Source organism: Oncorhynchus mykiss, chromosome 8 (genome assembly GCF_057628025.1).
Source record: "Oncorhynchus mykiss isolate SJ-2025 chromosome 8, ASM5762802v1, whole genome shotgun sequence".
In the NCBI taxonomy this organism is placed as follows: domain Eukaryota; kingdom Metazoa; phylum Chordata; class Actinopteri; order Salmoniformes; family Salmonidae; genus Oncorhynchus; species Oncorhynchus mykiss.
In genome coordinates, this window is record NC_143029.1 from 79,563,571 (window position 1) to 79,707,749 (window position 144,179).

Sequence of the window (144,179 nt, forward strand, 5' to 3'; positions counted from 1 at the left end):
CCTAACTTCTCATAGACCCGTACCCCTTCAAACATTCAACCTCCAGCTGCGTACCCTCTCTAGCACCAGGGTCAGCGCCCTCTCAAATGTTGTTTTTTGCTATCATTGTAAGCCTGCCACACACACACTATACAATACATTTATTAAACATAAGAATGAGTGTGAGTTTTTGTCACAACAAGGCGTGTGGGAAGTGAGAAAGAGCTCTTATAGGACCAGGGCACAAATAATAATATAATAATAATCAATAATTTGGCTCTTTATTTAGCCATCTTATTTGTTCATTTAAAATGGTGAATAACTCACCACAGGTTAATGAGAAGGGTGTGCTTGAAAGGATGCACATAACTCTGCAATATTGGGTTGTATTGGAAAGTCTCACTCTTAAATAATTGTCCACACACAGTCTGTGCCTGTATGTAGTTGTCATGCTAGTGAGGGCCGAGAATCCACTCTCACATAAGTACGTTGTTGCAAAGGGCATCAGTGTATTAACAGCACAATGTGCCAAGACAGGAAACTCTGAGCGCAGCCAAATCAAGAAATCTGGCAGTGGCTTCTGATTAAATTACATTTTCACAGAACAGCTTGTTGTAATTTCGATGAGGCTCTCTTGTTCAGAAATCGGTAAGTGGACTGGAGGCAGGGCCTGAAAGGGATAGCGAATCCAGTTGGTTGTGTCGTCCATTTCGGGGAAGTACCTGCGTAATTGTGCACCCAGCTCACTCAGATGCTCTGTATCACATTTGACATTGTCCGTAAGCTTGAGTTCATTTGCAGACAAAAAAAATCATAGAATGATAGAAATACCTGTGTCCTTGTTAATCCAGACAGAGAAGATCTCCAACTTCTTAATCATAGCCTTAAAAAAAATCCTGCACAATAAATAAAGTTGCGGAGAGTCCCTGTAATGCTAGATTCAGATCATTCAGGAGAGAAAAAACATCACCCAGATAGGCCAGTCGTGTGATAAAGTCATCATCATGCAAGTGGTCAGACAAGTGAAAATTATGATCAGTAAAGAAAACTTTAAGCTCGTCTCTCAATTTTAAAAAAACGTGTCAATACTTTGCCCCTTGATAACCAGTGCACTTCTGTATGTTGTAAAATCATTACATGGTTGCTGCATCATTGCATAATGCAGAAAATACACGAGAGTTCAGGGGCCTTGCTTTAACAAAGTTAACCATTTTCACTGTAGTGCCCAAAACGTCTTTCAAGCTGTCAGGCATTCCCTTGGCAGCAATAGCCTCTCAGTGGATGCAGCAGTGTACCCAAGTGGCTTCAGGAGCAACTGCTTGCACGCATGTTACCACTCCACCATGTCTCCCTGGCATGGCTTTTGAGTCATCAATTCAAATACTAACATATCTTGACCACCAACATCCATTTGATGTCACAAAGCAGTGCAGTACTTTAAAACTATTATCTCCTGTTGTCCTTGTTTCCAGTGGTTTGCTGAAGAGGATGTCTTCCTTAATTGACCACCTATAAAAGTAACGGACATATACCAGGAGCTGTGCCAGGCCCGCCACATCTGTTGACTCATCCAGCTGTAACGCATATAATTCACTGGCTTGTATGTGAAGCAGTAATTGTTTCAAAACATCTCCTGCCATGTCACTGATGCGTCGTGAAACAGTGTTGTTTGATGAAGACATTGTCTGTATAGTTTTTTGGGCCTTTTCCCCCAGCATTGTCCCAGCCATATCCGCAGCAGCAGGAAGAATTAAGTCCTCCTCAATAGTATGGGGCTTGCCTATCGTTGCCACTCGGTAGCTCACCATATAAGACACTTCTAGCTCCTTCTTATTAATGGTATCTGTTGCTTTTATACTTGTTTTACTACTCAAAACTCATCTTAATTCTCACATTAAAAACTCCTGTGGGTTATTTTTCAAATTGGCATGTTTCGTTTCTAAATGTCTGTGCAAGAGTGAAGGTTTCACCCACGAGAGAGTAACGGTTAATGTGATCGGATGTTAATTATTTGACGAGGCTACCTGTATTTGACATGTTGTTATTTAGCTGAACACTAGATGGTTTAATTTTATTTTTGGCAGTGAAACAAGGCTACTCAGGCGACAAAAAAACCTCACCCAAATGTATAGCCCCGTTGGAAAATATAAATGGACTGTTTGAAAATGTGAAGAATTATTTTTAAAATTTTTAAAATATATATACGATTTTTATTTGGCGCAACCCCGACGGCGTTGCGTGTACTCCAGTTTGGGAATACCTGGGCCAATTATGTACCAAGACATCTTCAATCTGTTATTTGTATGTTTTTCTGTCATGCATATATATGCAGTAGGCTATGTATTGTATAAGGGCAAAATCATTATTTTAATTCCGTTTTTTTTCCGGGTTTGGGCTGATGGATATGCATCAACTCTAATATGAATATCGATGTTTGTTTCGAATGAATCATTAACTTAGAAAGCGCTGTCCAGTTCATTGTGTTGATGATCATGTTTTCCGTTCAGTTTCAACATGTTGTTGAACTTCTTTCTTCAAATTGATCAATCACAGCGAAGTGCGTTTTAAAAGCACATACTTTTTTGATAAGTGTTTGATGTGATTTGTCAGAGTAGTGCAGGGACAATAGAGCCCTGAGTACCAGGCCTTTAGCGACCTGAAGGTCTTTAGCAGGTTGGGTACTACCTACCATGTCCAGAGTGGATATGAGGAGATTACCATGACTCAACGGTCAATTGTAATTTTACTGCAGTCATGACTCATGGCTGTAATATTTTCCATGTGGTTTTATATTAAAGGGGACTTATAACAGGCTTTTGAAATGCATTATTGGTGCACATTTTCTGTCAACTTATCAAAGGGATGCAAAAGGCACTCATTCAGCGGAATGACCCAGAAGCCTTGTGTAGATTTGTGAGAGGGCGGTAGTGAATGCTTTGTTTATACAGTATGGGGAGGAATAGCCTATATGCTAATTGTGCGCTTAGTTGAATGTTTGGTGTTTTTACAGATTTCATTGTTACTGGAAGGCTACATCAATCATTAAGTTGCTACCATTATGTAACAGCTAGTTTATGATAAATCCTACTTATTCATACCTCACTTTATACTGGAACTTATTAATCAGGCTAGCTAACAGTTTATATATATATATATATATATATATATATATATATATATATATATATATATACAGTTGAAGTCAGAAGTGTACATACACCTTAGCCAAATACATTTAAACTCAGCTTTTCAATTCCTGACATTTAATCCTAGTAAGAATTCCCTGTTTTAGGTCAGTTAGGATCACCACTTTATTTTAAGAATGTGAAATGTCAGAATAATAGTAGAGAGAATGATTTATTTCAGCTTTTATTTCTTTCATCACGTTCCCAGTGGGTCAGAAGTTTACATACACTCAATTAGTATTTGGTAGCATTGCCTTTAAATTGTTTAACATGGGTCAAACATTTCAGGTAGCCTTCCACAAGCTTCCCACAATAAGTTGGGTGAATTTTGTCCCATTCCTCCTGACAGAGCTAACTGAGTCAGGTTTGTAGGGCTCCTTGCTCGCCAATGATTATATACAGTGGGGCAAAAAAGTATTTAGTCAGCCACCAATTGTGCAAATTCTCCCACTTAAAAAGACAAGAGAGGCCTGTAATTGTCATCATAGGTACGCTTCAACTATGACAGACAAAATGAGAAACAAAAATCCAGAAAATCACATTGTAGGATTTTTAATGAATCTATTTGCAAATTATGGTGGAAAATAAGTATTTGGTCACCTACAAACAAGCAAGATTTCTGGCTCTCACAGACCTGTAACTTCTTCTTTAAGAGGCTCCTCTGTCCTCCACTCGTTACCTGTATTAATTGCACCTGTTTGAACTTGTTATCAGTATAAAAGACCTGTCCACAACCTCAAACAGTCACACTCCAAACTCCACTATGGCCAAGACCAAAGAGCTGTCAAAGGACACAAGAAACAAAACTGTAGACCTGCACCAGGCTGGGAAGACTGAATCTGCAATAGGTCAGCAGCTTGGTTTGAAGAAATCAACTGTGGGAGCAATTATTAGGAAATGGAAGACATAAAAGACCACTGATAATCTCCCTCGATCTGGGGCTCCACGCAAGATCTCACCCCGTGGGGTCAAAATTATCACAAGAGCGGTGAGCAAAAATCCCAGAACCACACGGGGGGACCTAGTGAATGGCCTGCAGAGAGCTGGGACCAAAGTAACAAAGCCTACCATCAGTAACACACTATGTCATATGATCAGATGAAACCAAAATATAACTTTTTGGTAAAAACTCAACTCGTCGTGTTTGGAGGACAAAGAATGCTGAGTTGCATCCAAAGAACACCATACCTACTATGAAGCATGGGGGTGGAAACATCATGCTTTGGGGCTGTTTTTCTGCAAAGGGACCAGGACGACTGATCCGTGTAAAGGAAAGAATGAATGGGACCATGTATCGTGAGATTTTGAGTGAAAATCTCCTTCCATCAGCAAGGGCATTGAAGATGAAACATGGTTGGGTCTTTCAGCATGACAATGATCCCATACACACCGCCCGGGCAACGAAGGAATGGCTTCGTAAGAAGCATTTCAAGGTCCTGGAGTGGCCTAGCCAGTCTCCAGATCTCAACCCCATAGAAAATCTTTGGAGGGAGTTGAAAGTCCGTGTTGCCCAGCAACAGCCCCAAAACATCACTGCTCTAGAGGAGATCTGCATGGAGAAATGGGCCAAAATACCAGCAACAGTGTGTGAAAACCTTGTGAAGCGGAACATAAATGTCCTGTAAAGGAATTAGTGTGTACACACACACACACACACACACACACACACACACACACACACACACACACACACACACATGAAGTATGGAGGAAGACACTAGTTAGGAGAACGCTGTGTGATTCTCACGGTGTCTGTTCCAGGTTTGCTCTGCTCAAAGTCAATTATGCCATGATGATAAAGGTTTTTTAGGAACAACTTTTTTACACATATTTCAAACATCAAACAATAATGCTGTACTACACCCACCATATCTCAGAATCTGCACGGTCATTTAGCTGTACTGGTCAGGCTGAGGTATGAACTCCTCTGACAATGTTATCGTTGACAGTGCTGCGATGCATATCTTCCGCAGGGAGCTTTTGCGAACAGGTCTGAACAGGTCTGAGAGAACCAGACTGTGACTGTCACCTGAGCATTCGTGATCATGATTCAGCGAAAACAAGCCGGGTGAACTCTGTGTACACTTTGAGTGTGTGCCTGCGTGCTTAGGTGCGTGACTTGTGTATGCGTGTGTACAGTACATGTGTGAAGTGTGTTGGCAATTGTGTTTTGATTCATGCATTACATGTGCGCTAATTTGTGGATGGGAGTAGGATTGTACACAACACCTGCAGTCACAGTTACCATGAGCAGTAGAGGTGTGTCACAGGTGGGACCGACAGGAGGCTCTGGAGTCCGAAGCTGATTGGGTAAACTTAAATGGTATTCCCGCCCCCCCAGAAGATGATAGGTGAAACCAGCAATACGCTTGAAGAGAATAGGCTGGCTGGTAACAGGAGAAAGCTGCCTCTCCCTCTAGCCATCTATCAGCTGCCTCTCTGTAGGCTAAAGCCAGGTAGGAGACTAGAAGGACAGGCTGGGTGTATACTGCAACACAGTGGAGTACAGAGTTGCTACGTTTGAGAGTCGGTTTACATAGTCAGTGCAAATACCGTGTGGAGTAGAGAGGAGCTCAGTGGGAGTGGGAGAGACGCTTAACCACTCCAGACCATGAACATGGAGCATCGGAGGTTCTCCCTCGACAGCTCAGTGTGAGTATCAACCAATCAAACTTTAAAATAAGTGTTTTATTATTATGCATTACATATGGTGTTTCTGTACAGTTCTAGACAAGTTCAGTTAAACTCCAGCTGTAGAGACCATCACTGTTCGTTCTGTACAGGTTCAGTTAAACTCCAGCTGTAGAGACCATCACTGTTCGTTCTGTACAGGTTCAGTTAAACTCCAGCTGTAGAGACCATCACTGTTCGTTCTGTACAGGTTCAGTTAAACTCCAGCTGTAGAGACCATCACTGTTCGTTCTGTACAGGTTCAGTTAAACTCCAGCTGTAGAGACCATCACTGTTCGTTCTGTACAGGTTCAGTTAAACTCCAGCTGTAGAGACCATCACTGTTCGTTCTGTACAGGTTCAGTTAAACTCCAGCTGTAGAGACCATCACTGTTCGTTCTGTACAGGTTCAGTTCAACTCCAGCTGTAGAGACCATCATTGTTCATTCTGTACAGGTTCAGTTAAACTCCAGCTGTAGAGACCATCACTGTTGTTTCTGTTGAGGAAGTCGGAATGTCCCTTAACCGAATCTTGGATTTTCTAATAGGATATTACAGTATTTAGAACTGTACATTCTTCAAACGCACAGTAGTGCATACCACCTAGATGAGAACACACACATAGGCCATTCCAGCTGTTTTATTGCCATTTCACTAATGGTTTAGTCTGAATGGAGGACTCACCAGAGTTGAGGAAGAGAAGGAAGGAAGGGAACTTGTTTGTTTTCATTCCCCAAAATGCATTGCAGCCATAGCGCTCAGGACCCTCGTCCAGCCCCAGAAATAACAGGTTGGTCTAATCGGGAGCAGGTGAATCTGCTTCCTTCAGCAGATATCTATATACTCAAAGCTTTGTTGCATAAAGATTGTTTTGTGATGTTTCTGTGCATTTTATTTGGGTTTTCACATTAAAGTTAGACTTGTTGAACTGTAAATGTAACAGCTTTCGTTAGTTAGGCCTACATTGTCCGTACGGAGTGGAACAATAATGAAGATGTTATCCTGGAATAGAATAAACAAAGATTTATATGTTGCACAGGAGGCTGGAACAGACTTCACGGGATGGCATCAAATATCTGGAAACCATGTGTTTGACCTATGTGTTACCATTCCACCGATTCTGCTCCAGTCATAAGAACGAGCCAGTTCTCCCCAATGAAGGTGCCACAACTTCCTGTCATATGTAGGATCTTAATTTGAGCACCCTGTTGCATGAGGACTTTCCTGAAAAGGATTAAATGTGATACTTGTAGTGTATTTGAGATTTAAAAAGGCTTCTAAAGTCTTTAAATCTAAACTTTGAAATGTCCTACTTGATTTTCCCTTACGAAAAATGTTTCAACCGCTACAAAAATGTCCATTATCCACATAATAATTCACTTTTCCTGTTGCTACAGGATTCTTTTCCTGATGTAGGAAACTGTCTCAAATTAAGATCCTACATCTGGACATGCATATTTAATGTCCATGGTTTGCTTTCTCCCATCCTCAGGCGCTTAAACATAATGCATAGAGTGTACAAAACTCTGCTCTTCCCATGACATAAACTGACCACCTATAATCCCTTATTTATTTGATTGTATTTTTATTTAACCTTTATTTAACTTGGCAGGTCAGTTTATTTACAATGACGGCCTACCCCGGCCAAACCCGGTCAACGCTGGGCCAATTGTGTGCCACCCGATGGGACTCCCAATTACAGCTGGATGTGATGCAGCCGTATTGATGTCACTTGTTAAATCCAACTCAATATTAGGAAGGTGTTCTTAATGTTTTGTACACTCAGTCTATAACACCTACTTTGCATGTGAAATGTTCTGATCATTTGAATTGCAAATCTTCCTTTGACCTGGATGCCACGTCTTTTTAACACTTAAAGACATCCTCGGGCGATTTCGTTCACTTTTCCAGTTAAAAAGTGATATCCCAAGTATAAATACAGTAAAGTACACACACTAAAGGGTATAAAAACAACATGTTTTGAACAACATAGTGTTTTTTACACACAACTGCAAACTGCAAGGAGAAGGGCATTCAAGGAGTTGGTCTGATGGTAAGTTGTGACGTCATCGGCCTCCCCCTTGCCTGACGAACTATAGAGAACAGAAGAGGAAAGCCCCCCCCTCCCCCACCACCACCACACACACACACACACACTTTGTCATGACTGACCTGGACCACCTATTGAGATGTCCTTTTTGTTAAATCATTGAGGTGTTAAATGAGGTGAAAAATATATTTGAGTGCCACTAAGGTGTAGTTGACTATCATAATGACTACTAGCTAGAACTGCTCTGGCAACCATTCTTCCTTATGGTTGTCTGATGGTATCAAGTTAGCCGGAGCTGCTGAGAATGTAAATAATAAGATATCTCACATCTCTAATAACTTATGTAACATGGTTGTGTAGGTTGCTTCCTGGAAAGTCAGAATTGACTTGAAATGATTAGAATCAAAATGATAACAATCAGGTGCATAGCTATGGGTATATTTTGGATTCTTGGTGCACATTTTTAAAAATGTTTTCATTAATGTAACAGCAGTTTTCACCAGCAGACAAAAAAACTATGCCCATGGGTAGGTGAATCAGTTGAGGTTGAATCCACAAATTCAATCCACAACTTTATTGTCCCACTATGGGAAATTCTGCAAACCGCAATAAGGTTTATTACAAAATAAATATGACATATAGGTAAATATGACCTCTAAACAGAGAGTTTTTACAGACACAGGGGGCAACACTGTGACGGTTTAGTGTCCTGTTCCTCCAGGTCCCTGAAGAATGGTGGTGGAGGAGGTAGTCTGGGCCGTAGGAGAGGCAGCCGCAGTAAGAAGAGCAAAGAGAAGTGGAAGAGTCTAGAGGAGGCCCAGCTGGAGATCCAGGAGCTGGGACACAGCCTGAACAGGAGCAACTCTCTCAGGTCAAAGGTTACTTCTGAAAACAAGTTTAATGACTAGAATAGGCCATGGACTGGGGGAAAGTACCAAAGCCTATGCAAGTCCATTGATCCGCTCTCAATCACTCCCTATCCATAGGTCAGAGACCATAGAGGAGGAGAGCTTCCACCCGCCTGATGGCGCCATTGCCAAAAATGTAAGCACACCTGAAATATACAGGACAACGACCTGAAGGAGGGCTTTAGACAAGATGGTGCTGACAGACACAGTTGCACTGTTTCTAGCTCCTGGCCAACAACGAGCATTTCGCTGCACCTGCGATAATATCTGCAAATCTCGATACGCGACCAATAAACTTTTATTTGATTTGAGGGCCTAGCACTCCTTCTCCACTATATGTTTGGATTCTTGGTTCTGGCTTGGAAATGTCTCCTGATTGAATGCTTCATTGATTAATGAATTGGTTGATTGATTAACAGAGAGTTAGATCCTTTTCTCTCTCTATTGTAGAGTTTTGTGAAATACAACAAAACCTTCCACAAATTCTTCCGAGACATTCCTACAGAGGAGAAACTAACTCATGGTGAGTAGATCTCAGTACATGGTGAGTCTGGAACTTATTTATGGTTTCATCATCATTGTGGTAATGAAACTGTCTGGGCTGCATGTGGATTTATGTCTCGATTACAGAGCTATGAAGGAGTCCTCACAATCATTACTTAATGTGTTGGGACATTCATTATATTTAATTCCACATTTTGTGCTTTGTGCTCCTTGCTAACAACTAAACTTAAGCACTCACTCTTCACAATATTTAAATGTACCCCCAGCTGCATATATCACAGGTTATTCTGGGGATAAAGGTAAGTTTCAAGGAGAAACCTACGTGTCTCTCATTTGACTGTGTCCTCTGTCCTGGTTGTGTGTTTCAGTGTTCACCTGTGCCCTGCAGAAGGAGGTGTTGTATCATGGGAAGCTATTTGTGTCTGTCAACTACGTATGTTTTTACTCCTCCGTACTCCTCAAGGACACCAAGGTAAGAGATTAACATATAGTAGTATAGAGTAGAGTAGAATAGAGCAGAGTAGAGAAAAGCAGAGCAGAGTAGTCAGAGTAAAGCAGAGCAGAGTAGTCAGAATAGAGCAGAGTAGAATAGAGCAGAGTGGAGAAGAGCAGAGTAGAAAAGAGCAGACCAGAAAAGAGTAGTCAGAGTAGAGTAGAGCACAGCAGAGTATAGCAGAGGAGAGCAGAGCAGAGTAGAGCAGAATAGAGCAGAGCAGAGTAGAGTAAAGAAGAGCAGATTACAGAGTAGAGTAGAGTACAGCAGAGAAAAGCAGAGAAAAGCAGAATAGAGCAGAGCAGAATAGAGCAGATTAGAGAAGAGCGGAGTAGAGCAGAGCACATTAGAGAAGAGAAGAGTAGATTAGAGAAGAGCAGATTAGAGAAGAGTAAAAAAGAGTAGAGTAGAGCAGAGAAGAGCAGAATAGAGTAGAGCACAGTAGATTAGATGAGAGAAGAGCATAGCAGAGAAGAGCAGAGTAGAGGAGAGTAGATTGGAGAAGAGCAGATTAGAGAAGAGCATAGTATAGTAGGGAAGAGCAGAGCAGAATAGAGTAGAGAAGATTAGAGTAGAGCACAGCAGAGAAAAGCAGAATAGAGCAGAGCAGAGTAAAGAAGAGCAGATTAGAGAACAGTATAGTGGAGAAGAGCAGAGCATAGACGAGCAGAGAAGAGCAGAGCAGAATATAGTAGAGCACATCAGAGAAAAGCAGAATAGAGCAGAGCAGAGTAAAGAAGAGCAGATTAGAGAAGAGCATAGTAGAGAAGAGCAGAATAGAGTACAGTAGAGCAGAGTACAGTAGAGCAGAGAAGAGCACATTAGAGAAGAGTAGAGTAGAGCAGATTAGAGAAGAGCAGATTAGAGAAGAGTAAAGAAGAGAAGGGTAGAGCAGAAAAGATCAGAATAGAGTAGAGCGGAGTAGAGCAGAGAAGAGCAGAGTAAAGAAGAGTAGAGTAGATTAGAGAAAAGCAGATTAGAGAAGAGCATAGTAGAGAAGAGCAGAGCAGAATAAAGTAGAGTAGAGCAGAATAGAGTAGAGTAGAATAAAGTAGAGCAGAGAAGATCAGAGCAGAGAAGTGCAGAGCAGAATAGAGTAGAGCAGATTAGAGTAGAGTAGAGCACAGCAGAGAAAAGCAGAATAGAGCAGAGCAGAGTAAAGAAGAGCAAATTAGAGAAGAGATGTGCAGAGAAGAGTAGAGTAGAGCAGAATAGAGCAGAGTAGAGTAGAGCACAGCAGAGAAAAGCAGAATAGAGCAGAGTAGAGCAGAATAGAGTACAGTAGAGCAGAGTACAGTAGAGCAGAGTACAAGAAGATTAGAGAAGAGCAGATTAGAGAAGAGCGTAGTAGAGAAGAGCAGAGAAGCAGAGCAGAGTAGAGTAGAGTAGAGCAGAATGGAGTAGAGTAGAGCAGAATAGAGCAGAGAAGAGTAGAGTAGGGACCCTATTCAATCCGTATCACAGAAGTTCAGCTTTACAGTGTGATTGAAATTTAAAGGCAACGTTCCCACATTAGCGCAAGCTGCATTCACAGTAAACGCTGCATATGTCGGCTCAATCGGAAATGACTTCAGATTTCTATTGGGGAATCTGTAACTCTTCAGCCATCCAGACTGAATAGAGCCGTAGAGTAGACAACGGCAAGTTGGCCAACAAACAGTAGGTAGAAGTAGATGGTCTGTTGTGGTCTGTACCATGTGTTTTTGATGTAGTATCTGTGTCTTGTTGTAGGTTGAGGTCCATGTGTCCAGCGTAAAGGAAGTGAAGAAGCAGAACTCAGCCCTGTCTATGCTCTCCATCCGTACTACTGATGGAAACAAGGTCAGAAACAAACCCACAACGGCCCTGTTGTTCTTGTTCGAGTGAATGTGTCTGTGACTGTGTCTGCCTCTGTGTCTGCAGCTATGGGTGTGTCAGTGGTTGTGGTTGTGTCTGTGTGGTGGTGTGTCTGTGCCTGTGTGGTAGTGTGGTGTGTCTGTGTGGTGGTGTGGTGTTGTGTCTGTGGTGGTAGTGTGTATGTGTGGTGGTGTTTTGTGTCTGTGTGGTGGTGTGTTGTGTCTGTGGTGGTGGTGTGTCTGTGTGGTGGTGTTTTGTGTCTGTGTGGTGGTGTGTTGTGTCTGTGTGGTGGTGGGATGTGTTGTGTCTGTGTGGTGTCAGTGTGGTAGTGTGTCTGTGTCTGTGTGTTGTGGTGTGTATGTGTGTTGATGTATTTGTGTGCTGGTGTGTTGTGTCGGTATGGTGATTTGTCTGTGTGGTGGTGTGTTGTGTCTGTGTGGTGGTGTGTTGTGTCTGTGTGGTGGTGTGTCTGTGTGGTGGTGTGGTGGTGTGTTGTGTCTGTGTGGTGGTGTGTTGTGTCTGTGTGGTGGTGTGTTGTGTGTGTGGTGATGTGTCTGTGTAGTGGTGTGTTGTGTCTGTGTGGTGGTGTGTTGTGTCTGTGTGGTGGTGTGTTGTGTGTGTGGTGATGTGTCTGTGTAGTGGTGTGTTGTGTCTGTGTAGTGGTGTGGTGTGTCTGTGTGGTGGTGTGTTGTGTCTGTGGTGGTGGTGTGTCTGTGGTGGTGGTGTGTATGTGTGGTGGTGTTTTGTGTCTGTGTGGTGGTGTGTTGTGTCTGTGTGGTGGTGGGATGTGTTGTGTCTGTGTGGTGTCGCTGTGGTGGTGTGTCTGTGTGTTGTGTCTATGTGGTGGTGTGTCTGTGTTGTGGTGTGTATGTGTGTTGATGTATTTGTGGGGTGGTGTGTTGTGTGCTGGTGTGTTGTGTCGGTGTGGTGATTTGTCTGTGTGGTGGTGTGTTGTGTCTGTGTTGTGGTTTGTCTGTGTGGTGTTGTGGTTTGTCTGTGTAGTGGTGTGTCTGTGGTGGTTTGTCTGTGTGGTGGTGTGTTGTATCTGTGTGGTGGTGTGTTGTGTCTTAGTGGTGGTGTGTTGTGTAGTCCCTCATTCTGTTTTGCCTCTGTTTCAGTATTCGTTTGTGTCTTTGCGGAACCGGAGAGTGTGTTATGAAATCCTGCAGTCTGTGTGTTCACAAGCACAGGTATACCCAAATGATCTCTCTCTGTCTCCCTTTCTCTCTTAAAAATACCATGCTGTTGTTTGAGGAGAGTGCACAGTTATGAACTTAAAAATGCCATGCTATTGTTTGAGGAGAGTGTACAGTTATGAACTTAAAAATACCATGCTATTGTTTGAGGAGAGTGCACAGTTATGAACTTAAAAATACCATGCTATTGTTTGAGGAGAGTGTACAGTTATGAACTTAAAAATACCATGCTATTGTTTGAGGAGAGTGTACAGTTATGAACTTAAAAATACCATGCTATTGTTTGAGGAGAGTGCACAGTTATGAACTTAAAAATGCCATGCTATTGTTTGAGGAGAGTGTACAGTTATGAACTTAAAAATACCATGCTATTGTTTGAGGAGAGTGCACAGTTATGAACTTAAAAATGCCATGCTATTGTTTGAGGAGAGTGTACAGTTATGAACTTAAAAATACCATGCTATTGTTTGAGGAGAGTGCACAGTTATGAACTTAAAAATACCATGCTATTGTTTGAGGAGAATGTACAGTTATGAACTTAAAAATACCATGCTATTGTTTGAGGAGAGTGTACAGTTATGAACTTAAAAATACCATGCTATTGTTTGAGGAGAGTCCACAGTTATGAACTTAAAAATGCCATGCTATTGTTTGAGGAGAGTGCACAGTTAGGAACTTAAAAATACCATGCTATTGTTTGAGGAGAGTGCACAGTTAGGAACTTAAAAATGCCATGCTATTGTTTGAGGAGAGTGCACAGTTAGGAACTTAAAAATACCATGCTATTGTTTGAGGAGAGTGTACAGTTATGAACTTAAAAATACCATGCTATTGTTTGAGGAGAGTGTACAGTTATGAACTTAAAAATGCCATGCTATTGTTTGAGGAGTGCACAGTTATGAACTTAAAAATACCATGCTATTGTTTGAGGAGAGTGTACAGTTATGAACTTAAAAATGCCATGCTATTGTTTGAGGAGTGCACAGTTATGAACTTAAAAATGCCATGCTATTGTTTGAGGAGAGTGCACAGTTATGAACTTAAAAATGCCATGCTATTGTTTGAGGAGTGCACAACAACAACATGCTTTTATCACGACAACTTGTTTGATAGATTCACCTGTGAAGGTAAATAATGTACTTACATTCAGTAATCTGGCTCTGATTTGTCTTCCTGAGGGTTCCACAGATAAAATGTAGCACAGTTTTGTTTGATAAAATCTATTTTTATATTCAAATGTAGGAACTGGGTTCTATAGTTTGAACCCCGGATGTGTCTCGTTTTGTTCTATTATCTATACAATAGGCTATCACTGATTTTGGCCCAATATTCCTGACATATTACCTCTTTCAAGGAGCTCTCTGTTTTGAGAGGATTATTTTTGCCTGAAAACCTGTAGGCCTTCCTATAAAAAAACAACTCTGCATCCCTGCCCAACCTGGAAAGAGTGGCCGAAGGGTGTTGAGCATCCCCATCCCCTGTTGGCCTGCTCTCCAGGCACCATCGCATGAGCCTGAAACCACACTCTGGCCAAACTCGTGTTTCTAAAAGTGGATTCAAATGCCTAGTAAGGCCTTTTAGTTTCGCTTTTATTTCATTGTAATTCTTTCCTATATGCGCAATTTATAGTCTATAATAATTTTATCAACAAAATGTTGTTTAAATGCTAAGCGCTCAATGCTTCACAATGTATTTCTTTGTAGGCTATAGCCTTGAAATCATTGAAATAATAGGCTAATAATATATCCTAAACCATTTATTTTAGGCTACATGTCTGGATTCTGACCTATTTAGCGTGTTCCTGTGCTGTTTAATACGACATATAGGCTATTTTTAATTATGAGCGCTTCTTACATTTCCCCTTTTTATGTTTATTCAAATACTTTATATTTGAATCATATGGTTTAGTTTCAATACTTGAAAACCAAGTGTTGGGTTCAGTTAGTCACAGAAAGAGATGGGTGTTGGTTAAATTGTGAAGTTAATAAATGGAGCGAATATCGAGCGGCACTTTGTTTCTCCTGTGAGCGAGGAGCATTTTTTAGTGGAGCGTGCTCAATCGCGTTTACAGACTCTGGTTTCCACAACAGCTGGGGGAGCAGGTGGAGAATGGCAACAGCAGTCCCCACTTCTCAGGAGAGAACGGCGTTGATGGCGTGGATCGGGACACAGTAAGAATTTCACTGATGAACTCGATGTCATCCTATCCTTTTCCTCCCACCATGTAGCTTCCTGCACTGCCCTGTTTTCTTCAATCAGTGCCATCCAAGAAAGTGCACTTTGTAACTATTCATAACTCACTGTGAAAATTCCAGAGTACACATTCACTTGTTTTGTGTTATTAATCAAGAAACCATTTATACTGACCAGGAGATGTTTGTATAAGGACATGTTTTAACCCTTCCCTGCCGACAGATCTCCAGCAATTCCAGCCGGGAGGACAGTGTGGAGCGGAGCCTTCCTATAGAGGCCGTCTACTCTGACCTGCCCAGCAGCGGTAAGAGAGAACATCTTAAAAAGACCGTTAAGACAGACGAGAAAAATAAATGAGGGGTGAGAGCCATAACAGACGACATACAAGAGATATATGAATATGATGGAATATTGATCATAACGAACCTGGGAAGGACAGCACCACTCCTAGAAGCAGAATCAGCAAAGCTCAGGATAATCAGTTCACATTCACAGAGCAGGAAGACTCAGGTAGTTAAACACACACTGAAGCAGACACAGATACAGACATGCACACACACACTCATTCACAAGCACATGCACATATACTCAGACATACCCCACATTTAAAAATTGTTTGGATGGCCTGTTGTCTTCTTTTTCTCTGGAACAGCTGACTCGTGGGTTTGGATCGTCACTGAAAGGGTTAAAACCCTCCTACTTATCAGAGATATGCGCAACCTCAATGTCCTCCTATCCATCTGTCTGTTTCTGTGAGTACTCCTCTCTTCTCTGTCCCTCTCCTCTCCATCTATCTGTTCCTGATCTCCATCTCTATCCTCTCCATTCCCCTCCCCTGAAACTAGATCTATAGGTGCTGAAGCCCTTGCATCACCTTTCATCTTTTCTCACAAACATACTGCCACGTGTGAGAATGGGTGTGTAACTCTTCAAACATACTGCCACGTGTGAGAATGGGTGTGTTACTCTTCAAACATACTGCCACGTGTGAGAATGGGTGTGTTACTCTTCAAACATACTGCCACGTGTGAAAAAAGAAGAATGTGATGGGGGCAGAATGTGGTCAGATCATCAAATAATTGGCATCCACATTCCGATTACAGAATTTCCACGTGGGCGAGAATATTATAAAAAAATTAAAAAATATATTTAACTAGGTTAAGTTAAGAACAAATTCTTATTTACAATGACGGCCTACCCCGGCCAAACCCGGACTACGCTGGGCCAATTGTGCGCCACCCTATGGGACTCCCAATAACGGCCGGTTGTGATACAGCCTGGATTTGAACCAGGGTGTCTGTAGTGACGCCTCTTGCACTGAGATGCAGTGCCTTAGACCCCTGTGCCACTTGGGAGAACCAAATATTGGAAATATTATCCAAGCCTACTGAATTACAAGCTGTTTTTAACCAAAACAAAGGATTTTCTAACTGACTTTGTCCTGCGTAACATAGTTACAGCGGATCCCCTTATTCTATGGGACCCTTTTAAATGTGCCTTCAGAGGTCGTGCAATTCAATATTTATCCTTAAAACAAAAACAATTTCAGTCAAAAGAGTTCGTATTAACAAAGAAAATATCGGAAATAACAGAACAGATAGATACCAATAAAAAAGTACCATCTAGGTACAGAATAAGTTAAAGGAAAAACAGAAAGAAATGGAGGAACTTATCGGGAACAATCAAAAATATAAAAAAATGGATGGAAATGGTGAAAAATGCACCAAATTATTTTTTAATCTTCAACATAGAAATGCTAACAAAAATAATTTACAGAAACTTGTTAAAAATGATGAAGTCATCCATGATTACCCCATTTCCACTGTGAAGTTAACTGTAAGGAATATTTAGTGTAAAATGATACAGCTGTACAGAAAGACTTGTGCAAATTAATTGCTTAAAAAATCATACAAAGTGATTTTCTGGATTTTTGTTTTAGATTCCGTCTCTCACAGTTGAAGTGTACCTATGATAAAAATTACAGACCTCTACATGCTTTGTAAGTGGGAAAACCTGCAGTGTATCAAATACAGTGGGGAGAACAAGTATATCAGACTGTGTACTATGGGAATGACAAAACAATTATATATTATAATTTTATAATTATATTGTTAACCAGTTTATAATAGCAAAAAAGGCTCCTCAGAGTTTTGTGGTATATGGCCAATATTCCACGGCTAAGGGCTATGTCCAAAGAACACCCATTAGCTGTGGTATATTGGCCATAAACCACACCTCCAGGGCCTTGTTGTTTAATCATAGCAGTCAAAACAAGTTAAATCGACATCCATTAATAGAAAATTATCTGGAGAGTTTAATAAGGGCGATTTATCTTCTGTCTTGGACATATTCTCAAACTTGTAGGAATTATTATTTTGTTGGAAAACCAAATTTTGCTCTTAGCCTATGTCGATAAAGATTAAGTAGATATTTCTTCTTAATTCGCTCAATTACGTTATGGAAAATGGTTTCATGGATACATGTGGTAACTCCTCTAACTGCTAAAACATTTATTTTGAGTAGTTTTCAGGCCTTGTGTGTGGGTTTTCAGAGGTCTTTTGGTTAGAAATTTGAACTGGACCTGGCAACGCTGACCATGACAGTAAACCCGTAGAGTTCTTTCAGAACAGGGCAGAGTGCTTCAGGAAACAGTGCTTCGATAGTGGAAGTCAGTCAGCATCAAAGTATTGTTGTTCTTTTATAACAGGTGATACGCAGAAATAAGGGAGTACATGTGAGTTTCTCTTTCAAACAATTCCCTTGTACACAGCTAATAGCTAGATAGCCAAAGCAAGCTAGCTAACTACTGATAGTGAAACTCTAAGTAACTACATATGAAGATGAAAAATGCAGGCCTACTGTACATCTTACTGTAGAAATTATTGGTGAAAACAAGTCTAGGTTGAAACTAATGCTGTTAAAATACAAGTGGGCTTTAATTTTTCATCTGTACTGTTACTTAGGGATGCATTATCAAGAAATGAGGTTGTGTGTGTGTTTTCTGGTCTACATCTGTGATGTGATCAATCAGTGTATTCAGAAAGAAAATATATTTTAACAGCCTCAGTTCCAACCTAGACAGATACGTTTTTAATGGGAAAAAATAAACATGCTATTTATATTATTATATTTCATTTCATTACCCATATTTACATATAGTCACATGCTTGGGCCCCAGGCTGAAAAAGAACCCTTGTTCCAGTGAAAACCTTCCAAGAAGAGTGGAGGCTATTATAGCAACAAAGGGGGGACCAACTCCATATTAATGCCCATGACCTTGGAATGAGATGTTCGATGAGCAGGTGTCCACATACTTTTGGTCATGTAGTGTATTTTAAGTTCAGGAATGGTGGGATGGATTGAGAGTAGCTGAGGGATGGGATGGACTGAGTGTAGCTGAGGGGTGGGGTTAAAAAGATAGGTGGGATGGACTGAGGGTAGCTGAGGGGTGGGGTTAGGGAGATAGGTGGGATGGACTGAAAGTATCTGAGGGGTGAGGTTAGGTAGATAAGTGGGATGGACAGAGTACCTGAGGGGTGGATTTAAAAGCTTATGTTCTATAATAATATAGTGTATAATGTGCTATCTATCCAGACGTAATGTATATCAAATTACTTTACTCTTGCTATGTAACTTCTGCAGTAGAAAAAAAACTATATCATGTATGTAAAATGAAAGAAAAGCTTTGTTCTCCGAAGACGGGGGATGGGCCAAGAAAATCTAAATAGAGTCACATATCATTCCGTTATTCAGGATCACAGACAAGTATTTTTCCAAGAAGTGTAGGTATCTTCCCAACAGTCTATCTGGTACAGTGGGGCAAAAAAGTATTTAGTCAGCCACAAATTGTGCAAGTTCTCCCACTTAAAAAGATGAGAGGCCTGTAATTTTCATCATAGGTACACTTCAACTATGACAGACAAAATTAGAAGAAAAAAAATCCAGAAAATCATATTGTAGGATTTTTTATGAATTTATTTGCAAATTATGGTGGAAAATAAGTATTTGGTCACCTACAAACAAGCAAGATTTCTGGCTCTCACAGACCTGCAACTTCTTCTTTAAGAGGCTCCTCTGTCCTCCACTCATTACCTGTATTAATGGCACCTGTTTGAACTTGTTATCAGTATAAAAGACCTGTCCACAACCTCAAACAGTCACACTCCAAACTCCACTATGGCCAAGACCAAAGAGCTGTCAAAGGACACCAGAAACAACATTGTAGACCTGCACCAGGCTGGGAAGACTGAATCTGCAATAGGTAAGCAGCTTGGTTTGAAGAAATCAACTGTGGGAGCAATTATTAGGAAATGGAAGACATACAAGACCACTGATGATCTCCCTCGATCTGGGGCTCCACGCAAGATCTCACCCGTGGGGTCAAAAGAACGGTGAGCAAAAATCCCAGACCCACACGGGGGGACCTAGTGAATGACCTGCAGAGAGCTGGGATCAAAGTAACAAAGCCTACCATCAGTAACACACTACGCCGCCAGGGACACAAATCCTGCAGTGCCAGACGTGTCCCCCCTGCTTAAGCCAGTACATGTCCAGGCCCATCTGAAGTTTGCTAGAGAGCATTTGGATGATCCAGAAGAAGATTGGGAGAATGTTATATAGTCAGATGAAACCAAAATAAAACTTTTTGGTAAAAACTCAACTCGTCGTGTTTGGAGGACAAAGAATGCTGAGTTGCATCCAAAGAACACCATACCTACTGTGAAGCATGGGGGTGGAAACATCATGCTTTGGGGCTGTTTTTCTGCAAAGGGACCAGGACGACTGATCCGTGTAAAGTAAAGAATGAATGGGACCATGTATCGTGAGATTTTGAGTGAAAACCTCCTTCCATCAGCAAAGGGCATTGAAGATGAAACGTGGCTGGGTCTTTCAGCATGACAATGATCCCAAACACACCACCCGGGCAACGAAGGAGTGGCTTCGTAAGAAACATTACAAGGTCCTGGAGTGGCCTAGCCAGTCTCCAGATCTCAACCCCATAGAAAATCTTTGGAGGGAGTTGAAAGTCTGTGTTGCCCAGCAACAGCCCCAAAACATCACTGCTCTAGAGGAGATCTGCATGGAGGAATGGGCCAAAATACCAGCAACAGTTTGCGAAAACGTTACAGAAAACGTTTGTTCTCTGTCATTGCCAACAAAGGGTATATAACAAAGTATTGAGATAAAGTTTTGTTATTGACCAAATACTTATTTTCCACCATAATTTGCAAATAAATTCATTAAAAATCCTACAATGTGATTTTCTGGAGAGAAGAAAATCTCATTTTGTCTGTCAAAGCTGAAGTGTACCTATGATGAAAATTACAGGCCTCTCTCATCTTTTTAAGTGGGAGAACTTGCACAATTGGTGGCTGACAAAATACTTTTTTTGCCCCACTGTACGTTGTCTTTCTGGATTGGCTCGGAGCCGTTGAGGAATGGACCCTGCTACCTGATTGGCTGTTTATAGCTGGGTTAATTGCTGAACAGATGAGGAGATAGGTTGGTTCTCTGAGCACAGGGTGTTCTCCAGATGTTCAAGGCTGTAATACACTGAACTTTTACCCATAAAGCCAGGTGTTGGTTCCTCTCAAGGGTTCTTCGCTCTTACCCAGATAGATTTTCCTTGCTACAGTCTCCTGTGCTTGCTCTTTCATTAGTTACCTGTGGACTGTGGAGGATAGATGAAATTGTTTGTTTGTGCTTTGCCAATACCTTCTAATTGCCCCTCAGGCGATTCATCAAGTCATATTGAATTGCACACATTACACTGATAGATTATACACCACACGCAGAACCATAGCACTGTGGAGAAATTGCCTTTCAGATGAAACATTATTCAACAATATAAACGTTAAAGAATAGGAAAATAAACACTTCCCCTTGTTATAGTATTATTATGTTTTCATAACACTAATGTCAAGGGAGAAGAAAAGGTTATCAGTACACACACCCGAGGCTCATAACTAAACACGTCATAACAGCAGCTAAATAGTCATAGCACTTTGTGACATCTGTTGAAGTAAAAAAATAAAAAATAAGTTTATAAATACATTTGATTGAAATAACCGATATCTGTGATAATTATGTCTGCATATTTACCCAGACTTCTGTTTGAACAACTAACTTGTAGCCTAACAAATATGGATTGCCCAGGGAGGTTTCCTGTAAAAGATTAGGGAAGGGAAAGGTGATACCTAGTTAGTTGCACATTCAACCGAAACGTTTCTTCTTGCATTTAACCCAACCCCTCTGAATCAGAGAGGTGCGGGGGCTTGCCATAATCCACATCCAAAACACCCAGGGAGCAGTTGTTGGGGGTTAACTGCCTTGCTCAAAAGGCAGAACGGCACATTTTTAAAACCTCGCAAGCCCAGGATTCAAACCAGTAACCTTTCGGTTACTGGCCCAACGCTCTTAACAGCTAGGCTACCTGCCGCTGTCTGTTCTTGATTGGCATACAGTACTTATGCCTGGTTCCTCATGATTGATCTGCACTGAGCAATCGGTGCCATCAACGAGAGTGCACTCAGGTATGGATCGCCCAGGGAGGTTTAACAGTTCAGAGTAATACTGAGTGCTGAGTGACACAGGTGAAAGTAAAACACAAGCTGATTACAAGCTATCAGGAAGTACTGTATCTTACCCATCAAACTGTTTTCACATTAAAACCACCACCTCTTTTGTGTACGTGTGTGTCTGTGTAGGGCAGTGTTGCTAATACTGTCATCGGGGTACATCGGTTTGCGGATCGTAGCTCTGGAGGAGCAGCTGAGTTCTCTAGGAGCCCTGCCGGAGCTCTCCATACACCTCAGAGAGTGAGTACGCACACACACTATGGGGTGGTTTTCCACAGATGACTATGCTCTGATGTGAATTTCAAGGAACTACAAACTTTGACCATTTAAAACCATTCAAGGTAGATCAAACCGGTTTTGTAGACAGAGAGAGAGTTCTCAGACAGAGGTACCGTATCAGCAGCAGAGATCACAGTACGTTAGGTCGTCACAGGAGGTTAGGAGAAAAAACGGGCCTAGAGGAATGACACCTGTTTTCCAAGAAATCACTCCACTATTACATAATCAATGGGAACACCCATGGTGAGTATTTGAGTCTTCACTTTCATGATTAAAGGTGTGTGCGAGCGAACTTGTGCATGAGTATACATGATAATATCTGAGAGAGTGATTTGGTTCCTCCTCTCACTTCTCCATCCTCATTCCAGGGAACAGGAAACAGCCTGACGAGACCTACAGCCATGGAGGATTGGCCATTTGGATATTCTGGCAAATACCAGACGGGCTGGCCCATTTTTTTGTTGGGTGGGCTGGTTGAAAATGGACACTTTTTATTATATATATATTTTTTAAAGTTTGTTAAGATAGAAATTGTAAAAAAAATAACACTAATAATTCTGTTATGCTAATATGCCCGGAGTATACAAAACATTAAGATGGACCGGTCCGGTTTTCTGCTAGGCTGAGGTCACACAAACTCACATTGAAAGTCAAACACAGCATCAGCAAAGATGACCTGCTTCAACTCTGTCATCAGTTAGACAGCCAAGATCATGGATCATTAAAAAAATGAAAAGGGTGCCTGTAAACGTAGAAAGAGCATATTCTACATTGTCACTTCACTGAAAAACATCTGAATTTTGGGACAGCTAAAGAAATGATTTTGTCAAACAGTGAAGTGCATTATCCTCATGATTCCTGTAATGAAAGTGTCTTCCCTATGCCCTCGCTGGGGCCTACTGCTGTGGTGAGCGAGCCACTCTCCTCTCCTTCCACACACTCGAGAGAAACATTTATTCTGATCATATAACATTTCAAAATGAAATTGCGGGAAAAAAAACACAGCTTTGGAAGCTTCATCCAATTGTCCCTGTCGAAGAGAGGAGGGTTTCAGCTTTCTGTCGGTATAATCTTTATTTCTCAACTCTCATTAGCAACTATTTTACAATCAAGACATTTTATATGGCTTTGAGATATGGAGTGGAGTGTGCTCAAAACATGCACCAGCATAGGCCTCATGGGTAGTAGCCTACAACTGGACGTTTTTTAGGACATTACATTTACGGTTGGATGAATACATGGCTACTAGCAGTGGGTATCCCAGGCGGCTGGGGGCACCTTAATTGTGGAAGACGGCTCATAGTAATGGCTACAATGGAGTTAATGGAATGGTATCAAACACATCAAAAACATTGTTGTTTCAAAGTGCTTGATACCATTCCATTTACGCCATTCCAGACATCTTTATGAGCCATCCTCCCCTCACTAGCCTCCGGTGGTGGGTAATATATTTAGAGTTTGATCTAATTAATGCGTTTTGAGTTTCCACTTCCTCAGGTGTTGAACCACAAATTAATTAGCCTATGATTTTAGTTAGTGCACATAAAACATGTAATTCATCTCTGGAACAAACAAAAAAACGAATATGGATATTCTGGAATCCTATTTTGACAGTAAAATAGCAACTATAGTCTAATTGTCAACCCAAAATTCATGACAATCACTGGATTTGCACATCAAAATATCTTGAATCATGCTTAGACATGTTTCTTGAGCGAGTGGCGTGCGCAGTGGTGGGCCAATGTGAATGAAATAACAGAGGACAATTATTTTCCCAGTGCGGCCCTGCCTACAGTAGGAAGACTAAATACCAAAGACACAGTACAACAAACTACAGTATATAAAGGGTCTCAATTAATATGTAATCTCATGAGCTGGGCAATTGTTAATATATATATTTATGTGGGTCCCCTGATCATTTGAGGAGACAGATCACTTAAACCTCAAATATGGAAAACCTTGACTTCACACAAAGCAGCTTTTTTTTGTTTGTTGCTAGCCTATATTTCATAGGATCTTTTTTTGTTGTTGCTAGCCTATATTTCATAGGATCTTTTTTTGTTGTTGCTAGCCTATATTTCATAGGATCTTTTTTTTTTGTTGTTGCTAGCCTATATTTCATAGGATATCATTTTTTGTTTGTTGCTAGCCTATATTTCATAGGATCTTTTTTTTTTGTTGTTGCTAGCCTATATTTCATAGGATATCATTTTTTGTTTGTTGCTAGCCTATATTTCATAGGATCTTTTTTTTTTTAAATGTCAGTCCACTACTAAAATCAATTTGGTTTACGGCACTATTCGTTGGTCTCAGCTTAACTGGTAATGAATATGTTGTTCTCTTTGTAAAGGAATAATGTAAGTCAGAAGTGACTTTAATCTGAAATTTGCTGGCAAATTAAATTATTTAATGACAACTTTTACTTCTTAATTAATAGAATGACTCCATGGCATCTTTCTGTCCGTGGCACTAACAGGCCAGCAGGGGGCACTCTCCCCTCAAAACCAAGAGCAATGAAACAGAAATACTGTACACCATGATTAGTACTATATCAATCAGTGTAGTATACTTTCAATGTATACAAGTGTATTTAAAATAAGCTACCAATAAGCCATTCAAAAAAATATTCAACACAGTTCTTGAATGTCTGTAAATAAAAATATATTGATAGTTCATACACAAGGCACTGTAATTAGAGGCAAGAAAAAGTATGTGAACCCTTTGAAGTTACCTGGATTTCTGCATACATTTTACATATCATTTGACGACAATAGACAAAACAGTGTGCTTAAACTAATAACACATTCTATTTTTTTTGTCTATATTGAATACATCATTTAAACATTCAGTGTATGTTGGGAAAAGTATGTGAACCACTAGGCTAATGACTTCTCCAAAAGCTAATTGGAGTCAACTAACCTGGAGTCCAATCAATGAGACAAGATTGGAGATGTTGGTTTAAGCTGCCCTGCCCTATAAAAATCTCACAAAATTAGATTTTGATATTCACCAGAAGCATTGCCTTATGTGAAACATGCCTCGAACAAAAGAGATTTCAGAAGACCAAAGATTTGTTGACTTGCACAAAGCTGGAAAAGGTTACAAAAGTATCTCTAAAAGCCTTGATGTTCATCAGTCCACGGTAAGATCAACTCTATATATGGAGAAAGTTCATCACTGTTGCTACTCTCCCTAGGAGTGGCCGTCCTGCAAAGATGACTGCAAGAGCACAGCGCAGAATGCTCAATGAGGTTTAGAAGAATCCTAGAGTGTCAGCTAAAGACTTACAAAAACCTCTGGATCAGAGATGTTAGCGAGTCTACAATACATAAAACACTAAACAAGGATGGTGTTCATGGGAGGACACCACAGAAGAAGCCACAGCTGTCCAAAAAACAACAACATTGCTGCATGTCTGAAGTTAGCAAAAGTGCACCTGGATGTTCCACAGCGCTACTGGCAAAATATTCTGTGCGCAGATTAAACTAAAGTTGTGTTGTTTGGAAGGAACACAACACTGTGGGAGAAAAAAAAAGGCACAGCACACCAACATCAAAACCTCATCCCAACTGTAAAGTATGGTGGAGAGAGCATCATGGTTTGGGGCTGCTTTGCTGCCTCAGGGCCTGGACAACTTGCTATCAGACGGAAAAATGAATTCCCAAGTTTATCAAGACATTTCGCAGAAGAATGTAAGGCTATCTGTCCGCCAATTGAAGCTCAACAGAAGTTGGGTGATGCAACAGGACAACAACCTATTAGACAGATGTAAACCAACAACAATGGCTTGAACAGAAGAAAATACGCCTTCTGGAGTCGCCCAGTCAGCGCTGACCTCAATCCGATTGAGATGCTGTGGCATGACCTCAAGAGAGCGGGTCACACCAGACATCCCAAGAATATTGTGGAACCGAAACAGTTTTGTCAAGAGGAATGGTCCAAAATTCCTCCTGACCGTTGTGCAGGTCTGATCCGCAATTCCAGAAAACATTTGGTTGAGGTTATTGCTGCCAAAGGAGGGTCAACCTGTTCTTAGATTCAAGGGTTCACATACTTTTTCCAACCTGCAATGTGAATGTTTACACGGTATGATCAATAGAGAGATGAAGAATTAGAATTGTTTATTATTAGTTTAAGCAGACTGTGTTTGTCTAGAGTTGTGACTTGAAGATCAGATACAATTGTATGACCAATTTATGCAGAAATCCAGGTAATTCTAAAGGGTTCACATACTTTCTTTCCATTGTACTAAATCGATCCACAAATTCTGTCATTTGTTTTTACAACAGAATCAACAACACAAGTTTATATTTTTGTACATAATTGTTTATTGTTTTTCCCCCCATTGTCAATAAAAAGGTCAAGATTCAGTCCCCTGAATGAATGACATTACATCATGTTGTCAGTCGTTTTTTCATATTACAAATCATAATAGAAACAGAATAGGTAACTACAATAACCATATATAAACCACACCCTCATGTTCTATCCCCACCCAGCCGCCCCCATCCAAACTAGCACAAAAGTCAAAACAATACATTAGTTTAGTTTCAGTAATAAAAAAAACTCAATCTATACCCCCGTTTAAAAAGCACTATATTGTACGATACCTTGAGTTGACATTTTCCCTCTGGCATCACACACACTACGTTACATACCCCAACACTTGCCCAGCAAAACACAAATAATGGACATGCATAAAGTTGTCAGAATATTGATACCTCACTTCATTATCATAGTGAGTGAGACTATTCTCTATTCAGTCTCAATGAACCACTGTGTTAATTAGTCCCCATTATATTTTGAGACCTTAGCAAGAACCCATACAGTAGTGTACAGTAATGACAACTGACAGTCCGGTCTAGTCTCATTGTATCTTAGGAGAGCTTAGAACCCTAACCAGCCTAAAACTCTGAAGAGTCTAGAACCCTGAAGAGTCTGGCACGGGAGCCTGAGGGACTTCCACCTCCTTGGGTCTGGTGACACACAGCATACTGTGAAAATGGAACCTGTTCAAAATGATCCTAGAAAAACAGCCACCTACAAAGTGCCACTTTGACCCAGGATGACTGCAGTGTTATGTATTGTTTAATCATTAACATACAGTGTCCCCTCAACAGAGAGTTACTTTAACTGACAGTAACTTCAGTATTCCATGACTAGGTCATTCCTAGAGTCCTTGCTTCTGGTCTTTCTGGGGGCAGGGGCAGGTAGTCAACAATGCAAAGGAGACACAAACATTATATTTTCAACTACACTTTGGATGCTTTGTACAATAGTGCTGAACTTAAGACCTGCTTATCATGCTTGCGCGCTCTGTGTGTGTGTGGACTGATGTGGTGGAACCTGCACCACACTAACAGTGAAAGGCTCGTTTATGGCTTGGATCAATACTGCCACCATAGAAAAGCTCCTATACACCAGACATTGTATCATCAGTTCAAGAAACTGGCATCCATGTTGGCTCCATGCTATTGACTTAGAACCACCATGGAACCCAATTCAAATTCAACATTTCTAACACTTTGACGAACTCTGTGGCTCCGCTATACACTATACACGTTTTTATTACTTTGAGAGGAAAATGCACGATTAAAGATTGAGGATAAATGTGAATTAATGACTGTGTATTCCTTTCAGATCTCAGAAAGTCAGTCAAAGTGTTATTTATAAGATGCTATAAACACCATTTATTTCTCATGAGGAATAGTCCTCAGGAATAGTCTTATGTGAGTGACAGTTGAATAGCAGCAAAGTGAACAACCATTTCATACACTACATGACCAAACGTATGTGGACACCTGCTCGTCGAACATCTCATTCCAAAATCATGGGCATTAATATGGAGTTGGTCCCCCGTTTGCTGCTATAAGAGCCTCCACTCTTCTGGGAAGGTTTTCCACTAGATGTTGGAACATTGCTGCGGGGACTTGCTTCCATTCAGCCACAAGAGCATTAGTGAGGCCGGGCACTGATGTTGGGCAGTTAGGCCTGGCTCACAGTCGGCGGTCCAATTCATCCCAAAGGGGTTTGATGGGATTGAGGTCAGGGCTCTGTGCAAGCCAGAGAAAGCGTTTCCACTACTCCAGAGTCCAATGGCAGCGAGCTTTACACCACTCCCGCTGACGCTTGGCATTGCGCATGGTGAGCTTACGCTTGTAACAATTTTTACGCACTTCAGCACTCGGCGGTCCCATTCCGTGAGCTTGAATGGCCTACAGCTTCTCGGCTGAGCCGTTGTTGCTCCTAGCAGATTCCACTTCACAATAACAGCACTTACAGTTGACCGGGGCAGCTCTAGCAGGGCAGAAATTGAATGGACTGACTTGTTAGAAAGATGGCATCCTATGACGGTGCCACATTGAAAGTCACTAAACTCTTCAGTAAGGCCATTCTACTGCCAATGTTTCTCTATGGAGATTGCATGGCTGTGTGCTTGATTTTATACACCCGTCAGCAAACGGTGTGGCTGAAATAGACAAATCCACTTATGAGGGGGTGTCCACATACTTTTGTATATATAGTGTATATGTGCGATCAAATGTAACAGAAAATGCCAGTTGAGATGGCCTCACGGACACCATCCACTGTCCTGCTCTCTCTATCGTCATGAGTCAACGGACCGGTCTCAAGAGCCACAGAGAAGACTGGATATAAACGTTTTTCCCACTATAGTTCATTCACATTAGGAATCTATCAAGAGACAGAGGTCTCCTTACAGAAGAAAACAAAATAGATATATGTTTTTGTTGCCTGATTCAAGATTGGTTTGTGATCATGAACAGATCTGGGATCAGATTCTCCATGTTTATCTCAGGCTTCAGAGACATCAATGTCTCCACAACCCTTTCACTTCAGACACATTAGATAATATGGACAGGCAACAGTCAAACAACTAGTCAGAGTAATCCTGCAGTACATCCTGCATTCCCCACTCTCACTCAGTTATCACAACCTTTAACTCAGAAGAAGTTCAAATGGCTGCCTTCTACAGCCAAAGACAAACACACAGGAGAGCAGACGTTCTCTTAGACTCTCAAAGGCCAGTTCTATTCTTCGCCCTAGTCCTTAGTTAGGACAGGATAGTTGAAAGAAATCCAGAGAGAAATGTTCATTATTAGAGAGACAGGGAGAGAGACAGAAAAGTAGACAGACAGATGTCCACTGCAGACACAGGGAGGAGTGATGTCAGCTCAGGTCCATACAGAGAGCATCTTCAACTCTGGGAGTTGTACATACATACATGTACACAGAGAAGACAGTTCGTAGTGCACAAATGCTCTGCCTCAGGAAGTCTCTAGGAACACGTATCCGGGCGTCTGACAGGTGTCCATATCAAGATCCCTCATTCCCATGAGTCAATGCACACAACCTCAACCACAGACACACAGCCAGGCACACAACCTCAACCACAGACACACAGCCAGGCACACAGCCAGGCACACAGCCAGGCACACAACCTCAACCACAGGCACACAACCTCAAACACAGGCACACAGCCAGACACACAGCCAGGCACACAGCCAGGCACACAGCCAGACACACAGCCAGACACACAGCCAGACACACAGCCAGACACACAGACAGACACACAGACAGACACACAGACAGACACACAGACAGACACACAGCCAGACACACAGAGAGACACACAGACAGACACACAGACAGACACACAGACAGACACACAGCCAGACACACAGCCAGACACACAGCCAGACACACAGACAGACACACAGACAGACAGACACACACACAGACAGACAGATTTACAGCATAGTGGATGCTCCTTTTCTACAGACTTAAGGCTGTAGTTTGATGTTGTTGTACAGCTCCTCACACACACACATCCTCACCTCCTCACTCAGGCGTGTGCTGCAGCCAGGTCTTGGTTGATGAAGCGCCGTAGTCTCTCCAGGTACTGGCTGTACAGCTCTATGTCGTTGTGTCCCGCCCCCTCCACCCAGAGTGGCTCCACGGCCTTAGGACAGCGCTCAAACAGAGCCAGGCCGTGGGAGAAGTCTATCACCTCGTCCTCCGTCCCGTGGATGATCAGCACCGGGGATGGGATCTTAGACACCTTCTCTATGCTGCAATACACATGTCACAAGCAGTTTGTAAGTAGTCTATACTCACGTTTATAAGTCACGTAAGGACTAAGCAGCTTTGAGTTACGCTTCATAACCTGTCGTTGAAGTCATAGTTTATTTTATGTCATATGTGTACGATTGTTTTCTAACGTGCTTATAGCTGAGGAGTCACAATATCTATAAATATCCAAAGATGTAGGCTTTTGTGACAATTTCTGTTGTTGTGGATCTAAATGAAGCATTCTAATGTGTAGTGTGTGTGTGTGACACACTTGGGAAAGGCGTCGAAGCAGTACGTCTTCTTGGTGTCAGGGAAAGCTACCCTCATGCCAGAGGTGAGAGGGGAGTGGAGCACCACAGCAGCACACTCAAACCTGGATGCCAGGTCCACTGTTGGTACTGTGCCAATACTCTGCCCATACAGGATGATGTTCTCTGGGCTGATGCCATACCTGGGACACAAATACAGATAACTGAGTAAACAAAAACACAGCCAAGATGACCAGAATATGCCTTCTTGTTGTGCACTCCTGAAGGGTAACGGTGTGTACAGTTTTCAGCCCAGCACTACCCTATCCTTGTATGGACCAGAAGTACTCCCAAGGATAGTAAACCAAGGAAAATTGGGGACATTTTGCCAGTCTCCACAAAGAAAACTACTATTTAGGTTAGGAGTTAGGTATAGTTTTGGGGTTGAGGTTAGGCATAGGGTTAAGGTTATGTTTAGGTTAAAGGTTACATTTAGGGTTAGGGAAAATAGGATTTTGGATGGGAATCAATTCTTTGGTCCCAACAAGAATAGCAATACAAAAGTGTGTGTGTGTGTGTGTAACAGCTGTTTACCGCGAGCGCAGGGCGTGCCAGGCAGCGTCTATGTCAGCGTAGAGGTTCTTCTCTGAGGGTTTGCCGGTGCTGACACCGTAGCCAGAGTAGTCATAGGAGAAGATGTTGCAGTTGATACGAGTGCCCAGGCCAATGTAGAAGCTACTCATCTGACCCAAATCTACTGCATTACCATGGGAGAATAGCACTGTGAACCTGGGAGAGGGGGAGGGAGAGGTAGAACAGATAGAGGAAAATAAAGAAGAGAAGAAGGGAGGGAGGGAGGGAACGGTGATGTATACACAACCAAATAATTTTTTAAATAACACTAACATAGAACTCTATAATTCATGCATCTCTATAAATAGAAAAACGTGCACAAACTCCCTTGTTGTGCAAGAGAAATGTTGTGACCCATCATCTCTATACTAATCTAGTTCTTCTCTCTCCTCTCACCTGGCGTTGGGGGCACATCGGATGTACATGCAGCCCACCCTGTTCCCCCGGCTGGACCTGGTCAGGAACACATCTGTCATGTCCAGCTCTCTCTGAGTGTACTGGAACTCTGCCCTCTCTGTCAGATGGAGCTTCCACCTGCCCTCTCCGCCACCTCCTCCCCCTCCACCACCACCACCTCTGTCTCCCGCACCACCACCCAGCCGGGATCGCAGGCCTGGAGCCCCCAGAGAGGGGGGAGCACCCCCTGGCGTGGTCCCGGCTGCTGCCGCAGCTGTAGCCTCTGGGTCAGGCAGCATGGAGTAGGTGGGCTCTGGAGGGAGGAAGGCCAGCTTGGCTGCGATGCGGCTGGGGCAAGGAGGGCAGCAGAACAGGCAGCAGAGCTCTCTAATGGACAGGCCGTTCATCTTCTACTGAAGACAGGCAGAAGGAGGGGGAGGTGAGAGAGAAAGTGAGTGTACTAAACAGCTTATCTAACAGTACACATGGCACACTGACGGAAGTAGCATCTGTGATGGTGTAGAGAAAATAATCTACCTGTAAGGTTCCTCTGGGACTTGGAATGAGACGGCACACAAAGGTGCCAACACCACCTGGTTAAGTCACTCAGCAGTCTTGGGCAAAAAGAGCATTAGTTATGAACACAGTACAGACCTCCTCACCTAGCTAGCCTTATACCACACTATTCTGTGAGGTGGGTCAGTCACAGCACGGTTTGAACCAGTGACCCTGTGGATACATGCCATAACAAAGGTCCTGACCTATTGGCACAGACGTAGTATGCTAGCTTTGCAGGAATAGAAAGACGTAAAGTTAGCTACCAGCTAGTCAACGATGCAGGATAATATCAGAATTCACACGCTAACTAGCTACAGTACCTAGCTACAACGTCCTAACGTTGCACATAACGTGTGAATGTTAGCTAGCAACCTAGCTTAACAGCCACCTCTGGTTACAACTAGCAGGAAGAGCATGGTGATATGTAAAGCTTCGACATCATACTGCATATTATGGTGAATCACTCTGTAAACATTGTTGCTCAATAATACGGATAGTCCAAATTAACGTTGGCTAGCTTGATGCACTAACGTTAGCGTAGCTACCGGACATAATGTGTCCAAAAATATAGCTTGGGAAAGGAGGAAATGCTTAGCTAGCTAAACCAGTGCAATGACGTTAGCTAGCTAGCTATCGGTAAATAGCTTGCTAGGTGCTGCAGCAAGTGCTAGTTGGCTAAACTACGTGTCAAAACATCAATCAGGTATAGTAACGTTAACCTAGTGAACGTTCGCTAACTTACCAATTCACGGTGGGTTTGCAGACAAGATAAAATATTCCTGTCTATGACAAAAAGTTGCACAATACTGCGAAAATCCTTCTTGGACCCTGACATGGATAGTGTACTCTGTATAATTGTATATGTATCTGTCATTTGTAGATTGGCATGCTAAATATCGTGACAACCATTTTTTTCACAACCCCGTTCGACTAGACCCGGAAGTGATGGAGGGAGAGGGCGTAGCCCTTTGGCAGGGAATTGATAGGCCGAGTTACAATGTTACATTTCACAAACTTGCCGGTTTCACAGAGTGTGTGTGTGTGTGTGGGGGGGGGGGGGGGGGGATAGATAAGGTTTGGTTTTGGTCAGTGTGATTCCTCTTAGACCCTAATTAGACCCTTACAAAAAATATTTAAGTTTTGAAACTGCAGTAAAAGTGTAGTAACGTCAGTCTACAGTGTTATTTTGGAGGTCACCACCACCTCTGTCTCCCGCACCGCCACCCAGCCAGGAGCGCAGGCCCGGAGCCACCAGAGAGTGTCCCAGCTGCTACCGCAGCTGTAGCCTCCGGGTCAGGCAGCATGGAGTAGGTGGGCTCTGGAGGGAGGAAGGCCAGCTTGGCTGCGATGCGGCTGGGGCAAGGAGGGCAGCAGAACAGGCAGCAGAGCTCTCTAATGGACAGGCCGTTCATCTTCTACTGAAGACAGGCAGAAGGAGGGAAAGTGAGTGCGTGCTTTTTTGTGTGTGTGAGAGAGACCCTAATTGACAACCAAACAAATCAAAACAAAGGCAAAGTCTTCTCATGCTTTGTTGATTTCAAAAAAGCCTTCGACTCAATCTGGCATGAGGGTCTGCTATACAAACTGATGGAAAGTGGTGTTGGGGGTAAAACATACGACATTCTAAAATCCATGTACACAAACAGCTTTGACTATGTACAGACTCAGTGAGCATAGCCTTGCTATTGAGAAAGGCCGCCGTAGGCAGACATGGCTCTCAAGAGAAGACAGGCTATGTGCTCACTGCCCACAAAATGAGGTGGAAACTGAGCTGCACTTCCTAACCTCCTGCCCAATGTATGACCATATTAGAGAGACATATTTCCCTCAGATTACACAGATCCACAAAGAATTTGAAAACAAATCCAATTTTGAAAAACTCCCATATCTACTGGGTGAAATTCCACAGTGTGCCATCACAGCAGCAAGATTTGTGACCTGTTGCCACGTGAAAAGGGCAACCAGTGAAGAACACACACCATTGTAAATACAACCCATATTTATGCTTATTTATTTTATCTTGTGTCCTTTAACCATTTGTACATTGTTAAAACACTGTATATATATATATAATATGACATTTGTAATGTCTTTACTGTTTTGAAACCTCTGTATGTGTAATGTTTACTGTTAATTTTTGTTGTTTTTCACTTTATATATTCACTTTGTATGTTGTCTACCTCACTTGCTTTGGCAATGTTAACACATGTTTCCCATGCCAATAAAGCCCTTGAATTGAATTGAATTGAATTGAATTGAGAGAAAGGGAGGGAGCGAGCGAGAGATAGACCAGATAAAGTTTGGGTCAGTGTGATTCCTCTTGGACACTGATTAGACCCTTACAAAAAATATTTACGTTTTGAAAGTAAAAGTGCAGTAACTGCAGTACACAGTGTTATTTTGGAGACAGTATTTGCATCATACTGCAGTTATACTGCACTCTAACTGCATGTATACTGTACTCTGACTGCAATCTTTTTTTTGTAAGGGGAGAGGTCAGGTCAAAAAGTATAAAAGTGCCCCTTATACCCGTGGGGATCAGAACATTTGTACCCAAAGTTTGTGGATTCTGTGTGGTGTCGTTGTTTTGCTGTGTCTGCTGGATAACTATTTTTAGAACCTTGCGTTTTTAATAAATGTTTGCGGTGTGGTCAGTTGTACTGAGGTATGTGTTTACTTTCTTTATCAGCATTTATTTATTAACATTTGACAGGCTATGTATTGCTTTAAAAGTTATGCCACTGCACTAATGTCCATTTGTTTGCGGTTTATTCTTTGTGTGGAGAGATGCTGATCGGACAGTGGAGACATGTGGTAATGGAGTAGGGGCCTGAGGACACACAAATAGTGTGTTGTGAAATCTGTTATGAATGTATTGTAATGTTCATAAAATTGTATAACTGCCTTCATTTAGATGGCAGCAGCTGATTTAGCAGCAGCAATTTGGCAGCAGCTGTTGGAGATCCATAATAAATACAAATATGGGGTCAAGCTGTATATTGAACCCCAGCGCTGGAAATCCAGTGGTGGGAAAAGTACTCAATTGTCATACTTGAGTACAAGTAAAGAAACCTTCATAGAAAATGCCTCAAGTGAAAGTCACCCAGTAAAATACTACTTGAGTGAAAGTCTAAAAGTATTTGGTTTTAAATGTACTTAAGTATTAAAAGTAAATGGAGTTGCTAAAATGTACTTAAGTATCAAAAAGTATAAATCATTTCAAATTCCTTATATTAAACAAACCAGATGGCACCATTTTATTTGTATTTTAATTGACGGATAGCCAGGCGGCTAGCCAGGCACACTCCAACATACAGACATCATTTACAAATGAAGAATTTGTGCATAATGAGTCTGCCAGATCAGAGGCAGTAGGAATGACCAGGGATGTTCTCTTGATAAGTGTGTGAATTAGTGTGTGAATTTTCCGGTGAAAATGTAGCGAGTACTTTAAGGTGTCAGGAAAATGTTAAAAGTACATCCTTTTCTTTAGGAATGTAGTGAAGTAAAAGTAAAAGTTGGCAAAAATATAAATAGTAAAGTAAAGTACAGATACCTCCAAAAAACTACCTAAGTAGTACTTTAAAGTAGTTTTACTTAAGTACTTTAAACCACTGGGATATTGTTTAGATAATTGAACCCGTCCTCCGTTGAGGTGATTGTCTTTCAGTTAGCCTATGTATTTGGATTTAAAAAAGATGTACCATTTATCTTATAATATGGCTACCTGTTTTCTCTTTATTTCATACTGTAGTTTTATTTGTTACTGTTTTTGGTCTGATTTTGGTCAGTTGTGAACTCAGTCAACCTGTAGCCTGTGAAAGCATGGAAGCTCTATGAGCCATCCAAGTAATTTGTGTTTATGTGTTTTACTGTCGCTTTTGTAAAACAATTAAAACCTTACTTCCTTAATAATCTTTGCCTCTATCTGCCTCTGACTGTGTTCGTGATCCTAGAAAGTGTAATATGAATAGTTGTTACAGATGGATAAGACTATTTATGTAATTAGGAAAAACATCATTTACAACCATGATTTTGTCTCTCCTATCTCACAGAATATAATGAATAGGCTAAATCAAATTTGATTTAGTGAATAAATCGTCACTGTCCAAAATTATAGATACCCTGTTCTTATTTGTTGAGATGCTTTTCTGAAGACATCTGCCACTCAGCCGCTCCCATGTCCTCCCCCATCATCTTGTTTCCTTAGTTTTGACAGCTTCCACTGATAGCAATGGGAGTGGATGACAGCATAATTCCCTGTGGGAAATGATCCCACTCTCATCTTACCTCTCACTCTATTCCCTCCTCCAGCAGGGGTTCCTTTATTATGCACAGTTTTTTAGGCTATTTTAATATTTGACATTTTCACACCAAGATTTGTCCTTCATGGGTTATAAAATAATTAATTGTGTTAGATAACATTTTATTGGATCCTTACCTGAATGTAATTCTTTCTCCAAAATAGACATTTGCAGTTTGGTCCACATTTCTAGTGATATGCTACAGTGTTCAAAGACAAAACTAATGTTTACATTTTTTGGGGAGAATTGTTTTGTTTTTTATACACTGAGTGTACAAAACATTAAGAACACCTGCTCTTTCCATAACACAGACTGACCAGGTGAATCCAGTTGAAAGCTATGATCCCTTATTGATGTCACTTGTTAAATCCACTTCAATCGGTGTAGATGAAGGGGAGGAGAAAGGTTAAATAAGGATTTTTAAATCTTGAGACAATAGAGACGAGTTGTGTAGTGGTACAGTGCTGCTCAGTTGGTAGAGCACTGGTACCACCCATAAATAAAATGTATGTACGCAAGACTGTAAGTGTCTTTGGATAAAAACGCCTGCTAAATGTCTTACATGTTACATGTGTATGTTTGCCATTCAGAGGGTGAATGACCCAGGGTGAATGACCCAGGGTGAATGGGCAAAGCCAAAAATTGATATGCCATTGAACAGGGTATGGTAGTAGGTGCCAGGCGTACCTGTTTGTGTCAAGAAGTGCAACACTAATGGGTTTTTCACACTCAACAGTTTCCTGTACTTGTCAAGAATGGTCCACCACCCAAAGGACATTCAGCCAACTTGACACAACTGTGGGAAGCATCACTGTGAAATGCTTTCGACACCTTGTAGAGTCCATTCCCAGAACAATTGAAGCTGTTCTGAGGGAAAGGGGGGGGGGGGGGGGGGGTGCAACTCAATATAAGGAAGGTGTTCTTAATGTTTTGTACACTCAGTGTATTTTTCATGATGAAACACCTGCTAGATTTGAATATGCAAGAAAAAAATGGTGTGTATGCGTGCGTGAAAGAGGGAGAGACAGAGAGAGAGAAAGAGAGAGAGAGAGACAGAGAGATCAATGACGTCCCCCTTCATGCATTGTGGGGTGCTTTGTCATTTTGAAACGTTCCCTGAATATTTCTGTCCCTGTGTTGGTGGTGCTAAATATGTGTATGCGACCAATAACATTCGATTTGACTTGATGTATTTTTGTATATTGGAGACATTCTGCGTTGGTATCCTTCCTCAACATAGTGTTGGAACATATCCATTATAGCCTGAGCCTGTGCTAGCTGAGAGCTTGACCAGTATCTTTCTTCGGCTGTCAAGGGAGCACTGCATGCAAACCTGGAAAGACTGCACAGCTGGGGTCCACAGACAGAGAGAATGAATTAAGACAGAATGAAAAGACTCGTGAGTATTTTGTCTGCACATATAGCCTAAGCCTTCTGGTCATTTGAAGGTGACGCTTACCCCTCTACACCGACTATAGCCCACTCTTGGATTTCATTGTGTGATTTGCAGGGGTGCAAAAAATATCCTTATCTTCAAACAAGGCACCGAAATGTAGCCTATAAAAAAAGCACTGCATCTGCAGGTACCATATTTCTCTTTTACCCGGGAAAGGTTTATTGGAAAGGTTTGACCTGGTCTGGACGCGTTCACTGGAAGATAACGGGGATGCCACGGTTACGCGCAGAAGCCGCTCGAGGAAGAGACAGGTGCGGCAGAGGGGATTGGTAGTTTAATAGCCGATTCTCATCCAGGCATTGTGATTACCAAGACCCAGAGAGAGCTTGGTGCCCTGCTCCACCCTTTGTGTTGATTTCAGACGTGGAGGAAAACCTGTCTGCGTACGAGAGGACGACTGGCAACAAACCAGACATCGCCTGCTTACCTGTCCATCTCGCACAGTGAATGGTGAGTGAGTTTAGCCGTAGAGAGAGATGGTGGAGGATGGATGAACAGGTATTGCATTCGCTTTAACAGCGTTTTTACCGCGGCCGCGCCTTCGGTTGCTGGTGCTCTGAATGTACACATGCTATGTTTAATCAGCTGCCATTGAATGCTTTGTTTAGGTTATTGTCAATGACAAAGGGTGTTGTGTCGTATTCTTTTGAGGTACGTGTCTCCTTTGGCTGCTACACTGTGTGGGCTCTGTGTTCTTTGTGTTATTCAATGCATCATTGTTTTCAGAATTGGACATGGACTAATATATTTTAGTTGAATTAATCATGTGTTGCATCACTTGCATGATGTAGTCCATTAGTTTCATGTGGGTATGATCATTAAAGTTTTACTTACCAGTTATTCGGATCATAAGAATGACAATGGTGAATATGATGAGTTTAATCATGTTGACAATTAGTCTACATGCTGATCCTATATGGAACAACAGCTCTTATTCATCCTATCCAATAATGCAAGTTTTTTTTTTCTACATGTTGGGTCATTCTTGTACATTGCGACTCTCAACCCCAATTGACCAGGGTAAGTAAGTGGCATTAAAGAGTGACGTTGGTTGAATAATTATGTTTTTCTAAAGGTTTCCAGTGATATAGACCAAAGGTCAGACATATGGTAATTTGCCTGTCATCATTGCATTGATTGGCTCATTATTCTTTCAGTAGCTCCTTGGGCTATGCCTGAGTGTAGAACAATGTAAAGCACTTTGAGACCTATTGTAGGAAGAGCTAGCCTAGGAGTTGGCTATGCAGCACAAACAGATCTGGGACCAGTCAAGACCCAGTTGGGTTGAAAAGGGTAGTGGTTAATATTTGCATGGCAGGCTTGTGTTTTTAATTGTATTTTTAGTCAAGTAACTTATTGTACATCCCGACTGTTCTTTCTTGTTCTGCTGTTGGCTGTTGTTCATTCCAAATGTCCTCAAGACGTCCTGTGATTGGTCCATAGGGTTTTTGATGTGGGAGCAGAACCATACAGAGTTCTGCAAACTAACTGGACACAAACTGGTTGAATCAATGTTGTTTCCACGTCATTTCAACAAAAAAAAAAAAATGAATCATTGTGGAAAACTGATTGGATTTGCAAAAGGTAATAAACATCAGGGGATTTCTTCATTCTTTCACCCACATTTTAATCTAAATCCAATGACATGGTAAATGTTTAGTTGATTTAATGTTGAATTCACGTTAGTTGACAACTAAACCAAGTGTAACTCATAACTTGATATTGAACTGTGGGTATTGTGTATTCCTACTAGAATGTAATGGGTTTGGAACTTCAGATGGGATGACAGGGTTTGGAGCTTCAGATGGGATGACAGGGTTTGGAACTTCAGATGGGATGACAGGATTTGGAACTTCAGATGGGATGACAGGGTTTGGAACTTCAGATGGGATGACAGGGTTTGGAACTTCAGATGGGATGACAGGGTTTGGGAACTTCAGATGGGATGACAGGGTTTGGAACTTCAGATGGGATGACAGGGTTTGGAACTTCAGATGGGATGACAGGGTTTGGAACTTCAGATGGGATGACAGGGTTTGGAACTTCAGATGGGATGACAGGGTTTGGGAACTTCAGATGGGATGACAGGGTTTGGAACTTCAGATGGGATGACAGGGTTTGGAACTTCAGATGGGATGACAGGGTTTGGGAACTTCAGATGGGATGACAGGGTTTGACAGCCAATACCACAGGTATGACAAGACATTTGTTTTTACTGCTCTAATTCGGTTGGTAACCAGTTTATAACAGCAATAAGGCACCTCAGGGGTTTGTGATATATGGCCAATATACCACGACAAAGGGCTGTGTCCAGATACTCCGCATTGCGTGGTCCATAAGAACAGCCCTTAGCTGTGGTATATTGGTCATATACCACACCCCCTCGTGCCTTATTGCTTAATTATGTCATGGGGTGAGACCATTCTCATAAAGAGCTGAACGTGTGAAGGAGGAGGAGTAGTTGCTAGATGGCTTGCTTGAATGGACCAAATTGGATGAGCTTTGTGGTCTTAATGAGGTATACGGTTAAGGTTAGTGGCTATAATCACAAGATAGAGTTGTACTTGTGTCCTTTCTAGCATGACCAGATAGTGATGACCAGAGGGAGGCTTGAGAGAAGAGGGGTCAACATCAGGCAGCTTTATTGGGCTAAATCCCACAGACAGAGACTCTGAATATATTGTAGACTAAAGCCCGGGCTGCCAACATCCCACCCACTCTCAATGTTTGTGTTCATCAGACTTACAGCCTACTGCGGATCCCTTAAGCACCCAACATGGTCCTCAGTGGCAAGGAAAACTGCTCACTTACTGCTGGCATTCCTGGGGCCGGCAGAGTGATTTACCCATTATTATTTATTTATTGTTTACAACTCCCCCTTTTCTATCAGGGCCATCGAGGTCCAATGGCCTTTAACAGCCTTTGGTTGCAGTTGTTTATGTTTGTGTCAAAAGAGACAGGCAGGAGAGAGAAGAGAGAGGGGAGAGAGGGGAGAGAGAGAAGAGAGAGAGAGAGGGGAGAGAGAGAAGAGAGAGAGAAGAGAGAGAGAAGAGAGAGGGGAGAGAGAGAAGAGAGAGAGGGGAGAGAGAGAAGAGAGAGAGAGGGGAGAGAGAGAAGAGAGAGAGAGGGGAGAGAGAGGGACATGGAGTGAAGTGCAGAGAGAGATAAGGGAAGATGGGGAGCAAGAGGATATGTCAGAAAGGTTAGAGCAAGGAGGAGAGAGTGAGACAGAAAGTAGAAAGAGAGAGACATGGAGTCTGAGGGAGTGTGAATGGTTTCCCTGTTTTGCCTGCTATGGCCACAGACAGCCTCACAGCAGCCCTGTGAGCAGGTGCTCACCCCACCACAGCCACCAGAGGGAACAACAGGTGCAGCCAGTGTTTCCCTTAGGCTCTCTTTAGACGGCACAAAACCCCAGGTCAGAGCTATCTGAGATCCTTGGGACGACCATACCCTAACGCCTTACCCTTACCATTACCTTAACCCTAACCTTTACCTAACCCTAACCCTTACCTTAACCATTTGAAATGTCAACTTCAATGGGGTAGGGCATCCCAAGGATCCCGCATAGCATTCACCCAAGGCAACGTCACAGGGCTGTTGACTGACATACCAAAACATTCAAACCAAAACCAATTGAAACCATTTACACTTACACGGTATATCACTTATAGCCAAGCAATTATAGCCTCTGCTACAGAATCAGTAACACATTATTTACAGCACAGGGATACAATAAATTATTCATCAATGATTAATTAAACAGTATAATTACTCAATCCTAATGTAAGGAAAAAATAATAATAATTTAATTTATAAATTAAGGATATACGAAACTGATTTGAAAAGCAATTAAACCAATAAAAAGGTTTCAGCTGAAGCAATCTTGTAGAGCCAGAGGGTACAGCACGGCCCATAGGGATTGTTAATGACTTTTATTGATCACAACTACGGCCTCTGTGGCTCTCAACATGGTAGCTATGTTGATCATGGTAGCTACATTGTCGCTGCATACCAAGAATGCAAGTTTGGGTTCATGTCCTAAATAAGTCTTTCTACCAGACATGTGCAGGTCTGTTCGTTGATGTCCAGGAAGGCAATTGCAAACATTTTGTTCTTGTTTAGTTCTGTTACACCCGGTAAACACTGATTGATTGATTTCAAAACTGCAGAGTGTGAGAAATGCTGTTTCACTTTAAGCTGTAAAACGTGTAAACACCCATTTGCATTGTGTTAGTCTTCCTAAATGCCTGATTGGTAGGAAAATGGAGGCTGAGTAAAAAGTGCTTGTTTATTATTTAAACTGAGGCGTTTAGGCATCAATAATAAAATAGCACTTTTTATTGTACAGTACTTCCATTTCCTACTAGAGTGGCTGATGTCTCACACATTCAGTTTGCTCCATTTCATTCATGAGTAACAGAGGTTGGTCAGTGAACCACTCGTGCATGATGTGTAGCCTTTCCTGAGACCTGAAGACTGTTATCTTCCGTAGCATCCTGCAGTATTCTGTGGCAGTGCAGGGGTTCATCAGAATTTCAGAGCCAGGTTTGAAATATCCAGATGTGACAGTAAGTTGATATATAGGCTACTAAGAGAGGCCCCATAACTGATATGATATATGTCAGTGTTCTTCTGTAAGATGGACCAGGATGAAGTGTGTCCTGAGTTATAGCCACCCAGACAGTCCAGTCTGTTAGAACTGAGAGGGTGGGCTTCTTTCACTTCCTCAGCACTACATCAACACTTTTAAAAGCCTCTGTATACCTCAGGGTCTATAGGACCAGAGGGCTCTGGCTGTGCAGGTTTCTCCTCTGTGACCTATACCAGCGGGGGTCCTGGGAGCAAGGACCCCAGGCAGACGTTTTTCAGCATGAAGAGGGCAGAGGTGCTGGGCTCGTGGAGGCAGGCCTATTGTGTTGCCCGTCAGAATGTAGATCTTGTTGTAAGGAGAGAAGGTACCAAAAACAAACTCTTTGGCCCAGTTCCAGTCGCCCTCTTGTACCACCTTGGTGTCCAGAGATCTGAAAGGACGGGATCTAATTCTTGCATGGGCCACACTCACATATAGAGAATATTAGCAGTCGTCTTATGTTGCTCTGGATAAAATGGTCTGCTTTATGATGTGGTATTACATTGGTAATATAAGAGAGTATTTATGTTCATTTTCATGCTCTCCTTTCATCAATAATGTCTCCCCTAAGCTTTACCCACGATCAAGAGAGCCTGACGCCCAGTATGGGGTCTCACATACCCGATGAGGGATGCTAACACGTGTATTCACTTCTGCAACATATGGCTCTCATATATCCCTCAGCCCTGGATCCCCTAGCGTAGCGACGCCTTTGCTACACTCTCATTAAAAAGAACCAGGGAGCGAATAGCACATATGGTTCAGGGCAGGTGTGTGGTGCACATTTGTGTGTGTGTGTGTGTGTGTGTGTGTGTGCGTGTGTTTGTGTTTGTGTTTGTGTTTGTGTTTGTGTGTGTGTGTGTGTGTGTGTGTGTGTGTGTGTGTGTGTGTGTGTGTGTGTGTGTGTGTGTGTGTGTGTGTGTACAGAGCAGGTGTTATGTGGATATTTCATGCTGAACCGTTTCATGTTTCCCACACGTTGCCATATTGCTAGAGCCTTTGGGAGATTGTTATTCAACCAGGATGTGATTCTGATCCTAAACAATCTATGGCACTTTTTCCCAAATGGCTGGTCTGAAATGATGACAGATAGGTCCTATTTGGGTTGTGGCTTAATGGGCGAGAAATAGTGTCGAGCAATATTGTTTTTTGTTCTTGAGGAAATTCAAAAGACTGTAGGTAAGTCATCGTGGCACCAGAATAGTTTGGGAACGGCTGATCTAGGACCTGCACTTTTCAGAGCAAAGTCAGTGTGAACTGTATAAAGAGAGGAATACAACTTTTAATAAAACACGTAGTCCTTATCAAAACTAACCTTAATTATAAACTGGGTGGTTCGAGTCCTGAATGCTGATTTGCTGACAGGCATGGTATATCAGACCATATACCACGATTATGACAGAAAGTTAATTTTTACTGCTCTAATTACGTTGGCAACCAGTTTCTAATAGCAATAAGGCACCTTGAGGTTTGTGGCATATGGACAATATTCCACAGCTAAGTGCTGTATCCAGGCACTCCACGTTGCGTTGTGTGTAAGAACAGCCATTAGCCGTGGTATATTGGCCATATACCCCACCCCCGCGGGGCTTATTGGTTAATTATACCACAGGGTTCTTATCCAAACTTCCAGACGTAGGACGGAGAGTTACTCCTTTGTGGAAAGCACTTTTAAAATGCTTCACATAGCCTTTAGGTCACTTCCACAGCTTTATTATCTTTATGAGTTGACTATAACACCTTTATATCACAATAATGCAAATATATACAGACAGTTCTTCTGAATATGGATACGATAACTTTATCTTTGTCTTCTCTGCTCTCTGGAAAGATGACAGCTATTCCCATGGCTGTGTCTTATCTCTTGTGCTCATTTGCATGACAGTAGCTGTCCACTTCATGTGCCTCACTCTGACTCAAACCTTTTCAAAATCCTAGTTTGTCTTTGCACTTGACTTCTTGTTTCTTATGGAGAGTAGCAGGGAGTTTCTTGCAGTCTGAACGTTTGCCACTTTACCCATCCAAGAGAGAGTTCACAGAGCCTGTAAGCCAAAGAAAGGCATTTAAAAGGCATTGTAGCCTAAATAAAGAGCTGGAATAGGATTATATTGGGAGACAGAGGCACAGCAGTGTCTTTTGTCTTGACTGCTGGAGAAGGGTTTTAGTCTGATTGTGTGTTTGCTGAAGATAATTTCACTCCACCTCCTCATCCGTCCCTTGTTCCCTTCCTCCTCTTCTCCCTCCACTTTCAGACATCAAGTTTGTCTCTTAATGATGTCTTTTCATCAGGAGGATAGTCCCAACTGAGAGAGGAACAATAGAGCAGAGCAGCAACTCAATGATGACTACCTGAGAGCAGGGAAGGGAACACATTCCGGGGAGAGGTTATCTCTGTGTGTGTAGGTGTGTGTGTGTGTGTGTACATTTTTCGAGTGTGTGTACATGTGTAACCTGGTGCACATGCAGTACCTGTACAAACCGAATATGGTCACTTTGCTATCATAAAGTCTATATTTATCCTCATTACAAGCCATCAAAATAGAGGGTATAGCTTGTTCTCTACTACTGTATAGGTGCTCAGGAGAAACCTTGTCTGAAGCTATCTGTATAGAACTGGAGCACTTTGTGGTAACATTTGCAGTGAAGGAATTAGAATATACAGTATTTAGTAAGGTTAGGGTGGGCCATTTTATACTTTATTACATGGATGGTTTCACACACATACAGGGCCTTCGGAAAGTATTCAGACCCCTTGACTTGTTCCACATTCTGTTACGTTACAGCCTTATTCTAAAATGGATTAAATAAATACAAATCCTCATTAATCTACACCCAATACCTCATAATGACAAAGCGAAAACAGGTTTTTAGAAATGTTTGCAAATTTATGAAAAAACTAAAACCGATATACCTTATATACCTTTACCTACATAAGTATTCAGACTCTTTGCTATGAGACTCGAAATTGAGCTCAGGTGCATCTTGTTTCCATTGATCATCATTGAGATATTTCTACAACTTGATTGGAGCCCATCTGTCGTAAATTCTATTGATTGGACATGATTTGGAAAGGCACACATCTGTCTACATAAGCTTTCACAGTTCACAGTGCACGTCAGAGAAAAAACCAAGCCATGAGGTCGAAGGAATTGTCCGTGGAACTCAGAGACAGGATTGTGTCGAGGCTCAGATCTGGGGAAGGGTACCAAAAGATTTCTTCAGCATTGAAGGTCCCCGAGAACACAGTGGCCTCCATCATTATTAAATGTAAGAAGTTTGGAACCACCAAGACTCTACCTAGAGCTGGCCGTCTGGCCAAACTGAGCAATCGCGGGAAAAGGGCCTTGGTCAGGGAGGTGACCAAGAACCCAGTGGTCACTCTGACAGAGCTCCAGAGTTCCTCTGTGGAGATGGGAGAACCTTCCAGAAGGACAACCATCTCTGCAGCATTCCACCAATCAGACCTTTATGGTAGAGTGGCCTGACGGAAGCCTCTCCTCAGTAAAAGGCACATGAGAGCTTGCCTGGAGTGCCAAAAGACACCTAAAGACTCCGGAGAGACCTGAAAATAGCTGTGCAGCAACGCTCCCAATGCAACCTGACAGAGCTTGAGAGGATCTGCGGAGAAGAATGGGAGAAACTCCCCAAATACAGGTGTGTCAAGCTTGTAGCGTCATACCCAAGAAGACTCAAGGCTGTAATCACTGCCAAAGGTGCTTCAACAAAGTACTGAGTAAAGGGTCTGAATTCTTATGTAAATGTAATATTTCATCTTTTTATTTTTTCTACATTTGCAAACATTTCTAAAAAAAACTGTTTTTGCTTTGTCCTTATGTGGTATTGTATGTAGGTTGATGAGGGGGAAAAAACGATTTAATACATTTTAGAATAAGGCTGTAATGTAACAAAATGTGGAAAAGTCAAGGGGTCTGAATACTTTCCGAATGCATTGTTGATGGAATCAAATATCATTCAGTGATCTGGCTATTTGAAAATGTTTAATCAAAGCCAACATCAGCTTGTACAAGATGTTTTCGGCAATGCATGTGCAGATCGGAGATACAGTAGATGTCTTTGAAAACACTGAAAAATTATCTTTCTAATTGAAAACCCTGTCTTATCTTAGCTAATGACAATGTCGGTGGGCTTGACATCTCAGTGTTGTGCTGTGTACTCTATGGGCTTGACATCTCAGTGTTGTGCTGTGTACTCTATGGGCTTGACATCTCAGTGTTGTCCTGTGTACTCTATGGGCTTGACATCTCAGTGTTGTGCTGTGTACTCTATGGGCTTGTCATCTCAGTGTTGTGCTGTGTACTCTATGGGCTTGACATCTCAGTGTTGTGCTGTGTACTCTATGGGCTTGTCATCTCAGTGTTGTGCTGTGTACTCTATGGGCTTGACATCTCAGTGTTGTGCTGCGTACTCTATGGGCTTGTCATCTCAGTGTTGTGCTGTGTACTCTATGGGCTTGTCATCTCAGTGTTGTGCTGCGTACTCTATGGGCTTGTCATCTCAGTGTTGTGCTGCGTACTCTATGGGCTTGTCATCTCAGTGTTGTGCTGTGTACTCTATGGGCTTGTCATCTCAGTGTTGTGCTGTGTACTCTATGGGCTTGACATCTCAGTGTTGTGCTGTGTACTCTATGGGCTTGACATCTCAGTGTTGTGCTGTGTACTCTATGGGCTTGACATCTCAGTGTTGTGCTGTGTACTCTATGGGCTTGACATCTCAGTTTTGTGCTGTGTACTCTATGGGCTTGACATCTCAGTGTTGTGCTGTGTACTCTATGGGCTTGTCATCTCAGTGTTGTGCTGTGTACTCTATGGGCTTGTCATCTCAGTGTTGTGCTGCGTACTCTATGGGCTTGTCATCTCAGTGTTGTGCTGTGTACTCTATGGGCTTGTCATCTCAGTGTTGTGCTGTGTACTCTATGGGCTTGTCATCTCAGTGTTGTGCTGTGTACTCTATGGGCTTGACATCTCAGTGTTGTGCTGTGTACTCTATGGGCTTGCTGCAGTTGAGTTCTGTGTTGTAACGTTTGCCCTTGCCGCTGCTCAGGACTGTGTGTGTGCGTTTGTGTGTGTCTTATCTGACTGTAGCATAGTACTGCACCATAAATACATACAGTACCTCTGTTGCAGACCCAGCTCCAAGTTATAAAATGTGTGTGTGATGCAGTCGAGCGTGTGTATATGTGTGTATGCATGCATGTGTTCGTTGTGCGCGTGTCTGTTTGTGTGTGTGTGAGTGTGTGTGTCTGCCTATGTGTGTGTGTGTTCGGGCTCGGCTTTCTGTTGCTTGAGGAGATATTTCAACCGGGGCTCAAAGGCGAGCCAAGGGTACTGCTAAACACTCCCCATTAGCTAGACCAGATTAACATGTACAGTCAGAGAGAGGGGGGGTGGAGAGGGAGAAGAAGAAGGAGATGGTGAGGGATTTTAAAAAGAGGGATTGTAGAGAGGAAGGGGGGGGGGACCATTCCAAGTTGATGATGAATATGCAAATAAGGCAATTATAACCTAAGGTGTTATGTTAATTAAGGATAGAGATCTCGCCCATGTGACCTATTCTAGCTCTTATCTGCCCCTTATCAAACGTATCAGCTGTCTAACCACTCCTATAGGGCTCCTCACTGCTCAGCTCTTCTTAATAACTGACCTGTGATCAGCTGTCTAACCACTGCTATATGGCTCCTCACTGCTCAGCTCTCTTTAATAACTGTTTTGGGATCAATAATAAGCTGTCCCTAACATACAGTAGCTCTTACTGAAACAATATTTGTATTTACTTGTTTTGAATAGTTTAATTCTTTATACAGATACGTTAACCGTTTTCTTATGAGTTGCATATACAGTTGAAGTCAGACGTTTACATACACTTAGGTTGGAGTCATTAAAACTCGTTTTTCAACCACTCCACACATTTCTTGTTAACAAACTATAGTTTTGGCAAGTCGGTTAGGACATCTACTTTGTGCATGACAAGTAATTTTTACAAAAATCATTTACAGAAAGACTATTTCACTTGTAACTCACTATATCACAATTTCAGTGGGTCATAAGTTTACATACACTAAGATAACGTACCTTTAAATAGCTTGGAAAATTCCAGAAAATGATGTCATGGCTTTAGATTAGAAGCTTCTGATAGGCTAATTGACATAATTTGAGTTAATTGGAGGTGTACCTGTGGATGTATTTCAAGGCCTATCTTCAAACTCAGTGCCTCTTTGCTTGACATCATAGGAAAATCAAAATAAATCAGCCAAGACCTTGTAGACCTCCACAAGTCTGGTTCATCCTTGGGAGCAATTTCCAAACGCCTGAAGGAACCACGTTCATCTGTACAAACAATAGTACTTAAGTATAAACACTATGGGACCACGCAGCCGTCACACAGCTCAGGAAGGAGATGCATTCTGTCTCCTAAAGATGAACGTACTTTGTGCGAAAAGTGCAAATCAATCCCAGAACAGCAGCAAAGGACCTTGTGAAGATGCTGGAGGAAACAGGCACAAAAGTATCCATATCCACAGTAAAACAAGTCCTATATCGACATAACCTGAAAGGCCGCTCAGCAAGGAAGAAGCCACTGCTCCAAAACCTCCATAAAAAAATGCCAAACTACGGTTTGCAACTGCACATGGGGACAAAGATCTTACTTTTTTTTAGAAATGTCCTCTGGTCTGATGAAGCAAAAATAGAACTGTTTGGCCATAATGACCATCGTTAGGTTTGGAGGAGAAATGGGGAGGCTTGCAAGCCGAAGAACACCATTCCAACCGTGACTTACCGGGGTGGCAGCATCATGTTATGGGGGTGCATTGCTGCAAGAAGGACTGGTGTACTTCACAAAATAGATGGCATTATGAGGTATGAAAATGATGTTGGAAGGGGACAAAATTCACCCAACTTATTGTGGGAAGCTTGTGGAAGGCTACCCGAAACCTTTGACCCAAGTTAAACAATTTAAAGGCAATGCTACCAAATACTAATACCCACTGGGAATGTGACGAAAGAAATATAAGCTGAAATAAATCATTCTCTCTACTATTATTCTGACATTTCACATTCTTAAAATGAAGTGGTGATCCTAACTGACCTAAGACAGGGAAATTTTACTAGGATATAAATGTGAGGGAATTGTGAAAAACTGAGTTTAAATGTATTTGGCTAAGGTGTATGTAAACTTCTGACTTCAACTGTAAACTGTAACTGCAGACATGTTTACACATTTCATACGAGTTCCACATATACTGTAACTGCAGATATATTCACCCAATGCTGGACCCCCGGAGAGAGGGAGCTGTGGGAGAGGGAGCGAGGGGTTTGAGGTGCTCTCTAGCTGGTTACTCTCCAGGCCAGAACCAGCCTCTTTATAATTGTCTACTGGCATAGACCAAGGGGGAAACATTCTCTTTCTTCTCTTTCTATCCCTCTCTCTCCATCCATCCCTCTTTCTCTCCCTGATAACACTCAGCACTCTGCCACTGAATCTAATGTAACCTGGGCATTAGCATATGAATTACCATGCAGATTGAAAAGTACACTAAGATATTTAGAAGAGAAAATGCCATATTCCCTTAGCTGTGATTAGGTCCCAGTCTGGGGAGACTGTTAGACACTTAAGGGAATGCTGTATTATCCAATAACACACCCTCCTTGATTAGATAAAACCTGAACTCATTGATTTCTATTCTGATCTGTGTGTGTGTGTGTGCGTTTGTGCCATCTACTTCCAATACCCATGCCGACACACCCAACCATTATCAGTGTCAGTCCAATAATGAAATGAGTGAATGTAATGTACTGTAGACCCAGTTATCCCAGTTTATCCCCCTCGTCTCAGGCCCTTTAGTCAACGATTTTAACCTGCAGAGAGAGAGAGAGAGAGAGAGAGAGAGAGAGAGAGAGAGAGAGAGAGAGAGAGAGAGAGAGAGAGATAGAGAGAGAGAGAGAGAGAGAGAGAGAGAGAGAGAGAGAGAGAGAGAGAGAGAGAGAGAGAGAGAGAGAGAGAGAGAGAGAGAGAGAGAGAGAGAGAGAGAGAGAGAGAGAGAGAGAGAGAGAGAGAGAGAGTGAGTGAGTTCACTAAAAGCCTGGGATTTCAAAGCAGTTGCTCACTACAATCGAGATAATGCTACGGAACACCGAGATAAGACCACAGCACAATGGAACACCTCATTCAGAATGCCAGGTTAGGAGTGGATTCTGCCAGGTTAGAGCCATGATTCTCTGTCATCTGTGGAAGAGGACTGGAAAACTCTAAACGGCAGCTGACTCAGACAGCAATGTTTTAATATCCACTTCCTACAGTGGTAGAAGGGTGAAAATCAAACGAATTAGTGTTTTTAAAGATATGTTTTCAACTACCTCATACCCTGCACGTTGACTAAGTACCAGTACTCATTGTATATAGCCTCATTATTGTTATTTACAGTGCATTCGGAATGTAATCAGACCCCTTGACTTTATCCACATTTTCTTACGTTACAGCCTTATTTTAAAATGGATTACATTTTTTTAAAATCATCATCAATCTACACACAAGTGAAAACATATTTTTAGAATTTTTTACAAATGTATTAAAATTTAAAAACAGAAATACCCGATGGAAATATTTATTCAGTCTCTTTGCTATGAGACTCAAAATTGAGCCCAAGTGCATCCTGTTTCCATTGATGAGCCTTAAGCCTTAAGCTGTTTCTACACCTTGTTTGGAGTCCCGTGGTAAATTCAATTGATTGGACACGATGTGGAAAGGCACACACCTACCTATATAAGATCCCACAGTTGACAGTACATGTCAGAGCAAAAATCAAGCATTGAAGTCGAAGGAATTGTCCGTAGAGCTCCGAGACAGGATTGTGTCGAGACACAAATCTGGGGAAGGGTACCAAAACATTTCTGGAGCATTGAAGGTCCCCAAGAACACACTGGCCTCCATCAATCTTAAATGTAAGAAGTTTGAAACCACCAAGACTCCTAGAGCTGGCTGCCTGGCCAAACTGACCAATCAGGGGAGAAGGGCCTTGGTCAGGGAGGTGACCAAGAACCCAATGGTCACTCTGACCGACCTCCAGAGTTACTCTGTAGAGATGAGGTAACCTTCCAGAAGGACAACCATCTCTGCAGCACTCCACCAATCAGGCCTTTATTGTAGAGTGGCCAGACGGAAACCACTCCTCAGTAAAAGGTACATGACAGCCCGCTTGAGTTTGCCAAACAAGATACTCTTGTCTGATGAAACCAATAATTCACTTTTTGGCCTGAATGCCAAGCGTCATGTGTGGAGCAAACCTAGCGTTATTCCTACGGTGTAGAATGGTGGGGGCAGCATTGTGCTGTGTGGATGTTTTGCAGCGGCAGGGACTGAGAGATCCTTGATATAAACCTGCTCCAGAGCACTCAGGACCTCAGGACCGCGAAGGTTCACCTTCCAACAGGACAACGACCCTCAGCACACAGCCAAGACAACGCAGGAGTGGCTTCGGGACAAGTCTCTGAATGTCCTTGAGTGGCCCAGCCAGAGCCCGGACTTGAACCCGATCTAACATCTCTGGAGAGACCTGAAAATAGCTGTGCAGCGACGCTCCCCATCCAACTTGACAGAGCTTGAGAGGATCGGCAGAGAAGAATGGGAGAAACTCCCCAAATACAGGTGTGCCAAGCTTGTAGTGTAATACACAAGAAGACTCAAGGCTGTAATCGCTGCCAACTGTGCAACAAACTATTAAGTAAAGGGTCTGAATACTTATGTAAATGTTTTATTAAAAAATATATATCAATTAGCAAAATTTCTAGAAACCGGTTTTTGCTTTGTCATTATGGGGTAGATTGATGAGGGGGGAAAAAACGATTTAATCAATTGTAGAATAAAGCTGTAACGCAACAATGTGGAAAAAGATAATGGGTCTGAATACTTTCCTAATGCACCTTATTGTGTTACTATTTTCTGTTTTTATATGATTTTTTAGCTTGTAGGTAAGCATTTCACGGTACAAATGTTGTGTTCAGCGCAACATTTTATTTTATTTATAGTGGATGTAAAATGGCACCACTTATCACACTGTAACCATGTTATTTCTCATGAGTTAACTTCCTGTCATTTGCTCACCCTCATTCAGCATTACAGTGATTTTTCTCTTTTGAGAGAGTGACTTTAATCGAATTGTTGCAGTAATTCTAGTTATTTGTGGTTTATATTTGAGTATATGTGCTTACAAAAAAAGCCTATTCCTGTTCTTTCCCTGTGAAACAAGAAACCCTCAAACTCCGATTGAACCTGTCCTGTCCTCTCTTCTCATCTCGCCCCATCCCCCTCTCTGTAGAGAGACAGAGAAAGGCAAATGGAGATGGAGAGAGAAAGCCCTCCTAGTGTGTGTGTGAGAGAGAGAGAGAGAGAGAGAGAGAGCCCTCCCTACTTTCTTTTGCATCTGCTTCTGCAATAGATTGCCATAGCCTGACATTGCTATCGGTTGCTATGGTAACACAGGGCACAGTGAAGAGTGGCTGCAAGAGAGAGAGAGATAGAGAGAGAGAGAGAGAGCGAGAGAGAGAGAGAGGTGCAGGAAAACAGTGACCCTAACACAAGGACACATTTTACACTAATACACCACAACATAATGGAATAATACAGATCCAAAAGAAAACAGCAACAACTCACACATTTTTATTGCAGCATAGTGGTTAACTGTCGATAGGTTTAGGCTACTAAATGATAATTTAATTTACCCTATACCCATCATGAGGTTGCTACAACCTAGCCTATGTATGAAACGTAGGTGCACACAGGTCGAAAGAAAATGTTGAGGTGACAGAGACACATGGACAGACATTCAATACCACCTGGCACACTCTTGCCTGCATATTTTTTATTTTTATTTAACTAGGCAAGTCAGTTAAGAACAAATTATTATTTTCAATGACGGCCTAGTGGGTTAACTGCCTGTTCAGGGGCAGAACGACAGATTTGTACCTTGTCAGCTCGGGGATTTGAACTTGCAACCTTCCGGTTACTAGTCCAACCCTGCTGCCCCGGCAGGCTACCCTGCCGCATTTATCTGATCTAGGGTGCAATGATTAGTCCAACAGTTGCAATCAAGAGTTTCTATAGGACAAATTCTTGTATATTTATCCCTGTTTCGTTCTGTTTGCTTCCTTTTTAAGAAACGTTTTTCAACAGAGTCGGCAGAATGAATACACCCCTGATCACACGCAAACACAGTTCACTTTCATAGCAGCCACGTTGTATTCATTTCCAAGCCAAACCGTAGCATAACTGCTACACACATCGTTGTCACCATATTAGCTAAAGTAATGTCATAGTCAACATAGCTAATACAATTAACGTGTTAGTAAACCCACTACAATCATGCAGTACAGTGTACAGTCAGAAAGCAGTTTAGCAGTTACACTGGCGGGCCCTGGTGGCAATAAATTAGTAAAACCAAAAGCTTACCTTGAATTGGAAAAGTTCCAGTGTTCTGTTGGATAGTAGCCACCTAGCTAACATAAAATCCCTCTTTTTGAACTGGGTGTTTGAGAAGGCTAAGCTAGCTAGCTGCATTTACTAGCTAAGTAAGTGAAAGTTTTTTTTAAAAAGCTCTCTCTCTCTCGCTCTCTCTTGATTATCCTTCAGTTTTGAATAAATGAATTTGTTAAAATCTGGTCGAGGAGTGAATTTCACAACACTGATGTTACCACAAAGACCAGGAAGGTTTTTCAATGCCTCGCAAAGAAGGGCACCTATTGGTAGAAGGTTCAAAATAAAAAAGAAGGCATTAAATATCCCTTTGAGCATGGTGAAGTTATTACACTTTGGATGGTGTATCAATACTCCCAGTCACTACAAATATACAGGCTTACTTTCTAACTAGTTAAAACAATTCTAGATGGCTGTGGAGTGAGTTTACAACACGTTCTTATCTCTGTTGCACAATACCCAGGTTAACATGCTATAGGATGCAGGGTTGGGGAGTAACGGATTACATGTAATATGAAAGGGATTACAAAAAAACGGTAACTGTAATCAAATATGTTACCAGCAAAAATATTGTAATCAGATTACAGATACTTTTGAAAAACTAGATGATTACTACGAGGATTACTTTTAAATTCAGAAAGGATGTCCTCTGTTTTCACAATGACATTCAAATCAGCATTGAAGAAATGCACAAGTTTAAGTTTGTTCCACCAGAGCGAGACTGATCACAAGTCAGAGACCACTATGATGTCAGAGACCACTATGATGACACACCAAATGGGTTTGATGGATCACAGGGAAAGAGCAGGAATAGGCTTTTGTAGGTTACAGTCCAAGCTATGTCTTCCAATAGTACGACTGCTGTCGGCATCCAAAGATTATCCAACTTGAATAAATGGTTGGAGGTAAGGATGACAGAAGTGGTTATGATCCGACCGCATTCTGTCCCCTATCAACAATTTTAAACTTTTGGTGCCGGAGAGAGAATGGCATAAGAAAGTAATCAAGACGACTAGCTTGATTAAGCCTCCGCCATGTATATCTCACTAGGTCAGGGTATTTAAGTCTCCATATATCCACTAATTCCAATATATCCATGACATTCATGATTTCCTTAAGTGCCTGAGGGTGATAGTTTGTAGTGTGATTTCCTTTACGGTCCATAGAAATATTTCTAATCGTATTAAAATCCCCCATCACGATAATAGAGTCTAGTGTTGCTTCTAGAGTTGATCAATTCTTATATATATTTTCAAAGTAGCTTGGATCATCATTGTTTGGACCCTATTGGTTAATAAGCCGTATCTGTTTATGGTCCAATAACATATTTAAAATAATCCATCTACCTTGATGATCTGTTTGGACAATTTGCACATTTGGATCAAAATGATTGTTCATTAATATCATCACCTGTTTTGAATTTCTTTGCCCATGGGATAAATATATTTCCCCCCCCCCCCCAGTCCTTTTTCCACAAAACCTTCCACAAAATCTAAAATTGTTGAATAAGTTTCCTGTAAACAATAGATATTATATTCCTTCTCTTTTAGACAGGGAAATACTGATAGTCTTTTCTTATTATCCGCTAAGCAATCACAATTGTAACTGGCTATACTTATTTCACCACTTACCATAATGAGACACAACTTTCAATTCTATTTATCAAAATATATGTTTGTAAACGTACCATTGTTATACCAATTTGGCTAATCTATACTTCCATATTTTCACGTCCTTTTCTTGAAGATCAAGGGGTATAATATTTATTGGAAACACTGGAATTCTGATAGACTTTGGTTTTTAATGTAAAGATATAATTTAATCGTATTATTATGTGTAGTAGAAAGTGATGGGTTAGAAGAAGTCTACATAACCAACCCATAAAGTCAAATTTAACATCCATACATGGCCAGCTATGTAAACTTTAACAGGGATTTATCCTGCAATAGATGTCATTCAATTGGTAACATACATTTTTGCCTTCTTCTAATGCCTCTTAAGGGGAAAGTCATCTAAAATTAATGGAATGGAATCAGATTACGTTACTGAATTTGGGTAATCCAAAAGTTACGTTACTGATTAACTAGTAACTGTAACTAGTAACTGTAACGGATTACATTTGTAAAGTAACCTACCTCTGTAAAACTGCCTTTCTGTAAAACTGCCTTGTACACAAATATAAACCAGTGTTGGGACATTCTAGCGGTCAGAGAAGGCATGCCTACATTTTGATATAAAATGCAATGGTGGGTGTGAAATGGCTGAGCCTTACACAGTAAACATGCCGATCATAGGCCTTTGTGGTTTTGTATATATCAGACACGTTCTCAGACTAATAGAGAAAGCTTTGGACAGTACTCTCAAGAGACACAGTTGGGCACATTCTAAAAAAAATACAGACTCCATTTCAAGAAGAGCTGCCCATTGGACCATTGAAGGTAGACGAAAGAGGGGGAGGCCCAAGACACAGTGGCAGTCTGAGCTCCAACATCATGGTGCACAATGGAGAAGATGCTGAGCTCCAACAGAAGTGGAGAGCCTTCTGTTGCTGCTGCCCTCTTCACGCCACAGGCCAATACTTCCTAAACAACCAACCCTGTTTGTGTTGAATGGAGTCCTACCTTCTTACTTTAAATGGAGGCATTAGCTTGTTTTGTAGCATTTTTTCATAAAGATAAGTAATGCAGCTATTGATACTGGTAGACCTAGTCCCGCCGAACCCATCTACTCATTGTTTTTACAAGCATATACCCACACTGGTATATTGAAAGGTGAATGAGGTCCACACTCCAGTCCAGTTATGGCGGTAATATACCTTAAACTTGGTTGCCAACCGCCATATAAAATCCTCAGAAGAAGAACAATGAACACAGGGAGACCAATCAAAGAAAGGAGGGATCACTGCTGTTACCAAGAGTATCTTGATTTTGCAAGAAGTTAACCCTGATCTCCACATTCCCAGAACGGGCCACCCATACGAAAAGACATGCATGACTAAGCTGCTTTAGATAAAATGATGTGTGTATGACATTTCACTGTCACTCTCATTACATCATGGAATCCCACAGCTGGTTACCGTAGAAACCATGTCACTGTCACGTCATTACACCCTTCAGGAGGGAGGGATGGAACAAATACTTGAACATACACATCTATTTATGTCTCTTTTTTTCCATTCTTCCCTAAACAATTCTATAGCAGGTCCAATAGCCCTGTCCCTATTTCACATTGAAAACCAATCACCTGTTGTGATATAACTCCTGACCTAGGACCATTGATAGCCAAAAGTGGTCTATAAACTCTCCTAGACCTATCGTCGATAGCCAGTAGTGTTGTGCGATATATATACTGCCGTTGGCCCAGATCTGGAGAGGGATCTCAAAGATCAATAACCTGCCTAATGATGGGGCTTAATTAGTGAGTTGTTGCAGTATGTGTGTGTGTGTTTGTTTGTCTGTGTGTGTGTTTGTGTGTCTGTGTGTGTGTGCGTGTGTGTGTGCGTGTGTGTGTGTGTGTGTGTGTGTGTGTGTGTGTCTGTTTGTGTGTGTCTGTGTGTGTCTGTGTGTGTGTGCTTCTGTGTGTGTGTTTGTGTGAGTTTGTCAGTCTGTGTGCGTGTGTGTGTGTGTGTGTTTGTGTGTGTGTGTGTGTGTGTTTGTGTATGTGTGTCTTTGTGTGTGTGTGTTTGTGTCTGTGTGTGTGTGTCGGTGTGTTTGTTTGCGTCTGTGTGTGTGTGTGTGTGTGTGTGTGTGTGTGTGTGTGTGTGTGTGTGTGTTTGTGTGAGTTTGTCAGTCTGTGTGCGTGTGTGTGTGTGTGTGTGTTTGTGTGTGTGTGTGTGTGTTTGTGTATGTGTGTCTTTGTGTGTGTGTGTTTGTGTCTGTGTGTGTGTGTGTCTGTGTGTTTGTTTGCGTCTGTGTGTGTGTGTGTGTGTTTGTGTGCATGTTTGTGTTTGTGTCTGTGTGTGTTTGTGCCTGTGTGAGTCTGTGTGTGCTTGTGTGTGTGTATTTGTCTGTGTGTGCTTGTGTGTGTGTATGTGTCTGTGTGTGTGTGTGTGTGTGTTTGGGTTTGTGTGTGTTTGTGTGTTTGTGCCTGTGTGTGTTTGTGTGTTTGTGCCTGTTTTTGCCTGTGTGTGTTTGTGTGCGTCTGTGTGTGTGTGTGTGTGTGTGCGTGTGCGTGTGATTAATCATCAGTAGGCTTCAATGAGCTACACTGAACAGAAATATAAACGCAACATGTAATGTGTTGGTCCCATGTTTCATGAGCTGAAATAATAGATCCCGGAAATTTGCACATATGCACAAAAAGCTAGTCCCATCTGACATGTGTGGCATATCAAGAAGCTGATTAAACAGCATGATCACTACATAAAAGGCTACTCTAAAATGTGCATTTTTGTCACACAACACAATGCCACAGATGTCTCAAGTTTTGAGAGAGCATGCAATTGGAAAGCTGACCACAGGAATGTCCATCAGAGCTGTTGCCAGAGAATTTAACCACCTCCAATGTCATTTTGGAGAATTTGGCAGTACATCCAACTGGCTTCACAACAGCAGACAACAGCAGACCACATCCGACTTCTTTACCTGCGGGATCATCTGAGACCAGCCACCCGGGCAGCTGATGAAACTGTTGGTTTGCACAACTGAAGACTTTCTGCTCAAACTGTCAGAAACCATCTCAGGGAAGCTCATCTACGTGCTCGTAGACCTCACCTGGGTCTTGACCTGACTGCAGCTCGGCATCATAACCGACTTCAGGGGGAAATGCTCACCTACGATGGCCACTGGCACGCTGGAGAAGTGTGCTCTTCACGGATGAATCCCGGTTTCAACTGTACCATTTCAACTTTACTGGGCAGATGGCATATGTATGGCGTCATTTGGGTGAGCGGTTTGCCTATGTCAATGTTGTGAACAGAGTGCCCCATGGTGGCAGTGGGGTTATGGTATGGGCAGGCATAAGCTATGGTCAACGAACACAATTGCATTTTATCGATGGCAATCTGAATGCCACGACTTCCGCCGAAGTCGGGTCCTCTCCTTGTTCGGGTCTTCTAGCCATCGTCGATCCATTTTTCATTTTCCATTTGTTTTGTCTTGTTTTTCCACACGCCTGGTTTCAATCCCCTCATTTACTTGTTGTGTATTTAACCCTCTGTTCCCCCCCCCCCCCCCCCCCCCCCCCCCCCATGGGATTGTTTATTGTAGTGCTTGTGCACGTTCTCCGGGAGAGCACGACGGGATGTTTTGGGTCCATTCATTCTTGTTGTTCTGATGCCGTTGGTTTTGCTTAATAAATCTCTGGTTATTACCACGTTTTGCTCTCCTGCGCCTGACTTCTCTGCCGCCCATTACGCATCCCGCTACACTGAATGTACAGAGATACCGTGACGAGATCCTTAGGCCCATTGTCGTACCATTCATCCATCGCCACCACTACATTTTTTAGCATGATAATGCACGGCCCCATGTCACAAGGATCTGTACACAATTCCTGGAAGTTGAAAATGTTGCAGTTCTTCAATGGCCTGCATACTCCCCAGACATGTCACCCATTGAGCATGTTTGGGATGCTCCAGATCTAAGTGTACGATATCATGCTCCAGTTCCCGCCAATAACCAGCACAGCCATTGAAGAGGAGTGGGACAACATTCCACAGGTCACAATCAACAGCCTGATCAACTCTATGCGAAGGCGATGTGTCACACTGGTGGTCACAGCAAATGGTGGTCACAGCAGGTACTGACTGATTTTCTGATCCACAGTCCAACCTTTTTTTTAAGGTACTGTATCTGTGACCAACAGATGCATATCCGTATTCCCAGTCATGTGAAATCCGTAAATTAGGGCCAAATGAATTTATTTAAATTGACAGATTTTCTTATATGAACTCTAAAATCTTTGAAATTGTTGCATGTTGCGTTTATATTTTTGTTTCAGTGTAGTTCGAAAGGCTTGTGAACCATCACATATCCTCTGTTCCATCATCCAATCTGAGGGTACCTTCTCCTAGGGGGATCAACACCAATACACCCCACAATTTCCTGTAATCTCCCCTCCCCCTACATCATTCCCCTGCAATCTGGTGTCACTCTGATTGCTTTCGCTCATTTATCTCTCTTCAGTTTACAATGTGTATGTGTGCATGCATCCAATAACTGCTTATTAACTTAGCAACGAATCTATGTACCTTTCAATGTTCCTTACTGTCTCTCCAATGACTGTTTCTGAGGGAGGGTGGGGAAGGGAGGTAGGGAGGAGAGTGGAGGAGAGAGGAGGAGGGGGGACATGATAGGGGGAGGGAGGAGAGAGGAGAGGGGAACATGATAGGGTGAGGGAGGAGGGGGTACATGATAGGGGGATGGAGGACATGATAGTGGGAGGGAGGTAGGAGGAGGGGGGACATGATAGGGGAGGGAGGAGGGGGGACATGATAGGGGGATGGAGGAAATGATAGTGGGAAGGAGGAAGGAGGAGGGGGGGAGGAAGGGGGGGGGCATGATAGGGAGGAAGGGCAACACGATTGGGAGGAGGGAGGAACATGATAGGGAGGAGGGGAGAGACGTGATAGGGAGGAAGGGCGACACGATTGGGAGGAGGGAGGAACATGATAGGGAGGAGGGGAGAGACATGATAGGGAGGAAGGGCGACACGATTGGGAGGAGGGAGGAACACGATTGAGAGGAAGGAGGAGGGGGGGAGGAAGGGGGGGGGCATGATAGGGAGGAAGGGCAACACGATTGGGAGGAGGGAGGAACATGATAGGGAGGAGGGGAGAGACATGATAGGGAGGAAGGGCGACACGATTGGGAGGAGGGAGGAACACGATTGAGAGGAGGGAGGAACATGATAGGGAGGAGGGGAGAGACATGATAGGGAGGAGGGACGATCATGATAGGGAGGAGGGAGGAACATGATAGGGAGGAAGGGCGACACGATTGGGAGGAGGGAGGAACATGATAGGGAGGAGGGAGGAACATGATAGGGAGGAAGGGCGACACGATTAGGAGGAGGGAGGAACATGATAGGGAGGAGGGGAGAGACATGATAGGGAGAAGGGACAATAATGATAGGGAGGAGGGGAGAGACATGATAGGGAGGAACATGATAGGGAGGAGGGGAGAGACATGATAGGGAGGAGGGGAGAGACATGATAGGGGGAAGGGAGGAACATGATAGGGAGGAGGGGAGAGACATGATAGGGAGGAGGGGGAGACATGATAGGGAGGATGGAGGAACATGATAGGGAGGAGGGGAGAGACATGATAGGGAGGAGGGAGGAACATGATAGGGAGGAGGGAGGAACATGATAGGGAGGAGGGGAGAGACATGATAGGGAGGAGGGAGGAACATGATAGGGAGGAGGGAGGAACATGATAGGGAGGAGGGGAGAGACATGATAGAGAGGAGGGAGGAACATGATAGGGAGGAGGGGAGAGACATGATAGGGAGGAGGGAGGAACATGATAGGGAGGAGAGGAGAGACATGATAGGGAGGAGAGGAGAGACATGATAGGGAGGAGAGGAGAGACATGATAGGGAGGAGGGGAATTACTGAAGTGAATCAACATGATGTGAACATAAATATTGAGCTCTTATAGACGGGTTGGTTGTTTAGCAACTATGAGGCAAAAACTATACTTAGTCTCTAAATGTTTATTAAAAACAGAAATACATTTGCACAATGAGCACTTGTCTTTCAAATATATACTGTAGTTACAGTTGTTGGTTAGCTAACTAGTGAATATTTGCCATATTAGCTAAGACATGACATCAGTCAAAGCAACTCCAAACAAGACATTTACATTTCCATTTGAGTAATTTAACAGACGCTGTTATCCAGAGTGACTTACAGTTAGTGCATTCATCTTAAGATAGCTAGGTGAGACAACACATATCACAATTGTATCAAGTACATTTTCGCTCAACAAATTATTTATCAGCAAAGTCAGTGCTATTAGGAAAAGAGAAGTGAGAGTAATTTATTAAGAAACTCTACAAAAAGGCAGTGTTTCAGACGTTTTTGAAAGATGGGCAGGGACCAGGCTCTTGAAGATGATCCTAGCTTCGACTTGAAGTCTGTGGCGTGTGAGTGGGAGTGGGAGTGGGAGTGGGAGTGGGGTGACATGGGAGAACTTAGAGCGCTTGAACAGCAGGCAGGCTGCTGCATTCTGAATAAGTTGCAGGTGTTTGATGGCACAAGCAGGGAGCCCAGCCAACAGAGAGTTGTGCAGATGAGAGATGACAAGTCCCTAGATGAGAACCTACACAGCTTCCTGTGTGAGGAAATAATGGCGCCGGAGGGGATGGCTGCCCCTAACCAACTGTGCTATTTTGTTTGTTTTTTCACCTTGCTTGTAGTTTGTAACTTATTTTGTACATAAAGTTGCTACTTCCGTCTCTTATGACTGAAAAGTGCTTTTGGACATCAGAACAGCGATTACTCACCTCGAGCTGGATGAAGAGTTTTTCTTTAATGAGTCTGATGCGAAGGATACACTGCTATCCGGAGAACAGGCCCAAATCCCTGTCATTCGCATGAAGAAAAGGCAGAGATACCGAGGGAGAAGGTTGGGGTGCCTTGCGAGGATACAGAGGTTAGTGAGTAAATCACCATTACAATCGGTTCTACTGGCCAACGTGCAATCACTGGAAAACAAACTGGATGATCTACAGTCGAGACTATTCTATCAACGGGACATTAAAAACTGTAATATGTTTCACAGATTCGTGTCAGAACGACGACATGTATAATATAGAGCTGGCTGGGTTTTCCGTGCATCGGCAGGACAGAGCAGCTATGTCTGGTAAAACGAGGGGTGGAGGTGTGCGTCTATTTGTCAATAACTACTGGTGCACGATATCTAATATTAAAGAAGTGTTGAGGTATTGCTCGCCTGAGGTAAAGTAGCTTATGATAAGTTGTAGACCCCACTATCAACCATGAGAGTTCTCATATATATTATTCGTAGCCGTTTAATTACCACCACAAACCGATGCTGGCACTAAGACTGCACTCAACAAGCTGTATAAGGCCATAAGAAAACAAGAAAATGCTCATCCAGAATCGGTGCTCCTAGTGGCCGGGAACTTTAATGCAGGCAAACTGAAATCCGTTTTACCTCATTTCTACCAGCATCTCACATGGGCAACCAGAGGAGAAAAAACTCTAGAGCACCTTTACTCCACACTCAGAGACGCATACAAAGCTTTCCCTCGCCCTCCATTTGGCAAATCTGACTATAATTCTATCCTCCTAGTTCCTGTTTACAAGCAAAAACTACTAGTGTACTAGTGACTCACTCAATATGGAAGTGACACAGATGACGGAGATGCTACGCCACAGGACTGTTTTGCTAGCACAGACTGGAATTTGTTCCGTGATCCATCCAATGGCATTGAGGAGTATATCACCTCAGTCACTGGCTTCAACAATAAGTGCATTGACGACGTCGTCCCCACGGTGACAGTATGTACATATCTGGGACACTAATCTGGACGCTTATAAGAAATCCCATTATGCCCTTAGACGAACCATCGAACGGCCAAAGCGTCAGTACAGGACTAAGATTGAATCATACTACACTAACTCTGACGCTCGTTGGATGTGGCAGGGCTTGAAAACTATTACAGACTACAAAGGGAAACACAGCCAGGAGCTGCCCAGTGACGCGAGCCTACCAGACGAGCTAAATGCCTTTTCTGCTCGCTTTGAAGCAAGCAACACTGAAGCATGCATGAGAGCACCAGCTGTTCCGGACGACTGTGTGATCACACTCTTCATAGCCGATGTGAGCAAGACCTTAAAACAGGTCAACATTCACAAGGCCGCGGGGCCAGACAGATTACCAGGACGTGGATTCAGAGCATTCGCGGACCCACTGGTAAGTGTCTTCACTGACATTTTCAACCTCTCCCTGACTGAATCTGTAATACCCACATGCTTCAAGCATGCCCAAGAATGCGAAGGTAACCTGCCTAAATTACTACTGCATCGTAGCACTCACATTGGTAGCCATGAAGTGCTTTGAAAGGCAGGTCAATTTGCATACCGCCACAAAAGATCCACAGATGACGCAATCACAGTCAAAATCCACAGTGCCCTTTCCCACCTGGACAAAAGGAACACCTATGTGAGAATGCTGCTCATTGACTACAGCCTTCAACACCATAGTGCACACAAAGCTCATTACTAAGCTAATGACCCTGGGACTAAACACATCCTTCTGCAATTGGATTCTGGACTTCCTGACGGGCCACCCTCAAGTGGTAAGGGTAGGTAACAACTCATCTACCACACTGATCCTCAACACCGAGGACCCTCAGGGGTGCGTGCTTAGTCCCCTCCTGTACTCCTTGTTCAACCACGACTACGTGGCCAAGCACGACACCAACACCATCATTAAGTTTTCTGACGACACAACAGTGGTAGGCCTGATCACGGACAACGATGAGACAGCCTATAGGGAGGAGGTCAGAGACCTGGCACTGTGGTTTCAGGACAACAACCTCTACCTCAATGTGAGCAAGACAAAGGAGATGATTGTGGACTACAGGAGGTGGGCGGCCAAACAGGCCCCAATTAACATTGACAGGGCTGTAGTAGAGCGGTTCGAGAGTTTCAAGTTCCGTGGTGTCCACATCACTAACAAACTATCATGGTCCAAGCATACCAGAACAGTTGTGAAGAGCACACAACAACACATTTTCCCCCTCAGGAGACTGAAAAGATTTGGCATGGGTCCCCAGATCCTCAAAAAGTTCAACAGCTGCACCATCGAGAGCATTCTGACCGGTTGCATCACTGCCTTATATGGCAACTGCTCGGCATCCAACCGTAAGGCGCTACAGAGGGTAGTGCGTACGGCCCAATACATCACCGGGGCAAAGCTTCCTACCATCCAGGACCTACAGTTGAAGTCGAAAGTTAGGTTGGAGTCATTAAACCTCGTTTTTCAACCACTCCACAAATTTCTTGTTAACAAACTATAATTTTGTCAAGTCGATTAGGACATCTACTTTGTGCATGACACAAGTCATTTTTCCAACAATTGTTTACAGACAGATTATTTCACTATTTCACTATATCACAATTCCAGTGGGTCAGAAGTTTACACACACTAAGTTAACTGTGCATTTAAACAGCTTGAATAATTCCAGAAAAGGATGTCATGGCTTTATTATTTGATTTAGATTTTATTAGGATCTCTTTTAGTCCCCATTTGGACTAATCTTCCAAGAGTCCTTAACATTAAAATACAATTTATAATACAAACACACTTTCACATATAACACACTATTACAAACATACATAATACACTAGCATAATGACCCAATAAATACTCAATCTAAAAAAATATTGATTCTTCATCTACTATAGTCCCACAACATTTCTATATACTATATTTAAAAAAAATAATAATAATGTTTAAACGTATATATTGAAAGGTTTCTAACTGTTTGGCCATAATGACCATCATTATGTTTGGGGGAGAAAGGGGGAGGCTTGCAAGCCAAAGAACACCATCCCAACCGAGAAGCACGGGGGTGGCAGAATCATGTTCTGGGGGTGCTTTGCTGCAGGAGGGACTGATGCTCTTCACAAAATAGATGGCTTCATGAGGAAGGAAGGAAGGAAGGAAGGAAGGAAGGAAGGAAGGAAGGAAGGAAGGAAGGAAGGAAGGAAGGAAGGAAGGAAGGAAGGAAGGAAAATGATGTGGATATATTGAAGCAACATCTCAAGACATCAGTCAGGAAGTTAAAGCTTGGTCAAAAATGGGTCTTCCAAATGGACAATGACCCCAAGCATACTTCCAAAGTTGTGGCAAAATGGCTTAAGGACAACAAAGTCAAGATATTGGAGTGGCCATCACAAAGCCCTGACCTCAATCCTATAGAAAACATGTGGGCAGACCTGAAAAAGTGTGTGCAAGCAAGGAGGCCTACAAACCTGACTCAGTTACACCAGCTCTGTCAGGAGGAATGGTCCAAGATTCACCCAACTTATTGTGGGAAGCTTGTGGAAGGCTACTCGAAATGTTTGACCCAAGTTAAACAATTTAAAGGCAATGCTCCCAAACACTAACTGAGTGTACGTAAACTTCTGACTCACTGGGAATGTGATGAAAGAAATTAAAACTGAAATAAATTATTCTCTCTACTATTGTTCTGACATTTCAACATCTTAAAATAAAGTGGTGATCCTAACTGACCTAAGACAGGGAATTTTTATTGGGATTAAATGTCAGGAATTGTGAAAAAGTGAGTTTAAATGTTTTTGGCTAGTGTTTGTCAACTTCCAACTGTAACTGTATAAGCTGGAAGTGGTCGCTTAAATATTATTGTCCATTAGTTTACTCCAATTTGGTGGAAGGGTGGTATGGTTAGGGGAATATAATAAAATAATATTCACTGCTCAAAAAAATAAAGGGAACACTTAAACAACACAATGTAACTCCAAGTCAATCACACTTCTGTGAAATCAAACTGTCCACTCAGGAAGCAACACTGATTGACAATACATTTCACATGCTGTTGTGCAAATGGAATAGACAACAGGTGGAAATTATAGGCAATTAGCAAGACACCCCCAATAAAGGAGTGGTTCTGCAGGTGGTAACCACAGACCACTTCTCAGTTCCTATGCTTCCTGGCTGATGTTTTGGTCACTTTTGAATGCTGGCGGTGCTTTCACTCTAGTGGTAGCATGAGACGGAGTCTACAACCCACACAAGTGGCTCAGGTAGTGCAGCTCATCCAGGATGGCACATCAATGCGAGCTGTGGCAAGAAGGTTTGCTGTGTCTGTCAGCGTAGTGTCCAGAGCATGGAGGCGCTACCAGGAGACAGGCCAGTACATCAGGAGACGTGGAGGAGGCCATAGGAGGGCAACAACCCAGCAGCAGGACCGCTACCTCCACCTTTGTGCAAGGAGTAGAAGGAGAAGCACTGCCAGAGCCCTGCAAAATGACCTCCAGCAGGCCACAAATGTGCATGTGTCTGCTCAAACGGTCAGAAACAGACTCCATGAGGGTGGTATGTGGGCCCGACGTCCACAGGTGGGGGTTGTGCTTACAGCCCAACACCGTGCAGGACGTTTGGCATTTGCCAGAGAACTTTTATATTTTCAGGTCTCTCCAGAGATGTTAGATTGGGTTCAAGTCCGGGCTCTTGCTGGGCCACTCAAGAACATTCAGAGACTTGTCCCGAAGTCACTCCTGCGTTGTCTTGGCTTTGTTCTTAGGGTCGTTGTCCTGTTGAAAGGTGAATCTTTGCCCCAGTCTAAGGTCCTGACCACTCTGGAGCAGGTTTTCACGTAGGGAGGAACGGTGGGAGGAAGACTAGTCAAGAGACTAGTCAGGATCAATGGCCAAAAAGCTTTATATATATATATATACAGTACCAGTCAAACGTTATATATATACAGTACCAGTCAAACGTTATATATATATATATATATACAGTACCAGTCAAACGTTATATATATATATATACAGTACCAGTCAAACGTTATATATATACAGTACCAGTCAAACGTTATATATATACAGTACCAGTCAAAAGTTATATACATACAGTACCAGTCAAACGTTATATATATACAGTACCAGTCAAACGTTATATACATACAGTACCAGTCAAACGTTATATATATATATATATATATACAGTACCAGTCAAACGTTATATACATACAGTACCAGTCAAACGTTATATATATACAGTACCAGTCAAACGTTATATATATACAGTACCAGTCAAACGTTATATACATACAGTACCAGTCAAACGTTATAAATATACAGTACCAGTCAAACGTTATATATATACAGTACCAGTCAAACGTTATATATATACAGTACCAGTCAAACGTTATATATATACAGTACCAGTCAAACGTTATATATATACAGTACCAGTCAAACGTTATATATATACAGTACCAGTCAAACGTTATATATATACAGTACCAGTCAAACGTTATATATTTACAATACCAGTCAAACGTTATATACATACAGTACCAGTCAAACGTTATATATATACAGTACCAGTCAAACGTTATATATATATATATATATATATATATATATATATATATATATATATATATATATATATATATATACAGTACCAGTCAAACGTTATATATATATATATACAGTACCAGTCAAACGTTATATATATACAGTACCAGTCAAACGTTATATACATACAGTACCAGTCAAACGTTATATATATACAGTACCAGTCAAACGTTATATATATACAGTACCAGTCAAACGTTATATATATACAGTACCAGTCAAACGTTATATATATACAGTACCAGTCAAACGTTATATATATACAGTACCAGTCAAACGTTATATATATACAGTACCAGTCAAACGTTATATATATACAGTACCAGTCAAACGTTATATATATACAGTACCAGTCAAACGTTATATATATACAGTACCAGTCAAACGTTATATATATACAGTACCAGTCAAACGTTATATATATATACAGTACCAGTCAAATGTTATATATATATATATATATATATATACAGTACCAGTCAAACGTTATATATATACAGTACCAGTCAAACGTTATATACATACAGTACCAGTCAAACGTTATATATATACAGTACCAGTCAAACGTTATAAATATACAGTACCAGTCAAACGTTATATATATACAGTACCAGTCAAACGTTATATACATACAGTACCAGTCAAACGTTATATACATACAGTACCAGTCAAACGTTATATATATACAGTACCAGTCAAACGTTATATATATACAGTACCAGTCAAACGTTATATATATACAGTACCAGTCAAACGTTATATATATACAGTACCAGTCAAACGTTATATATATACAGTACCAGTCAAACGTTATATATATACAGTACCAGTCAAACGTTATATATATACAGTACCAGTCAAACGTTATATATATACAGTACCAGTCAAACGTTATATATATACAGTACCAGTCAAACGTTATATATATACAGTACCAGTCAAACGTTATATATATACAGTACCAGTCAAATGTTATATATATACAGTACCAGTCAAACGTTATATATATACAGTACCAGTCAAACGTTATATATATACAGTACCAGTCAAACGTTATATATATACAGTACCAGTCAAACGTTATATATATACAGTACCAGTCAAATGTTATATATATACAGTACCAGTCAAACGTTATATATATATATACAGTACCAGTCAAATGTTATATATATACAGTACCAGTCAAACGTTATATATATACAGTACCAGTCAAACGTTATATATATACAGTACCAGTCAAACGTTATATATATACAGTACCAGTCAAACGTTATATATATACAGTACCAGTCAAACGTTATATATATACAGTACCAGTCAAACGTTATATATATACAGTACCAGTCAAACGTTATATACATACAGTACCAGTCAAACGTTATATATATATATACAGTACCAGTCAAATGTTATATATATATATATATATATATATATATATATATATATATATATACATTACTAGTCAAACGTTATATATATACAGTACCGGTCAAACGTTTTATATATACAGTACCAGTCAAACTTTATATATATACAGTACCAGTCAAACGTTATATATATACAGTACCAGTCAAACGTTATATATATATATATATATACAGTACCAGTCAAACGTTATATATATATATATATACAGTACCAGTCAAACGTTATATATATACAGTACCAGTCAAACGTTATATATATACAGTACCAGTCAAAAGTTATATACATACAGTACCAGTCAAACGTTATATATATACAGTACCAGTCAAACGTTATATATATATATATATATATACAGTACCAGTCAAACGTTATATACATACAGTACCAGTCAAACGTTATATATATACAGTACCAGTCAAACGTTATATATATACAGTACCAGTCAAACGTTATATACATACAGTACCAGTCAAACGTTATAAATATACAGTACCAGTCAAACGTTATATATATACAGTACCAGTCAAACGTTATATATATACAGTACCAGTCAAACGTTATATATATACAGTACCAGTCAAACGTTATATATATACAGTACCAGTCAAATGTTATATATATACAGTACCAGTCAAACGTTATATATATACAGTACCAGTCAAACGTTATATATTTACAACACCAGTCAAACGTTATATACATACAGTACCAGTCAAACGTTATATATATACAGTACCAGTCAAACGTTATATATATACAGTACCAGTCAAACGTTATATATATACAGTACCAGTCAAACGTTATATATATACAGTACCAGTCAAACGTTATATATTTACAATACCAGTCAAACGTTATATATATACAGTTCCAGTCAAACGTTATATATATACAGTACCAGTCAAACGTTATATATATATATATATATATATATATATATATATATATATATATATATACAGTACCAGTCAAACGTTATATATATATATATACAGTACCAGTCAAACGTTATATACATACAGTACCAGTCAAACGTTATATATATACAGTACCAGTCAAACGTTATATACATACAGTACCAGTCAAACGTTATATATATACAGTACCAGTCAAACGTTATAAATATACAGTACCAGTCAAACGTTATATATATACAGTACCAGTCAAACGTTATATACATACAGTACCAGTCAAACGTTATATACATACAGTACCAGTCAAACGTTATATATATACAGTACCAGTCAAACGTTATATATATACAGTACCAGTCAAACGTTATATATATACAGTACCAGTCAAACGTTATATATATACAGTACCAGTCAAACGTTATATATATACAGTACCAGTCAAACGTTATATATATACAGTACCAGTCAAACGTTATATATATACAGTACCAGTCAAACGTTATATATATACAGTACCAGTCAAACGTTATATATATACAGTACCAGTCAAACGTTATATATATACAGTACCAGTCAAACGTTATATATATACAGTACCAGTCAAACGTTATATATATACAGTACCAGTCAAATGTTATATATATATATATATATACTGTACCAGTCAAACGTTATATATATACAGTACCAGTCAAACGTTATATACATACAGTACCAGTCAAACGTTATATATATACAGTACCAGTCAAACGTTATAAATATACAGTACCAGTCAAACGTTATATATATACAGTACCAGTCAAACGTTATATACATACAGTACCAGTCAAACGTTATATACATACAGTACCAGTCAAACGTTATATATATACAGTACCAGTCAAACGTTATATATATACAGTACCAGTCAAACGTTATATATATACAGTACCAGTCAAACGTTATATATATACAGTACCAGTCAAACGTTATATATATACAGTACCAGTCAAACGTTATATATATACAGTACCAGTCAAACGTTATATATATACAGTACCAGTCAAACGTTATATATATACAGTACCAGTCAAACGTTATATATATACAGTACCAGTCAAACGTTATATATATACAGTACCAGTCAAACGTTATATATATACAGTACCAGTCAAACGTTATATATATACAGTACCAGTCAAATGTTATATATATACAGTACCAGTCAAACGTTATATATATACAGTACCAGTCAAACGTTATATATATACAGTACCAGTCAAACGTTATATATATACAGTACCAGTCAAACGTTATATATATACAGTACCAGTCAAATGTTATATATATACAGTACCAGTCAAACGTTATATATATATATACAGTACCAGTCAAATGTTATATATATACAGTACCAGTCCAACGTTATATATATACAGTACCAGTCAAACGTTATATATATACAGTACCAGTCAAACGTTATATATATACAGTACCAGTCAAACGTTATATATATACAGTACCAGTCAAACGTTATATATATATACAGTACCAGTCAAACGTTATATATATACAGTACCAGTCAAACGTTATATACATACAGTACCAGTCAAACGTTATATATATACAGTACCAGTCAAACGTTATATATATACAGTACCAGTCAAACGTTATATATATACAGTACCAGTCAAACGTTATATATATACAGTACCAGTCAAACGTTATATATATATATATATATACAGTACCAGTCAAATGTTATATATATACAGTACCAGTCAAACGTTATATATATACAGTACCAGTCAAACGTTATATATATACAGTACCAGTCAAACGTTATATATATATATATACAGTACCAGTCAAACGTTATATATATACAGTACCAGTCAAACGTTATATATATACAGTACCAGTCAAACGTTATATATATATATATATATACAGTACCAGTCAAACGTTATATATATACAGTACCAGTCAAACGTTATATATATACAGTACCAGTCAAACGTTATATATATATATATACAGTACCAGTCAAACGTTATATATATACAGTACCAGTCAAACGTTATATATATACAGTACCAGTCAAACGTTATATATATATATATACAGTACCAGTCAAACGTTATATATATATATATATACAGTACCAGTCAAACGTTTGGAAACCCCTTTTAGTTTTTCTTGATTTTTACTATTTTCTACATTGTAGAATAATAGTGAAGACATCAAAACTATGAAATAACACATATGGAATCATGTAGTAACCAAAAAGTGTTAAACAAATCAAAATATAGCCACCCTTTGCCTTGATGACAGCTTTGCACACACTATTGTGTGTGCAAAGTGAGTGAGAAAAAAAACTCAATTCAATCTATTTTAAATTCAGGCTGAAACACAACAAAATGTGGAAAACGTCAAGGAGTGTGAATACTTTCCGAAGGCACTGTATATCCCTCAATTATTATCCCCAGACAAAGAGAAGTTGTTATTTTCATAGCACTGAATCCTTGGTACAGGCGTGAAACAGCAGTGGGTGAGACCTGTTGTAGAGTAAGTGGAGCTGTAGCTTTGTGCAGGGCTGGGGTCAAGTTCATTACAGTTAGAGAAAAATCATTCATCAAATTAAATGGCTCTACTATTTTCCCCCGATAAAGTTTTTCATAAAGAATTTCAATAAAATTCTTGAATTGACTGAGTTGAAATGGAGCTGAGCCCAACCCTGCGCCTGATACCTTAGCTAAAAGAGTGTCAGCCAATCTCTCTCATTATTTATGTGTGGCAGTAAGTCAGCTCTTGTTTTATACAGAGCAATCTGTTGATTGATGCATTGCTGGGTGGATGCCCACATTTCACTGTTTCACCCCTGCAGTGTGTGTGTGTGTGTGTGTGTGTGTGTGTGTGTGTGTGCGTGCGTGCGTGCGTGCATGCGTGCGTGCGTGCGAATACGTGTATGTGATAGAGACAGTGAAAGAGAAGTTTGTCTGGATAAGAGCCTCAACTGAATGACTAGTATTGTTGTGCATTACCAAGCATTGGGTTCTATAGAATAGATTACAAAACATTGGGCTCTATAGAGTACATTACAAAGAATTGGGCCTATAGAGTACATTACAAAGAATTGGGCTCTATAGAGTACATTACAAAGAATTGGGCTCTATAGAGTACATTACAAGACATTGGACTCTATGGACGACATTACCAAGCATTGGGCTCTATAGAGTACACTAACTAGCATTGGACTCTATAGAGTACTTTACCAAGCCTTGGGCTCGATGGAGTACATTACCAAGCCTTGGGCTCTATAGAGTACATTACCAAGCCTTGGGCTCGATGGAGTACATTATCAAGCATTGGGCTCTATAGAGTACACTAACTAGCAATGGACTCTATAGAGTACATTACCAAGCATTGGGCTCTATAGAGTACATTACCAAGCATTGGGCTCTATAGAGTACATTACCAAGCATTGGGCACTTTAGAGTACATTACCAAGCATTGGGCTCTATAGAGTACTTTACCAAGCATTGGGCTCTATAGAGTACATTACCAAGCATTGGGCTCTATAGAGTACATTACCAAGCATTGGGCTCGATGGAGTACATTATCAAGCATTGGGCTCTATAGAGTACACGAACTAGCATTGGACTCTATAGAGTACATTACCAAGCATTGGGCTCTATAGAGTACATTACCAAGCATTGGGCTCTATAGAGTACATTACCAAGCATTGGGCTCTATAGAGTACATGGAGATATTGTCCAACTTATCTGTGACTTCCCTCAGCTTGTCTGATGTTCTCCAGCTGCCTTCAGTCTTTCCCTTTTTTGGGGGGTTTGCTATAGGGCCCAGCTTCTCTGTTATATAGGATGTTATGGTGTATGGCCCTGTAGGGTTCCCTCTATAGCAGTAGCCACTTCTCTCTATATAGGACTCTGGGGTGGTATATGGCTTAGGTCACCGTGTTCAGCTGGAAATGCTCAACAATGTGTAGCCATTCTAAACAATAGGGCACATTGCATTTCATTTGGCACAGCCTTCTCCCCAGTGTACGCTGCTCTATGGACCATACTTTAGGTGCCAGGTCATTTGACCCTGACTGAGTGCATGCGTACATGTGTGTGTGCCCGTGTATGCAACCTATTGCAATCAATATCTCTCTACACCACCTATATAATGTACGGTGTGATTTGCAACTATAGGACTGGTCACTGATTATTCTCTCTTCTCTCTCTCCTCTCTTTCTTTCCCTTTCTAGTGCCCGTGCTGTGCTGCCATGACAACCATGGCCCCTCCCTTCATGTTTCTCCTCCTTCTCCTCCGATTGGCTCACAGTTCTTTCCCAGAGGAGCCCGGTCCACTCAGCTACGCTCCCTTAGAGGGTATGTGTCCTTCTCAGTGTGTGTGTGTGTGTGGGGGGGGGGGGGGGGGGGTGCCATTCAGAGGGTGAATGGCCTTTGAATGGGGTACAGTGGTAGGTGCCAGGCGCACCGGTTTGTGTCAAGAACTGCAACGCTGCTGGGGTTTTCACGCTCAACAGTTTCCTGTGTGTCTCAAGAATGGTCCACCACCCAAAGGACATCCAGCCAACTTGACACAACTGTGGGAAGCATTGGAGTCAACATGGTCCAGCTTCCTCGTGGAATGCTTTCGACACGTTGTTCAGTCCATGCCTTGACGAATTGAGGCTGTTCTGAGGGCAAAATGAGGGGTGTAACCATAGCTGCGGGAAGTAGGGGGGCTGAGGGTGCTGCAAGACCATCTGAAAAATATCGGAATCAAAAAATATATACATTTTTTTCTCACAAAGTGGTGCACTGGGCCTTTACTAGTATTAGCAAACCAATGTAGATGTCTGTAGTGCGGCCCTATTTCTCAGCATCTCCGCTTTAGCAAGAAAGTTACTTGTATAATGAAGAACAGTATCTTGCAGGATTCAATAGTTGGAATTGTAAGAGTTGTTGCTATGTCCGATTCTCTGTGATTCTGTCATTCTAATGGAATCCAGAAAGAACAAAACCCTGTTCTCAAACATTACATCAAAAGGTGCAAATTTATGGGCAAAGACATCAAACATCCACATCAAATTGAATATTTTTCATGATCAAATAACATGAAAAACAACCACTTTGTACAGTATTAATTTACCATCCTTACAAACCAATTAATGTAAATGTATATTACTGTATTGTACATAGGCTGGTCATCTAGGTTTGTACCTGTAGACTTTGTACCTGTAGACTCCATCACCATGAAGAAATGACCAATACAGTAATTGAGTACATTGAGGCATCAAGTGGTTTGTGATGATATCAGACCGATATAGACGTCTTCAGCACAGTCATTATTTTTTGCTCATCCCCCCCATTAAAAAAAACGCCACCACCACCACCACCAAACTACTTCCTGCGGCTATGGATGCAACTCAATATTAGGAAGGTGTTCTTAATGTTTCCGTATACTCAGTGTGTGTATGTGTTTCTTTGGCCTGCATGCGTTTGTGTATGTATGGTATCTGTGCTGAATGACCCTTGGTGGCCCTTCTCAGTATTCCATCAGGCCAGAAAGTTCAGGGGTCACAGCCTTGGTCTGGAGCTGTTTTCACACGAAACAACCGTGTCACAGAGATAGATTGCAGAAGCACTGGGAAATGTGTTTCTCCTTGAGTGTGTGAACAAAATATATAATGCTCTCCCCTCCTCCTCTCCTTCAATTTAATATTATGGAGCTGCTATCTGAGGTCATTGCTTTGTTGCTGTTTTACTGCATATCTGATTGAGCATCAACCTAGTTCAAGAGGAGGGGGTGTGAGAGGTGGAGAGAAAGAGACATGGGAGGACAGAGAGAAAAAGAGAGCAATCGAAGGAGGGAGGAGGTAGATAGTCAGAGAGGTGGAGATGGAAATAGAGAGTGGTGGAGATAGAGAGAGAGATTGAATAGAAGCAGAGGAGAGAGAGAGAGGGCAGAGCGTTTGGAGATGCGTAGATGGATGGATGTCTATTATGTCGCACCCTGCAGTCAAGGACAATGAGACAGTGGTCCCACTCAATCTCCTGAAGAGGAGTCCGTATGGAGATGTCACTATGTCCTCTCCACCTTCCCTGCAGTGTGTCCTGCCTGTCCTTCCATACTGTATGTGTCTGATCTATCCTCTCCTCTCCTCCTGCAGTGTGTCCTGTCTGTCCTTCCATACTCTATGTCTCTGATCTATCCTCTCCTCTCCTCCTGCAGTGTGTCCTACCTGTCCTTCCATACTGTATGTGTCTGATCTATCCTATCTTCCCCTCCTGCAGTGTGTCCTGTCTGTCCTTCCATACTGTATGTGTCTGATCTATCCTATCTTCCCCTCCTGCAGTGTGTCCTGTCTGTCCTTCCATACTCTATGTCTCTGATCTATCCTCTCCTCTCCTCCTGCAGTGTGTCCTACCTGTCCTTCCATACTGTATGTGTCTGATCTATCCCCTCTTCCCCTCCTGTATCACTATCATTGTCTGTCTCCATCTTTCTGCCATCGCTCTGTTTCTCCCTCCTCCGCCTTTCTCACTTTTCACTCTTCCCCTCCTAGCTTTTTTTCCTCCATCCTTCCTGTCTTTCTCTCTCCATCCCCTGTAATGTAATGATAAGAGTATAAACAACCCTTTCTTTCGCTCTCTCATCCTTCTTCTCAGTGGTGAGGAGGTATCCTGTGTTTGTGGGTAGAGCTCATCATTCCTCTCAGAGACAGGACCTGCACATTCAGACAGTGCTCCAGGTCAACCGCACTCTCTACATAGGAGCCAGGTAATAATCAGACACTGCCTGTACCCTACCTTACACACTGTACACAGTACCCTACCGCACACACAGTACACAGTACCCTACCGCACACACTGTACACAGTACCCTACCACACACACTGTACACAGTATCCTGCCGTACACACTGTACACAGTATATAGTTGTTTCATGATCAAATACACTGCAAAATACTGAAAACGTCTGTATTTCTCTCCTGTTGTCTGTGTTTGTAAAACAGAGACGATCTATACAGAGTGGAGCTGGACAATATGTCAGGGGATGAAATGTTCTACAGCAAGGTGAGACAGACAGAAAGACAGACAGACAGACAGACAGACAGACAGACAGACAGACAGACAGACAGACAGACAGACAGACAGACAGACAGACAGACAGACAGACAGACAAACAGACAGACAGACAGACAGACAGACAGACAGACAGACAGACCTCGCTGATGTAACAAACACCTCTGATTAAATCCGATCCCAGTATGATTGTAACCCTCTGGTCATGTCATTTTGTGGTCCTCTGCTAGAAGCGGACGTGGGAATCCAATAAGAATGACATTCGAGTCTGCAGAATGAAGGGCAAACATGAGGTTAGTTCCCATCTCTAGCCCAGAGGGCAGCGTATGTCAGTGGTTACTCACAGAAAAAAACTTTAGACTACAGTGTGTTGTTGGGGGTGCTGTGGGGTTATCGATTCTAGTAATCCCAATGACATGTTGTCCTGCAGTGAGAATGTGATACCTGCAACTGATCTGAGTGATGAGTAATATGGGGTGATACGATCAGTGAATAATGGAGGCCTAAGAGATAAAGGAGAGAGGGAGGATCGAGAGGGAAAGATTTTACTTTTATCTGTCTTATTGGCAGAGAGGGGAGAAAGAAAGAGTGAGGGGGAAGAGAAGAGAGAGAGTGAGGGGGAAGAGAAGAAGTGGGGGAGGAGGAGAGAGAAAATCGAGGAAGGAGAAAAGACAGCGAGAGAGGGAGAGAGAGAGATAATGAGATGGTGGTGTCACACAGCCCTGGGGTAGACCATGGAAATCAGGATGGAAGGGAGGGAGATAGGGAGAGAGAGGGAGGGAGAGAAAGGGAGAGAGCGATCAGTGGAGAAAGCACTTGAGATATATAAATAGAGGTAGAAGACCAAACAGTCACAGATAAAAGTAGAGATAGAGCGACAGATTGAAGGTAAAAGGAAGAGCGTGGGAAAGAGAAAGAGTTGTGTGGCATTAAGGTTGACAGATAAAAGGGAAAGAAACAAAAAGAGAAAGTAACAACATCAAAGGTTTTTGACATCAAAAGTGGAGAGAGACAAAGACAGACAGACAGAGAGTTTTGAGTTTTTATAAAAACCTTTATTTTATACTTAATAATGAACACAAATAATGGCACACTGTGCCTTTTCAGAAATTAAGCAACAAATGTCATTCCTAAATAAAAATTAATTAAATTAAAAAACATAGATATACGTTCAACTCATTTTATCTAGAAAAAAATAGTTTCCCCTCCTCCACAAAACAAACCGCTCCTTCATAAGCCCACGTCTCCTCAAACAATGGGAGATCTTTTACAGCCGAGAAGAACTCAAAATCCACTTTTATGCTCACTTTGACTAATCCCTTAGAAACACATCTTACAACCTGCTCATAACTCGTGCGTGTCTATTTTATGTTTCCTACTCAGAGAAATTACCCTCTTAGCTTAACCCTGTCACGTGTGCACCCTCTCCGGCCTCTAGGTCACCAGGCTGCTCGTTATGGCACACAACTGTCACCATCATTACCTGGACTCCATCACCTCCTTGATAACCTCCTTGATAACCTCCTTGATATGTCCCTCCCTTTGGTTCTTCCCTATATATGTCTCTCCCTTTAGTTCCTTCCCTATTTATGTCACTCCCTTTGGTTCCTTCCCTATATATGTCCCTCCCTTTAGTTCCTTCCCTATATATGTCACTCCCTTTGGTTCCTTCCCCAGGAGTCATTGTTTCTGTTTCACGTCTGTGTGTTTTTTGTGTTTTCTTGTTTTGTATTATGTTATGTTTATTTATTAAAACACTCACTCCCTGAACTTGCTTCCCGACTCTTAGCTCACTTGTTACAGTCCCCCAAAAATGTTTTAACAGTTGACATTTTCTTTTCTGTTGCTTAGTGAAACCCCAAAATAAAAACAGTGTTATTGAAAATCTCCCCTACAGCTGTAAACAAAGACTACAGTATTTCAAATAGGCTTTAGCCTCTCACACTCCATAAAACAGTGAAAAATTGTTTCTCTTATGTTACAAAAAGGACATCTATCTGGACACCAATATCTGAGTTAATAACAGATACAAAAACATTAACTGCAATGATGCCATGCAAAACCCTCTATTGCATGTCACTGGTGGCCTTTTGTAATGGTGGCTTGTACAGTGCTCTCCATGCTGGCTTTACCTTGTCACCAATGCCCAGTTTTACCCTCCAAGGAGTGTATTTTCTATTCTTCAATTTATCTTTATTCAAATCCTTGACACACCCCCTATATAAGTCTTTCCCGTTCACCTCATCCAAACCCACCTCTTCCAACCCTCTCAAATCCAGTAATAACACCTTTCTTTCTGACTGGGATATTGGGTGTAATCCCTAGTGTTGGAAATGGGACTTATTCATCTTGAGCCTTCTTCTTATGATTAAGCATATACCACTCTTCTACAGACAGAGCCTTCCGGCAGCTTTCCAGCAGTTGTGCGACAATTCTTTCCGACCTCAACTCGAAATATTCAGCTTACCCGTCAGCCCACCATTAAGGTGGGCCCAGCCATGGTCATTGACTGTTTTAGGCTGAGGATTTTGCCCTTCACCAGAATCTTGGAGAGATGTGGAACAGCTGCAGTTGTACAATCCAGTCTTGCCCCATACACCAGAGGTTCCTCCAGCAGCCAATGCTGGAGTGCGTCTGGACTCCGTTATTATGCTCCAAACCCTAAGGCCTCTGTAAAACGAAGGTACTCCCCCCCTTGAAATCTGGCTACTATCAACCTAAAATAAATCCTTCTTTAAACCTAATCCCCCGACCTGCTGTAATACAGGACCTGACACCCATCTCCAAACCACATTTTCCGGTCCATAAAGCAACCTTTGAATAAACTAAAACCCGGAAAGCAGCAGCCCTCCTAGCAAGATGTAGAAGACCTTGTCCCCCCCTCCTCTTTTGACAAATACAAAACACTTTGTGGAACCCATTATATTTATCCCAAAATAAATATACAATAATCGCCTGTATCTTAGCCAGAAGGCCAGATGGTGGCTCTAAACATGACAACCGATGTCACGGTGCAGAGGCAACCACATTGTTAACAATAATAGTGCGCCCCCTAATTTATAAAATAGCCTCCAACATTCTACTCAACAAATTGGATGCAGTCTATCACAGTGCCATCCGTTTTGTCACCAAAGCCCCATATATTACCCACCACTGCGACCTGTACGCTCTCGTTGGCTGGCCATCGCTTCATACTCGTCGCCAAACCCACTGGCTCTAGGTCATCTACAAGTCTCTGCTAGGTAAAGCCCAGCCTTATCTCAGTTCACTGGTTGCTATAGCAGCACCCACCTGTAGCACGCGCTCCAGCAGGTATATCTCACTGGTCACCCCCAAAGCCAATTCCTCATTCGGCCGCCTTTCCTTTCAGTTCTCGGCTGCCAATGACTGGAACGAACTGCAAAAACCACTGAAGCTGGAGACTCTTATGTCCCTCACTAGCTTTAAGAACCAGCTGTCAGAGCAGCTCACAGATCACTGCACCTGTAAACAGCCCATCCAACTACCTCATCCCCATACTGTATTTATTTATTTATCTTGCTCCTTTGCACCCCAGTATCTCTACTTGCACATTCATCTTCTGCACATCTACCATTCCAGTGTTTAATTGCTATATTGTAATTACTTCGCCACCATGGCCTATTTATTGCCTTAACTCCCTTATCTTACCTCATTTGCACTCAATGTATATAGACTTTTATTTTTTTTATACTGTATTATTGACTGTATGTTTGTTTATTCCATGTGTAACTCTGTGTTGTTGTATGTGTCGAACTGCTGTCCTTTATCTTGGCCAGGTCGCAGTTGCAAATGAGAACTTGTTCTCAACTAGCCTAACTGGTTAAATGAAGGTGAAAAAAAACATGAGACTCAAACTATCCACCTCTGCCTGATTTTTCACTAAAGTAGCATCGGCATAGGCTGAGACGAAGAGGAGGAGTATCCTCTGAAAGCTACACCCCTTCAATGTGATGTCTAATGCTATTTAGTAGTGGCTCTATAATGGTTGCATATATCATTCCTGACAAAGAACACCCCTGCCTAAAATCTCTACATACTTTAAAAGGAGCACTCAAGCCACCGTTAAATTTCAGCACACTTTCAATGTCACCATATATCACCCTAATCATGGCAATAAAACCAGAGCTGAAACCAAATGCGTCAAAAGTGTGCCATAAGTATTGATGTTCAACTCTGTCAAATGCCTTTTCCTGATCAATTAAAATTAGACCAGCATCCAACCCAATAGCCCTAGAGACGTCCCAAAAATTCAGAGTCAGGGAATGTTGTCCCCTGTCTGCCTGCCGGGAACACAGTAGGACTGCTGGACCTCCGACCGCAAAGCACTACAGAGGGTAGTGCAAACAGCCCAGTACATCACTGGGGCCAAGCTTCCTGCCAACCAGGACCTCTATACCAGGCGGTGTCAGAGGAAGGCCCTAAAAATTGTCAAAGACTCGCTAAGTCTAGGTCCAAAAGGCTTCTAAACAGCTTCTAACCCAAGCCATAAGACTCCTGAACATCTAGTCAAATGGCTAACCAGACTATTTGCATTGCCCCCCCCCTCCTCCATACCACTGCTACTCTCTGTTGTCGTCTATGCATAGTAACTGTAATAACTCTACCTACATGTACATACCATCTCACCTAACCAGTACCCCTTAGAACACTTTAATAACTCTACCTACATGTACATACTACCTCACCTAACCAGTATCCCTTAGAACACATTAATAACTCTACCTACATTACATGTACATATTACCTCACCTAACCAGACCCCTTAGAACACTTTAATAACTCTACCTACATGTACATACTACCTCACCTAACCAGTACCCCTTAGAACACTTTAATAACTCTACCTACATGTACATACCATCTCACCTAACCAGTACCTCTTAGAACACTTTAATAACTCTACCTACATGTACATACTACCTCACCTAACCAGTACCTCTTAGAACACTTTAATAACTCTACCTACATGTACATACTACCCCACCTAACCAGTACCTCTTAGAACACTTTAATAACTCTACCTACATGTACATACTACCTCACCTAACCAGTACCCCTTAGAACACTTTAATAACTCTACCTACATGTACATACCATCTCACCTAACCAGTACCTCTTAGAACACTTTAATAACTCTACCTACATGTACATACTACCTCACCTAACCAGTACCTCTTAGAACACTTTAATAACTCTACCTACATTACATGTACATACTACCTCACCTAACCAGTACCCCTTAGAACACTTTAATAACTCTACCTACATGTACATACTACCTCACCTAACCAGTACCCCTTAGAACACTTTAATAACTCTACCTACATGTACATACTACCTCACCTAACCAGTACCTCTTAGAACACTTTAATAACTCTACCTACATGTACATACCATCTCACCTAACCAGTACCCCTTAGAACACTTTAATAACTCTACCTACATGTACATACTACCTCACCTAACCAGTACCCCTTAGAACACTTTAATAACTCTACCTACATGTACATACTACCTCACCTAACCAGTACCTCTTAGAACACTTTAATAACTCTACCTACATGTACATACTACCCCACCTAACCAGTACCTCTTAGAACACTTTAATAACTCTACCTACATGTACATACTACCTCACCTAACCAGTACCCCTTAGAACACTTTAATAACTCTACCTACATGTACATACTACCTCACCTAACCAGTACCCCTTAGAACACTTTAATAACTCTACCTACATGTACATACTACCTCACCTAACCAGTACCCCTTAGAACACTTTAATAACTCTACCTACATGTACATACTACCTCACCTAACCAGTACCCCTTAGAACACTTTAATAACTCTACCTACATGTACATACTACCTCACCTAACCAGTACCCCTTAGAACACTTTAATAACTCTACCTACATGTACATACTACCTCACCTAACCAGTACCCCTTAGAACACATTAATAACTCTACCTACATGTACATATTACCCCACCTAACCAGTACCCCTTAGAACACTTTAATAACTCTACCTACATTACATGTACATACTACCTCACCTAACCAGTACCCCTTAGAACACTTTAATAACTCTACCTACATGTACATACTACCTCACCTAACCAGTACCTCTTAGAACACTTTAATAACTCTACCTACATGTACATACTACCTCACCTAACCAGTACCCTTAGAACACTTTAATAACTCTACCTACATTACATGTACATACTACCTCACCTAACCAGTACCCCTTAGAACACTTTAATAACTCTACCTACATGTACATACTACCTCACCTAACCAGTATCCCTTAGAACACTTTAATAACTCTACCTACATTACATGTACATACTACCTCGCCTAACCAGTACCCCTTAGAACACTTTAATAACTCTACCTACATGTACATACTACCTCACCTAACCAGTACCCCTTAGAACACTTTAATAACTCTACCTACATGTACATACTACCCCACCTAACCAGTACCCCTTAGAACACTTTAATAACTCTACCTACATGTACATACTACCCCACCTAACCAGTACCCCTTAGAACACTTTAATAACTCTACCTACATGTACATACTACCCCACCTAACCAGTACCCCTTAGAACACTTTAATAACTCTACCTACATGTACATACTACCTCACCTAACCAGTACCTCTTAGAACACTTTAATAACTCTACCTACATGTACATACTACCTCACCTAACCAGTACCCCTTAGAACACTTTAATAACTCTACCTACATGTACATACTACCCCACCTAACCAGTACCCCTTAGAACACTTTAATAACTCTACCTACATGTACATACTACCTCACCTAACCAGTACCCCTTAGAACACATTAATAACTCTACCTACATTACATGTACATACTACCTCACCTAACCAGACCCCTTAGAACACTTTAATAACTCTACCTACATGTACATACTACCCCACCTAACCAGTACCCCTTAGAACACTTTAATAACTCTACCTACATTACATGTACATACTACCTCACCTAACCAGTACCCCTTAGAACACTTTAATAACTCTACCTACATGTACATACTACCTCACCTAACCAGTACCTCTTAGAACACTTTAATAACTCTACCTACATGTACATACTACCCCACCTAACCAGTATAACTCTACCTACATGTACATACTACCTCACCTAACCAGTACCCCTTAGAACACTTTAATAACTCTACCTACATGTACATACTACCTCACCTAACCAGTACCTCTTAGAACACTTTAATAACTCTACCTACATGTACATACTACCTCACCTAACCAGTACCCCTTAGAACACTTTAATAACTCTACCTACATGTACATACTACCTCACCTAACCAGTACCCCTTAGAACACTTTAATAACTCTACCTACATGTACATACTACCTCACCTAACCAGTACCCCTTAGAACACATTAATAACTCTACCTACATTACATGCACATACTACCTCACCTAACCAGTACCTCTTAGAAAACTTTAACAACTCTACCTACATGTACATACTACCCCACCTAACCAGTACCCCTTAGAACACTTTAATAACTCTACCTACATTACATACTACCCCACCTAACCAGTACCCCTTAGAACACTTTAATAACTCTACCTACATGTACATACTACCCCACCTAACCAGTACCCCTTAGAACACTTTAATAACTCTACCTACATGTACATACTACCCCACCTAACCAGTACCCCTTAGACCACTTTAATAACTCTACCTACATGTACATACTACCTCACCTAACCAGTACCTCTTAGAACACTTTAATAACTCTACCTACATGTACATACTACCTCACGTAACCAGTACCCCTTAGAACACTTTAATAACTCTACCTACATGTACATACTACCCCACCTAACCAGTACCCCTTAGAACACTTTAATAACTCTACCTACATGTACATACTACCTCACCTAACCAGTACCCCTTAGAACACATTAATAACTCTACCTACATTACATGTACATACTACCTCACCTAACCAGACCCCTTAGAACACTTTAATAACTCTACCTACATGTACATACTACCCCACCTAACCAGTACCCCTTAGAACACTTTAATAACTCTACCTACATTACATGTACATACTACCTCACCTAACCAGTACCCCTTAGAACACTTTAATAACTACCTACATGTACATACTACCTCACCTAACCAGTACCTCTTAGAACACTTTAATAACTCTACCTACATGTACATACTACCCCACCTAACCAGTATAACTCTACCTACATGTACATACTACCTCACCTAACCAGTACCCCTTAGAACACTTTAATAACTCTACCTACATGTACATACTACCTCACCTAACCAGTACCTCTTAGAACACTTTAATAACTCTACCTACATGTACATACTACCTCACCTAACCAGTACCCCTTAGAACACTTTAATAACTCTACCTACATGTACATACTACCTCACCTAACCAGTACCCCTTAGAACACTTTAATAACTCTACCTACATGTACATACTACCTCACCTAACCAGTACCCCTTAGAACACATTAATAACTCTACCTACATTACATGCACATACTACCTCACCTAACCAGTACCTCTTAGAAAACTTTAACAACTCTACCTACATGTACATACTACCCCACCTAACCAGTACCCCTTAGAACACTTTAATAACTCTACCTACATTACATGTACATACTACCTCACCTAACCAGTACCCCTTAGAACACTTTAATAACTCTACCTACATGTACATACTACCTCACCTAACCAGTACCTCTTAGAACACTTTAATAACTCTACCTACATGTACATACCATCTCACCTAACCAGTACCCCTTAGAACACTTTAATAACTCTACCTACATGTACATACTACCTCACCTAACCAGTGTCCCTTAGAACACTTTAATAACTCTACCTACATGTACATACTACCTCACGTAACCAGTACCCCTTAGAACACTTTAATAACTCTACCTACATTACATGTACATACTACCTCACCTAACCAGTACCCCTTAGAACACTTTAATAACTCTACCTACATGTACATACTACCTCACCTAACCAGTACCCCTTAGAACACTTTAATAACTCTACCTACATGTACATACTACCTCACCTAACCAGTATCCCTTAGAACACTTTAATAACTCTACCTACATTACATGTACATACTACCTCACCTAACCAGACCCCTTAGAACACTTTAATAACTCTACCTACATGTACATACTACCCCACCTAACCAGTACCCCTTAGAACACTTTAATAACTCTACCTACATTACATGTACATACTACCTCACCTAACCAGTACCCCTTAGAACACTTTAATAACTCTACCTACATGTACATACTACCTCACCTAACCAGTACCTCTTAGAACACTTTAATAACTCTACCTACATGTACATACTACCCCACCTAACCAGTATAACTCTACCTACATGTACATACTACCTCACCTAACCAGTACCCCTTAGAACACTTTAATAACTCTACCTACATGTACATACTACCTCACCTAACCAGTACCTCTTAGAACACTTTAATAACTCTACCTACATGTACATACTACCTCACCTAACCAGTACCCCTTAGAACACTTTAATAACTCTACCTACATGTACATACTACCTCACCTAACCAGTACCCCTTAGAACACTTTAATAACTCTACCTACATGTACATACTACCTCACCTAACCAGTACCCCTTAGAACACATTAATAACTCTACCTACATTACATGCACATACTACCTCACCTAACCAGTACCTCTTAGAAAACTTTAACAACTCTACCTACATGTACATACTACCCCACCTAACCAGTACCCCTTAGAACACTTTAATAACTCTACCTACATTACATGTACATACTACCTCACCTAACCAGTACCCCTTAGAACACTTTAATAACTCTACCTACATGTACATACTACCTCACCTAACCAGTACCTCTTAGAACACTTTAATAACTCTACCTACATGTACATACCATCTCACCTAACCAGTACCCCTTAGAACACTTTAATAACTCTACCTACATGTACATACTACCTCACCTAACCAGTATCCCTTAGAACACTTTAATAACTCTACCTACATGTACATACTACCTCACGTAACCAGTACCCCTTAGAACACTTTAATAACTCTACCTACATTACATGTACATACTACCTCACCTAACCAGTACCCCTTAGAACACTTTAATAACTCTACCTACATGTACATACTACCTCACCTAACCAGTACCCCTTAGAACACTTTAATAACTCTACCTACATGTACATACTACCTCACCTAACCAGTATCCCTTAGAACACTTTAATAACTCTACCTACATGTACATACTACCTCACCTAACCAGTACCCCTTAGAACACTTTAATAACTCTACCTACATGTACATACTACCTCACCTAACCAGTACCCCTTAGAACACTTTAATAACTCTACCTACATGTACATACTACCTCACCTAACCAGTATCCCTTAGAACACTTTAATAACTCTACCTACATTACATGTACATACTACCTCACCTAACCAGTACCCCTTAGAACACTTTAATAACTCTACCTACATGTACATACTACCTCACCTAACCAGTATCCCTTAGAACACATTAATAACTCTACCTACATTACATGTACATACTACCTCACCTAACCAGTACCCCTTAGAACACTTTAATAACTCTACCTACATGTACATACTACATCACCTAACCAGTACCCCTTAGAACACTTTAATAACTCTACCTACATTACATGTACATACTACCTCACCTAACCAGTACCCCTTAGAACACTTTAATAACTCTACCTACATGTACATACTACCTCACCTAACCAGTATCCCTTAGAACACATTAATAACTCTACCTACATTACATGTACATACTACCTCACCTAACCAGTACCCCTTAGAACACTTTAATAACTCTACCTACATGTACATACTACCTCACCTAACCAGTATCCCTTAGAACACTTTAATAACTCTACCTACATGTACATACTACCTCACCTAACCAGTACCCCTTAGAACACTTTAATAACTCTACCTACATGTACATACTACCTCACCTAACCAGTACCTCTTAGAACACTTTAATAACTCTACCTACATGTACATACTACCTCACCTAACCAGTACCCCTTAGAACACTTTAATAACTCTACCTACATGTACATACTACCTCACCTAACCAGTACCCCTTAGAACACTTTAATAACTCTACCTACATGTACATACTACCTCACCTAACCAGTACCCCTTAGAACACTTTAATAACTCTACCTACATGTACATACTACCCCACCTAACCAGTACCCCTTAGAACACTTTAATAACTCTACCTACATGTACATACTACCCCACCTAACCAGTACCCCTTAGAACACTTTAATAACTCTACCTACATGTACATACTACCTCACCTAACCAGTACCCCTTAGAACACTTTAAAAACTCTACCTACATGTACATACTACCTCACCTAACCAGTACCCCTTAGAACACTTTAATAACTCTACCTACATGTACATACTACCTCACCTAACCAGTACCCCTTAGAACACTTTAATAACTCTACCTACATGTACATACTACCTCACCTAACCAGTACCCCTTAGAACACTTTAATAACTCTACCTACATGTACATACTACCCCACCTAACCAGTATCCCTTAGAACACATTAATAACTCTACCTACATGTACATACTACCTCACCTAACCAGTACCCCTTAGAACGCTTTAATAACTCTACCTACATGTACATACTACCTCACCTAACCAGTACCCCTTAGAACACTTTAATAACTCTACCTACATGTACATACTACCTCACTTAACCAGTACCCCTTAGAACACTTTAATAACTCTACCTACATGTACATACTACCTCACCTAACCAGTACCCCTTAGAACACTTTAATAACTCTACCTACATGTACATACTACCCCACCTAACCAGTACCCCTTAGAACACTTTAATAACTCTACCTACATGTACATACTACCCCACCTAACCAGTACCCCTTAGAACACTTTAATAACTCTACCTACATGTACATACTACCTCACCTAACCAGTACCCCTTAGAACACTTTAAAAACTCTACCTACATGTACATACTACCTCACCTAACCAGTACCCCTTAGAACACTTTAATAACTCTACCTACATGTACATACTACCTCACCTAACCAGTACCCCTTAGAACACTTTAATAACTCTACCTACATGTACATACTACCTCACCTAACCAGTACCCCTTAGAACACTTTAATAACTCTACCTACATGTACATACTACCCCACCTAACCAGTATCCCTTAGAACACATTAATAACTCTACCTACATGTACATACTACCTCACCTAACCAGTACCCCTTAGAACGCTTTAATAACTCTACCTACATGTACATACTACCTCACCTAACCAGTACCCCTTAGAACACTTTAATAACTCTACCTACATGTACATACTACCCCACCTAACCAGTATCCCTTAGAACACATTAATAACTCTACCTACATGTACATATTACCACACCTAACCAGTACCCCTTAGAACACTTTAATAACTCTACCTACATGTACATACTACCTCACCTAACCAGTACCCCTTAGAACACTTTAATAACTCTACCTACATGTACATACTACCCCACCTAACCAGTACCCCTTAGAACACTTTAATAACTCTACCTACATGTACATACCATCTCACCTAACCAGTACCCCTTAGAACACTTTAATAACTCTACCTACATTACATGTACATACTACCTCACCTAACCAGTACCCCTTAGAACACTTTAATAACTCTACCTACATGTACATACTACCCCACCTAACCAGTACCCCTTAGAACACTTTAATAACTCTACCTACATGTACATACTACCCCACCTAACCAGTACCCCTTAGAACACTTTAATAACTCTACCTACATGTACATACTACCCCACCTAACCAGTACCCCTTAGAACACTTTAATAACTCTACCTACATGTACATACTACCTCACCTAACCAGTACCCCTTAGAACACTTTAATAACTCTACCTACATGTACATACTACCTCACCTAACCAGTACCCCTTAGAACACTTTAATAACTCTACCTACATGTACATACCATCTCACCTAACCAGTACCCCTTAGAACACTTTAATAACTCTACCTACATTACATGTACATATTACCTCACCTAACCAGTACCCCTTAGAACACTTTAATAACTCTACCTACATGTACATACTACCTCACCTAACCAGTACCTCTTAGAACACTTTAATAACTCTACCTACATGTACATACCATCTCACCTAACCAGTACCCCTTAGAACACATTAATAACTCTACCTACATGTACATACTACCCCACCTAACCAGTATAACTCTACCTACATGTACATACCATCTCACCTAACCAGTACCCCTTAGAACACTTTAATAACTCTACCTACATTACATGTACATACTACCTCACCTAACCAGTACCCCTTAGAACACTTTAATAACTCTACCTACATGTACATACTACCCCACCTAACCAGTACCCCTTAGAACACTTTAATAACTCTACCTACATGTACATACTACCTCACCTAACCAGACCCCTTAGAACACTTTAATAACTCTACCTACATGTACATACTACCTCACCTAACCAGTACCCCTTAGAACACTTTAATAACTCTACCTACATTACATGTACATACTACCTCACCTAACCAGTACCCCTTAGAACACTTTAATAACTCTACCTACATGTACATACTACCTCACCTAACCAGTACCCCTTAGAACACTTTAATAACTCTACCTACATGTCCATACTACCCCACCTAACCAGTACCCCTTAGAACACTTTAATAACTCTACCTACATGTACATACTACCTCACCTAACCAGTACCCCTTAGAACACTTTAATAACTCTACCTACATTACATGTACATACTACCTCACCTAACCAGTACCCCTTAGAACACTTTAATAACTCTACCTACATTACATGTACATACTACCTCACCTAACCAGTACCCCTTAGAACACTTTAATAACTCTACCTACATGTACATACTACCTCACCTAACCAGTACCCCTTAGAACACATTAATAACTCTACCTACATGTACATACTACCCCACCTAACCAGTACCCCTTAGAACACTTTAATAACTCTACCTACATGTACATACTACCTCACCTAACCAGTACCCCTTAGAACACTTTAATAACTCTACCTACATGTACATACTACCTCACCTAACCAGTACCCCTTAGAACACTTTAATAACTCTACCTACATGTACATACTACCTCACCTAACCAGTACCTCTTAGAACCCTTTAATAACTCTACCTACATGTACATACCATCTCACCTAACCAGTACCCCTTAGAACACTTTAATAACTCTACCTACATGTACATACTACCTCACCTAACCAGTACCCCTTAGAACACTTTAATAACTCTACCTACATGTACATACTACCTCACCTAACCAGTATCCCTTAGAACACTTTAATAACTCTACCTATATGTACATACTACCTCACCTAACCAGTACCCCTTAGAACACTTTAATAACTCTACCTACATTACATGTACATACTACCTCACCTAACCAGTACCCCTTAGTACACTTTAATAACTCTACCTACATGTACATACTACCCCACCTAACCAGTACCCCTTAGAACACTTTAATAACTCTACCTACATTACATGTACATACTACCTCACCTAACCAGTACCCCTTAGAACACTTTAATAACTCTACCTACATTACATGTACATACTACCTCACCTAACCAGTACCCCTTAGAACACTTTAATAACTCTACCTACATGTACATACTACCTCACCTAACCAGTACCCCTTAGAACACTTTAATAACTCTACCTACATGTACATACTACCTCACCTAACCAGTACCCCTTAGAACACTTTAATAACTCTACCTACATGTACATACTACCCCACCTAACCAGTACCCCTTAGAACACTTTAATAACTCTACCTACATGTACATACTACCTCACCTAACCAGTACCCCTTAGAACACATTAATAACTCTACCTACATTACATGTACATACTACCTCACCTAACCAGTACCCCTTAGAACACTTTAATAACTCTACCTACATGTACATACCATCTCACCTAACCAGTACCCCTTAGAACACATGAATAACTCTACCTACATTACATGTACATACTACCTCACCTAACCAGTACCCCTTAGAACACTTTAATAACTCTACCTACATGTACATACTACCTCACCTAACCAGTACCCCTTAGAACACATGAATAACTCTACCTACATTACATGTACATACTACCCCACCTAACCAGTACCCCTTAGAACACTTTAATAACTCTACCTACATGTACATACTACCTCACCTAACCAGTACCCTTAGAACACTTTAATAACTCTACCTACATGTACATACTACCTCACCTAACCAGTACCCCTTAGAACACTTTAATAACTCTACCTACATGTACATACTACCTCACCTAACCAGTACCCCTTAGAACACTTTAATAACTCTACCTACATGTACATACTACCTCACCTAACCAGTACCTCTTAGAACACTTTAATAACTCTACCTACATGTACATACTACCCCACCTAACCAGTACCCCTTAGAACACTTTAATAACTCTACCTACATGTACATACTACCTCACCTAACCAGTACCCCTTAGAACACATTAATAACTCTACCTACATTACATGTACATACTACCTCACCTAACCAGTACCCCTTAGAACACTTTAATAACTCTACCTACATGTACATACTACCTCACCTAACCAGTACCTCTTAGAACACTTTAATAACTCTACCTACATGTACATACTACCCCACCTAACCAGTACCCCTTAGAACACTTTAATAACTCTACCTACATGTACATACTACCCCACCTAACCAGTACCCCTTAGAACACTTTAATAACTCTACCTACATGTACATACTACCTCACCTAACCAGTACCCCTTAGAACACTTTAATAACTCTACCTACATTACATGTACATACTACCTCGCCTAACCAGTACCCCTTCTGTATATATTGTTATTTTACTGCTGCTCTTTAATTACTTGTTACTTTTATCTCTTATTCTTAGCCATATTTTTTTAAACTGCACTGTTGGTTAGGGGCTTGTAAGTAAGCATTTCACTGTAAGGTCTACAACTGTTGTATACGGCACATGTGACTAATACAATTTGATTTGATTTGATAAACAAACATCATAAAATCCCACTGGGGTTATTACACTTGATTTACAGACCTGAGATTGATGCTCAAAACAATAAAACCTATGTAACCTGGCCAGAGAGATGGTGTTCTCTCTCACATGGGCCCATGTGTACTGTCTCGTGCCTCCATGTTGGCTCCGCCAAATATCACACAGTTCATGCATTACAATAAGGCATTTATAAAAAGTCCTTGAGGTTTTGTGGTTTCTATCTAAATCACTGACTGTGCAGTTAAAATCCCCAGCAAGAAATAAATTATCCTCAGTGTTACATTTCTCAATGGTATTTGATAATGTCTCTAAAAAAGCATACCCTATCAACTGCCACCACTGGGGCATATACATTTATTAAACACATAGTGATGTTTTCATACCTCACTCTAAATAAACTCCCCTCAACTACCTCTTCAACCTCATATGACAAAGGCAAAAGCCCTTTTGAGAACAGGATAGCCACACCCCCACTTTTTTAGCTTTTATGACTACACACCACCGCTCCCCTCCACACACTCCTTTTGCCACATAACTTCATTTTCAATATTACTATGCGTTTCTTGTAGAAAACTTCCCTTACCCTTCATTGAGTCATACTGTCGCCCCATTTATGTTTAAAGAAGAAATCTTAAAACTGCTCATGGCTGAGAAAAAAATACATAGGAAGAGACAGTAAACATCTCTTTACAGAGTTAAGGCTGCGACTGAACTCTTTAATTTCCTTTAGAATTTAAATCACTTTCTTCCCTTCAATTTCAGAAATGATTTTATCAATCCCATACCTCCCTTCCACCCCATTTATCTCGCTATTTTGTTGTGATGCGTAAAATGACTCACTCTCGCTTTCCTCGTCAGAGGAAATCCCACCATCTCTACTATCTGTTTATCCTCAACTGATTTATCAATGTCTACCTTCATCACCACTTAAATTCTTCCTCTTAATCCTGGGTACTTTGAAAACAGCTGCTTCATTTTCCATTGTTTCAAACTCCTCTTGAACTCCACTTTCATTTTCCAGCACCGACTCAGCGACCCCAGTCGCAGTCACACCGGCTATTCACCCTCTCTCTTTACTCTGATCCACCACAATTTCCCACCGCTCTCCTTTCCTACATTTCCCATCAAATCTGCCCACCTTCTCCCTTCATGTGTTCATCCCTTCGCGGTGGTGCTGCACCACCGCTAGAGCTGCTACCTGGCTCTGCGCGATCGTTCTCGGGACAATAACGTTCCAAATGCCCCTCTTCCGCAGCCAAAGCTGTTCATTTATTTAGTAGAAGTGTATAGCACAATCAAATCTGTGAATATTAAAACTGAAAGCTAAATTAAGTTGGTCAGTATCCTTCTGTATAAAGATTGTGCACTTGTCTCCTATGAGACACAACATGTTTCAGCAAAGGAGATTTGCATCCAAAAATAACCTTTTTTTAAATGGTAGATACAAGTTGACCATGACGAGATAACTCGCTCTAAAACGTAACCTCAAATGGCGGCACGTTTCAAAGTATTACTTCTTCGCCGGATTCATAAAATGAAATACCGACGTCTGTGTATTCCGCAATACAACACCACTCTCAACTATCGAATTCACCTTTTCAGTGGAATCTAAGAATATCAGTACACTTGAGGCTGATTTTACCCAATGCGCCAACAGCTGAGCTACGTTCTTCCACCGAACATCCTGCCGTAGCAGGAATCTTTACTCCATGCCGCAGACTAAGTTTTTCAAATCCCAACCCTCCGCGTGGCCATTGCAACCAGCCCCACACGCTGGTTCTGCCTTCCAGAAAAACAACCTCAACTATCACTCCACCCACCCTGACTAGGTATCCCCCTTTCCTTTCCCATTAGACTGAGATAAAAATTCAGTCGCTTCCTTGACTCATATAGCCATAATATGGCATTTGAAATGTCTATATTCTTTTGGATCTTCTGAGTGTAATGTTTACTGTTATTGTTAATTTCACTCTTGTTTATTATCTACTTCACTTGCTTTGGCAATGTTAACATATGTTTCCCATGCCAATAAAGCTCTTACATTGAATTGAGAGAGAGACTAGAACATGGAGAGATTCTTCTAGCTCCCATGATGAACTCCTAAAGAGGGAATGTTGTGGTGAGTCGTGCTAGAAGATGTGTAGAGTAACAGTACCTCCCTTTTAAAACACAGAGATACAGCTGAACAGTGTGTTGTGTGTAATTTCCTTAAGGCTTTCCTGAGTGGTTGTTTTCACCTAAGCCATGGCTTAGTTCAGCCAGCTCAGCATACTGAATTCCTGCCATGAAGTAGCCTATGTACCAGGGGTCAGTGTACTGCTAACAGCTTAGTCTCACTACCTCCACTGTCCGACTGCCCCATACTGGGCTCGAACCAGTCATCCTCTGCTTCACAACACACGTGACCGCCCTCCTTCACAACATGCAAACCGATTGATACAAAAGGCTCCATCAGTGACATTTCAAGCTAGCTGTGGAGTGAGCATTCAATATATTCTTAACTCTGTTACATGTATGTACACTAAGGAGTATTTATTGATTACTTTTGTCATATGGATATGACAAACTTATTTCTCTGCCTAACCCTTTGAGGAGTGGGTTTGAAAGGTAAACACACACACACTTACAGTACTTCTTTGACTCTCCCGTCATTTCTCATCCTTTCTTATCTCTTTCTTCAGGAGGAGTGTCGTAACTTCATTAAGGTGGTGTTGAGTCAACATGAAGGACTGTTTGTGTGTGGAACCAATGCCTTCAACCCTTTGTGTGCCAACTACACTGTGAGTATCTGTCTATTCAATTCAATTCAATGAAGCTTTATTGGCATGTGTGTACGTGTTCATATGGACAATTGTGTGTGTTACAGAGAGACTCTTTGGAGATGGTGGGAGAGACGGTCAGTGGGATGGCTCGTTGCCCGTATGACCCCAGACACGCCAACGTGGCTCTGTTCGCAGGTACAGTAGTTTCTTTCTTTCTTTCTTTCTTTCTTTCTAACTCTCATTATTTTTCAATATATCAGGAAGTAATGACATAGGTATTTTTACTAGGACTGTAATGTTCAGGGGAAATCATTCAGATGGAAAATCAATCTAGACTGGAGCTGTGAGGAGGAACTTGACTGTGCTTGTACTCAGGATAAATACATGTTCTGTGTGTTCTCTCTTTCTATCTCTGTCTCACTATCTGTGTGTCTGTATGTCACTCTCTCTTGCTCTTTGTCTCTCTCTCTCTTGCTCTCTCTGTCTCTTTCTCTGTGTGTCTCTCTGTCTCTCTCTCTTGCTCTCTCTCTCTCTTTCTTTCTCTCTTTCTCTCTCTCTTGTTCTCTCTGTCTCTCTCTTTCTCTGTGTGTCTCTCTGTCTCTCTCTCTTGCTCTCTCTCTCTCTTTCTTTCTCTCTTTCTCTCTCTCTTGTTCTCTCTGTCTCTCTCTTTCTCTCTCTGTCTCTCTATTTCTCTCTTTCTCTCTCTATCAGAGGGCAGTCTCTTCACTGGTACTGTAACAGACTTCCTGGCGATTGATGCTGTGATCTATCGTAGCCTAGGCGACAGCCCCGCTCTTCGCACTGTCAAACACGACTCCAAATGGTTCAGAGGTACACTGAGATGACGTGCTTGCATGTGAGTGAATGGGCCGAACACTTCTCCACAGGTGAAGAACTCCCAATGTTTGCTAAGATCACATAAACACTGCGGGCTAACCCAACCACTCTACCTTTCCTATCTAAATCCTTATATCCTAAGAGTGGATACATTAAAGCTGTATGGACTAGCTATACTTCAGCTGCGGGCCAATTGTTTCTTGAGTGGATGGTTGGGGGGCCGGAACATAATAAAATAAAAAATGTAGATTGCAAATTCACCTCAAGAAGGCCAAACAGATATAATTTCTGACAAAAACATAATAATTTCAAACCTTGCTTACATTTGTATATGATCACATACAGTGCCTTCAGAAAGTATTCATACCTCTTGACTTATTCCACATTTTGTTGTGTTAATTCCACTTTATGTTGTGTTACTGTCTGAATTCAAAAAAAGATTCTCTCATCTACACACAATACACAATAAAGTGAAAGCATGTTTTAGAAATGTTAGCAAAATAATAGAAAATTAATTACATAAACATCTAATTTACATACAGTTGAAGTCGAAAGTTTACATACACCTTAGCCAAATACCTTTAAACTTAGTTTTTTACAATTCCTGACATTTAATCCTGGTAAAAATTCCCTGTCTTAGGTCAGTTAGGATCACCACTTTATTTTAAGATTTTGAAATGTCAGAATAATAGTAGAGAGAAGTATTTATTTCAGCTTTTATTTCTTTCATCACATTCCCAGTGGATCAGAAGTGTACATACACTCAATTAGTATTTGGCAGCGTTGCCTTTAATTAGTTTAACTTGGGTCAAACTTTTCGGGTAGCCTTCCACAAGCTTCCCACAATAAGTTGGGTGAATTTTGGCCCATTCCTCCTGACAGAGCTGTTGTAACTGAGTCAGGTTTGTAGGCCTCCTTGCTCGCACAAGCTTTTTCAGTTCTGCCCACACATTTTCTATAGGATTGAGATCAGGGCTTGGTGATGGCCACTCCAACATCTTGCCTTTGTTGTCCTTAAGCCATTTTGCCACAACTTTGGAAGTATGCTTGGGGTCACTGTCCATTTGGAAGACCCATTTGCGACCAAGCTTTAACTTCCAGACTGATGTCTTGAGATGTTGCTTCAATATATCCACATAATTGTCCTTCCTCATGATGTCATCTATTTTGTGAAGTGCACCAGTCCCTCCTGCAGCAATGCACCCACACAACATGATGCTGCCACAGTGTGCTTCACGGTTGGGATGGCGTTTTTTGGCTTGCAAGCCTCCCCCTTTTTCCTTCAAACATAGCGATGGTCATTATGGCCAACAGTTCTATTTTTGTTTCATCAAAACAGAGGACATTTCTCCAAAAGTACAATCTTTGTCCCCATGTGCAGCTGCAAAACCGTAGTCTGGCTTTTTTATGTCGGTTTTGGAGCAGTGGCTTCTTCCTTGCTGAGCGTCCTTTCAGGTTATGTCGATATAGGACTCGTTTTACTGTGGACATAGATACCTTTGTACCTGTTTCCAGCATTTTCCAGCATCTTCACAAGGTCCTTTGCTGTTGTTCTGGGATTTATTTGCACTTTTCGCACCAAAGTACGTTAATCTCTAGTAGAAAGAACGCGTCTCCTTCCTGAGCGGTATGATGGCCGCGTGGTCCCACAGAGTTTATACTTGCGTACTATTGTTTGTACAGATGACCGTGGTACCTTCAGGTGTTTGGAAATTGCTCCCATTTATGAACTAGACTGGTGGAGGGCTACAATTTTTTTTCTGAGGTCTTGGCTGATTTCTTTTGATTTTCCCATGATGTCAAGCAAAGAGGCACTGGGTTTGAAGGTTGGCCTTGAAATACATCCACAGGTACACCTCCAATTTACTCAAACGATGTCAATTAACCTATCAGAAGCTTCTAAAGCCATGACATAATTTTCTGGAATTCCAATTCCAAGCTGTTTAAATGCACAGTAAACTTCTGACCCACTGGAATTGTGATACAGTGAATTATAAATGAAATAATCTGTCTGTAAACAATTGTTGGAAGAATTACTTGTGTCATGCAGAAAGTAGATGTCCTAATCGACTTGCCAAAACTATAGATTGTTAACAAGACATTTATGTAGTGGTTGAAAAATTAGTTTTAATGACTCCAACCTAAGTGTATGTAAACTTCCGACTTCAACTATAAGTATTCACATCCCTGAGTCAATATTTTGTAGAAGCACCTTTAGCAGAGATTACAGCTGTATGTTTTTCTGGGTAAATCTCTAAGGGCTTTTTACACCTGGAATGTGCCAAACATTTGCCAATTATTCATTTCAAATTCTTAAAGTTCTTTAAAATTGGTTGTTGATCATTGCTAGACAACCATTTTCAGGTCTTGCCATAGATTTTCAAGCAGATTTAAGTCAAAACTACCACTCAGGAATATTCAGTGTCTTCTTGGTAAGGAACGCCAGGGTATATTTGGCCTTGTGTTTTAGGTTATTGTCCTGCTGAAAGGTGAATTCATCTCCCAGTGTCTGGAGGAAAGCAGAGTGAACCAGGGTTTCTCTTGGATTTCCCCCAAACATAAACCTTTGTATTCAGTAGAAAAAGCTACCTGCTTTGCCACATTTTTTGAAGTATTACTTTAGTGCCTTGTTGCTAACAGGATGCATGCTTTTGAATTCTTTTTTTCTGTTCAAGCTTCCTTCTTTTCACTCTGTAATTTAGGTTAGCAGTGTGGAGTAACTACAATGTTGTTGATCCATCCTCATTTTTCTCCTATCACAGCCATTCAACTCTGTAACCGTTTTAAAGTCACCATTGGCCTCTTGCTGAGTTCCCTGAGCGGTTTCCTTCCTCTCCGGCAACTGAGTTAGGAAGGACGCCTGTATCTTTATGTAATTAATAACTTCACCATGCTCAAAGGAATATTCAATGTCTGCTTTATTATTTTGACCCATCTATCAGTAGCTTCTCTTCATTGTGAGGCACTGGAAAACCTCCCTGGTCTTTGCGGTTTTATCTGTGGTTGAAATGCACTGCTCAAAGAGGAGTACAGAGATGAGCCATTCATTCAAAAATCATGTTAAACACTATTATTACACACAGAGTGAGCCCATGCAATTTATTATGTGACTTGTTAAGCACATTTTTATTCCTGAACTTATGTAAGGTTAACATAACAAAGGGGTTCAATACTTATTCACTCAAGACATTTCAGATTTTCATTTAATTTCATAATTAATTTGAGAAAATGTATGAAAATATGATTCCACTTTAACATTGGTAGCATTGCCTTTAAATAGTTTAACTTCGGTCAAACGTTTCGGGTAGCTTCCCACAATAAGTTGGGTGAATTTTGTGTAGACCAGTGACAAAAATAACTAATCTAAATTTAATCAAGAAAATGAGGAAAAAGTCAAGGGGTATGAATACTTTCTTAAGGCACTGTACTATATGTCTCTGTCTATTATGCGTGGGAATACATGGGAAAAGATTTCCTGGTGTTTATACAGTATTTTATGTCCAACAATGTTTATTATTATTTTAATAAAACATGTAAATAAAAACCACCCAGTGGCCAAATTCGGCCTGCAGCCTGCCAGTTGGTGAACCCTGCTGTAGGGGCTAGGTTAGATGTACTGTTTTCTGTCAAATCAGAGAGGACAAGACCAACGGATCTAGGACATAAAATCTCCTTCAGAGTAAAACATGGTGTGGAACCCTGGAGGTCAGAGACAGAGACAGAGATGAATAAATAACTGCTCTGTCCTTGGCACTGATGATAAATTAAACAGGACATGAATGCTTAATGGCTGACCCCAGAGAGCGGCGACCATATTGATGTGCTGCTTGCTGGTACAGAGGTGTAAATATGGAGCTGTGTTGGTGCGCTCCCTGAGGGATTCATCTGTAATATGTGTGGAAGGGGTGTGTGTGTGTCCGTGTGTAACGGTTTGTATGTGCGTGCGTGTATGTGTGTGTAACGGCATATCCCTGTTCTGTCTCTCAGAACCCTTCTTTGTGAGTGCAGTTGAGTGGGGGCCTCACGTCTACTTCTTCTTCAGAGAAATGGCCATGGAGTTTCATCACCTAGAGAAGGTACACACACGCACGCACGCACGCACGCACACACACACACACACACACACACACACACACACACACACACACACACACACACACACACACACACACACACACACACACACACACACACACACACACACAAACGGAATTCCACCTCCTTGAGGGGATAAGGTGGACAGAATCCATGGGATTTGCACATTATACAGTGCATTGCCTCTTATTGTGTGTGTGTGTGCAGGTGATGGTATCTCGTGTGGCGCGGGTGTGCAAAGGGGACATGGGGGGCTCTCAGAGGGTGTTGGAGAAACAGTGGACATCGTTCCTGAAGGCCAGACTGAACTGTTCTGTCCCAGGAGACTCCCACTTCTATTTCAACCTGCTCCACGCCACCAGCCCCATACTCAACATGAACGGCAGAGACGTCATACTGGGACTGTTCTCGACACCACCCAACAGGTACACACACACGTGTACACACTCACCCAATCATACATGAATGCACCCCCCCCCCCCCATTTTCTGATACGTATTTAATCATCTTACCCTCTTTCCATCCCTCCTCCCTCCTTCATCTCTCTCTCTCTCTCTCTCTCTCTCTCTCTCTCTCTCTCTCTCTCTCTCTCTCTCTCTCTCTCTCTCTCTCAGTATCCCAGGGTCTGCAGTCTGTGTGTTTGACATGCAGCAGTTAGCCAGGGTGTTTGAGGGAAGATTCAAGGAGCAGAAATCTCCAGAATCCATCTGGACACCCGTGCCTGATGAGCTTGTGCCCAAACCCAGGTATGCAGTACATTGGACTTGTACTGATATTGATTGTGTAACTGACTGGTTCTTCCTGATTCTGATCCTTTTTTGGACCGTCTCCTCTCTCTGTAGGCCGGGTGGCTGTGCGGTGCAGGGGTCTCCTTTCAGCTCATCTAAGTCTCTGCCGGATGAAGTGCTGAACTTTGTAAAGACTCATCCCTTGATGGACGAGACCATACCCTTGGTTGGGCACAGACCTTGGGTTGTCAAGACTATGGGCAGGTATGGCTAAGGATACCCATGGCTACCACTGATTTTTCACTGTTTGCCCTACGTTCTGAAATTGAGCTCCCCTCCCTCCCTCCCTCCCTCCCTCCCTCCCTCCCTCCCTCCCTCCCTCCCTCCCTCCCTCCCTCCCTCCCTCCCTCCCTCCCTCCCTCCCTCCCTCTCCCTCTCTCTCTCTCTCTCTCTCTCTCTCTCTCTCTCTCTCTCTCTCTCTCTCTCTCTCTCTCTCTCTCTCTCTCTCTCTCAATTTCTCTCTCTCCGTCGGTCTCGCTCTCCAGGTACCAGTTGACCGCAATGGTGGTGGACACAGAGGCTGGTCCCCATAGGAACCATACAGTGTTGTTCCTGGGCTCCACGCGAGGGACCGTCCTGAAATTCCTCATCCTCCCCAGCGGAGAAAACTCTCCCACACACAGCAGTGTGTTTCTGGAGGAGGTGGAGGGATTCAACCCTGAGAAGTGAGTACAGGAAGGGAGTTTGGCCACGATCCCTTGTGTTCGCTGCAGTCCGGTGTTTTGTCAGGCCATTATTGAGGAGATTAACTGTTCTACTCACAATGCTTGTTGCTGCATTGTTTTCAAAGTCTCTCTGATGTGATCACCCTGATGTGAATCCCTACATTTCTCTGTTGTAACAATAGAAATCAATGAAAATACTATAAGGATCTCTTTTTCTCTGTCTCTCTGTATCTGTCTCTATCTCTCCTTCATCCCTCTCACCCTCTCTCCTTCCTTTATCTCTCCCCCTCCACCTCTCCCTCTATCCCTCTCTCCCTCCCTCTCTCCCTCTATCTCTCTATCCCTCCCTCCCTCTTTCCTTCCATCCCTCTCCCCCTTTCTCCTTCCATCCCTCCTCCTCCCTCAATCTATCCCACCCCATCTCCCTCTCTCCTTCCCTCCCTTCTGTCCCTCCCTCTCCCTCCCCCCTCTCTCCCTCCCCCCTCTCTCCCTCCCTCTCTCTCTCTCTCTCTCTCTCTCTCTCACTGCCTCTCTCCCGCTCTCTCCCTCCCTCTTTCCTCTCTCCTTCCACCCCTCTCTCCTTCCTTCCATCCCTCTCTCCTTTCATCCATCCATCCATCCATCCATCTATCCCTCTCCATCTCCATCCCTCTCTCTGTCTCTAGATGTGGAGAGAACTCGGTCCAGGCCAGACAGTTGTTGTTTCTGTCTCTGGATCGTCCAAGTCACACTCTGCTGCTGGCCTTCACTTCCTGTCTGGTCAGACTGCCCACAGCACGCTGCCACCTACACTCACGCTGTATGAAGTGAGTAAAACACACACACACACAGACCATCTCAACCATCTCCATCAGGCTGATCAGATCTCCATGTGTGTGTGTGTGTATAGGAGCTGTCTGACCTCCCGAGATCCCTACTGTGGCTGGACCAGAGGCAGCACCTGCTCCTTCCTCAGACCAGGCACACGGTGAGACAGCTCCCTGTAGCTTCATCCAATTGATTGTCTGTTCAACTGTAGATGTCAGTCTGATAATCTGTTATGTTTGTTCTATTACAGGCTTCCTTTTCAACAAGACAGTGAGTACGGCAACTTCTCCCATCTTGGAGACTGTGATGGTAGGTACCTTGCCTTTACCCTGTAGCTCTGTTCTTTCTTTCATTCAACTCCACCTAATAGCATTACCATGCTCCACCTAGTGGCATTACCATGCTCCACCTAGTGGCATTATCATGCTCCACCTAATAGCATTACCATGCTCCACCGAGTGGCATCACCATGCTCCACCTAGTGGCATTATCATGCTCCACCTAGTGGCATTACCATGCTCCACCTAGTGGCATTATCATGCTCTGCCTAGTGGCATTACCATGCTCCACCGAGTGGCATCACCATGCTCCACCTAGTGGCATAATCATGCTCCACCTAGTGGCATTACCATGCTCCACCTAGTGGCATTATCATGCTCCGCCTAGTGGCATTACCATGCTCCACCTAGTGGCATTATCATGCTCCGCCTAGTGGCATTACCATGCTCCACCTAGTGGCATTATCATGCTCCACCTAGTGGCATTACCATGCTCCACCTAGTGGCATTACCATGCTCCGCCTAGTGGCATTACCATGCTCCACCTAGTGGCATTAACATGCTCCACCTAGTGATATTATCATGCTCCACCTAGTGGCATTATCATGATCTGCCTAGTGGCATTATCATGTTCCTCATAATAGCATTACCATGCTCCACCTAGTGGCATTATCATGCTCCACCTAGTGATATTATCATGCTCCACCTAGTGGCATTATCATGCTCTGCCTAGTGGCATTATCATGTTCCTCATAATAGCATTACCATGCTCCACCTAGTGGCATTACCATGCTCCGCCTAATAGCATTACCATACTCCACCTAATAGCATAATCATGCTCCGCCTAGTGGCATTACCATGCTCCTCCTAATAACATAATCATGCTCCACCTAGTGGCATTATCATGTTCCACCTAATAGCATAATCATGCTCCGCCTAGTGGCATTATCATGCTCCACCTAGTGGCATTACCATGCTCCACCTAGTGCATCATCATGCTCCACCTAGTGCATTATCATTCTCCACCTAGTGGCATTACCATGCTCCACCTAGGGCCATTATCATTCTCCACCTAGTGGCATTACCATGTTCCACCTAGTGCATAATCATGCTCCACCTAGTGTATAACCATGCTCCGCCTAGTGGCATTAACATGCTCCACCTAGTGGCATAATCATTCTCCACTTAGTGGCATTACCATGCTCCACCTAGTGCATAATCATGCTCCACCTAGTGTATAACCATGCTCCGCCTAGTGGCATTATCATGCTCCACCTAGTGCATAATCACGCTCCACCTAGTGTATAACCATGCTCCGCCTGGTGGCATTAACATGCGCCACCTAGTGACATAACCATGCTCCGCCTAGTGTATAATCATGCTCCGCCTAGTGCATAATCATGCTCCACCTAGTGCATAATCATGCTCCGCCTAGTGCATAATCATGCTCCACCTAGTGTATAATCATGCTCCGCCTAGTGCATAATCATGCTCCACCTAGTGCATAATCATGCTCCGCCTAGTGCATAATCATGCTCCACCTAGTGTATAATCATGCTCCACCTAGTGACATAACCATGCTCCACCTAGTGACATAACCATGCTCCACCTAGTGTATAATCATGCTCCACCTAGTGACATAACCATGCTCCACCTAGTGCATAATCATGCTCCACCTAGTGTATAATCATGCTCCACCTAGTGACATAACCATGCTCCACCTAGTGCATAATCATGCTCCACCTAGTGTATAATCATGCTCCACCTAGTGACATAACCATGCTCCACCTAGTGCATAATCATGCTCCGCCTAGTGCATAATCATGCTCCACCTAGTGTATAATCATGCTCCGCCTAGTGCATAATCATGCTCCACCTAGTGTATAATCATGCTCCGCCTAGTGCATAATCATGCTCCACCTAGTGCATAATCATGCTCCACCTAGTGACATAACCATGCTCCACCTAGTGCATAACCATGCTCCGCCTAGTGTATAATCATGCTCCACCTAGTGTATAATCATGCTCCGCCTAGTGCATAATCATGCTCCACCTAGTGTATAATCATGCTCCACCTAGTGTATAATCATGCTCCACCTAGTGTATAATCATGCTCCACCTAGTGCATAATCATGCTCCACCTAGTGTATAATCATGCTCCACCTAGTGCATAATCATGCTCCACCTAGTGTATAATCATGCTCCACCTAGTGCATAATCATGCTCCACCTAGTGTATAATCATGCTCCACCTAGTGTATAATCATGCTCCACCTAGTGCATAATCATGCTCCACCTAGTGTATAATCATGCTCCACCTAGTGTATAATCATGCTCCACCTAGTGTATAATCATGCTCCACCTAGTGTATAATCATGCTCCACCTAGTGTATAATCATGCTCCACCTAGTGTATAATCATGCTCCACCTAGTGCATAATCATGCTCCACCTAGTGTATAATCATGCTCCACCTAGTGCATAATCATGCTCCACCTAGTGTATAATCATGCTCCACCTAGTGTATAATCATGCTCCACCTAGTGCATAATCATGCTCCACCTAGTGTATAATCATGCTCCACCTAGTGCATAATCATGCTCCACCTAGTGTATAATCATGCTCCACCTAGTGCATAATCATGCTCCACCTAGTGCATAATCATGCATTGCAAGAGTTTGCGACAGATGTTAAAGGGTCATTTCAAAACTACACTTTCATCATCTCCAGCACTACCCTAACATCAACATATTTGATAATGGCTGTTTCTTTGTTTTATATTTAAAAGATAGAGGAAGATAAGTGTTTTCAATGACATCATCAACCAATTAGTAGACAACTAGTAGGCAATTCATTATTTTATTTACCTTTATTTAACTAGGCAAGTCAGTTATGAACAAATTCTTATTTTCAATGAAGGCCTAGGAACAGTGGGTTAACTGCCTTGTTCAGGGGCAGAACAACAGATTTGTACCTTGTTAGCTCGGGGATTTGATCAATCTTGCAACCTTTCGGTTACTAGTCCAACGCTCTAACTACTAGGCTACCTGCCGCGCAAATGCTTTCTCATAATTCGTTAAAATCACATGATGCACACCAATGATGTCATTGGAAACACTTAAAACCTAAATAATGCACAATTATCACATATGTTAATGTTGGGGTGGTGCTGCAGATGGTGAATATGAAGTTGACATTTCCCTTTAATGCACATTGAACAAATTCAAATGCTGATGTAAGGGAATGTCTATGGCAACATATTTAATTAAAATGTTTGTTTTTGCAAGGTACCGTTTTTCTTTGTCGTGTCATCAATTAAAAACCCAATCACATCCCCAGTGCACATACATTTGAAGTTGGAAGTTTACATACACTTTAGCCAAATACGTTTAAACTCAGTTTTTCACAATTCCTGACAATTAATGCTGGTAAAAATTGCCTGTCTTAGGTCAGTTAGGATCACCACTTTATTTTAAGAACGTGAAATGTCAGAATAATAGTAGAGAAAATGATTTATTTCAGCTTTTATTTCTTTCATCACATTCCCAGTGGGTCAGAAGTTTACACACACTCCAATTAGTATTTGGTAGCATTGCCTTTAAATTGTTTAACTTGGGTCAAACATTTCAGGTAGCCTTCCACAAGCTTCCCACAATAAGTTGGGTGAATTTTGGCCCATTCCTCCTGACAGAGCTGGTGTAACTGAGTCAGGTTTCCAGGCCTCCTTGCTCGCACATGACTTTTCAGTTCTGCCCACATATTTTCTATGGGATTGAGGTCAGGGCTTTGTCATGGTCACTCCAATACCTTGACTTTGTTGTCCTTAAACCATTTTGCCACAACTTTGGAAGTATGCTTGGGGTCATTGTCCAGTTGGAAGACCCATTTGCAACTGATGTCTTGAGATGTTGCTTCAATATATCCCCATAATTTTCCTAACTCATGATGCAATCTATTTTGTGAAGTGCACCAGTCCTTCCTGCAGCAATGCACCCCCACAACATGATGCTGCCACAGTGTGCTTCACGGTTGGGATGGTGTTCTTCGGCTTTTAAGCATCCCCCCTTTTCCTCCAAACATAACGATGGTCATTATGGCCAACAGTTCTATTTTTGTTTCATCCGACCAGAGTACATTTCTCCAAAAGTACGATCTTTGTCCCCATGTGCAGTTACAAACTGTAGTCTGGCTTTTTTATGGCGGTTTTGGAGCAGTGGCTTCATCCTTGCTGAGCAGCCTTTCAGGTTATGTCGATATAGGACTCGTTTTACTGTGGATATAGATACTTTTGTACTCGTTTCCTCCAGCATCTTCACAACGTCCTTTGCTGTTATTCTGGGATTAATTTCCACTTTTCGCACCAAAGTATGTTCATCTCTAGGAGACAGAACGCGTCTCCTTCCTGAGCGGTATGACGGCTGCATGGTCCCATGGTGTTTATACTTGCGTACTGTTGTTTGTACAGATGAACGTGGTACCTTCAGATGTTTGGAAATTGCTCCCAAGGATGAACCAGACTTGTGGAGGTCTACAATTTTTTTCTGAGGTCTTGGCTGATTTCTTTTGATTTTCCCATGATGTCAAGCAAAGAGGCACCGAGTTTGAAGGTTGGCCTTGAAATACATCCACAGGTACACCTCCAATTGACTCAAATTTGGTCAATTAGCCTATCAGAAGCTTCTAAGAAATGACATACTTTTCTGGAATTTTCCAAGCTGTTTAAAGGCACAGTCAACTTAGTGTATGTAAACTTCTGACCCACTGGAATTGTGATACAGTAAATTCTAAGTGAAATAATCTGTCTGTAAACAATTGTTGGAAAAACTGACTTGCCAAAAGCATAGTTTGTTAACAAGACATTTGTGTAGTGATTGAAAAACGAGTTTTAATGACTCCAACCTATCACAATAATTTTACATACCGTTAATTTATATTGGTTGTTTGTGTTTATGTGTGTATTGTATTTGCATTTACAGTGGTGACAGAAAATTGCAATGTTTTTCAGTCCGTCAGTAATGGGATTAGCTAGTGTGAAATGTCAGGGCTTTGAATTCCCTCTCCTAAGATTAGTGTCTGTCAGAAGCCTCCCAGCATGACAATAAATGCATTTTGATTGGTTGACAAAGGAGCGAACGTCTTGATCAGCGAATTAAAGCCCACGGGACTGAGACTTATTCTGAGACAGCGTTCTGCTGTCAACGACTGTCTGCTACAGTTTGACAAGTACTTGCCAGAAAAATATGTACAAAACAGAAATGAGGACCAAACTCTGTGCACAGTGCTCAAAACTGAGCTTCTGGCAGGCCATAAGAGAACGTCTTTAACTTTGATACGTTTATGGGCTCCTAACAAACACTCCTAAAATCTGTCTCTGTCTCAATTAGGATGTCTCTGCTTTTCATCAGCAAACTGTTCCAGGACCTGCAATCTGTTCCAACTCCAATTATACACTGCAATCTAATCTGTTTTATCACAGATCTATAATCTGGGGGGTGTTCTTATTCCAGAACATTACAACCTCATCTATTTTATAGAACCTGCAATCTGTTCCAAAGTCCATAATATCCCATCTATAATATCTATCATGAATCTATAACCTCTAACCTGCAATTAATACATTCCTTTGCCAGAACATTGCAATCTCATGTGTTATTTATCACTCTTTAGAACCTGATCTGTTCTAGTTGCAGAGCTTTAGTTTTCTAAGCCGGATATAGGCCTGTTTACTGCAGAGTTGGGCTGTTTAATGGAGAGTGGTGAAAGCATAGAACCAGAACTAGGTCCAGAACAGACATGTGCTGTGTCTGTGCAGATGGGAGTGATTCGAGTGGTGGAAATCATTTACTGAAATATATGACGTGTTTTAGGGAGAAACTCACTGGCTTGCCCAGAGCCCTCCTTATTACAGAATGGGAACACTGAGAAGAGTTGGTCTGTTTTATTGTCTTCCCCTCTTTACTGATGACTAGTGCAGCTTTCAGCCCAGCCAGCAGAACCCCAAGGCTGTGCTGGAGAAAACACTGGTTAAGGACAAAGGAAAGGTGATGCTTATCTGTTGCCGTTATGAAATGTTATGGTAGATTACGGTAATAGAGAATAAGATTAAGCTCTTGGGTAATACAATATAGCAATATAATCCTTGACATCAGGCAAATCATGTTTAGGTTCTGAAGGATGAAACATCTAAAAATGTGACAATAACAAAAGTGGAGAGATTTATAAAGGAGAATGAATACACAGAGGTAGAGGAGAATAAAGGACTGAGATAACTGGTTTAATGTTAAGCGTTTTTATATTCTCTCTTGCCATTAGCCTTATCTCTCGGGGACAGATGCACGGAATGGAAATGGTAGTAGCATCTGTCGACTCTGGGATACAACGACTAGCAAGGAACTTTGTTCTGGTACGCTGATTCTTTGTCACTGATCATTTGGACAAATCACAATTTCACAGGTGCTCGCATCGTTTTGAATTTCCAAAGGGGAGGTGACATTTGGCCCATAGCTTGGCTGAAACTGGCTGACAGTTTTCATTGAGTGTGGTGGGGACTTATCTAGTCTCGTTAGACTTAACATGTCTCCCCTAAGAACTTAATCGAGCATCTGATGCAGTTACACAAGATTTTAGTTCTAGGTGTCCGAGATTAGCCTTGTGATCCCTTTCTCTTGTCTTCTCTCTCCCCTAAAGGTGCCATACAGCAGAGTCTGCTGATCGAGCCGGAGAGCCTGGTCTCCCTCAACCTGCTGGTGGCATCTGCAGTCTCAGCCTTCACCATCGGTGCGGCGCTCTCGGGGCTGGCTGTCTGCTGGATTATGGCCCACAAGCCTGGCAACCGTCGCCACGGCAACAATACCCCCCAGTCCACTATCCAGCGCCAGGAGAGGGGGATGTTGACGTCAGGAGGAGGGATGGGGGGATCGGTCCTCAGTGTGACCCGTCAGGGAGGAGGCGATAGACCCTGCTCTCAGGGCGGGGAGACCCTGTTTGTGATGCCCAACGGCTGGGGGAAGTCAGGGGAGCTGGACCCAGGGTTCCTGCCTACTCCGGAGCACACGCCCCAGCAGAAAAGACGTGGGCTCAGGCTGTCTGATTCTGGATCAGGGGGGTGGGATAACAGCCAGACCTACCTGGGAGGGAGTACCATGGGGCTGGCGTCTCCCTGCCCTCTCCCTTGCCCCCCACACCCCTCCACCGCTGTCTACCTGACCACCAGACTATTTCAGGGGGGAGGAGGAGGGAGGCACGGGGGTGAGGAGCGAGGAAGAGGAGGGGAGACTCCTCGCCAGCACTACGTGTGCCTGAGCAAGCCCCGGGGGGAGAAGGGCAGAAGTGGGACACCGAAGTCGGCGCTTCGTAAGTCGGCAGGGGAGTACGTGTACCCCATGACCCCCCAGGATTCTCCGGATAGGAGGAGGGTGGTGTCAGCCCCCAGCGCCCCTATGGAGTTTGGGGAGCCCCTGCCACTCCGCTGGCCTCCCCAGGAAGGCTACATCCTCAGCAGCCAGGGCATGGTCCCTGTACCTCCATCCTCCATGCCCACCATCAAAGGCCAGCAGTACGTGGCCCAGCACCACACACCCGGGCCGGGCAGGTCTCAGCTGAGAGGGGCCTTGGGGAGAGGAGAGCTGGGGGAGCTGGTGGATCTCAGCCAGCTGCTGAGTAAGAAGAGTTCCAATGAGAGGACTCACAACGGGCAGTGATCAAGCAGGGAAACCATGTCTCTTTCTATATCGTTCTCTTTCTGTCTGTTCTACATTTTCTCTCACTCTCTCTTTCTCTCTGACCTCTTTCTCTGTCATTGTCATTTAGTCCTCCGGATATCTCTGTATCTCGCTGGCGGACTCCTGAGGCTGTTCTCGCTGGCAGACTCCTGAGGCTGTTCTCGCTGGCAGACTCCTGAGGCTGTTCTCGCTAGCAGACTCCTGAGGCTGTTCTCGCTGGCAGACTCCTGAGGCTGTTCTCGCTGGCAGACTCCTGAGGCTGTTCTCGCTGGCAGACTCCTGAGGCTGTTCTCACTGGCAGACTCCTGAGGCTGTTCTCTCTGTGACTGGTTGATGCTGCTATCACTCATACCCTGCTTGGCTGTGATTGGTCAGTGAAAGTGAGGTTGTTGCTGTGTCTGCATTGCAGAGCTGCCTCTCCCCTCTGGCTGCTTAGAGAGGGGAGAGAGGAGGAGAGAGAGATAGCGGGATTGAAAGAGGTGAGAAAGAGGGATGGAGATGGAAAGAGAAAAGGGAAGGAAGAGTTTGCTAGACAGCAGAATTCTTCCAAAAGAACACATTAAGAGAGAACCATAAATAGGAAGGAACATGCAAAGAGACCCAGAGACAGACACTTCCCTGTGCAACAAACAGGGCAACAAGGACTGACCGAACAACATGGCCACAGAGCCCACTGTCAGGTGTCAGAAGACAAGACCCAGTGGACATCACTCCTACACAGTGTACTTTGTCCACCTTCCAGTGCAGACTGATTGGCACTCTCTGACAATAAGACAATGGAGGACACTGAAACATGAATTGTAAACACATTACTTTGAAGCATCTTGCTGCAGGTGAATGAAGCAGACACCCCCCTGGGCTCACACGTCAGATCATCATCTACTTTTGATTTACACTTGATTTACAACTCAACCAAAACTGTGATTTGGTTCATAATAACGTGAATTTAATGTGAAATCAACGAGAAAATGTCACCAGGTCATTGGATTTAGGTGAACAGTTGGGTGAAAACAAGACCAAATGCCCCTACGTTGATTCAATGTCATCACATAGATTTCTGGTGTTGAAATGACGTGGAAACAATGTTGATTCAAACAGTTTTTGCAGAGTGGGACTGTTCTCTCTCAGTGACACTGAGGTCATTCTGACTCTGACTCTGAATGTCACGAGAATATCTGATGAAGAGTGTCGAAAGGAAGCGCAATGAAGATTTAATAGCCTGCCCTCCAGCTGCCTCCCCAACACACACACACACACACACACACACACAGGTCAGTTTTAATAAACCCACCCTGCGGGGGACCAGTCCTTGGTATCGTGGTCAGGGGGACATTGATTCCCAGTGTATGTGAGTCGACAGGGGGCGTAATAGTACCGCTCCTAACCTGTCTCACTGGGTCATACAGTACTGCTACTAACCTGTACAGTACCGCTCCTAACCTGTCTCACTGGGTCGTACAGTACCGCTCCTAACCTGTCTCACTGGGTCATACAGTACTGCTACTAACCTGTACAGTACCGCTCCTAACCTGTCGCACTGGGTCGTACAGTACCGCTCCTAACCTGTCTCACTGGGGCGTATAGTACCGCTCCTAACCTGTCTCACTGGGGCGTATAGTACTGCTCCTAACCTGTCTCACTGGGTCGTACAGTACTGCTCTTAACCTGTACAGTACCGCTCCTAACCTGTCTCACTGGGTTGTACAGTACCGCTCCTAACCTGTCTCACTGGGTCGTGCAGTACTGCTCTTAACCTAACTCACTGGGTCGTACAGTACTGCTCCTAACCTGTCTCACTGGGTCGTACAGTACCGCTCCTAACCTGACTCACTGGGTCGTATAGTACCGCTCCTAACCTGTCTCACTGGGTCGTACAGTACTGCTCCTAACCTGTCTCACTGGGTCGTACAGTACTGCTCTTAACCTGTCTCACTGGGTCATACAGTACTGCTCCTAACCTGTCTCACTGGGTCGTACAGTACTGCTCTTAACCTGTCTCACTGGGTCGTACAGTACTGCTCCTAACCTGTCTCACTGGGTCGTACAGTACTGCTCCTAACCTGTCTCACTGGGTCGTACAGTATCGCTCTTAACCTGTCTCACTGGGACCAAGGGACTATAACTCACCCTCACTGGGCCGGACTGGAATGTCAGCACTATTTCTGCCAGCCAGGCATTCTCTCTAATGACATGGCACCATTTCATCCCTCCATCCGTCCATTCCTTCACTTCATCACTCCATCCTTCCACTCCATGTACTTTTTAATGGCCAGTCATTTCAGAGCTGACGCAATGTGTTAGGAGCAGTACTGTACGACCCAGTGAGACAGGTTAGGAGCGGTACTGTACATGTTAAGAGCAGTACTGTATGACCCAGTGAGACAGGTTAGGAGCAGTACTGTATGACCCAGTGAGACAGGTTAGGAGCAGTACTGTATGACCCAGTGAGACAGGTTAGGAGCAGTACTGTATGACCCAGTGAGACAGGTTAGGAGTGGTACTGTACAGGTTAAGAGCAGTACTGTACGACCCAGTGAGACAGGTTAGGAGCAGTACTGTATGACCCAGTGAGACAGGTTAGGAGCAGTACTGTACGACCCAGTGAGACAGGTTAGGAGCAGTACTGTACGACCCAGTGAGACAGGTTAGGAGCAGTACTGTATGACCCAGTGAGACAGGTTAGGACCAGTACTGTACGACCCAGTGAGACAGGTTAGGAGCAGTACTGTATGACCCAGTGAGACAGGTTAGGAGCGGTACTGTATGACCCAGTGAGACAGGTTAAGAGCAATACTGTATGACCCAGTGAGACAGGTTAGGAGTGGTACTATACGACCCAGTGAGACAGGTTAGGAGCAGTACTGTACGACCCAGTGAGACAGGTTAGGAGCAGTACTGTATGACCCAGTGAGACAGGTTAGGAGCGGTACTGTACGACCCAGTGAGACAGGTTAGGAGCAGTACTGTATGACCCAGTGAGACGGGTTAGGAGCGGTACTGTACGACCCAGTGAGACAGGTTAGGAGCAGTACTGTATGACCCAGTGAGACAGGTTAGGAGCGGTACTGTACGACCCAGTGAGACAGGTTAGGAGCGGTACTGTACAGGTTAAGAGCAGTACTGTATGACCCAGTGATACAGGTTAGGAGCGGTACTATACGACCCAGTGAGACAGGTTAGGAGCGGTACTGTACGACCCAGTGAGACAGGTTAGGAGCGGTACTGTATGACCCAGTGAGACAGGTTAAGAGCAGTACTGTATGACCCAGTGAGACAGGTTAGGAGCGGTACTGTACGACCCAGTGAGACAGGTTAGGAGCGGTACTGTACAGGTTAAGAGCAGTACTGTATGACCCAGTGAGACAGGTTAGGAGCAGTACTGTACGACCCAGTGAGACAGGTTAGGAGCGATACTGTACGACCCAGTGAGACAGGTTAAGAGCGGTACTGTATGACCCAGTGAGACAGGTTAAGAGCAGTACTGTATGACCCAGTGAGACAGGTTAGGAGCAGTACTGTATGACCCAGTGAGACAGGTTAGGAGCGGTACTGTACGACCCAGTGAGACAGGTTAGGAGCGGTACTGTACAGGTTAAGAGCAGTACTGTATGACCCAGTGAGTCAGGTTAGGAGAAGTACTGTATGACCCAGTGAGACAGGTTAGGAGCAGTACTGTACGACCCAGTGAGACAGGTTAGGAGCGATACTGTACGACCCAGTGAGACAGGTTAAGAGCGGTACTGTATGACCCAGTGAGACAGGTTAAGAGCAGTACTGTATGACCCAGTGAGACAGGTTAGGAGCAGTACTGTATGACCCAGTGAGACAGGTTAGGAGCAGTACTGTACGACCCAGTGAGACAGGTTAAGAGCAGTACTGTACGACCCAGTGAGACAGGTTAGTAGCAGTACTGTACAGGTTAAGAGCAGTACTGTATGACCCAGTGAGACAGGTTAGTAGCAGTACTGTACGACCCAGTGAGACAGGTTAAGAGCAGTACTGTATGACCCAGTGAGACAGGTTAGGAGCAGTACTGTATGACCCAGTGAGACAGGTTAGGAGCGGTACTGTACGACCCAGTGAGACAGGTTAGGAGCGGTACTGTACAGGTTAAGAGCAGTACTGTATGACCCAGTGATACAGGTTAGGAGCGGTACTATACGACCCAGTGAGACAGGTTAGGAGCGGTACTGTACGACCCAGTGAGACAGGTTAGGAGCGGTACTGTATGACCCAGTGAGACAGGTTAAGAGCAGTACTGTATGACCCAGTGAGACAGGTTAGGAGCGGTACTGTACGACCCAGTGAGACAGGTTAGGAGCGGTACTGTACAGGTTAAGAGCAGTACTGTATGACCCAGTGAGTCAGGTTAGGAGAAGAACTGTATGACCCAGTGAGACAGGTTAGGAGCAGTACTGTACGACCCAGTGAGACAGGTTAGGAGCGATACTGTACGACCCAGTGAGACAGGTTAAGAGCGGTACTGTATGACCCAGTGAGACAGGTTAAGAGCAGTACTGTATGACCCAGTGAGACAGGTTAGGAGCAGTACTGTATGACCCAGTGAGACAGGTTAGGAGCGGTACTGTACGACCCAGTGAGACAGGTTAGGAGCGGTACTGTACAGGTTAAGAGCAGTACTGTATGACCCAGTGAGTCAGGTTAGGAGAAGTACTGTATGACCCAGTGAGACAGGTTAGGAGCAGTACTGTACGACCCAGTGAGACAGGTTAGGAGCGATACTGTACGACCCAGTGAGACAGGTTAAGAGCGGTACTGTATGACCCAGTGAGACAGGTTAAGAGCAGTACTGTATGACCCAGTGAGACAGGTTAGGAGCAGTACTGTATGACCCAGTGAGACAGGTTAGGAGCAGTACTGTACGACCCAGTGAGACAGGTTAAGAGCAGTACTGTACGACCCAGTGAGACAGGTTAGTAGCAGTACTGTATGACCCAGTGAGACAGGTTAGGAGCAGTACTGTACAGGTTAAGAGCAGTACTGTACGACCCAGTGAGACAGGTTAGTAGCAGTACTGTACGACCCAGTGAGACAGGTTAAGAGCAGTACTGTATGACCCAGTGAGACAGGTTAGGAGCAGTACTATACGCCCCAGTGAGACAGGTTAGGAGCGGTACTGTATGACCCAGTGAGACAGGTTAGGAGCAGTACTGTACGACCCAGTGAGACAGGTTAGGAGCGGTACTGTATGACCCAGTGAGACAGATTAGGAGCAGTACTGTACGACCCAGTGAGACAGGTTAGGAGCAGTACTATACGCCCCAGTGAGACAGGTTAGGAGCGGTACTATACGCCCCAGTGAGACAGGTTAGGAGCGGTACTGTACGACCCAGTGAGACAGGTTAGGAGCGGTACTGTACAGGTTAGGAGCAGTACTATACGACCCAGTGAGACAGGTTAGGAGCGGTACTGTACAGGTTAGGAGCGGTACTGTACGACCCAGTGAGACAGGTTAGGAGCGGTACTGTACAGGTTAGGAGCAGTACTATACGACCCAGTGAGACAGGTTAGGAGCGGTACTGTACAGGTTAGGAGCAGTACTGTATGACCCAGTGAGACAGGTTAGGAGCGGTACTATACGCCCCCTCTCGACTCACATACACTGGGAATCAATGTCCCCTGACCACGATACCAAGGACTGGTCCCCCGCAGGGTGGGTTTATTAAAACTGACCTGTGTGTGTGTGTGTGTGTGTGTGTGTGTGTGTGTGTGTGTGTGTGTGTGTGTGTGTGTGTGTGTGTGTGCACGCAGATGCACTGGCTATGCGTGTGATTGATAATCACTATGGTTGTGATTGAAACGACTGTCCTGACTCTTACTCATCCATGTTAATGGACATTTTCCCAGAGCTCAAACGGGACCATACATTCTACCCGTCAAAGTGTCTAATGAGAAACTTTCCATTACTTTAAGTGATCATGGAAAGAGGGATAGATAGAAAGACAGAGGGAAAAGACGAAAGGCAGGAGGACCGAGAGAGAAACAGAAAGGCAGAGTGAGAAAGAGAGAGACAACACTGAGACAAGGAAGAAGATGTGATCTGTCATTCCCAAGTCATCAGAGCCACAGCTCCAGTCACATCCAGAAGGAAAATGAGTTCAGCTCTGTTGTGAACCTGAGCAGTAATGACTTGTATATAAAGACCCAACCCCAGTCAGATGTCTGTGTTACCGTTGAAGGAGCACAATGATGACGTCACACATGGGGTGTTGTTTCAAGACCGAGTCACAGTTACAAGACACTCATAATCACACCATGCCGATGACTTTTCGCCCTTTGTTGTCAATACAATATTATGTGCCAACATTCTAAACTGTACTTTTGGGTGACATACGGACCACAGAAGCAAAAAGGAAACATATTTTCAAGTGCCATAAAAACCATGTCAGTACATTTGATTCTTTATACATTTGATACTGTGATGTTGTATAATTTGTTCAAATGTGTACAGTTCCTGTGTACAATGAGGAACTTCACAATGTTGCCTTCAGATAGCATACTGAACATTGATTTTCTTTCATAACTATTTTGACTTTGCTGCTCTTATCCATTTGATAAAGTTGATGCCACTGACAGTCTGTTTATAAACCACTTATAAACAGTAGTACATAATTTAGGTCAGTTTTTCCTGAAATACTCTAGCAAAGTATTGATTGTTTTTCTCCACACCAACAAACTGTCATACTGAGGAACCTTAAAGTCCAAGGCTACTTCCTGTTCATAATACTGTGCAGTAATACATCATGGAAAAGCACAATAACTTTTATTTTTCTTATTTGAAAAGTAGTTGTACTGTAACGTTATCTATGTATATTTGTGTAAATAATCTATTTGAAGGTATCTTATCCATGTGGTTTTAAGGTTGTTGTTTTTTCATCCTTGACACAGGCCTTTGACGTGTTGGTTTTGGTTGACTGTGATATGAATGAGATGTAACAGAGCAGGCTGGTGGGAGGAGCTATAGGAGAACGGGCTCTTTATAGTGGCTGGAATGGAACGGTGTCTGACCCACCAGCCACCACTGAGATGCAAGTACAGGAATTACAGTATTTACCTTTGACTGAAAGCTGAGGGTAGCTGTTTCCTTTCTAAAAAGAGTAGAATCGTAGGCTTGTCCTGCTGAGCTGAATGAAAAAGGTCTCCATATTATTTGATTTATGATTTACGGCTGTACACACACACACACACACACACACACACACACACACACACACACACACACACACACACACACACACACACACACACACACACACACACACACATTAAACACTTAATGTGAGAGGATACAGCAGTCAGTTAATATGGACAACCCTGTCAATATATTCTTTATTATTCTAATAAACAATGAATATGTATTAATCTTTGTTGTGTCTTTATGGATTGTTAATTTGACTGTAATGTTATACAGTAGGATTCTTTCAAGCAACCATTTCTATCACCACTAGATGGCGGTGGAAACTAGTCTTTGCAGGAGAGGAAAGAGCCATCGGTGAGATTGGCTGTGTTCTCGAGCATCAAAATGACTGCAGGCGACTGCCGACCGACTGATCTACAAATCACCTTGCATCATAAATAACTACTGATAATTATTTGTAGATCAGTCAGTTAGTCACAATTTACCCATGATACGTTGTGTTTATGATCCTCTCGAACTCGGCCAATAACTCCATGGGTGCGTCTCAGCGTTCTACCGTGGCGTCCTCTCATCTCTTTACCTTCAGATGCACCGATATGAAAGAAGTGGACAGCTCACAGTTGGAATCTATCATATTCTCATGTATCCTGGGTTTTCAGGTCAAGGCAGATTCATTGAAAGAGACCAGTTGAGGAGGCCACATTATCCTATAGAGACATACATGCTATGTGATTCCACTGTTGCCAAGGGGGTCACATTATCCTATTGAGATACATACACCCTATGTGATTGGGTGGTGAATCATTGCTTGTTAGATTTGATGTCATTAACAGCTGGGGCATTGCCTTTGTGTTAGAGTGCTCCTTGAATCAGTCTAGTGTCTAATGTGTGCAGGCTTTTGCTCTAGCCCGGCACTAACCTAAGTCAAATCAATGAATTACTGTACATTTGTTGTCTCTAGACTGCAATTAATTTATTCAGATGTGTTTGAGCACCACACATAAAACCCTCAAGATGCTGAGCTGCCCATCCCCACTCTATGGCTTGGCTTGATATCGAGTTTATACTGCAGCTTTGATGACATAACAGACAGAATTTAGCACCTACTGAGCAGACTGAAACAAGCCTCTCCAGACCTCGCTGTGGTAGAACATCTTGCCCATCTAAAAGGTCAACTAAAGCCCATGTTCATGTAAATAGTATATTTATATCATTCATGGTACATTCATTATGTGTTTGCATTGGCAACCACACATCTCTCTCTCACACACACCCACGCATGCAAGAACTCTCGCTTGCACACACACACTCCATTTAATACATTATTTTAATGAAAGAAATGTTGACTAAAACATGATGACATTATTGTGGTGGTGTAGAACATGAAGGGAGGGGTATGATGACTCATTGTCGGTCTTGTGTGTTCACTGCTGATCTGCTGTTTTCAAAATAAAACTGTTTCAACAGAAAGTAATAACTAATGGAATCCAGGAAGCAGTTTGTGGTAGCGATCCATTCACAAACTAGCCAAAAATCACGCACTAATTTTAAAGATTCCCATTTATTTTTTTTGAAAAGGAATCTCAGCAAAAACCCAAGATGGATGGGTGTGTAGCAGACCACAAAGACGATCAGGTTGGCTGTTACTATGCCAATAATGTTCCTCTTCTCCACAGTGGTGTCCTCATCCTCATCCTTCTCCTTCATTAGAACCCTTATGGTCTGTGTGGAACAGAACACTAAAATCAAAACTGGCAGAAGATACCCCAGCACCTCTAGAACCACAAGGAACTCAACTGACAACGTGCTTTCTTGAGATACTTCATAACATGTAATCAGTTTGTGAGGATCGTTGTCTTTTCTGAACACGGCACATATCGTTACTACGGTGACCCATATGGTCCCACACACCACCGCAGCCACCTTCTTTGACCGCCATGTTCTGGTGTGGAACGGGTACTTGACCGCCAGGTAGCGGTGGATGCTGATGGCGGTGACCGTGAGGATGCTGGCGTACATGTTGATGTAATGTGTGGAGATGAGGAAGGTGCAGAAGTGTGTTCTGTCTAGACGGTGGAAGGCATTGTAGATGCGGAAGGGGAGGAAGAACACGAGGGAGCAGTTGGCTGCTGCGAGGTTCAGCATGTAGACGTGTGTGTCGGTCCACATGGCTCGTTTGGCGAGGAAGACGCGTAGAACCGCCATGTTGAGTAGCAAGCCCACCAGGAACACAGGAACGTAGCCCACGGCTTGGAGGATTTCCACTTCACAGGTATTGTTGTTGTTACACATAGCTACCTGAGGAGAGGACATGACTCAGGCAAGCTATTACAAATATAACATTGTGTCACACGGGTTTTTACAAGATATAAGCAGAATTAAGTCCTTTATCATGGGTCTTGATCTACCTAGTCTGAAATAGTTGTTCCTCCTCTCCTGTCCTTCACTTGGTCTGATGTGAAATAGTTGGAGGATAACCTCTGCCACATTGCTTTCACCTCTTGTATTTATTTTTTTTCAGATTTGTGCAGAAGACCAGGGTAAAAATCAATTTGAGATTACTAGGCTAGTGGCCAATCCTATAAAAGAGTGTGAGTTTTTGAGATACCCTTACCCCAGGTAGAACAAAACACAAACATGTTTTTTCACATCTCTAATGACTCCCAATTATCAAATGGATGGTTGTGAAAAAATATTGTACTGCAAAGAGGTTACATTTATAGATATTGTGACCCCCGCCCCTCTTCCAAAGCCTGCAGAATAATGCCTTGTGACTCCCGCCCCTCTTCCAAAGCATGCAGAATAATGCCTTGTGACCCCCGCCCCTCTTCCAAAGCATGCAGAATAATGCCTTGTGACCCCCGCCCCTCTTCCAAAGCGTGCAGAATAATGCCTTTTGACCCCCGCCCCTCTTCCAAAGCATGCAGAATAATGCCTTGTGACCCCCACCCCTCTTCCAAAGCGTGCAGAATAATGCCTTGTGATCCCCGCCCCTCTTCCAAAGCATGCAGAATAATGCCTTGTGACCCCCACCCCTCTTCCAAAGCGTGCAGATGAATGCCTTGTGACATCCGCCCCTCTTCCAAAGCATGCAGAATAATGCCTTGTGACCCCCGCCCCTCTTCCAAAGCGTGCAGAATAATGCCTTGTGACCCCCACCCATCTTCCAAAGCGTGCAGAATAAGGCCTTGTGACCCCCGCCCCTCTTTCAACATGTGCAGAATAATGCCTTGTGACCTCCGCCCCTCTTCCAATGCATGCAGAATAATGCCTTGTGACCCCCGCCCCTCTTCCAATGCATGCAGAATAATGCCTTGTGACCCCCGATCCTCTTCCGAAGCGTGCAGAATAATGCCTTGTGATCCCCGCCCCTCTTCCAAAGCGTGCAGAATAGTGCCTTGTGACCCCCATCCCTCTTCCAAAGCATGCAGATTAATGCCTTGTGACCCCCGCCCCTCTTCCAAAGCGTGCAGAATAATGCCTTGTGACCCCCGCCCATCTTCTAAAGCGTGCAGAATAATGCCTTGTGACCCCCGCCCCTCTTCCAATGCATGCAGAATAATGCCTGCATGCTTTTAGGCGGAAATATCAACAATGAATATTTATGTTGAATCTAAGCTTTACTTTTTGGTAGCTGATTAATAGACAACTTTACAAGTCAAGTGGGCTCTCATTCAGTGGTGTATGTTCCTGCATGACAAAAATACCTAGAGTTATACAGTTTGTTTATGTTGTGGCCATAGCTGTGGGAAGTAGGTGTGCTGAGGTTGCTGCACCACCACCTGATAAATCTGAATAAAAAATATATTCATAAAAAATATGAATATCTTTTTTTATATTTTTCCACAAAAATAGTGCTGGGCCTTTGCTAGTCCTGTATTTGTGGACCGAAATAGATGTCTGTAGCACGGGCAAAAAAAATACTTCAAAATCTCTGTTTTGGCAAAAAAAAGTGGTTGTATAATGAAGAACAGTATCTTGCAGGATTCAATAGTTGATTTGTAAGAGTTGTTGCCCAGTCCCTTTCTCTGTGATGTCATTCTAATGGAATCCAGAAAGAACAAAACCCTGTTCTCAAACATTTACATCAAATTAAATATTTTTCTTGATCAAATAACATGAAAAACAACCACTTTTTGTACAGTATTAATTTACCGTCCTTACAAACCACTTAATGTAAATGTATATTACTGTATTGTACATAGACTGGTCATCTTGGTTTGTACCTGTAGACTTTCCATCACCATGATGGAAAAACAATGACCAATACAGTAATTGAGTACATTGAGACATCAAGTGTTTTGTGATGATGTGATGTGATGATGTGGCCCAGTTGGTAGTGCATGCTGCTTGCATTGCTAGGGGTGTGGGATCGATTCCCACGTGGGACCAGTATGATGATGTACGCACTCACTAATGTACGTTGCTCTGGATAAGATTGTCTAGTAAAAGGAATGAATAGACCATTTCAGTTTTCACATAAAAATAATTTGTATTGTTTTGTACAGATAATTATCAGATTGAAGTTACAAATGCTGGTAAATATAAATACATTAAGTTTTTTTTTTAAATCACAAAAGTAGTGCACTGGCTTTACCTAGTCTTGTATTAGCACACCGATATTGACCTCTGTGTCGTCACCCCTCTCCCCCCGTCGGCGAAAAAATCACACCACCCCCTCCCCTAAATGACTTCCTGCGGCTAAGGTTGTGGCTATTGTAATTGTCTCTAAGGAAAATAAGTGGTCTTAGACAGTGAAAACGGTCATGTATTTTTTGTCAAAGGTTCCTCTGTAGACTTTATGTGTTCAGCCTCTTGCAATTATATTAGGGGGCTCCCCTAAATTTGACTCATAATCCATTATGGTGCCCAAAATCAGTTGTGCCAGTAACAGAAAGGTCACTGGTTCAAATCTGTCACGTCCTGACCTTAGTTCCTTGTTTATGTCTCTGTTTTAGTTTGGTCAGGGCGTGAGTTGGGGTGGGCATTCTATGTTTTGTATTTCTGTGTTTGGCCTGGTATGGTTCCCAATCAGAGGCAGATGTCGATCGTTGTTTCTGATTGAGAACCATACTTAGGCAGCCTGTTTTCCCACCAAGGGTATCAGCATTCAACTCCATAGTGCCCGCAAAGCTCATCACTAAGTTAAGGACTCAGGGTCTAAACACCTCCCTCTGCAACTGGATCCTGGACTTCCTGACGGACTGCCCCCAGGTGGTAAGGGTAGGCAACAACATGTCTGCTACACTGATCCTCAACACACGTTCCCCTCAGGGGTGTGTGCTTAGTCCCCTCCTGTACTCCCTGTTCACCCACAACTGCGTGAAAAAAACACGACTCCAACACTATCATTAAGTTTGCTGACGACACAGCAGTGGTAGGCCTGATCACCGACAACGATGAGACAGACTTTAGGGAGGAGGTCAAAGACCTGGCAGTGTGGTGCCATTACAACAACCTCTCCCTCAATGTGAGAAAGACAAGGAGCTGATCGTGGACTACAGGAAAATGTGGGCCGAGCAGGCCCAAATTAACATCGACGGGAGAAGTAGTGGAGCGGGTCGAAAGTTTCAGGTTCCTTGGTGTCCACATCACCAATGAACTATCATGGACCAAACACACCAAGACAGTCGTAAAGAGGGCACGATTACACATTTTCCCCCTTAGGGGACTGAAAAGATTTGGCATGGGTCCCCAGATCCTCAAAAAGTTATACAACTGCATCATCGAGAGCATCCTGACCGGTTGCATCACCGCCTGATATGGCAACTGCTCGACTTTTGACCGTAAGGTGCTACAGAGGGTAGTGCGAATGGCCCAGTACATCAGTGGTGCCAAGCTTCCTGCCACCCAGAAGTTGGTAGTGCATGCTGCTTGCATTGCTAGGGGTGTGGGATCGATTCCCACGTGGGACCAGTATGATGATGTACGCACTCACTAATGTACGTTGCTCTGGATAAGATTGTCTAGTAAAAGGAATGAATAGACCATTTCAGTTTTCACATAAAAATAATTTGTATTGTTTTGTACAGATAATTATCAGATTGAAGTTACAAATGCTGGTAAATATAAATACATTAAGTTTTTTTTTTAAATCACAAAAGTAGTGCACTGGCTTTACCTAGTCTTGTATTAGCACACCGATATTGACCTCTGTGTCGTCACCCCTCTCCCCCCGTCGGCGAAAAAATCACACCACCCCCTCCCCTAAATGACTTCCTGCGGCTAAGGTTGTGGCTATTGTAATTGTCTCTAAGGAAAATAAGTGGTCTTAGACAGTGAAAACGGTCATGTATTTTTTGTCAAAGGTTCCTCTGTAGACTTTATGTGTTCAGCCTCTTGCAATTATATTAGGGGGCTCCCCTAAATTTGACTCATAATCCATTATGGTGCCCAAAATCAGTTGTGCCAGTAACAGAAAGGTCACTGGTTCAAATCTGTCACGTCCTGACCTTAGTTCCTTGTTTATGTCTCTGTTTTAGTTTGGTCAGGGCGTGAGTTGGGGTGGGCATTCTATGTTTTGTATTTCTGTGTTTGGCCTGGTATGGTTCCCAATCAGAGGCAGATGTCGATCGTTGTTTCTGATTGAGAACCATACTTAGGCAGCCTGTTTTCCCACCAAGGGTTGTGGGTAGTTGTTTTCTATGTCTGTGTTTTACCATACAGAACTGTTTCAGTTCTCATTTATTTATCTTGTTCTTTTGTATTCTGTGTTCAGTTTAATACATTTATTATGGACACTTACCACGCTGCGCATTTGTCTGATATTTCATACTCCTCGTCAGAGGAAGAAGAAAATCGTTACAATATCCCTGAGCCGGCAAGGTGGGGAAAAAAATCTGCCGTTCTGCAACAACTACTCCCCAGGCACTGTGGACGTCGATTAAGGCAGCCCCTTTGCCCTCAAAACCTCAATCTGTCGGGGCATAGACTCTACAAGGTATCAAAAGTGTTCCACAGGGATGCTGGCCCATGTTGACTCCAATGCTTCCCACAGTTGTATCAAGTTGGTTGGATGTCCTTGGGTGGTAGACCCTTCTTGATACACACAGGAAACTGTTGATCGTGAAAAACCCAGCAGCGTTCCAGTTCCTTACTCACTCAAACCGGTGAGCCTGGCACCTACCACCATACCCTGTTCAAAGGCACTTCAATCTTTTGTCTTGCCCATTTATCCTCTGAATGGCACACATACACAATCCATGTCTCAATTGTTTCAAGGCTTAAAAATCATTTTTTAACCTGTCTCCCACCCTTTACACACTGATTCTGACCATAATTATATCCTCCTGATTTCTGCATACAAGCCAAAACTAAAGCAGGAAGTAACAGTGACTCGCTCAATACGGAAGTGGTCAGATGACGCGGATGCTAAGTTACTGTTTTGCTAGCACAGACTGGATTTATCAAATGGCATTGAGGAGTATACCACCTCATTCATCGGCTTCATCAATAAGTGGATAGACGATGTCGTCCCCACAGTGACCGTACGTACATATCCCAACCAGAAGCCATGGATTACAGGCAACATCCACATCGAGCTAAAGGCCAGAGCTGCAGCTTTCAAGAAGCAGGACACTATTCCGGATGCTTATAAGAAATCCTGCTATGCACCAAGATGAACCATCAAACAATCAAAGTGTCAATACAGGATTTAGATTTAATCGAACTACACCGGCCTGCAATGACGCTCGTCAGGTATGGCAGGGCTTGAAAACTATTACGGACTTCAAAGGGAAACTAAGCCGCGAGCTGCCAAGTGACGCGAGCCTACCAGATGAGCTAAATGCCTTTTATGCTCGTTTCGAGGCAAGCAACACTGAAGCATGCATGAGAGCATCAGCTGTTCTGGACGGCTGTGTAATAGCGCTCATCGGTAGCCGATGTGAGCAAGACCTTTAAACAGGTCAAGATTCACAAAGTCACGGGGGCCAGATTGATTACCAGGACGTGTACTCAGAGCATGTCCGGACCAATTGGCAAGTGTCTACACTGACATTTTCAACTCTCCCTGAGCGAGTCTGATTTTACCTACATGTTTCAAGCAGACCACCATATTCCCTGTGTCCAAGGAAGCGAGGATAACCTCCCTAAATGATTACCGACCGCAGCACTCAAGTCGGTAGCCATGAAATACTTTGAAAGGCTTGTCATAGCTCCCATCAACAGCACCCTCCCGGATACCCTAGACCCACTCCAATTCCAATACCGCCCCAACAGATCCACTGATGACGTAATCTCAATCGTACTCCACACTGCCCTTTCCCACCTGGATATCAGCATTCAACTCCATAGTGCCCGCAAAGCTCATCACTAAGTTAAGGACTCAGGGTCTAAACACCTCCCTCTGCAACTGGATCCTGGACTTCCTGACGGACTGCCCCCAGGTGGTAAGGGTAGGCAACAACATGTCTGCTACACTGATCCTCAACACACGTTCCCCTCAGGGGTGTGTGCTTAGTCCCCTCCTGTACTCCCTGTTCACCCACAACTGCGTGAAAAAAACACGACTCCAACACTATCATTAAGTTTGCTGACGACACAGCAGTGGTAGGCCTGATCACCGACAACGATGAGACAGACTTTAGGGAGGAGGTCAAAGACCTGGCAGTGTGGTGCCATTACAACAACCTCTCCCTCAATGTGAGAAAGACAAGGAGCTGATCGTGGACTACAGGAAAATGTGGGCCGAGCAGGCCCAAATTAACATCGACGGGAGAAGTAGTGGAGCGGGTCGAAAGTTTCAGGTTCCTTGGTGTCCACATCACCAATGAACTATCATGGACCAAACACACCAAGACAGTCGTAAAGAGGGCACGATTACACATTTTCCCCCTTAGGGGACTGAAAAGATTTGGCATGGGTCCCCAGATCCTCAAAAAGTTATACAACTGCATCATCGAGAGCATCCTGACCGGTTGCATCACCGCCTGATATGGCAACTGCTCGACTTTTGACCGTAAGGTGCTACAGAGGGTAGTGCGAATGGCCCAGTACATCAGTGGTGCCAAGCTTCCTGCCACCCAGAACCTATATACTAGGCGGTGTCAGAGGAAAGCCCAAAAAATGTTCAAAGACTCCCGTCACCCAAGTCATAGACTGCTTTCTCTGATACTGCACGGCAAGCGGTAACGGAGCGCCAAGTCTAGGACCAAAAGGTTTACCCCAAGCCATAAGACTGCTGAACAATTAATCAAATGGCCACCGGACTACTTACATTGACACCCCCCTCCCCTCCATTTATTTTTTACACTGTTGCTTCTCAATGTTTATTATCTATGCATAGTCACTTCACCCCTACCTACATGTACAAATTACCTCCACTAACCTGTACCCCAGCACATTGACTCGGTACCGGTACCCCCTGTATATAACCTCCACACTGACTAAGTACCGGTACCCCTGTATATAGCCTCCATACTGACTCAGTACCGGTACCCCCTGTATATAACCTCCACACTGACTCAGTACCGGTACCCCCTGTATATAACCTCCACACTGACTCAGTACCGGTACCCCCTGTATATAACCTCCACACTGACTCGGTACCGGTACCCCCTGTATATAACCTCCACATTGACTCTGTACCGGTACCCCCTGTATATAGCCTCTACACTGACTCAGTACCGGTACCCCCTGTATATAACCTCCAAACTGACTCGGTACCGGTACCCCCTGTATATAACCTCCACATTGACTAAGTACCGGTACCCCTGTATATAGCCTCCATACTGACTCAGTACCGGTACCCCCTGTATATAACCTCCACACTGACTCAGTACCGGTACCCCCTGTATATAACCTCCACACTGACTCAGTACCGGTACCCCCTGTATATAACCTCCACACTGACTCGGTACCGGTACCCCCTGTATATAACCTCCACATTGACTCTGTACCGGTACCCCCTGTATATAGCCTCCACACTGACTAAGTACCGGTACCCCTGTATATAGCCTCCATACTGACTCAGTACCGGTACCCCCTGTATATAACCTCCACACTGACTCAGTACCGGTACCCCCTGTATATAACCTGCACACTGACTCAGTACCGGTACCCCTGTATATAGCCTCCATACTGACTCAGTACCGGTACCCCCTGTATATAACCTCCACACTGACTCAGTACCGGTACCCCCTGTATATAACCTCCACACTGACTCAGTACCGGTACCCCCTGTATATAGCCTCTACACTGACTCAGTACCGGTACCCCCTGTATATAACCTCCAAACTGACTCGGTACCGGTACCCCCTGTATATAACCTCCACATTGACTAAGTACCGGTACCCCTGTATATAGCCTCCATACTGACTCAGTACCGGTACCCCCTGTATATAACCTCCACACTGACTCAGTACCGGTACCCCCTGTATATAACCTCCACACTGACTCAGTACCGGTACCCCCTGTATATAACCTCCACACTGACTCGGTACCGGTACCCCCTGTATATAACCTCCACATTGACTCTGTACCGGTACCCCCTGTATATAGCCTCCACACTGACTCAGTACCGGTACCCCCTGTATATAACCTCCAAACTGACTCGGTACCGGTACCCCCTGTATATAACCTCCACATTGACTCTGTACCGGTACCCCCTGTATATAACCTCCACATTGACTCTGTACCGGTACCCCCTGTATATAGCCTCCACACTGACTCGGTACCGGTACCCCCTGTATATAACCTCGTTATTGTTATGTTATTGTGTTTATTTTTATTATTTCTTACTTTAGTTTATTTGGTAAATATTTTCTTAACTCTTTCTTGAACTGCACCGTTGGTTAAGGGCTCGTAAGTAAGAATTTCACAGTAAGGTTACACGTTGTATTTGGCACGTGACAAATAAAGTTTGATTTGATTTAATTGAAGTGGATTTTACAGGTGACCTCAATAAAGGATCTTGGCTTTCACCGGGATTCACCTGTCACCTTGTATTGCACATTTTAGCAATATCAGAGCTTGCAATATTGAGTTACATGAGCTGATGTGGCCCGACCCTCCTACAGCCAGGCATAATTATGCACTTTTAGAGTTTAGGTGTTGTGTCAGAATATCTATATATTTTACCACTTTTGCAGTAAAATATTTTTACACAACCATTCAATTCATAAATGCGGAAACATTAGTAGTGAAAGACATGGTAGGGGTATCAACAACAAAAAAATGTAAGCCCTGCAACTAGCCTATACTGAGATGCACCCATAGTAATAGACTCTAATCACGTCTAATCAGAGTATTTCTGTGCATCAGGTCAACAGGAACAGTGTGCTTCCTCATTGAAAAAATATACTTTATTTGGACAGACAGTCATACATAAATAATCATAATCATACCTTGTGTTATTTCCCACTCTCCTTTCTCACTCAGTGACTGATGAGATCTATCTCCTTGCAAAGAAAATGGCTTTAGAAGAAAAAAAATGTTTTACTTATCTTTGTCAGTATCAAGGTTAAACGGCAAACAAGGCATCTAGAGTTAAAAGGAATAGGGAATTCTGTATTGTACTGATTCCTGTGGGGTTACCACTAACTGAGTAGTACATCTGCAAAGCTACTAACACATTTTCCCTTTCTATTTTTTTCACCATTACAGTCTTGCACAGTAAAATACATTATTGATAAATGGCATCAGATTATCTAAATATTGTCAGTACATTGTATTATTGCAATATATTGTTATTGAAGTTTGACATTTATCAAATATTCTCCATGTCTGTGGCCTACACATAATTTAATATGTTTAAGACCAATCATTACTCACCGTTCAATTGAACTTTTCTTGATTTATAAGATTGCGCCGAAAATCAGGTGTAAGTTCAAATTTGACATGCATTGATTGCTATATGCTCTTTTGAAACTGCTGTAAAGTAGTTTCTATCTAAACTTTAATAGAGGAAGTATATGTCAGTCAAATAAAAATACTATCTACTAGCTCAATTTGCATGTTTAGCTTTGTGATTATGTGATAGGGCCCCATACATCAGCCCTTCTCTCTGTTGTCACGGAGATAGCATTGTTGCCATGTCAACAGGGCAGCAGTGGGAGTGTGACGTATATGACTAGGCCAAGACATAAACCACAGGCTAGCAGTGTACTGGCTGATCTCTGTGTTCAAGCACAATAATGAAAGTATTGAGGTTTGGAGGGTGTTATTTTCACCAGAATATCTTCAGACGAGAAAGGTGACTTGACTGAACTCCTTTGAAACTGAAATGGTTGAAATAATCACTCTGAAAAGTGTAACAGTTTTTGGGTTTAGGTGGTCTACATGTAAGATGGTGTAAAATATGTGTGACATATTGCAAAGCTGTATTTTCATCTCAACCATCTCACCTCTCCACATTCAGGATTCTTTCTTCCATTCCTTTTGTCTCATGCAGTATCTCCTGTCGTGTCTTTGGCTGTGCCGGATTAAGGGATATGACATGCTATTCTATAAAATTATTTCTCCGCAATGAATATTACCTGATTGAGCTAATCATGTAAATGTAATTAACTAGAGAGTCGGGGCACCACAAAATAATATATAGAGAGCTGTTATCTTCCGAATAAACTCTTAAAGACCTAGTAATATTTTACATCAATAGCAGTCAATATTAATCGGCACCTTAATTCAGTCTCATCTGAAACTTGTAAATTCTTGGTTATCTTCCCGAACCCTGGCTAACAAGTTGAATCAGCAATACAAAATTGGGTTTCATTATTTATTTACTAAATACCTAACTAATCACACAGAATTACATATACACGGAATTAATCATAACTTGATTACAAATTACGTCATAAAGGAAAACGTCCCTAGCGGGCGGAACAGATATGACAGATTGTTACACAAAAGAAAAGGGCTGGGTTTGAGTGAAAGACTGGGAAGACTGAGTAACAAAGGAAGAAGCTGTGCTATCGTAAATACAGTATCTTATGCATTCTAAATTACCCACCAATTTGGAGAAGGAAAATGCAATAAATATTTACTCTGAGCTGCGCTTCAGTGTGTTGGTGGTAGATGGAAGGTCGTGTTGCCAAACCGAGTCCTTTGTCCTTTGAAGAATGTCTCTGGTGGTCAATTGGATACGTTGTAGTAACGTCATTGTGTGAGAGACGGGATACTCTAACCCTCGTTTGCAGCTGCTGTGGCTAACTCAACGGCTAGGAGGTATCACTTCTTTAGTGAATAAGAGTTCAAAGTTCATACCATTCGCAACCTAAGCTCACGCTGATGTTGGCTTCTTCTGTAGTTATTATCTGAACCGTTCTGACATCGGACTGTCGTCCCCACATCCTTGGAACAGGAGGTTATATTGTCGTCAAGGCTTTATATAGAAAGGGAGAGGAGGGCGTGTTTGAAAACTTTCATAACCCATGTCCCTTCACAGGGGCGGGCCTCTGATTGAGCAGAGCCCTAACCTTATGAAAACCCAAATCTCTCATTTGGAAGCTAAAATTATATTTAATCTCTTCACCAATAATTTTATATTCAAACATTTAAATTGAACAATTCCATGTGAATCCGATAACTCTGATGTGTAGACTTTCCACTGTAGAGTTTATGTCATCTTATCATTGATGAGAATGTCTCAGATGACAACCGAACTGACATCATATTGATTAAGTAGCACTGCATATGTTCAATTGGTCGGATTACCAGAATATAGTTTATTTCCCCCCACTTTCTGATGTTCCCAGAATCTCTATGTTAACCAAGGGGTTTTCAAATGTAACATCAGTAGGGTAGAGATAGGAAAAGGGGGGAAGAGGTATTTATGACTGTCATAAACCTACCCCCAGACCAACGTCATGACACTACTAAAGGGAAAATTTCCATCAGGAGTGTTGAAGTGGAAAAACAGGTCAGCGGAGAGACCGGGGTAGAGGTTGAATCTAGCCCCAATCCCCCAATCATCCCCAACAGCAAGGTTGTTTATTTTACAGTTTTTCCCACTTGTTAAAACACGTTTGCTGAAACAACATCTCAGGCCCTCAAAACTCTAAACACAAAACACAAAACATAGAACAGTTAGCATATTTCCCCAAACTCCACAGACATCTTACAATATGAAACACAGCAATCAAAATCATGTACTCCCTGCACGAAATGAAACTCTGCTAACTAATGAGACATACACACACATCAAATTCATCTAACTTAGTGACAACCGAGATCACACTGATGTGATACATTCAAAACACTACTATCAGAACCAATTTCAGTGTAAAGACTAAGACCAAATCAAATTGTATGTCACATGCGCCGATACTACAGTTGTAGACCTTACAATGAAATAAATGCTTACTTACAAGCCCTTAACCAACAATGCAGTATTAAGAAAAAATAAGTGTGAAGTAAAAAATAGATAAAAAATAACAGTAACAATAAATAAAGAGCAGCAGTAAAATAACAATAGTGGGGCTATATACAGGGGGTACCAGTACAGAGTCAATGTACCGGTACAGAGTCAATGTGGAGGCTATATACAGGGGGTACCGGTACAGAGTCAATGTACCGGTACAGAGTCAATGTGGAGGCTATATACAGGGGGTACCGGTACAGAGTCAATGTACCGGTACAGAGTCAATGTGGAGGCTATATACAGGGGGTACCGGTACAGAGTCAATGTACCGGTACAGAGTCAATGTGGAGGCTATATACAGGGGGTACCGGTACAGAGTCAATGTACCGGTACAGAGTCAATGTGGAGGCTATATACAGGGGGTACCGGTACAGAGTCAATGTGGAGGCTATATACAGGGGGTACCGGTACAGAGTCAATGTGGAGGCTATATACAGGGTATTACGGTACAGAGTCAATGTGGAGGCTATATACAGGGGGTACCGGTACAGAGTCAATGTGGAGGCTATATACAGGGGGTACCGGTACAGAGTCAATGTGGAGGCTATATACAGGGTATTACGGTACAGAGTCAATGTGGAGGCTATATACAGGGGGTACCAGTACAGAGTCAATGTGGAGGCTATATACAGGGTGTTACGGTACAGAGTCAATGTGGAGGCTATATACAGGGGGTACCAGTACAGAGTCAATGTGGAGGCTACAGTGCCTTGCGAAAGTATTCGGCCCCCTTGAACTTTGCGACCTTTTGCCACATTTCAGGCTTCAAACATAAAGATATAAAACTGTATTTTTTTGTGAAGAATCAACAACAAGTGGGACACAATCATGAAGTGGAACGACATTTATTGGATATTTCAAACTTTTTTAACAAATCAAAAACTGAAAAATTGGGCGTGCAAAATGATTCAGCGCCTTTACTTTCAGTGCAGCAAACTCTCTCCAAAAGTTCAGTGAGGATCTCTGAATGATCCAATGTTGACCTAAATGACTAATGATGATAAATACAATCCACCTGTGTGTAATCAAGTCTCCGTATAAATGCACCTGCACTGTGATAGTCTCAGAGGTCCGTTAAAAGCGCAGAGAGCATCATGAAGAACAAGGAACACACCAGGCAGGTCCGAGATACTGTTGTGAAGAAGTTTAAAGCCGTATTTGGATACAAAAAGATTTCCCAAGCTTTAAACATCCCAAGGAGCACTGTGCAAGCGATAATATTGAAATGGAAGGAGTATCAGACCACTGCAAATCTACCAAGACCTGGCCGTCCCTCTAAACTTTCAGCTCATACAAGGAGAAGACTGATCAGAGATGCAGCCAAGAGGCCCATGATCACTCTGGATGAACTGCAGAGATCTACAGCTGAGGTGGGAGACTCTGTCCATAGGACAACAATCAGTCGTATATTGCACAAATCTGGCCTTTATGGAAGAGTGGCAAGAAGAAAGACATTTCTTAAAGATATCCATAAAAAGTGTCGTTTAAAGTTTGTCACAAGCCACCTGGGAGACACACCAAACATGTGGAAGAAGGTGCTCTGGTCAGATGAAACCAAAATTGAACTTTTTGGCAACAATGCAAAACGTTATGTTTGGCGTAAAAGCAATACAGCTCATCAACCTGAACACACCATCCCCACTGTCAAACATGGTGGTGGCAGCATCATGGTTTGGGCCTGCTTTTCTTCAGCAGGGACAGGGAAGATGGTTAAAATTGATGGGAAGATGGATGGAGCCAAATACAGGACCATTCTGGATGAAAACCTGATGGAGTCTGCAAAAGACCTGAGACTGGGACGGAGATTTGTCTTCCAACAAGACAATGATCCAAAACTAAAAGCAAAATCTACAATGGAATGGTTCAACAATAAACATATCCAGGTGTTAGAATGGCCAAGTCAAAGTCCAGACCTGAATCCAATCTGGAATCTGTGGAAAGAACTGAAAACTGCTGTTATATACAGGGGGTACCAGTACAGAGTCAATGTGGAGGCTATATACAGGGGTACCAGTACAGAGTCAATGTGGAGGCTACATACAGGGGTACCGGTACAGAGTCAATGTGGAGGCTATATACAGGGGTACCGGTACAGAGTCATTGTGGAGGCTATATACAGGGGGTACCGGTACAGTCAATGTGGAGGCTATATACAGGGGGTACCGGTACAGAGTCAATGTGGAGGCTATATACAGGGGGTACCAGTACAGAGTCAATGTGGAGGCTATATACAGGGGGTACCGGTACAGTCAATGTGGAGGCTATATACAGGGGGTACCGGTACAGAGTCAATGTGGAGGCTATATACAGGTGGTACCGGTACAGAGTCAATGTGGAGGCTATATACAGGGGGTACCGGTACAGAGTCAATGTGGAGGCTATATACAGGTGGTACCGGTACAGAGTCAATGTGGAGGCTATATACAGGGGGTACCGGTACAGAGTCAATGTGGAGGCTATATACAGGGGGTACCGGTACAGAGTCAATGTACCGGTGCAGAGTCAAGAGATCTTCTGTTGAATCTGACAATTAATCTTGATGGTTGATCAGTCGTCTCAAATAAAACTGTGAAGGACCTCGGCGTTACTCTGGACCCTGATCTCTCTTTTGACGAACATATCAAGACTGTTTCAAGGATATCTTTTTTCCATCTACGTAACATTGCAAAAATCAGAAACTCTCTGTCCAAAAATAATGCAGAAAAATGAATCCATGCTTTTGTCACTTCTAGGTTAGACTACTGCAGTGCTCTACTTTCCGGCTACCCGGATAAAGCACTAAATAAACTTCAGTTAGTGCTAAACACGGCTCCTAGAATCTTGACTAGAACCAGACAATGTGATCATATTACTCCAGAGCTAGCCTCTCTACACTGGCTTCCTGTAAAGGCAATGGCTGATTTCAAGGTTTACTGCTAACCTACAAAGCATTACATGGGCTTGCTCCAACCTATCTTTCCGATTTGGTCCTGCCATACGGTCACAAGACGCAGGCCTCCTTACTGTCCCTAGAATTTCTAAGCAAACAGCTGGAGGCAGGGCTTTCTCCTATAGAGCTCAATTTTCATGGAATGGTCTGCCTACCCATGTGAGAGATGTAGACTCGGTCTCAACCTTTAAGTCTTTACTGAAGACTCATCTCTTCAGTAGGTTCTATGATTGAGTGTAGTCTGGCCCAGGAGTTTGAAGGTGAACGGAAAAGCAATGGAGCAACGAACCACCCTTGCTGTCTCTGCCTGGCTAACTGTTACCCTCTAGTTTTCCAATTGTAAAAAGTATCAATTGTCCTTCTTTATTCCTATCCTGATATCCATTTATATGCCTTGTTTCTATCAGTTATCATTAATGTTTGTTTTAGTCTGTTTTAAGCTGCGGGGAGGAAGAGGCCTCTTCCCTCAAAAGGGTTTAGAGCAAGATAGAGGAAGTGGTTCTTGCAGCTGACTCCCTTCCTGCAGTGGTGGCCTCTGTGTGTAGGTCACACTGTAATCTTTTGTCATTTATGTTTCATTTAGCTGATAGTCCTTGTACATCCAAAAGGACATGTGTTAAAAACACAGGTTTAGCAACATTATAGACAAGGACTATAGTAAGTACAGTACTTTACTCCCTTGTTCAGCTTCCCAAGACAGGCCTGTGGTCCTAAATCCTTTGTGGTCGAATCAGACGTAAATGTTCAAGTTTAATGGACACCTAAACCATGTTGTCCTGTCTTATTTGGTAAAAGCCAGTTGAAAGTAGGCTCAGCAAAGTATTGCATTCAGAAACCAGATCATACAGGCATAGTGTTACATTCATTTAGAACGTTATCCTTACAAACGTGTGGGGTGATCACATCAGAGCCAAAGCAAACTAGTAGTTACACTCGTGGATAAAGTTCTTAACAGAAAAAAAGCATGGAAAATGTACAATACATTAAATAATAAATGTTATTTTATTCCCACCAACTGTAACTCTTGCGGTTGCCGTCGCAACAGAGTTAATTGGGATTTGTTTCAGTGCAGGTCATACAAACAAAAATAGTAGGCAGTTAAAACAGTATCACAAAATAAAATACAAAATATCCATAAAAAAAGAAGAGTATTGTCCTCACTAATGTGCCTGTGAGAGGAAGTTACTAGACTATTGAGAAACAGCCACTGTGTGTATCCTTCACGTCAAGTCATGTTGGGAACTTAGGGGTCAGTGGTTTAAGAGTAAGAGGCTAAGGTGAGAGTAGGGGGTAATGGTAGGGTGTAGGGAAAGACTCATTTGTCACCTTTCTGTCCAGGGACTTGCATCTACATGTCCTCCTCCCACACTAGATCACTCTTCAGAAAACACTGGCTTATCATCCCTCAGCTCTGACACACAACACACATACACACAAACATGGAAATAGGGGAACATTACTAATAGTGTGTGTCTGTGTGTGTACCTGTGTACCTGTGTGTATTTGGGGCGGGAGCACCAAGAGCCTTATGTTAACGGGAGAGCCCACCTGCACTCGGCTGGCCAGGTGCCTAAACAGGAACAGGATATGACATCACCCGGTTGTCCTGGGTTTCTCTGGTGTAAAATAACTTTGTGACAACTGTTGATGTAAAAAAAAAGGCCAGATGGGACTCGTCTGAAGGTAACCTATACAAACGAATACAAACAAATGGAAGTATGGAGGTAGTTTTGTGCCAACTAAAATAAAGGGGTTAAAGGATTGGACCCTTTTTTTTCAATTTCCGCCTAAAATGACATACCCAAATCTCACTGCCTGTAGCTCAGGACGTGAAGCAAGGATATGCATATTCTTGATACCATTTGAATGGAAACACACTGAGGTTTGTGGAAATGTGAAATATATGTAGGAGAACATAACACATTAGAGCTGGTTAAAGATAATACAAAGAAAAATACATGCGTTTTTTTTATCATCTTTGAAATGCAAGAGAAAGGCCACAATGTATTATTACAGTTTAAGCGCAATTAACATTTTAGCCACTAGATGGCAGCAGTGTATGTGCACAGTTTAGACTGATCCAATGAACCATTACATTTTTGTTGGTTTGGTTTGTTAATACATTTTCAAACTCATAACTGTGCACTCTCCTCAAACAATAGGATGGCATTATTTCAATGTAATAGCTACTGTAAATTGGACAGTGCAGTTAGATTAACAATAATTTAAGCTTTCTGCCCATATCAGATGTCCTGGGAAATGTTCTTGTTACTTACAACCTCCTGCTAATCACATTAGCGCACGTTAACTCAACCGACCCGCGGGGGGGACACCAATCCTGTAGAGGTTGACCCTTTTAGCTAACCCTTCTCCTATGCCTTACCTTAACCCTTTAACCTAAATCCTTAACTTAAACCTAACACCTAACCCCTAAACCCTAACCCCATGACTAGCTAAAGATAGCCATCTAGCCACCTAGCTAGAATTTGTGAGATATCATATGTTTAGAAAATTCGTAACATATACTACGTGTTGCAAATTCATAACATATTGTATGTTTTGCAAATTCGTAACATACCACACGTAATGGGTGTGGTGGAAATGTAATATTCATTACATACTATACTGTTTAATAAGACCAACTATTCTGTTTTCAATGAGAGAATTGTCCATTGTTACATGTTAGTAGGCTTCTCTTATGTGACTTAGTCATAAGTCTGGGTGTACAGATAAGAGCCGTTTGGGTGCGACCTCAGTATGGTGGCTCCCGAGTGGCGCAGCGGTCCAAGGCACTGCATCTCAGTGCAAGCGTCACTACAGTCCCTGGCTCGAATCCAGGCTGTCTCACATCCAGCCGTGATTGTGAGTAGGGTGGTGCACGCCCAGCGTCGTCTGGGTTAGGGGTAGGCCGTCATTGTAAATATGAATTAGTTCTTAACTGACTTGCCTAGTTAAATGTAAAAGGTCTTTATAAACACATTTGATTGATTGGAGGTGAGGAGGCAGACTTTGTCTCCTTGAAGGCAGGCATCTAGCTAGTTTGCTAACTAATTACTTGTTGGTGGACTTATTATAACTAACCTGACAAAAGCAAGCTAACTGGAGCGATGGTCAGTTAACATTAGATGGTGAAAACTGTTAACACATGTAGCCTGTTGCAGTCCCTCCTCTCAACGCCCACACCAACTGTTCATTAATTCAATCTTTTGGACAACATTAGAAAAATGAATTAATGCAGTCAAAATGATTTTCCGTTGTTGTTAAAGTTCGGATATTGATTGAACGAATGGGACAGAAAATAAACCCTTTCATATACGTACATTCTTGTGAATTGTTGCGTTATAGATAGTGTAGTATGGTTATGTTATAAATAGTGTAGTATGGTTTGGTTATGTTATAAATAGTGTAGTATGGTTTGGTTGTGTTATTCAATAGTGTAGTATGGTTATGTTATAAATAGTGTAGTATGGTTTGGTTGTGTTATTCAATAGTGTAGTATGGTTTGGTTATGTTATAAATAGTGTAGTATGGTTTGGTTGTGTTATTCAATAGTGTAGTATGGTTATGTTATAAATAGTGTAGTATGGTTTGGTTGTGTTATTCAATAGTGTAGTATGGTTTGGTTATGTTATAAATAGTGTAGTATGGTTTGGTTGTGTTATTCAATAGTGTAGTATGGTTTGGTTGTGTTATTCAATAGTGTAATATGGTTATGTTATAAATAGTGTAGTATGGTTTGGTTGTGTTATTCAATAGTGTAGTATGGTTTGGTTATGTTATAAATAGTGTAGTATGGTTTGGTTGTGTTATTCAATAGTGTAGTATGGTTTGGTTGTGTTATTCAATAGTGTAATATGGTTATGTTATAAATAGTGTAGTATGGTTTGGTTGTGTTATTCAATAGTGTAATATGGTTATGTTATAAATAGTGTAGTATGGTTTGGTTGTGTAATTCAATAGTGTAGTATGGTTTGGTTGTGTTATAAATAGTGTAGTATGGTTTGGTTGTGTAATTCAATAGTGTAATATGGTTTGGTTGTGTTATTCAATAGTGTACTATGGTTATGTTATAAATAGTGTAGTATGGTTTGGTTGTGTTATTCAATAGTGTAGTATGGTTTGGTTGCATTATAAATAGTGTAGTATGGTTTGGTTATGTTATAAATAGTGTAGTATGGTTTGGTTGTGTTATTCAATAGTGTAGTATGGTTTGGTTGTGTTATTCAATAGTGTAGTATGGTTATGTTATAAATAGTGTAGTATGGTTTGGTTGTGTTATTCAATAGTGTAGTATGGTTTGGTTGTGTTATAAATAGTGTGGTATGGTTTGGTTGTGTTATTAATAGTGTAGTATGGTTTGGTTGTGTTATTCAATAGTGTAGTATGGTTTGGTTGTGTTATTCAATAGTGTACTATGGTTATGTTATAAATAGTGTAGTATGGTTTGGTTGTGTTATTCAATAGTGTAGTATGGTTTGGTTGTGTTATTCAATAGTGTAGTATGGTTTGGTTGTGTTATAAATAGTGTAGTATGGTTTGGTTGTGTTATTCAATAGTGTAGTATGGTTTGGTTGTGTTATTCAATAGTGTAGTATGGTTTGGTTGTGTTATTCAATAGTGTACTATGGTTATGTTATAAATAGTGTAGTATGGTTTGGTTGTGTTATTCAATAGTGTAGTATGGTTTGGTTGTGTTATTCAATAGTGTAGTATGGTTTGGTTGTGTTATAAATAGTGTAGTATGGTTTGGTTGTGTTATTCAATAGTGTAGTATGGTTTGGTTGCATTATAAATAGTGTAGTATGGTTTGGTTGCGTTATTCAATAGTGTAGTATGGTTTGGTTGCATTATAAATAGTGTAGTATGGTTTGGTTATGTTATAAATAGTGTAGTATGGTTTGGTTGTGTTATTCAATAGTGTAGTATGGTTTGGTTATGTTATAAATAGTGTAGTATGGTTTGGTTGTGTTATTCAATAGTGTAGTATGGTTTGGTTGTGTTATTCAATAGTGTAATATGGTTATGTTATTAATAGTGTAGTATGGTTTGGTTGTGTTATTCAATAGTGTAGTATGGTTGTGTTATTCAATAGTGTAGTATGGTTTGGTTGTGTTATTCAATAGTGTAGTATGGTTTGGTTGTGTTATTCGATAGTGTAGTATGGTTTGGTTATGTTATGAATAGTGTAGTATGGTTTGGTTGCATTATAAATAGTGTAGTATGGTTTGGTTATGTTATAAATAGTGTAGTATGGTTTGGTTGTGTTATTCGATAGTGTAGTATGGTTTGGGTGCATTACAAATAGTGTAGTATGGTTTGGTTCTGTTATAAATAGTGTAGTATGGTTTGGTTATGTTATAAATAGTGTAGTATGGTTTGGTTGCGTTATTCAATAGTGTAGTATGGTTTGGTTGCGTTATAAATAGTGTAGTTTGGTTGCGTTGTTCAATAGTGTAGTATGGTTTGGTTGCGTTATTCAATAGTGTAGTATGGTTTGGTTGCGTTATAAATAGTGTAGTTTGGTTGCGTTGTTCAATAGTGTAGTATGGTTTGGTTGCATTATTCGATAGTGTAGTATGGTTATGTTGTGTTATAAATAGTGTAGTTTGGTTGCATTATAAATAGTGTAGTATGGTTTGGTTGTGTTATTCAATAGTGTAGTATGGTTTGGTTGCATTATAAATAGTGTAGTATGGTTTGGTTGCATTATAAATAGTGTGGTATGGTTTGGTTATGTTATAAATAGTGTAGTATGGTTTGGTTGCGTTATAAATAGTGTAGTTTGGTTGCATTATAAATAGTGTAGTATGGTTTGGTTGCGTTATAAATAGTGTAGTTTGGTTGCGTTGTTCAATAGTGTAGTATTGTTTGGTTGTGTTATTCGATAGTGTAGTATGGTTTGGTTGTGTTATAAATAGTGTAGTTTGGTTGCATTATAAATAGTGTAGTATGGTTTGGTTGTGTTATTCAATAGTGTAGTATGGTTTGGTTGCATTATAAATAGTGTGGTATGGTTTGGTTGTGTTATTCAATAGTGTAGTATGGTTTGGTTGTGTTATTCAATAGTGTAGTATGGTTTGGTTGTGTTATAAATAGTGTAGTTTGGTTTGGTTGTGTTATTCAATAGTGTAGTATGGTTTGGTTGTGTTATTCAATAGTGTAGTATGGTTTGGTTGTGTTATTCAATAGTGTAGTATGGTTTGGTTGTGTTATTCAATAGTGTAATATGGTTATGTTATTAATAGTGTAGTATGGTTTGGTTGTGTTATTCAATAGTGTAGTATGGTTGTGTTATTCAATAGTGTAGTATGGTTTGGTTGTGTTATTCAATAGTGTAGTATGGTTTGGTTGTGTTATTCGATAGTGTAGTATGGTTTGGTTATGTTATGAATAGTGTAGTATGGTTTGGTTGCATTATAAATAGTGTAGTATGGTTTGGTTATGTTATAAATAGTGTAGTATGGTTTGGTTGTGTTATTCGATAGTGTAGTATGGTTTGGGTGCATTACAAATAGTGTAGTATGGTTTGGTTCTGTTATAAATAGTGTAGTATGGTTTGGTTATGTTATAAATAGTGTAGTATGGTTTGGTTGCGTTATTCAATAGTGTAGTATGGTTTGGTTGCGTTATAAATAGTGTAGTTTGGTTGCGTTGTTCAATAGTGTAGTATGGTTTGGTTGCGTTATAAATAGTGTAGTATGGTTTGGTTATGTTATAAATAGTGTGGTATGGTTTGGTTGTGTTATTCAATAGTGTAGTATGGTTTGGTTGCATTATAAATAGTGTAGTATGGTTATGTTATTAATAGTGTGGTATGGTTTGGTTGTGTTATTCAATAGTGTAGTATGGTTTGGTTGTGTTATAAATAGTGTAGTATGGTTTGGTTGTGTTATTCAATAGTGTGGTATGGTTATGTTATAAATAGTGTAGTTTGGTTTGGTTGTGTTATAAATAGTGTAGTATGGTTTGGTTGTGTTATTCAATAGTGTGGTATGGTTATGTTATAAATAGTGTAGTTTGGTTTGGTTATGTTATAAATAGTGTGGTATGGTTTGGTTGTGTTATTCAATAGTGTAGTATGGTTTGGTTATGTTATAAATAGTGTAGTATGGTTTGGTTGTGTTATTCAATAGTGTAGTATGGTTATGTTATAAATAGTGTAGTATGGTTTGGTTGTGTTATTCGATAGTGTAGTATGGTTTGGTTATGTTATAAATAGTGTAGTATGGTTTGGTTGTGTTATTCAATAGTGTAGTATGGTTTGGTTGTGTTATTCAATAGTGTAATATGGTTATGTTATAAATAGTGTAGTATGGTTTGGTTGTGTTATTCAATAGTGTAGTATGGTTTGGTTATGTTATAAATAGTGTAGTATGGTTTGGTTGTGTTATTCAATAGTGTAGTATGGTTTGGTTGTGTTATTCAATAGTGTAATATGGTTATGTTATAAATAGTGTAGTATGGTTTGGTTGTGTTATTCAATAGTGTAATATGGTTATGTTATAAATAGTGTAGTATGGTTTGGTTGTGTAATTCAATAGTGTAGTATGGTTTGGTTGTGTTATAAATAGTGTAGTATGGTTTGGTTGTGTAATTCAATAGTGTAATATGGTTTGGTTGTGTTATTCAATAGTGTACTATGGTTATGTTATAAATAGTGTAGTATGGTTTTGTTGTGTTATTCAATAGTGTAGTATGGTTTGGTTGCATTATAAATAGTGTAGTATGGTTTGGTTATGTTATAAATAGTGTAGTATGGTTTGGTTGTGTTATTCAATAGTGTAGTATGGTTTGGTTGTGTTATTCAATAGTGTAGTATGGTTATGTTATAAATAGTGTAGTATGGTTTGGTTGTGTTATTCAATAGTGTAGTATGGTTTGGTTGTGTTATAAATAGTGTGGTATGGTTTGGTTGTGTTATTAATAGTGTAGTATGGTTTGGTTGTGTTATTCAATAGTGTAGTATGGTTTGGTTGTGTTATTCAATAGTGTACTATGGTTATGTTATAAATAGTGTAGTATGGTTTGGTTGTGTTATTCAATAGTGTAGTATGGTTTGGTTGTGTTATTCAATAGTGTAGTATGGTTTGGTTGTGTTATAAATAGTGTAGTATGGTTTGGTTGTGTTATTCAATAGTGTAGTATGGTTTGGTTGTGTTATTCAATAGTGTAGTATGGTTTGGTTGTGTTATTCAATAGTGTACTATGGTTATGTTATAAATAGTGTAGTATGGTTTGGTTGTGTTATTCAATAGTGTAG

General features: G+C 41.9%; 4 protein-coding genes across 10 annotated transcripts; 2 read left to right on the top strand and 2 right to left on the bottom strand.

Annotated features, from left to right (window-relative positions):
- Positions 1-5,397: 5,397 nt before the first annotated feature.
- LOC110530682 (uncharacterized) lies at positions 5,398-26,265 on the top strand. Its single transcript, XM_036986335.2, has 12 exons — positions 5,398-5,816; positions 8,606-8,755; positions 8,871-8,928; positions 9,243-9,315; positions 9,665-9,768; positions 11,521-11,610; positions 12,744-12,815; positions 14,912-14,992; positions 15,237-15,318; positions 15,667-15,766; positions 21,722-21,832; positions 22,240-26,265. The coding sequence occupies exons 1-12, from the start codon at positions 5,776-5,778 to the stop codon at positions 22,256-22,258; spliced, it is 981 nt and encodes a 326-aa protein (XP_036842230.2). The 5' UTR covers positions 5,398-5,775; the 3' UTR covers positions 22,259-26,265.
- Positions 26,182-33,212, bottom strand: LOC110530681 (alpha/beta hydrolase domain-containing protein 17A). 7 transcript variants are annotated; one of them, XM_090182719.1, is made up of 7 exons: positions 32,540-32,750; positions 31,777-31,853; positions 31,240-31,649; positions 30,805-30,999; positions 30,234-30,413; positions 29,728-29,961; positions 26,182-26,865 (listed from the first exon to the last, which is right to left on the bottom strand). In XM_090182719.1, exons 3-6 carry the CDS (start codon positions 31,644-31,646, stop codon positions 29,736-29,738), a joined length of 1,008 nt encoding a protein of 335 aa, XP_090038845.1. In that variant the 5' UTR covers positions 31,647-31,649; positions 31,777-31,853; positions 32,540-32,750; the 3' UTR covers positions 26,182-26,865; positions 29,728-29,735. The 7 variants fall into 7 exon arrangements, with proteins under 7 accessions (XP_090038845.1, XP_090038844.1, XP_090038846.1 ...); XM_090182718.1 differs by having other exon boundaries at positions 26,182-28,938; XM_090182720.1 differs by having other exon boundaries at positions 31,240-31,652; positions 32,540-32,744.
- Positions 33,213-37,184: 3,972 nt separating this feature from the next.
- On the top strand, positions 37,185-112,657 carry LOC110530992 (semaphorin-6B). The gene is made up of 17 exons (XM_036986337.2): positions 37,185-38,007; positions 74,361-74,484; positions 76,771-76,882; positions 77,118-77,178; positions 77,418-77,480; positions 96,204-96,302; positions 96,389-96,479; positions 96,996-97,115; positions 101,109-101,197; positions 101,424-101,641; positions 101,831-101,962; positions 102,059-102,208; positions 102,490-102,669; positions 103,335-103,475; positions 103,559-103,636; positions 103,727-103,785; positions 110,439-112,657. The coding sequence occupies exons 1-17, from the start codon at positions 38,005-38,007 to the stop codon at positions 111,449-111,451; spliced, it is 2,733 nt and encodes a 910-aa protein (XP_036842232.2). The 5' UTR covers positions 37,185-38,004; the 3' UTR covers positions 111,452-112,657.
- A 7,282-nt stretch (positions 112,658-119,939) lies between these two features.
- On the bottom strand, positions 119,940-130,529 carry LOC118965559 (G protein-coupled receptor 55-like). The gene is made up of 3 exons (XM_036986338.2): positions 130,404-130,529; positions 129,977-130,046; positions 119,940-120,929 (listed from the first exon to the last, which is right to left on the bottom strand). The coding sequence occupies exon 3, from the start codon at positions 120,921-120,923 to the stop codon at positions 120,036-120,038; it is 888 nt and encodes a 295-aa protein (XP_036842233.1). The 5' UTR covers positions 120,924-120,929; positions 129,977-130,046; positions 130,404-130,529; the 3' UTR covers positions 119,940-120,035.
- Positions 130,530-144,179: the final 13,650 nt, after the last annotated feature.

Bases quoted from the DNA above. Each gene is read 5' to 3' on its own strand.
- LOC110530681 (XM_090182719.1), bottom strand. From the start codon at position 31,646: ATGAACGGCCTGTCCATTAGAGAGCTCTGCTGCCTGTTCTGCTGCCCT. The intron at 30,414-30,804 runs GTAAACAGCTGT...TTTGTGTCCCAG, and splicing joins TGGCACGCCCTGCGCTCGCG to GTATGGCATCAGCCCAGAGA. The intron at 29,962-30,233 runs GTGTGTCACACA...TGTGTATTGCAG, and splicing joins TGCTTCGACGCCTTTCCCAA to CATAGAGAAGGTGTCTAAGA.
- LOC110530682 (XM_036986335.2), top strand. From the start codon at position 5,776: ATGAACATGGAGCATCGGAGGTTCTCCCTCGACAGCTCAGT. The intron at 9,316-9,664 runs GTGAGTAGATCT...TGTGTGTTTCAG, and splicing joins AGAGGAGAAACTAACTCATG to TGTTCACCTGTGCCCTGCAG. The intron at 15,319-15,666 runs GTAAGAGAGAAC...TCTCTGGAACAG, and splicing joins CTCTGACCTGCCCAGCAGCG to CTGACTCGTGGGTTTGGATC.
- LOC110530992 (XM_036986337.2), top strand. The intron at 77,179-77,417 runs GTGAGACAGACA...GTCCTCTGCTAG, and splicing joins ATGAAATGTTCTACAGCAAG to AAGCGGACGTGGGAATCCAA. The intron at 103,786-110,438 runs GTAGGTACCTTG...TCTCCCCTAAAG, and splicing joins CCATCTTGGAGACTGTGATG to GTGCCATACAGCAGAGTCTG.
- LOC118965559 (XM_036986338.2), bottom strand. From the start codon at position 120,923: ATGTGTAACAACAACAATACCTGTGAAGTGGAAATCCTCCAAGCCGTG.